This window comes from Cylas formicarius, unplaced genomic scaffold (genome assembly GCF_029955315.1).
Source record: "Cylas formicarius isolate icCylForm1 unplaced genomic scaffold, icCylForm1.1 PGA_scaffold_8__14_contigs__length_24414737, whole genome shotgun sequence".
NCBI lineage: Eukaryota > Metazoa > Arthropoda > Insecta > Coleoptera > Brentidae > Cylas > Cylas formicarius.
Genome location: NW_026844361.1, coordinates 16,314,271 through 16,418,488, shown reverse-complemented (window position 1 = coordinate 16,418,488; position 104,218 = coordinate 16,314,271). Strand labels below are relative to the sequence as shown.

General features: G+C 34.6%; 3 protein-coding genes across 4 annotated transcripts; 2 read left to right on the top strand and 1 right to left on the bottom strand.

Annotated features, from left to right (window-relative positions):
• The first annotated feature begins 18,148 nt into the window (after positions 1-18,148).
• Positions 18,149-49,020, top strand: LOC132706477 (uncharacterized). Its single transcript, XM_060677828.1, is given in 23 exon segments — positions 18,149-18,265; positions 19,269-19,697; positions 22,028-22,117; positions 26,126-26,351; positions 27,327-27,517; positions 27,570-28,232; positions 28,282-28,350; positions 28,402-28,491; positions 28,544-28,598; positions 32,164-32,354; positions 32,406-33,011; positions 33,061-33,152; positions 35,042-35,110; positions 35,189-35,331; positions 35,381-35,568; positions 42,235-42,654; positions 42,859-42,975; positions 45,284-45,473; positions 45,532-45,722; positions 46,873-47,295; positions 47,344-47,514; positions 47,567-47,725; positions 47,780-49,020. Coding segments are annotated over 23 exon segments (4,950 nt in total). The 3' UTR covers positions 47,840-49,020.
• LOC132706145 (uncharacterized) lies at positions 41,200-43,576 on the top strand. Its single transcript, XM_060677302.1, has 2 exons — positions 41,200-42,654; positions 42,707-43,576. The coding sequence occupies exons 1-2, from the start codon at positions 42,298-42,300 to the stop codon at positions 42,893-42,895; spliced, it is 546 nt and encodes a 181-aa protein (XP_060533285.1). The 5' UTR covers positions 41,200-42,297; the 3' UTR covers positions 42,896-43,576.
• Positions 49,021-60,969: 11,949 nt separating the features above from the next.
• LOC132706032 (uncharacterized) lies at positions 60,970-76,704 on the bottom strand. 2 transcript variants are annotated; one of them, XM_060677088.1, is made up of 3 exons: positions 76,242-76,704; positions 61,211-61,521; positions 60,970-61,156 (listed from the first exon to the last, which is right to left on the bottom strand). In XM_060677088.1, exons 1-3 carry the CDS (start codon positions 76,242-76,244, stop codon positions 60,973-60,975), a joined length of 498 nt encoding a protein of 165 aa, XP_060533071.1. In that variant the 5' UTR covers positions 76,245-76,704; the 3' UTR covers positions 60,970-60,972. The 2 variants fall into 2 exon arrangements, with proteins under 2 accessions (XP_060533071.1, XP_060533070.1); XM_060677087.1 differs by lacking the exon at positions 76,242-76,704 and adding an exon at positions 70,948-71,170.
• Between the last annotated feature and the right edge of the window lie 27,514 nt (positions 76,705-104,218).

Genomic DNA, 104,218 nt, shown 5'->3' with positions numbered 1-104,218 from the left:
TTTCGAATGAGGCAGGAGTCCCTTGAAGATGATTCAAGAATTGGTCGACCAGTGAAGGTCATAACGGAAGATATTGTTGCGATCGACTTTTAAAGGTCAAGGAAATCTCAGAAATTACTAAGCTTTCTGATACAAGTGTTCGTCGAATCCTGCATGATCATTTAGGTATGCACAAGGTTAGCGCAAGATGGGTTCCTAAAAACCTTTCCGCTATTCAAAAACAACGCCGTGTCGAGTGTGCGCGGTTTTTTTTGGAACCGAAGCCTGTGATAGAAACTATTGTGAAGGGAGATGAAACTATGGTTCACTATTATGATCCTCTATCGAAAAAAGAATCAATGGAGTGACCTCCAAGAAAATTCAGAGTCTGCTAGTCAACAAAAAAGTGAAGACCACGATCTTTTGGGATTGTGAAGATTTTAAAGAAACTAATACCACTGTCAATGGTAAATATTACTCAACATTATTACATAAATTGCGAGTCTGCATACGTGTAAAACGTCGAGGAAAACTGACCAGAGGCGTGCGTCTTTTGCACGATAATGCACCTGTCCATACTGTTGGTGCTGCACAAGCTGCCATTTTAGAGTGTGGGTTCCAACAGATAGATCATCCTCCCTATAGTCCAGATATGGCCCCCAGCGACTATTATTTGTTTGAATATTTGAAAAAGGACTTACGTGGACGGCGGTTTAACGACGAAGTTGAGTTAAAAGACGCTGTTTTAGCTCATTTTGCAGACAAACCAAAAGATTTTTTTTTAAGGGATTGAGTTGTTAATAAAGAGATGTAATAATTGTATTGAAGTTAAGGGGGATTATATTGGAAAATAATAAATAGGTGTTGCTGATCAGATCTCTCTTGATGTATTTGTTTTCTTCCTTGCCGACACGCACTGGAAAATGCCTTAATCTGATCTAATCAACAAACGGGACTCGAAATACCCCAAAAGGTCCAGGCAGCTATGGAGGAGAAAAGAAAACAAACAGCTGAGTACAATAACAGATTCAAACAGCCCTCAGTTCCGAAAATACACTCCTCTGTGCACTCATTAAGACAACATCCTCTGAGCAGAAGGACGCAAAAAACTGCATACATAAAGTCCCCTGTCAATGCGGAAAGGTGTTAAGGCATACAAGTGTAAAGCGAGAAGAGACAACAAAATCCGGAATAGCACAGCACGCACAAGAAAAGCAATACCGAATTCTCAGCAATAATAGTTCAGGAAGCAGTTTTTATCCAGGGAAACCAAGAGACCCACCACCACCACTAGTTGTTATACTGAAGACCACAATCAAAGACCTCACACAGTAGCAACCAGCAGTCACACTTCATCGGCCAGTAGTATTTTAGTAGTTAGTACTTAGTTTGGGACGAGATATAATTTAAAACAAAGGCAATGGAAGTTTAAACAGTCAATATTTTTTGATAACTTAATAATAATGATAATTCATCAATCAATTTTCTAGTCGTTTATTCGACGATTGGGAATGGTTCGTCTTGTAAACAAAGTGTTCTCATTTTTCATTCTTATCTGCAATGTAGTTGTCGCTATAACTCCGCCCATTTGAGTCAGTTAAAAATTAAAACACGAATGGTTAAATGCAAACTTTGAATCTTGGAATTGTTTGTAGTCTACCGAGATGGATATAGTGTTAACGAACGAGCAATATACGGTATTAAGACCTATTATTTCAACATGCAGATTCATCGGCTTTTGTCCGATATCTTCTACCAAATCTCGTAATCGCTACAAGCTGAATCGATCAAGGTTTTTCAGTATTTATAGTCAAGTCCTGTTCGTCACGGTAAGTAAGTATCCCACCAGTCCTCCACAGCAAGCTGGTATTGACGCTTCTATAATTTCAAGCCGTCTTCGCCGTCAAATTATTCCTCGATAAAATTAAAAGCGCTAGGTACACCTTTCAAACACTGTTTTTCGAATTCTTTGATATAAGTTATGCGACGGCAATGATTCTATTTCTGTTCCTCACCAATCGAAGCAGAATGGACGATTTTTTCAAACTGCTCGGTACCTGGACGCAAGTACGTAGATCCACCAAAAAATCGCATTCGGAATTACAGTAATCTTCTTGTAGATCGACCTCATGTTGCCCAACGTTGATTTTAGAAACTACGGAAAGCTGTCCATCAAAATTATTGTTTCAGTGGTCGTAGGACTTACAGCGATAATCGCATTAGATATGTGGGTCAACATCGGGACGGATTATATCACAGCTAATCAACTTGTCGGTCTCATATCGTTCCACTACCTAATATACATCATGTTCTACTTCCTAGAGGTGTTCATATTGCACATGGTAATGTTCACTCAGATGAGACTCGATTGCATCAATGAATGTTTGAGAAACGAAACTGAGCGCCGCCGCATCGAATCCGGTTCTCAGCCTTCATTTTGTTCGATAACAAATAATTGCATGTAGGTTTCAGCCAAGAGAATCCTAGTTTTGGCAAGATGCCATTTCCACATTGGACACTGCGCGACAATTATAAGTCAGAGCAACTCTTTTGCAATCGCGATGACGATGATGTCTTCTATGACCCGCCTTATCTTCACCTTCTTTGCAATGTTGAAGTTTATCCAAGGCAACCAGGACGTGTCGAATGTTGTCGTTCAGTTTTTATGGGTGATTGTTCACGCAGTGGGGGCACTGATGATCATCCAAACTTGCCAGAGATGCACTAACGGCGTAGGGGATTAGGTTATGTAACGAAAACGTAACCAAGTCCGTTGTTTTAGGCGAAATATTCGGAGAGTTTAGTTTGCTGCCTTTTGCGGATGGACCTTGACCAGGAAACTAGAAAATCGGTAGGCAATTCGACTGTCTACGACATGCAAAGACAGTAGAAATGCTAAGAGATTGACGAAGTTCCATTATCTTTATGTTTTGTTTACGTAACGTTTCGGGCAGACTAATTTTTAAAATAAATAAGAACTAGAAGTTCAGATTTTCACGAAATTATATATTTTGACATGACAATTGAACTTTTAGTTTTTATTTATTTCTAGAGTTAATAATAATAATAAACTGTCTTTATTGAAAATCAAAATATTGCAATATTAGTAATAATACAAAGATGGCAAAATACACATCCGCAGGTATTTCATTAAATATTTTAACTGCGACATAGCTAAAAGATCTCTGGAAAGTTACCGAATTGTGCCTAGGAACGCAATATCACAAACAATGACTTATGTGTCAATTATGAATATTATTTCTTCTGCAAAGTTTATCAAACAAGTACAACGGGTTCTTATTGGAGTTTAGAAAAAAAAAACAAAGGTGGCTAACTCAACTTTATAACGGTCCTCCAGCTTGAATCAGAGAGGCACCGGGAAATATGGTTATACTTTCTGAGATTATAATTAAAACGATTACAAGCATTCTGAAGTCGTTGGAGTATCTTCTTATCTCGAATAAGAACAGCTGGTCAATAGACGATACTGCAATAACATATCACAAAGTTTAAGTTTCATTTCGTTACTGAGAAAATGTTAATGAATATACAATGTCCTTAACTTATAGAAGGATCCTTGTAACACCGAGCCAACATGCTTAGAAAACCGCAAGTCACCGTCAAACCATAATCCTAAATTTTTACACTTATCTGAAGGAGAGATAATCTCATCATTTAGCGTAATCTTAGAAAAGGCATTTCTTACAATATCTTCCCTTTTATTAGTATTCCATAAGATGTTATGAGCCGCAGACACCTCCGGAATTATTTATAGATTTCAATTTATTTTAGTAGCAACATTTAAAGCTTCGCTAGTAACAAAAAAAAATTATTGAGGATCATCGGCGTATTGATGAGATTTACAAAATTTAAGAAAAGTAGAGAAGTCAGCTGTATAAACTGAGAACAGAATAGGTCCTAGAATACTCCCCTGGGAACACCCATCTTCAAAGCAATGGTATCTCTGACAAAGAATTTTTTTAAAAAATCAAGAATTTCAGTTTAATTAAGAGAAGGAAATAATTCAGGATGTCGTACGCTGGAGTATGAGAAAAGAGTTTAATTTAGAATCCGCTGTTCTCACTAAATCATCAGTAACATGAAATAAAGCAGAAGTAGTGCTGTGAAGAGGTCGAAAACCCGATTGAGTGTCGGGGAGGATTTTGTTATGGCATAGGAACTGATGAAGTTGTTTAGCTGTAATTTTTTCAACAACCTTTGAGATGGTTGGCAACAAACTGATTAAATACGGAGAACAAGAAAATTGAGTAATATTGTGTACGAAAAGCCTTGTGGAGGTTATACTCCGTCCAACTTAGGTCATACATACTTCCAAAAACTTAGGCTGAATTATTTCCATTCTATTAATATGACAATTGTACCCAGGAGACTACTGATGCATACTTCAACTCAGATCTGATGTATTAGTTATACAAGATTTTTATCATTTCTGTTTTTTAAAGTCTTTAGTGCAACTTACGATGAATGCATAGTTTTTTCAGGCTTCTGCCAGTACCTTATTAACATGAGGAACGAAGGATAATTTCGAATCGAATATTACCTCCAAGTCACAAAAAGTGTTGGGAGAGAATTTTATCAATATCATATATCATCACACTCATGGTGATAAAAGAGCCTACATTACTTGGTTGCATTTAGTTGCAAGTTATTATTTAAAGTATAATTGTTGATTTGCTCCAAACTACGCTGGAGAGTAAGATAAATAATCTGAACGCCGGATTAAAAAAAAATATGTCGTCCGAATATATTAAAATACTGACGTCAAGGTCAATGTCATTATCGGAAATGTTGAAAAAGAAGATATTCACAAATTCACAAGCGATTCGGAAAATCCAAAGGCAAGGAGCTTGTAGTAAGAAATCCATGTTTTCTTGTAGGGTTGGGAGGCTATTTGCTTCTTAACAACATGAAATATTTTGTCCTGTAGGAGAGATCCTAAAACTTTACGGAAATTGCAGATACGGAAAATAGCCCTATAGTCTGTGATTTGCGATCTACAGTCTTTTTTGGGTACGGGAATAATATTAGATATTTTCCATATACCGGGAACGGCTCGGTTTCTCAGACACAGATTAAAAAGTATTACAAGCAGAATGCTGGAATTAAATTAAATTTGCAGCCATTGTGAATTTAATTTTAATACCTTTCAGAGCTTTTTTCACCTCATATTCGGAGAACATCTTTATATTCATATTTTCAGAGTAGTTAAACTTGTTGAGAGAACTCCCGTTAGAACATGATTGTCTTTTGTTTTTAATAAACGACCAAAATTTTTTACGATCTTTCTATCAATTTTCAGTAGATAGCTTGTGACATACAGCTTTCTATATATATATATATATATATATATATATATATATATATATATATATATATATATATATATATATATATATATATATATATATATATATATATATATATATATATATATATATATATATATATATATATATATATATATATATATATATATATATATATATATATATATATATATATATATATATATATATATATATATATATATATATATATATATATATATATATATATATATATATATATATATATATATATATATATATATATATATATATATATATATATATATATATATATATATATATATATATATATATATATATATATATATATATATATATTATATTTGAAATAAATCAGAAAGGACACTTGTTATTAGTTGACTTTCCAAAACGAGGAACAAATATATTAATAATTTCATACAATTTATCATAAAACAAGGAGCAGGCGGATTCAACATCCGAATCATGGGAAAGAAATGAGGAAATTAAAGTGACAAACGAATTGCAGCAATTTCTATATCTAACACATTGATTTCTGTACCAGTGTCTAGGAAGTGAGATTATGCAGAGATATTGAAATCACCCAAAATAAATAAATACATCCATAATCTCTAAAGATACAATAACCGGAAATCAGCCACGATATGAGGAGATACACTCTTTCTCTTGATGATCTCTGGCGTAAAGGGAATCTCAGAAAAGATCACTCGAATAGCGAAACAATACAAAGTTCGAATATTCAAGTCTGGGACGACATTAAGGAGTGTACTTACGACTCAAAAGAAATAGTGTATCTACCACATACCTTGTGAATGTAGAGAGTCATATATCGGAAGAACAAAAAACTTTAAACGTTGTGTAAAGAAAAAATAAAGGCAATGGAAGTTTGACAATCTATTAGTATTTCTACTGAATTACTGTTTACCACCGTTTAGTTTTTTGTATGTTTCAGCTGGAACTCCTCCAAACTTACTTAAGGAGTTGCCCACTCGAGTTTAATGCCTCCGGGTACTTTCGAATCGACAGGAGCCTCATCGCAACTGTAATTTGAAAACATGTCGGCGTAATTTCCTAGTTCACAGTTTAATCATTTCAGCTTGTGGAGACTGTGTTGAGCTACTTGGTGATCCTGCTGCAGTTCTACAGTGAACTTTAATATGCGTTGTCCTTCCGTACTGAGTTTTCATCTGGGTAGTAAAATTAAAGCTTAAGTATTATTATTGTCGCCTTTGGAATCACTAATAAAATTATTGAGCACCGATCTTCCTTTATTGCTTATCAAAACGACCACACTAATAAGCAAGCTTATAAGATAAGGTTCATCGGCTTTAAAAAATGTATAGTTACAAAAAATGCAAAAGACAAAACAATCACCACTTGGTAAAACTACATATAACTAGTTATAACCACATGAAACATGCGTAGGGTTTGGTTATATTTGAATGATTTTTATAAAAAGAGATAATAATGATATTAATAATAATGAATAGCTTCATTGCTTTAATTATTAATAACGAAAAAAATACAAAATTATATCCCGAATTAAACTTTTCAACAAAGTGTTAAGAAAGTCACTCATCTGGCACAACCAGATGCAGTTACACCAAAATGCAATTTTTGAACTTCATCAGCAATGCATATTAAGGAGAGACATTGTTAGTCACATATATAATTTGGTTAGAGATAATGTTACGTTGCTTTTGCTATTATCAATTTGATTGAAATTTGCGAATATCATCATCATTTATTAGCGTTAAGTGTTGAATAAGTAACAGAATTGTAGATTCTATCTAAATCAGAATAATGCTATTCAAAAATTTTCTGGATCCCTCCTACGTCGATAGTAGATAAATAGACCTTGCCATGGACCTAGAATACCCCCTTGTCAACAGCCAAAGGCCTACAGGTGGATTGGTTAAGCATTAATTTTTGTAATAATGTAATAAAAAATTGAAATGAGCATTTCATGATTAATCATGTGAAGTTGCTCCTATTGGATTGTCCGTTATTTTCTTCAGACTCTTAGAGAGTGTATTTAGAACATTAATAGAACGTTAAATTTTATAACGGTAACGGTCCTATGGGATCGCCGTTGGTACAGAAGTGATCACCGTCGAAAAAAAATTTTTTTTTGTCTGTCTGTTCTCCGTTCTCGTCATTTGGTTTTTCTTGAATAACTTTCGAACCGTTGGAGCTCCAAAATTGAAATTTGCCTTCTTTTTGACCCCCCTCCACGAGGCACATAAGCTTATAAGAAATAACCCAGGTCCGAAGCCGGTATCCATCTTTTTTCACGATTTCACTGTTTTTTGGACCTCACGCGATAAGTGTCCGAAATTTGAAGCAATCGACTTCATATTTGGCACATATATACAGCTTTGTCCCGTGACAGGACCTAATGAAAATGGGGTTGGGGAGTCGGGAAGTATTCTAAAAAAATAAAAAATCGCGCGTGCAAGGGTCTACAGAAAACATCATTTTTCAAAAACTGTTTACTAGACAAAAAAAAATCTTGAACCAGAAGAAGCAGAAGATACGGACCAGTTAAGGTTTTCAAACGAAGGATCTCGTTTTTAAAAAACACTTTTTATTTTACAAACAGAACTACGAGGTTTTCTATAACCCGCTACAAGGAGAACTGGACGCAAAGCACAGAGTTGTTATATATATAAAGTTTTTATGCAAGCGTCGCGTCGCAGATACCGGATATACTGAAGCTAGCATTTCATCAGCATTTTCTATCACATAATTCCTCCCCCTCCCTCCGAAGTGGAAAACAACAGGGACGAAGGGTTGTTTTCGGAAGACTGGTCGTTCTTGGTTTTCTTGGAATCTTGCAGCAAATGGCTCTTGTAGATTTTCCATGCTATAACTATTAACAAGATTAAAATAAACATCATTCCTGTTGAAGTGGCGAGACTCCAAGTGACTGGATGAATTTCATAACCAATGTCGGGGATCGATGATTTCGCAGCTTCTCGTAGTTTTTTGATCGTATTGAGATCAATCGATTGTAGTTGGAGTGGCTGGTACTTCACATCGTGATGTTCCATATTTTCAATTTTAATGGGTGGCAGTGAGAATGGGTTTGCTTTAAAAATTTCTTCTTTATTCCAAAGCTCGGTATTTTGGGTACTTATACCACAATTATATGGAACATTGATTAGGCAGGCTTCTTCAATAAAAGCTATTTCTTTGTTTTGACAATTCATTTGTAATTTAAGTTTCTGTTCCGATGGTATTATCAAAACAAATCTACTAGTGATTGGTCGTATTATATGCGTTGAAACATTTACATTGACTACGTGGCAATTTTTGTTTTCGGCATATTTAATGAGGGTTGTCACACAATCACCGATGGGCTGGGTAAGTTGATTTTCGCAAACGTAGGTGTCTTCAATGATTGGGCAGATTGATTCTTGATATTGTTGCATGTCAGTGCCCAATATTAGGTAGGGTGAATTAGGTATAATTAAGGAGTGATTCACAGGTACTGGGAACAGGTGGAATATTTCAAAAATATCTTTAAGAAAAATCGGAATATGGACGGCAAAAATTATTTTATCTTTTGTAAATTTAACTTGTAAGTTTGCTAACTGATAATAATTATTTTGATTTTCAAAAATTAGAATTTGATTATCACCATAGAGAACAGTCAATTTAAAAATTATTTGTTCTAATTCGGCCGCCGATATTACTACAGGATGTAATGTGTTTAATTTCGCAAATGTAATGGCATTTTCTAAATTATCCAAAAAAGTTATAAAACTTTGGCAATTTAGAATAATTTGCATTAGTGTATTTTGAGCTTTAATGAAAGTAGTTATGTCAGTAATAGTTTTATTTGAATTATATTCAAAAATGTCTATATGTTTTTTAATAGCTTCTTGATTTTTCTGTAGAAGTGTTATAGTATCATTATAGTTGTCAATCAGCTGTTGAATCAACGAGGTTTGCTTTTTTAGTTGGATGTCAGATGAATGTTTACTACGCACAAGTTCTGTGATAATTTTATCGTATTTTTGTCCATCCTCTGAATCGAGAGTGCCAAAAAGCCATTTCGATAATTTACCTACAACATTTATTAAACCTCTTTTTGTACGGTTATTAGGTTTTATGTTACCAAGTTTAAATTTTACTTGAGTAATTAAATATCGAACATTATTAAGTAAATTATTTCCATTAATATAGTGTACATTCTGATAATTATGTTTATTTGTATAGTTTAATGATTTTGAGATTACAGCGTAAGCGTATTCTAAATTACGTAATTGATTAAAAAGTTGAGATGTTTCTACAAAATGCAAAAATGTATGTTGATGTTGAATTATTCGAGCATTTCCTAAGCGGAAGGGGAGAAGTGGTGTTTTAATTGGGATAACTTCAATATCATTATTCGCTATCACTAATAACAGCGTAGCTGCAAGAAGGAACAGCGTTGTCCGGTTCATTAACCTGCGAAGAAGAAAAAGCTTTAGGTTTTTGGATCTGAGATTTATGAATTATTTTTTTATTTTTTGTAATAATTTTATTCCCAATATCTTGATCTATAATAACAGGTTTTCTTCGGGGTTTGTCCTTACTACGTTTTGCTGTTTTGTCAGTAACGTAAACCTTTGTATTTTGTTTCATTTCAGGTGGATTTTCTCGTTTTTCGTTTTGTTTTTCATTTAAACGTATTTTTGTTTCTAACGATGTTTCGTAAATTTGTTGATAGATAGTTTTTAGTCTTTCACGTCTATCTGTGATATAATTATTTACAATGATTTCATCCGTTAAATCAAAGGGATCTAAACCGTTTACTTTTCCATTAATAACGTCAAAAGGTTTTTGTTTTGTTACGCTATGCATTGATGAATTATAACCTATAATGGCGTATTTTATTAAATTTTTAGGGGCTTCTTTAGGTTCTTTTAATTTTAGTACCCTATATAATTCAACAAGAGTAGAGTGAAATCTCTCTATTGGACTATTACTATTAGAATTGCCGGGAGTTGTAAAATGAATTGCAATTTTATGCAATTTACAGAAATCTAAAAGCAAAGACGTTTTAAATTCCGTACCATTATCACACGTTATTTGTTGAGGTAGGCCGTGATGACTTATAAAGGTCGCTAAACCGTCTAAGATAGCAATTGCTGTGCAAGCGGGTTCTAACGGATAAGCTTGGGCGTACCGTGAAAATACGTCTATAATTGTAAGAAATTTTACGTTACATATTTGAAAAGTATCCATATGGATGGATTCTAATGGTTCAGAAGGGGTCGGTGTCAACATAAACTTTAATTTTGGTGGATGTCGATCATATTTTGTTTGTTGGCACGTGTCACAATTATTAATATATTCAGTTAAATCAGTTTTCATATTTGGCCAATAATAGAGCCTTTTTAATGCTATTAGGCTTTCATTAATTCCTCGATGACAGGTTTTTTCATGATGATATGCAATTAGGTCTTTTTGTTTTGTCCTGTCAGTGACGTCAGTTAAAAGAGTTTTCGATATTACCAATTTGTAAGCACGGTTTTTAAATGTATTTGGTAACAAAACAGATAGTTCTCGATTTAAATCTATTTCGGTGTTTTGTACATAAAGGCAGTACATTTTTGTTGGATCCAAATAATCTAAAAAGAATTTAATTATTTCATTTTGATAGTTTTGACTTAAATAAACAGAAAATCTAGATTTATTTTGGAATGGGTAACTCCTAATCACGTGATAACGACCGTTTGTTTTTTGGTTAAATATTATTTGATTAGAGTAAGTATTTAAAATATTTTCGGTAATTGGTATATTTAATATTGGATCTTCAGCTGCTGAGTGTACTGTCTTACCAGTATTAGGAATATTTGGCGGTTTAATTTGAATGTCCGAGATGATATTAATTTTTGGAGTGTTTACATTTTCTAGAGGGTTAAACACGTCTTCAATTTGTTCCAATTGTTCAAGGCTTATATTTTGATCTTCTTCATGTATGTATTTATCGATATCTTCATTAATATCTCCAGGATTTCCGAAAAGTGACTCTTTATCTATCATATTTAGTTCGATGCGTGATAGGGCATCAGCGTTAGTGTTCAGTTTGCCCTTCCTATAATGAACTATGTAATTAAACTCTTCCAGTTTTAGTCGCCATCTTAGCAATCTGGAATTTGGTTCTTTCATATTAAACAGGTATTGTAGAGGTTTGTGATCGGTAACTATCACAAATTTTCGGCCAAATAAATATGGTCGGAAATATTTTGTTGACCACACGATTGCTAATAATTCTTTCTCTATGGTTGAGTAATTGCTTTCAGCCGGGTTCAATGTCCTAGAGGCAAAGGCTATGGGAAGATCACTACCAATTTTTCCTTGGCTGAGAACCGCTCCTATAGAAACATTAGAGGCGTCCGTTGTCAATATAAAAGGTTTTTCGAAATCTGGATATTGTAGTATTGGATCATTGCACAAGATATTTTTACAAAGATCGAATGCTTCTAGAAATTCTGGCGTGTGTTTGATGGTCGCTCCTTTCTTCAGGCAATTTGTGAATGGCTTGGTGAGTTTTGCAAATCCGTTAATAAATCTTCTATAGTATCCTAGAAGGCCTAGAAAAGATTTTATGTCTTTTGCTGTTTTCGGTACAGGAAATTTCTGGATTGCAATAATTTTCTTGGGATTCGGTTTAATTCCGTTTTTTGTTATTATGTGACCCAAAAATTCTACTTCGGTTCGTAGGAATTCCGTTTTATCTAGTTGAATTTTTAGTCTAGCTTGTCGCAGTTTTTGGAAAACAAGTTTAAGATGTTTGATGTGTTCTTCTAGGGATGACGAAAATACTATGATATCGTCCATGTATACTAGACAAACCTTTCCCTGTACATCACGCAAAACATTATCCATGACGCGCTGAAATGTCGCGGGGGCATTTTTCAATCCGAAAGGCATTCTAACAAACTCAAAATGACCATTCTCGACACTAAAAGCTGTTTTTTCAATTGATTCCGGATCCATTTCGATCTGATGAAAACCAGATGAAAGATCGATAGTTGAAAAATAATTACACCGTCCCAATTTATCGAGTATATCATTTATATTAGGCAATGGATAGCGGTCGTCTATCGTTTTCTCATTTACCTTACGAAAGTCACAGACAATCCTCCATTTCTGCTTGCCGCTGGCGTCAGGTTTCTTCGAGACTACCCAAATGGGGCTGCTCCAAGGGCTTTGGCTGTGTCTAATGATTCCGTCGTCTAACATTTTGTTAATTTGCCGTTGAACTTCCTCTTTATGGATAAAGGGGTATCTATATGATTTAGTGTATACAGGCAATTCATCCGTTGTTCTTATACAATGTTTGATTTTATTGGTGAACGTTAACTTTTTGTTTTCATGATGGAAAATATCGTTATATTCTTTACAGAGCCTTATTATAGCAGATTTTTCTTCTAAATTTAAATGTTCGCAACGAATTATTTTGGAAATGTCGCATTTACTAAATTGTTCTTTATGTTTTGGTAAGATGTGTTCTAAATTAAAAAGTTCAAAATTTTCTTTATGAAAGTCCGGAAAAGATAAAACTTTTAGAGGTTGTGGGAAATTTAACGTTATATTTTTCTCAGTGTAATTAAAAACTTCTGTTTGCGCAAAACCGTTTTTTGCAGTAGTAAGTGTTTCTGGAAAATAGAGACCTTCAATGACTTGCTCGGGAATAATAACATCATTGTTTTGTGTTACTGGAATTCTTACGTTAACAATTTCGTGTGCATTCACAGTAATACAATATACTTCGTTTTGTGGTTGTCTAAATAAAATTGGTATATTAGTTGTATTATTCCTTAATTGTTTATTAACAAGATCGATAGAAAAATTAAAACGTTTTAGGTCGTTTAATCCTATTATACCGTCAAAGAATTTATGAAAGTCAAAAAGGATAAAAGATAGGTTGGTATTAGCCTTTAATTCTGGGAAAGCCGTAATATCTGCTTTAAATAGAGTTTCCTTTTCACCAGTTCCTGTTTTAATAATAGTTGGGGAATGATATATTTTTTCATAATAAAATTTTTCTGCAATGGAAGGTCGAAGAATCGAGTGAAAACAACCAGTATCAATTAAAAGTTTAATTGCGGGTTCTTTAATCTGGATGTACGGTAAACTATTATTAATTTCGGTATACATTTCTAATGTCATTTCGTTGAGTCGCATTGGCTCGTTATTGTAAAATTTTGAGAGATTTGATTTTCAATTTCAGGGTGTTCGTCAAAATTTTGAGTGTCATTAAAGTATTCAGATTGATTTGAAAATTCAATTTCAGAGTATTCGTCTTGGTGAATATTTTCATTTTGAAATACCGCAGATGTTTCATCTGTTTGTACCGCGTTACTTTCGTCGATTTGGTATAATTCTTGCGAAATAAAATTTCTAGGGCCAGTAGGTTTGAAATGGTTAATTTGATTATTTTGACGTGGTATAGTATAGTTTGTTCTTGTTGACATAGGTTCGGGTTTATTGTTAGGTACCTGACCTGTCGGTTTAAATACGTTTTTAGGTGGGCCAAAAACTTGCCTATTTGTAGGAAAATTTCTTGGAACTTCGCGTGGTTGAGGCATATTAATTGGACCTCTGGGAAAACTATTAGTCTGGGGAGTAAACTGATTTTGATCATGCCTAATTCTAAAATTTTGATTATGGTGATTATTGTTTTGAAAATAATTTGTAGGGCGAATCGGTTGTACATAATTAAAATTTTGGTTACTAAAATAATTTGGATTTTGTGAAAATTGTTTAACGGGTTCGATAGAAGTATTAGGTAAAACTTTTGATTGAATTGGAGTTCTGAAGATATTTTGTGTATATTGAAAATTTTCCTCTTCAATAATTTGGGTCATAGCTAATTCTATACAGCTCGGATTTTTAAGTCTTATAATACTTTGTAATTGTCCTGGTAATCCTCTAATAAACGTCCTTAAACAAATTTGATCGTATTGACGTAAATGAATTACTTTGCTTGCATTATCCATAGTATCGGCAGGAAATGCATTAATTTTTTGAGCAAGGATACTTCTTAAAACTTGTAATCTTTTCCCAAAATCTAAAGGATGTTCATTTTTAAAGGGGGTGGCCATAAACAAATCCTGTTCTAAACATTCTAAATTTCGTCTATCGCCAAAACAATTTAACAAAGCTACTTTAATATTGTCCCACGTTACTAACTCCATTCTACAGCCTACTAGAATTTGTGCGCGATCAACAAGTTTCATTCTTATAGTTCTTAACAAATATTGTTTTAAAATTTCGTCGTTTCCTTGACCATATGTATCAAAAAGGAAATCTCCAGCTGATAGAAAACTATTTAAAGTGTTGGAATCACCATTATATGGCAGAATACTATCTATAAACATTTTTAACAAAGTGTAATTTACACCTGAATTCGACGATTGATTAGAATTCATTTTCAAATTGATTTGACTGTTCTCTACTTTCTGTTCCACTAAATTTAACGAAGTAAAAAAAACGCACTTAAATTGTCGACGTCTTTATCTTCGTTCATAAATTTAATTGATTTTGAAATTTCTTAAAATTGAACTTAAAACTAAGAATCCTTAAAATTATTTCCACCGTCCTAACCAGGGAAGATGAAAGGAGAACAATAGGAATTTTGGGCACTAACCTTGATTTCTCTTAGTCGTCAGCCTATTCTTCCTATTGGAATTTTCCTTGCGTAGCACTGCTTGCGGGGGTGATTTCTTGCCTTCCTTGCCCTCAGTCGAACTCAATCACGTTGGGTTTGTCAGACAGTCTATCACAGGTTCGTTTTGGAGTTTAAGGGTTGAAACCCACGTTTCGCAATCAAATCGTCCCGATGACGTGGCTTTGACCGAAAACTACCCCAAATCCGTCACGACTGCGCCAGTTAAGGTTTTCAAACGAAGGATCTCGTTTTTAAAAAACACTTTTTATTTTACAAACAGAACTACGAGGTTTTCTTTAACCCGCTACAAGGAGAACTGGACGCAAAGCACAGAGTTGTTATATATATAAAGTTTTTATGCAAGCGTCGCGTCGCAGATACCGGATATACTGAAACTAGCATTTCATCAGCATTTTCTATCACATAATTGACCTATAAACTTTTATTTTTAACAATTTTTCAAAAATGTACAGGTGCGCCGCAAATTCAAAAAAACTGAAAATTGGTCACAGTATTATTGAAAATTGGTTATAACTGAAAAACTATGATTCAGATCTCACTTTCTTTTATATTGCTATATAGCCCGCGTAGACAGCAAAAACTTTTGAATTTAATGTTTTCACCTATTATACAGGGTGTTCCAGATATTCCGTGCTAAATGAGAAATGTGTTAAGTGTCCTAAATTTACAGATATTAACTTCAAATTTAGCAGAGAACTAAAAGTCCGCGTCCACATTTAAACGGTAGAAATTGAGCGCAATCAAAATTTACCAAGTATTTTTTAAAAATGTTGACGGTAATTTCAGCTTCCAGAAAAATATGTTTTCCGTTGATCCGATTGGCAAAATTGTTTAACCGGCAGACGCAGAAGATCCAGTGCAATAACTGCGCAAATCAAAAATCCTAAAAAATATGGCTAATAGGTTCAAGCAGTGTTATAGGCCGCATCAAGAGCTACAATTTTTGTACCGCATACGCTGCTCGGGATACGTGAAAACATCCATATTGAAATCGCCATTTCGGGGCTGGCAAAACTCGATGACGTCATTGATTATTACGGCGCAGTGCATGGTTTCAGAAAAAACATTTTCTCGAAAACCATTTACTATTTTTTAAAAATTCTTGAACCAGGGCGCGTAGAAAATCCAGGGCAATAACCTCTGCTTCGAACATTGATTGTATCATATACAGGGTGTGTCGTTTATGGGCAAAAATTCTAAAATATCTTAAAAATTTCGGTTTTTGTGGGTAAATTATTGGCGACAAATGAACAATCGTAAAAGATGGGATAATTTTATTAGAACGGCATCGTAAACCTTGTCGTGAGAGAGTTTCAGGTTTCGTCAATTATACAGGGCGCGAGGTATTTGCAAAAATATCATTCGAAAACGCTATTATTTGTGCAAATTTTAATATGTACCGATGTTTGCTGTAACTTTGAAGTTCTAGATGTGAAGGACATTGTTAACAGGCTGCATAGAAAAACAATGCGTCCCTTGACCACACGAAACGGCGAAGTCCTTTCCTCTTATAATAAAAAGCTGCTTCGCGCTACGCGCTACGAACTTGCCCCGCCCAGTAACGATTTTTCGAAAGCAATCTTGTTTCCACATTGCAGGAAAATATCAGGACAAACCACATTCATTAATTCTGTGGGCCAACAAGGTTGCAATAGAGTATTATTAATAATGTTGGGCAAGGTATTATAAGGGGTTCTAAAAAAATTATTAATAGCATCTACATTATTAGGACAATTGGGAAGAGTTTTTCTTTTTATTACATATTTTAATATTTAAGTTTCATTAGATCAAAATTAAAACAAATTGTTAATAAGATTAATTAGTCTCCACCAACTGATCTGCGACCGAGTTAGTGATTTGGTGCCCTTCGAAGTAATTGTAAAAAAAGTAATAAATAATAATGTTTTATTTATTTTATTTTTATATATTATTTTAGGGTAGGATAAAGATATTAAGATGGGGTTTTCGCTAAATTGTTGAGTTCTTATTTTACTTTATAATGATATAATCAAAAGTGATACCGTCGCATCTACTCTTTTCTCAGAAAATATTAAGTCGGACCCAACTAATCGGTAAGCAATCACAATCGCCTCATAAAACAATTGACAGCATAAGAAAGATCCTTGACTTCAAGACAATCAAAATGCGTTAAGCCTTTTTAGAGACGGGGACCGCTATGCTTGCAGATATTAGAACAAATATGCAAATATTACTTTAACTATGGTTAATATTAACAGTTCTTGTAGAAACTGAGTTTCAAAATTCAAGAAACAATTGCAACTCTTTGTAGTCATTTCAAAAATTCATTTTCTTTTGGTCGATTTACTAATTTTTTTAATTTCTAAGACCATCTGTTGTCTTAATACCATACGCCGCCACCTTTATTGGGACACTCGGTATGTAAGGATAATATACAACTAGATAGACAGGGCTGAAATTCTGATCATATTACAATGTCATCATTATTTATTTGTAGATAAATCAAATTTATCTTCATTGGGTGAATTTCTACGTGCCCCCAGAAAATTAAAATCCTCTTAAGTGTAATCGACGAATTTACAATAGCTTGACAGGTCGTTTTCATATCATTTATTTAAATTGAAGCAATTCCTACATATTAGCAAACATAATTTAGACCATATGTTAACATCACGTTCAAAGATCGTATCAACAAATATGGCGACGCTTGCTCATTTGTCATTGACACGCTAACAAGTCCGAAATGTTCCGGGCTTCGATCTTCAAATCCATAGCACCCAACTTTGACGGACGAAAGGTAAAAATATGTTTTACATTGGTAGGTCTACAACTGATACGATTTTCAGAAGCGGCTCAGAAAAGTTCTCGTGTCGCGAGAATCTTTTTCGATGTGTGAGCCCGTGTGTAAGATGTTCCGACTCTTTGGACTCTGCCCCGTAGAGTTCGTACCCGACGACGAAGGCTACGAGATTAAATTTTCGTTACTCTTTCTGATCCATAGCTACGCACTCGCTGTGTTCTACGGTTGGTATTTAAGTTTCAAAAATGCAAGTTGTGAGATTAATCTGCATTAAGATTTGCTTTTCCAGCTGCGGCGGTTTGTCACAGAATAAAAATGATTTGGGACATTTCTTGCCGTACCTACGTGAGTATGGAAGACATAGATCTGCTGAATTGGATCGCGGTTCTGGTGGCGGCGCCTTACGGTGCGTTCCACACACCACGACGGGCCAGATTCGTGGCCAAATTGGTAAACCTATGGGCCAAAGTAAGTTGTAAAGTTAGGGTCCTGCATTAGTGTGTGGGGCATTCATAACGTCCTTATGTACTGGGTTATTGACATCCACCTGCAGGGTTAATTTTGAAAGATAGAAAAAAATATAAATACAAAACTTTGATGATTTTTACTCTATTATCTTATGCAAATGTCAAAAAAAACAAACGGCCGTCTCGAGCTGTCAAAATGAAAGCCACGTCATTTTTTTAAAATATAATGGCCTATATATCATAGATCTCCTTTTCCTGATTTCAAAAACATATAGTTTATTAACATTTCATTTAGTCGTTTATGAGATATTTCAGTTTAAATATCCTTCAAGAAACGCATTAACGAACATAAGAGAGCGTTTAAAAACAATAGTCTAGATTCTAATTATGCGACATACTTAAATACAGAAAAACACATTTTTAACGACAATTTTGATATTGTATATACGACAATAAATTGAGCAAAATGTTTTTTGCACTATTAACATAGACTTTTTCTCTGAAAGGTCCTTGTTGACTTTCTACTCGTCTATTTCAGTTATTATAATAATATGTTTTTTTCATAAAATTATCTATCTTACGAATGTATTGAAGCTCTCCATAATTTTAGAGATATTTACCAAAAACCATAAACACCCTGTATAAAATAGGATAAACAAGTTTATTGTTAGACCCCTGACATTACTGTTCACACTATTTAGCTGGAGCCAAGCGGATCTAAAAAGATTTTTTTCGATTTTTGTTTCCAGCGAGCCAAATGAAATTTTAATCTTTTTTTATTTATCCCTCCAAATAAAAAATATTTTGGCACATAAGAGAGGACACCGAAAAGAACACTAAATGTGTCAGAAATACAGGGTGTGTCAATTAAAGATATCTGCTTTTGTATTACTTTTTTTTTCTACTGTTGTAAAAAAGGATGCTATCAATGCTTATGAAACTGCTTAGATATTATTCAACATTCTACAACCCTGCGCTAGCGAACACAATGTCTTGTCTTGTAGATAGACAAAGTGAACCCGGTAACGAAATACAAAGAGCATCGGCGATACTCCGTGAAACTTCTCCTGGTAGCTTTTCTTGTTTTGTTGTTAATCTTCGCCATTGGTCTTTCGATTAACTTTAAAGCAATGTCATTAGAAATGATCTTTGGAACTTGGAACATTACTATACTCAACTGTGTTTTGCTGGGACATAGCCTGTTACAAGGGCATCTCGTGCTCTCTATAGGCGTCAGGTTAACTGCTTTAAACGACAGCTTGCTCGGTGAAGCGGAAAAATTAAGTATTGTTCCGGAGACTGATTCGATTGTCCACTACGAATATTTTCGTCGTCAATCCGCTGCTGGAAAAGTGCTGAAACTGCTGAAAGCATACAAATACGTTCAGGAACTGGCCACCATTTACAACGAAGGATTTTCGTCGGAGAGGCTCGTAAGTTGCACCTTAGTGCGTTTCCTTTCTCTTAAGATTTTCTTATGGACTTCATTTTTTAAGTTACTTTTATAGTAAAATAAATTAAAAATGTTAAACAATAGGTAGGTATACTATTTTGTAATATTGTATACCACTTGATTAATTTCTAGGTGACTATATCGAGTTTGCTAATTCATTTGGTACTGGTTCCTTTTATGATTCGCTTTGAAACGCGAGTTAAGCAACAGTCAATCGCCCTGAGTCTACTTGTCGTTTTCCTCCATATCTATAGGCTGCTATTAGCTATAGAACCGTGCTATATGTGCTACAGGGAGGTGGGTTATAATTTTTTTTATATAGTCTGTTGATAGATATAAGAAAGTAAATATACAATGCAACAAGATTATTACCTAAAGTTTGGGAATTGAAATTCAGGTAAAATTGTGGTCCGCAATAGAAAATAATTTTATACCTATCTGTGTTTAATATTGTTTGGTTTGGTATACTACTTAGTTTCAGTTGATTAGTAATCATTCGTATTTCGTGTGTAATACAGGGTGTGTTGAATCGTGTGCGAATTATGCAAAATATGTACGAGTCTAGTGCATCTCAAGAGATGCTCCAGCCCAAATATAGAAAACACTATTCTATTGAGACTAAGGAAGTTATAAACAAAGTTTATTTGACTGTCATTGAACGTGGTGCCAGCAAGCAAACATCTTTAGAAGAAACGGCCACATTGACGAAAATTCCAACATCAACTGTATGGAAAATTGTGAATAATCCCACTTCAGTGAGGAAAAAAAGAAGAGATGCTGACATTTTCTCGAGTGTAGATGAAAGTGATCAAGATATAATACAGCGTAAAATCTACCAGTTCTACGAGGAACAAAGCGTGCCTATATTAGGAGGCTTGAAAAAGACGATACCGGTGTTAAATGTGGCAGAACTACCTTATGCAAGTGTATTCAACACATGGGTTTTAGATTTAAAAAAATTGACAAAAGGCAAGTTTTAATGCAATCTTAATCTTAATCTTGAAATTAGGATTTACAGAGAACAACAAAGGCCAATTATGTCCTTGGATGAAACCTGGTTTGACACTTATGATACTTTGAAAAAGGGTTGGGTTGACTCAACTGATAAGTGTAAAACAAACGCGCCATCAAAAAGAGGTTAAAGAATAACTATTTTGCATGCTGGCTCTAAAGATGTTTGGATTCCAAATGGAGTTTCTTTGTCTGCGAATAATATTAAAGATTCTTCTCTGGTTTGGTTGGTTTAAAAACAAACTAGTTCCAAACATTCCTCCTAATAGCTTCATTGTAATGGACAATGCAAGTTATCATAGTAGACTAAAACCCCTTCCTCATGTGACACAAAAGCAGAAATCCAAAACTACATGTATAATAACGACATTTATTTTCACGAAGATTATACCAAAAAGCAATTAACTGAGGTTCTACAAAGCTTGAACCTGCAAAAGGAATACGTCTGTGATAATTATAAAAAAAAAATCTCGGGCATACAGTTTTAAGGCTTCCACCTGACCGCTGTATATTTCATCCCATTGAACATTTTTGGCACCAACTGAAATCTGCCATTCGTCGTAACAATGTTTTTCTCCGTATTAACTCCAATGTCCCTCCACAAAGTTAGGCAAATTCTGTTAAACATATAGTAATATTGAACAAATAATAATTAGAATAGTGAATAGTGATACTGATATATTATGTGAATAATTTTAAGTAATTTAAGTAGATAATAATAATAATTTGTAATTTTATTTTTTGATTTAAACATAAGTACATACATAAATAAATATTGTTTAGTATCTTTCCTAACAAAACCCCAAATAATTAAATTTTAAGCAAAGTACGGACCTGTTCGGCCATATTTCGTTCTTACAGCTTGCCCGAGTATTTCCTTAATTCGTATCAGTCAGTCACTTTCTTATATCTATGAACAGACTTTACCTACCCGATTTTAAAAGTCAGGTTTTCAGACCTTGCGAATAAGAACAATTATTTTCGGTATGCTGACGTCGGATATCGACCAAGTCACCAGAAAGCGGGTATACATGTTTGAGTGCTCATGCTACCTTAGTTCACAATTAAAAGTCACTCCTCCGTCAATGGCGGAAACACACAAGACATTGGTATAGAACTAGAATTAACTTTAACATGAATTTGGATTTTGAATTGACGCTGTAGAACTGTTAAAATCTATTTATTCTCCTTTGCGTACTTCGCCATCACTACCGAGGAACGAGAAAGGGGCGGAGCTTGGAGTGACCATTTTTTTTCTGGTTTTATTCGGTGCTAGGGAGTAATTGACAATCTTTTTAGCTGTTGGATTTCACGGATACATTGGCGACATACGAAATTACTTTCGATGCCCTCGGATTTTTTGTTATCGACAGGCACTTGTTCGTCTCGGTAAGCGTTTTCCTCTAATACGCTGTGTGACACAGAAATTGCAACACCCATGAAACGTTAATATATTTGATTAAAGTTTTGGGAGGTATGTGGGACCAATATAAATAACAGTCGACGCCACTTTTAAATAAATTTATGGATAGAAATTCAGCAGTGAGTTGCGGTCCAAGTAAATTTTGACGCTGTTATTATTTTTGATGAGATGGTCTACAACGTAGACCGTGTGCCAAATAAAACGATCCACTATACGATTTCGAAATCCATAGGAGGTACGAAAAAAAGTGCCGCAAAACAATTTTTTGGACTCTCCTAAAGGTTTCAAATATCGTTATTTTTTCATACAGGGTGTCCCAAAAGTATCCTCCCCGACGTCAACTTTGTTATTTTAAATGAAACACGGTTAAAATAATAAAAGACTCCTCAAAATCGAAAAATTTTCGGTTAGTTTCGGCGATATCTGGAAGAACCGAAAATTTTGTTAAATTTTTCTTTATTTAGTTAAAGAAAATGTTAAAAACAAATGAAACTTTCTCATTACAATCAGATATTAAGGTTTACGTATGCCGTTTAGGTTATGTGTGCCGATCATCAACTTCATTTTTTGAAGTACAGTCCCGATTTTTTTTTATATTTTCAAAGTGCTCGTCATTAATTATTTACAAAAAAATACCGGGCATAGGCATTATTATCCCTTGACGTATTTATTTAATATTTTTATTTATAATTATACTTTGTTAACAAATTATTACAGTTTTTGTTTTTATTTAATTATTAATGTTTTGTTATTGCAAATCGTCAAAATAAAAACAACTGAAAACTCGAGAAGAACACAGTTATTAAATTAATATTGAGAAGATTCAGTCTAGAATCATAAAAGGTGTTTAAATTGAAAGCAACCTGCTTCAATGCAGTTTGCGATAAGCCTTCGCAATTTTAGTATTTGACGTTGAATAAACCAAGCAGCAATAGCTCCGAACTAAAAAAGCACTAAACGATTTTTTAAACACTCCACGAGAAGTAATCCGGTGGATTTATATCAGGATTTATTTCAGTCCAGCATAAGCGTAGAATAGGTCTACGACTTCCTATACACTATTAGGTTTCATTTCATTTTTTAGAATGACGAGCTCGATAAAAATTTTAAATAAAAAATGCAAGTCTGACGATGATGGGCACACAAAACGGAAGCGTCATACTTAAAACTTGATAATGCTAATTTGCTAACTTCTATACCACTCACAAAGTGTTTTTGGGAGGGCATTTGAGTTATTTCTCCATGCAAATGTATGCAAATGGCAGTTGTTTTTGAAGATATAAACTGACTTAACATGAAGTGCAGACGCAAAATACAGTGAAAACTCCCTACAGCGAAACTCTGTATAGCGTAGAAAGAAGAAAATTTGTTGAACAATTAGGTCTCCATATAAATCTAAAAAAGGGCACATCAGGTAACAAAATAAGGAATGTAGGCCCCCTTGTAATTAATAGAGTCTGTTACATTCTCAGAATTCCTTACCATAATGAAAAAAAATTATCTCTAGATGATAAAGTTGCTTTAAGAAAAGTGACGTGGGACGTTGGTACGAAGTTACACCGTCGACTGTATCCACAAAAGTGCAGGGAAAAATAATTCAGGCTGAAGCGGCAGGCAGTTCTAGTAAAAAAACTAAGAAAGCCAAAATTTGAAGATTTGGATAGGGCAATGATGCAGTGGTTTCAACAGCCACGGTTTTTGAAAATGTACCACTCTCTGGACCTATCGTAAAACTAAAAGCAGAAAAGTTTGCTGCACAGTTTGGCATTATCGATTTCTCGGAAGGATGGTTTCGGGAAGTTCAAAGAGAGACTTATGGACAAATAAGTGATGACAGAAACGTCACTAACGTTTGGCTGGAGAAGACGTGGCCAAAACTAACAGAAAAGTACCCTGCTGACAACATTTTGAATGCTGACGAAACTGGACGAAAGATAAAACTCTTAAATTTTGAAGCGAAAAGTGTGTGGGTGGAAGACTTTATGGTGGAAGAAACTTTATTAGTAAGCTTGGAAAGAGGTGACAGCAGAAACAATTCAACACTCCTATCGTCATGTAAGACTTATTACCGAAACAGAATATCAACAGGACTTGGAAGAATTGATGAGCGACTAAGCGAGTGGATAAAGCAGTTTCAAACAACAATTACGTTTACAAGTGAGGAGTTGCAAGATTTTATGTTGATAGATCAGGATTTGCCTACAACAGCAGACTTGATAGAGGAAGCCATATTACAACAAGCGAGAAAGGGTGAGGAAGAGCACCAAGAGGAAGAAGAAGATGAAGAAGTTGATCTGAGATCATCACTAACCATTCAACAACCCCTATATTCGGTTAAGCTGCTAGAGAAATTTTTTATGTATCATGGGGAAGATGGCTCTCTCGAAGAAATGTTAAAAATTCAAGCCAAAGTACGACATGTTAAAATATGTATATTAAATAATTAAATAAGTCTTTATAACGAAAACTACAGCGGAAAAAAAGCAGTCTTTTCAAGTACGCTATATAGAGTTTCGACTGTAATTTCAGTTAAAAATCCATGATATCTCTATAGAGAGATGGAGGTTCGTGCTGATATTATACATAACACCTCCACTACACAGAACAGTAATTTTTGGAATAAGCTGTTCATATAATGTCTCTGCCTTGCATAATTGTATCCCTGACGGGCTAAAAAAATTTTTCCACATCAAGATTCAGTTTTTTTCAGTTTCAGCTGGTAACACTAACATTACTTGATATACGTATAATTGTTGCGTTATACGTGTTGCTTCTTAAGTAGAAGACCAACTCTTCTTTATTTTTAAACATAAAGATGAGATGTACAGTTCAAATATAGAAGATACCTTGGTTGCTGATTTAAGTAATTGCTACGCGTATGTGATCTAATGGATGCTATTTTTTGGTCCGAATAAATAACATTTATTATTATTATATATATTTGAATATTATTTAATTAAGGCCATCCAAAAATTGAAAAGAAAATTCCGATTTTCGGTTTTTAAGCACTCTGCCTGTTTTAGCATTTCGACCAATCCTGTTTCCAGCTCAGTATCTCACTTAAATCGCAATTACAGGTCTTCTTACAGGAGACGGTTAACCGATCTTTTCAATAAGTAAATGGCATTAAGCAAATTTTAGAAGAAATATAATAAAACCTGCTTATTTTCGGAAAATTAAAAAAAAGAAGCAATGAATCAGCATTACAAATGCTGTGAAGCATATACTGGGGTTGCATTTTCATGGCATATACGTCTATGACTAATGACTAATTTTTTCGTCCTTTTAGATCGGTAGAGTAGTCACTATGTATTTAGTGGCTTTATTCCAATTGAAATAATGTGCGTGATCTCTTTATCAAACCAAAACTCCGCATTTCTTGTTACTCAGCACGAAGAATGAAGAAATTTTTATTAGAATAGATAGGTCAGTAGTTTTGGTTAGTTCAAGTTATATCAATTGATACCCTAGTAGCTTTAAACACAGATTATTTTTTAAAATTGTTGCACGAAATTGTTGTTTTCAATAAAGAAATACGCACGTAAAGAAAATATCCGATATATCAATTTAATGCCCGCTTCAGAATATAATCGCTTGCAATAGCTTTAACGACATTTAAAAGCTCCGATCGAAAACAAATTCACGGCGGTGCAGCGACACGTCATTTTCGTCGAAAAATCGGACGAAAACAATCAACCCCACTTTCATTAGAGAATCGAGTGGACCGATAACATCGGTAAACATATTTTGATTGTGACCGATGACTCCTGCAACGAACGTTCAGTAAACAGCGTCGTTGCAGCCGCTCCTGCGAAAAGAATATTTCGTACTCAAAGCAACATGGTTTGGTATATTCCGAAACAGGTACCTACTTCCTTTCCACGTCTTACGCCGTCTCTAAAGGTTGGGGCACAAAAAAACGCTAGTATATTCGGCAACCCTATAAATACTGCTGCCTCAAAAGTTGAGAGAAGCGTTTGGTGCCTAGTGAAAGTTGTCCAATTTTGCGCAAAAATTCTGCGTTTCAGCTTTGTCGCGCAACGCTTTCGGAGGAGAACTATAGGGCACTTCAGCCTTTTGTCGTCACGTGCAGACTGTTTTGCCTATGTCCGATAAAGTTCGAGAAGGTGGGCAACCAGTACCAACCCAAATGGTCGCCGTGGTACTTGCTTTACAGTTATTTCCTCGTCATAATCCTGTGTAAGTACAATAGATAACACTGGTCCGCAAAAAAACAATTGTCCTTATTTCTTTTATGCATGATTTCATTATATTTTGTGCTCTAAATTGAATTGAATTAAATGTCCCTTTAATTCAAAAGCGATATTATTAAAGTAACATCGATTATAAAAAATTAAAAATATATTACGGTCTTACAAGTTTTACAAGTTATAAAAGTATCAGTAAATTTATCTCAATATGGCGATAAAATACAAGTTACTTTGTAGTTTTTTTCTTTTCGTCGTCTCCATCGGAGTTTCTCATCGAATCGACCAACAGAAGTCAGCAAGCATTGCTGCTGACCTAATGAAACATCTCACCATGCTCATCTGACCCGGCACCGAGATTTTCAGGAAAGAAATCTACATGGGAGACCAAAAAATGAATTTTAAGTGGCACATTTTTGTTTTGTTTTTCTTGTCTTGTGCGAAAACAGGAGACTCTTATACTCTTATCCAACAAATTCCACTGTTGTAATATTGATTGTGCTTTAGTTTTTGATAGCCCCAACCCTAACAAGATCATTTAACTCACATTGGTGAAGTAAATGAGGCTCTTTTGATGGCGTTCTATAACCTAAAATTTTCAAATTACTGTTTTATATTTATTGGCTTTGTTCATGAAAAAATACATGAACTGCACGTAAATACTTAACAAAACTATAGGGAATATGAACTTTATGCAAAACTTATCAAAATATTTGCAAGTTCTCAACTAACTGTTGTAAAATCACGGCGAATACTGTCCAAGTGTATATGTACTACCACAAAAATCACATTCGCTACTTTCCTTCTTTATCTTACAACTCGCTCAAACCTATTTTGTATGTATATGCACTGTTTATGATGTTAACGCATAAAATGAATAAAAAAAACCTAAACTTATGATATTTAGAAAAATCTAGACCAGTGTAACCAAAACCTTGTTCCTCGCATAATACCTGAATCCTTGCAGCCATCTTTACCTTGGTGGGGCTCTCCGAAGACGTAAAGGCCGGTTCAAGCGCCATCCGCATGAAAGACACGAAGACCATCTACATCACAGTCTGTGATTTCAGCACTGTAATAATCATAGACGTCTTGGGGATAATTTCCATCCCGTACAAGATGAGACACCTCTGTAAACTGCTGCAACTGTGGAACGACGTAATCGAAATGGCTCTTGTCGCATTCCCATAGTCGCTTTGGTATCTTCCAGATCGACGCAACTGTTCCCATAAACGACTACAAGAAGCACAGGAGACGATCCGTAATTTTACCGGCTGCAGTGTTAATCGGTACTACAGCGCTATTCGGCTACGACATATTCGTCTACACGGTCGTAGCCACCTGCACCAAATGCTTATTTCAGAATTTCGGGGTGTATTACTTCCTGTACTTCATTATCTTCTTCCAGGAGGTATTCATAGCGCACCTGCTCTATTTCATCTACATCCGAATCGAAGATCTCAACAGGTGCATCTTGATCGAGAAGAAAAACATAAACGTGGCCACGCGAAAGGTGTTCCTAGTGTCTTATATCGATCCAGAAGACGCCGTGAGGAAAGATATCGACTCAAACCAAACAGCCCGCATAATGGAACTGATTAAAATTTACCAAAAAATTCGCAAATCCGTGTCCGTTTGGAGTGGTGGTAAGTCAGAGGAACTAACCAAGATTTGTTGGTTGGTGACCCGTGAATGATTCCAGCTGCTTCTTTTAAGTTGCCTCATCCATTTGGTGGTGACGCCGTACTTTTTGGTGTTGGAGATAATTCAAAGAGACAACACCCTTTTTGTGGTTCTCTACGTTGTATGGATACTCGCCCACATTGCGAGACTGCTGATGATCGTCGAACCCTGTCACAAATGTCTTAAAGCGGTTTGGCAAATAGGGCGTTTTTGCTACCATCAATAAACTTTTGTTTCAGGTAAATGTAACCAAAGCCCTGATGTGCGATATGATGATGCTCGATGTGGGTAAAGAAGTGAACAAAGCGGTAAGTTGCAGCGCAAGATGAGCCTAAAGATTAACGAGCCCTCTTTCGTAGGTCAAGATTTTCATGGAGCATTTGTCCGTATGCGATATCAGCTTCGAAGCTTGCGGGTTCTTCTACATCAGTAGGAATATGCTGACTACGGTACGGTAGGATGGAAGCGGATTGACTCGATTGATGGATTTTTAATTTCCAGATTTCCGGAGCGGTGGCAACTTATTTGGTCATTTTATTTCAATTTAATTACGCATGTTAGGATGCGGTTTTATGTAATTGATTGAAATTAAGCTATTGAGATATTCAATCCGATCAACAATTTTGAAATTGTTACACTGTGTAGAATTATACGAATAAACCGTATTGAAACGTATTTTTATTGGACTCTAATTTACATGCATATTTAAAAATACTAATGCTTTAAGCATTGTTAACGTGTCGACATTTGATAAGGCCGGATTGCAATTTATAATAAAAAGAGGAGTGGTTGCGTTTGTATGTAGTTATTTATATCGGCTAAATAGAAATAATTCTGCCGGAGGAGCAGTTGGAAATTTTGCAAAGTACAATAGTAACCAGCCGCCTAATGAGAGTCTTTCCGGTATCTTTTCTTAAAATTGGTACCCGTTACTAGCTAAAATATTCTTTATCTTGATTTCCAATCTGCCACGATCATAATCACCGTGATGACGATGATATCAGCTTGCGGCCCTGACATCTTTGCCTTCTTTCAGCCGTGAAGGTTGACTAAAACCTAATTTCGTCGGTATTGTCATCTTGCATTTGGAATTTTTCATAAAGATCAGACTCGATTCGTTGTACAAGCGTTTAATCATCATCATCATCGAACAGTCTTCTGCGCCCACCTCTGGACATAGGCGTTCGTTGGTGACGTCCGTTCTTTTCTGCCTTGTTTCGGATGTAATTTGTTGGTGGTCTCCCTCTGTTTTATCTATCGGATCCAGCTATCCATTCGAATTACCGTTTTGCTAAGCTGCCTGCATGCGACCCACATGTCTTAGCCTAGTTCTTATTTTTATCTACCAATTCAGCGTCGGAGTTTTCAATAATTAGGTTGTTGCTAGAGACTAGGTTTGTCATAAATTTTATAAAAGCTCTAGAAGTTCTTGCAACATTACCCTAATATGGTCGAAGTTATCAGTCAGTAAAACAATTACTTCTGCAAATCGTAGGTTTGATAGATTTTTGCAGTGTAAGTCTAAGACACGTATTCTAGGATGGTGATAAACTGTTTTGGAGACATCTGGCATACTCCTCTTTCAATCTTTATATATCTTTATATATCTTTATATATTGCAAATTAGTTTAGTATATCCATAGTCAATAAGGCATGCTTTTAGGGACTGTAATACTGCGTACAGCTCCACACTGCCCAAGACTTTATGGAAGTCCACCCGAACCCACTTCAGAAACTAGCTTGTTCTACTGGCTGGAAAAATCACAACTTCTTTCAAGTCAAGATTAGTATTACGAAGGCGTAGTATTAGTTTTTATATTGAAGAGGCAAAGGTTGATTTTTTTTCATCTTTTTCACGACTAGCTTAATCTCATCTACTGATATTTCTTAAAGGGCTAACTGCACCTTTTTTACAGGTTTGCATCTCTGATTCTGGGTGTATATTTCTATTACTTTGGCTTTTATATAGCAGTCCGTAAAACTCTTCTACTTGTTGTTGTCTATGGTCTATCTTTCTTAATTTGTCTTCAGATGTTTATTTTTTGGACTTTTTGATGATTGATGGGTGTCGATCTTAGGCTTCAGTTATTTCTGATAATAAATAAATACTAAATAACACCACCACCATCATCAGGCGTTTGATGGAAGAGAGGAAATACCTCAGCAGTCAGATAAGCTTCATCTTCTTCGTGTTCGTTCCGAAGGTTAGAAATCATCAAACTTTCGAGACTGATGTTGTGAACAGCATGTCGTCTCCTTCCCACTGATCTTTTTCCACTTATTTTTCCTTGCATTATGTATCTTATGTATAGCAGTATCCTTATTTTATTAGTCATTACAACTGCCGCTCTCTTTTTTTTCCCATCGTACTTCTATCGTATTTCTTTAGCTTCCAAGATTCCATGCCATAGTTAACGTTCATAACATCTGGCAAACATCTCAATTTGGCAAGACTGTTCAACGACATCTTGTGGGGCGTTGGCGAGGATCGTCATATACGTGACGCTGAGAGTATAGCTTCAGACTTCATATATCCTGTTAATCTCAGAGGAATGAAGAACTTTTCACCAACATTCAGTTCGTTTGGCTTATTGCCTACATATTGACGCCGTTGCTGCTTATCGAACCATATGCTAATACGGCCAGGACAGCTGTGAGGCTGGCGAGTTGCGGGCTCTGGAGGGAGGGAACCTTCAATCGAGGTCCGTACGATATTTTAGAGGGCTATCGCGGGGATCGCGGGGTCATGCGCATGATCCCCGAGATGACCTTCTTTGACACTCTTCCCATCCAGCGAAGAGTGGAGAGAGGGCAGAGTCGGCGCATGGGATGAACTTTTCTGCTACACGGACGGGTCCAGAATGGGAGATCTGGCCGGAGCTGGAGCGTACTGCGAGACAACGGGATCGAGCTTGTCGGTCCCTATGGGTTTCAGGCGGAAATTTTCGCTTTATTGATGGCGGCCAGAGAGGTGCTTCGGCTCAACCATGGAAGCAGGAGGGTCTTCTTCTGCTCGGATAGTAGGGCTGCACTTATTTCGCTGAAGTCAGTGCGTACGCGCTCCTTGTTGATAAAGGAATGCAAAGGGGTACTGAGGAGAGTGGCTGAGGAGAGGAAGGTCACGTTGGTCTGGGTCCCGGGTCACACCGGTATCCGGGGCAATAAGGCAGCGGACGCCTTAGCCAGAGAGGGCTCCTCGAATAGGCATATAGGATCAGAGCCCCGCTTGGGGATTGCCCCGTGTGTGAGGCGGGGAGCTCTCGAAGCCTGGGCGAGAGACCGGGCCGCGGAGGGCTGGAGAGTTGCTTCGGGAATGAGGCAGGCGGGGCTTATGATGGATGGGCCCGCCCTCCCTTGGACCAGGGAGCTGCTTAGACTGACCAGAAGGGAGTGTAGAGCACTAACAGGGGCCTATACAGGACATTGCAGGCTTAGGAGGCATCTTTGCTTGCTAGGCATTGGAGACGGCCCTCTAGATCGGTCTGGGGGCACAACGGGCCCATCTGGTGGCCTAAGTGCTTGGATGCCGGCGAGGGCGCCCCCTTTAATACCAATACCAATACCAATGCTAATATTGTCACTTGGCCAGCTGAGCTTCTATACATTAACTTTATTTTACTGATCAACAGTTCGGTGTCCTCCAATGTAGCAGTAAACGATTGTTTGAAGGTCGCTGGAGTTGTTTCGACTTTTTTGGTTATGATTTTACATGTAGGAGCCCTTCGCCATTTGTTTACCTTTGCACTCATCGATCACATCAATTGGAAATTAATCAAATGGATAATTAGTGTCTGAAGCGATATCATCTGCCAATACGTGCTGCCAACGCATTAGTTTAAACTACCGATCGTTACTTGTCTGGCAACTTTTGTCGATGTTAGAGACCAACTTCGAAATGCTAGAGATAGCGCTTACAAAACAACAATACATGATGATAGCGCCCATTTTGTCCATCACTCGTCTGTTTGGAATATGCCCACTGGTACCCGTTATAACGGAACACCGCTACATTCTCAAATGGTCCCGTTTTTACGTTATTTACAGCCATATCTTGATAATCCTCATGCGTGTGTAACTTTTGCTACAGCCCATGTTTCATGACATCCACCCTCATTTTTTAGTGGTTATCCTCATCGTCGGCTGCGTAACAGACTGGACCGACGACGAACACGCCTTACGGTTTAAAAAGTCCAAAATACTGTACATCGTAATTGGTGATATCGGCACTGTGATATTCATTACCAAATACATTTTGATCTCCATCCGATCAAGGTGCACCCGTTTAATCAAACTGATCAGCCTGTGGATTCAGGTGACCATATGCGTTACATAACTAATTGAAAGTTTTATCGTATTATTTTAGATCGATACTTCTCTATCCTTCACGAGCCATAAATATTACAGTGGACTGTCCTTGCGGATTATTACTCTAGTAGTCCTTGCGGTACTATCAATGTTCGCGTTTGACATCGGAGTGACTCTAATGAACGGCAGTATCGATGCGGAAGTCTTTTTCTCTCGTTTGGGGGTGTACTATATTATATACTTGATGTTCTACCTCCTGGAGCTGTTTGTATGGCACGCTGTGTCGTTTACGCACATTAGATTGATTTCTCTCAACAAGTGCCTTTTAAATCTGAAACGATATCTCGTCACCAATTCCCAAAATAAATTCCTTCGTCTCAAAAGACAGCAGCGGAATGACTCGCGATTGGCCAGAAGACTACTGACCCTGATTAAAACGTACGGACAGATTAGAGAGTGCGCTGTAATTTTAAATTCCTCTTTCGGAGTGTTCTTATTGCTCCTATCATTTTTGGTACATTTGGTGGGAACCCTTTACGTGTTGATCCGGGCATTACACCTCCAAGAACATTGGCTTCCGATATTCCTACAATTAGTATGGGCGATGGTTCACGCAACCGCCTGTATGGTGATTATAGAACCATGCCACCGATGTTTGAGCACAGTATGATTAAAGATGTTTTCACGCTCAGTTACTGAAATCATTATTTTAGGCCAGGAAGACCAAGGAATTGGTGTGCTCGCTTTTGCAGCTGGAAATTGACGGGAAAACCAGAAAATTGGTGAATCGGTTCCGACCTTTTGAGTAAGCGAGTTGAATTTTTTTTGTTTTCAGGTCGAAGCGTTCAAGACCTACGTGACGTTTTGCACTATCAAATTTGAAGGATGTGGATACTTTACCATTAATAGGGGTCTTATGGCATCGGTAATTTTACCATGAAAATATTCTGAAGAATGCTCAATACTCTATTAAAAATTTTAGCTTATCGGGGCCACTTCAACCTACTTGGGGATTCTTCTGCAATTGAATAATGATCCTTAGGTTATTCGGTCACCTCAGGTTCTCAATAGTTCCGCTGCAGGGATGCCAGTAAATAAAATATTAGGCAATACATCAATGTTTAGATGCTTAATACAAATATAGTTCGGGTTGTTATACCCTTCTCTTATGTTATTTCTTTTTCCAGTTACCAAAAGCATTTTAATTGTTTTTTTAAATTTTATGTAATAAATAAAATTTTCATTTTGAGGTCGTTTGCTATATTTAATTTTTCTTCGAATGAAATGAAATGAAATCAAATCAAATTGACAATTTATTTGTGAAATTTGTCAAGGTTCTACTCCCTTCTATAAACATCCAATTATGCACCGATCAAAAGTGCTGACAGTACCCTTTTAATACATTAGCTTCTTTAGCCACGGTCGCACGAAAATTTGGACATTTCCGGTACTTTAGTCACGGGTTTGGAAGGGATCACATGTTCTATTTTGTCAACTTTGACGTTCAATCGGCACTCTATGCATATCTAACGAATATACGTCACGGCGGCCATCATAATAAACGTAATACAACAGTGGAAACCACAGAATATAAAAAAAATAATTTGCTTAGCTGTACATAGCTGGCGCCACTTGAGCTGGATTAATGTAAATAATAATTCTAACATTCAGTAACTCCTTCACTAAGCAATTGCTTCTCTCGTGAAAAAACAAACTCGTGACCAAAGAGTCGTTTGTCCTACGTTATATCAACAGTTATACAATTCGTACCAAGCATAGAACCAAACTATTTTATTATTTAGTAGTATTCTTCCAATGACAAAGACTTTTAGTAGTTTATATTGCATTTGAGATAACGCTATTAATATTATCATATCATCAACTTTTCAAGTCAATCATCAAACGTATTTTTTAAAATCTATATCAAAAGTTTGTAGATTGTAGATGAAAAGTTTTTAGAAGATAAAAGAGTCTGAAGTGTATTTTGAAAATCAAATATAAGGAGGAAGCAATTATTATAAAACGATTTTTTTCCCTAAAAATGCAACAGGGGTAACACAAGCTAATTCCCCAAAAGAAAGAAATAGAAGTTCTGAACTTTGAAGTTGAAGTAGGCTTTGGACAGTGCCACCGTAATAAACAAGATGCCCGATTCTGACGTTGTTTGCTAAATTTTGGTTTAAGCTTTCAACCTTTCAAATTTCAAAGAATCAACGGGAAAGGGGAACTCGGCAACATGCTTCTGGGAACCATTTCAATTTTCTGGTATTGTGTGGCATGTATATGGCATCTAACGTTAGTTCTGGCTAGTTTCGTTAGTGTTTTTACCCATTATTTCATAGTGTTTTCGGCTGTATCTTCTCCGTGTCCTAATATCCCGAAAATGTCTTTTAAGATATTGGTCGTAATATAAATTGCTTGCCATCTTTACATTTTATCTGGCAATCACTTATTGGAAAGACTTAATCAAACCTCGACGTACTAACAACCAAATTCACAATTTGACAACTGTAAGAATGCATTTGTATTACGAAAATTGAGCTTCAAGCAAGATATTACTTTTCGACAATCTGCTATTGAAAAGGGATTTTGATTTTGCCTCTAAAAGAATCCACCGTGAACATGATTAATCAACAATCGACATAGTTTACTTAGACTGCACTTAAACCAAACGTATGTTTCAAAAACTGATAGTATTGACAAACAGTCACTAGCTTCAAACGATCCTTACAAGGACGTGTCAGCTTTCAAAAGTCTAAAAAAGTTTTAAAGCGGCCGATATGAGAAAGGTAAGAGATCTTGCTAGTACCCCGTTATCAAATCGTAGCAATTTCCAGAAAGGATTCGGAGACGTTTTCTTATCCAGAGAATCTGCCAAATTTTGGACTTGTGTCCGATCACGTTTATCAACTTGGGCAAGATGTACAGACTCGAAGTATCGCCCCTTTCGTTGATTCTGAGTTACACCCTAGCGATTATTTACGGTAAACTTTTAAGCAAGCAAGCGATATTGTATCGAGATGTCAATTCTAGCTGTACTTTCTTATGTCCACATCTTCGTGATACGAGAATCGATTGCATCCTCTGACGGTATATACGCCAAACTTAAATATATCGACCTGGGGAAACATGTGGTGGTCTTGTTGTTGATTTTGTACAGCATGGTGCACACGCCAAGCAGGGCAGGGTTCCTCAAGAAATTCTCCCAGATTTGCCTCAAGGTAAAAAGTCGTGCTTCATTTAAACCTACAGGGCTTAAAAAAAAAAGAAATACAGAAGTTGTTTCTAATAAAGTGACCTTTATTTTTTTTGTTTTGCAAATTGTCACTTTTTAATATACAGGGCGGCAAAACAAAGTTACATTTTAAAGTAGATCACCCTACATTTTATTGCATTTTTGGATAGTCCATTCAAACACAAATTCAACGATATATATAAGTATGTCTCTGTGATGCACCGTTTCGAACTTATTCGCGATCATCTTCAGAATTCGGCTTATGTTTAAACCATTATTGTTGGGTTCTTATTAACTTTAAAAAAAAAATTTCCATCTACTATTGTAACGAAAATAATGTTCTTCATTAGGCAATCACCAAAGTTTCGCAAAATGATACTTTTCTCAGTTTTCTTAAAGGGACACCCTGTTTATTATTGTATTTTCGAATATCCACTTTAATGGCAATTTCAATTATATAAGAAAGTACGCGTCTCTGACTTACCGTTTCGGCTCAATTGGCAATTATTTTCCAATAATACATAAATTCTTTTAAATTCATAATTTAAGAATTTTGTAAATAAGGTCCTTAAATGAAAAAAAAAACTTTTTGGTTGAGTCTATTCTGTATAATGTATACGAAAGAGAAAAAAGTTGACCTATTAGAATGTTACATCGCCAATAATAAAAGTCCGGCTCTTGCTCTCAGACAATATAGAGCCAAATTTCTCCATAGGCGATTGCCAGAAAAAAAATATTCGCCAAATACTCCAACAGCTTCGAAGAAATGGCAGTGTTTTAGTGAAAAAAACTAGGAGCCGAACTGTTTCGCATGGAAATATGCAGCTAGATATCTGCATCTGCATTTTGAAAATACTCCAGAGAAGCGCCTTGCCGCCTCAGATGTAGAAGTAGGACGAACCACACTTCAAACATGTTTAAAAATTAACAGTTATTAGCCATTTAAATTCGCAGCAGTACAAAAACTACAACAACAAGATTTTAACTTAAGACTCGAAATTTGCAATACAATGATGGATAGGCATTTTTTAGATAACATATTTCGAAATATAATTTGGACCGATGAATCAATATTTACAACGTCTGCGGTGTTATTTAATGCAAAAAATACGCATTATTGGAATTCAGAAAATAAGAAATGTGTTTTTGAAATAAACAAGCTGGGGCGGAGATCCGTAAAAGTATGGTGCGCAATCTGGAAATCTAGAATTTAAGGACCCATATTTTACTAGCAAAATTTAACATTCGTACCGTATTTAAACTTATTAAGGAACGAAATTCGGTCACTTATACATAATAATATTCCCCAAAGAAAGCATCCAAACTTAATTTACCATCGAAGTGCTGCAATCATTGTTTTTTAAACGAAAATTTCAGAGAGTGGATTGGACAAAAGGGAACCATCTCCTGGCAAGCGATGAGTCCAGATTTGGCCCCGATGGACTTTTTTTTGTGGGGCACATGGAAAGATATGGTTTACAAAGATAAAGCGTCAACACTATCTGAATGAAACAAACTACGTCTCAAATGCAACATACTATTTAGAAATAGCATATACTACTTGTATACTTCAAAACGGCGGACATATTAAAAAACCAATTTAATTAATTTAGTGTTAATTTTTTGTAATCATTTCACGTAGACATTTAAACGTAGAAATAAGTAATTTGCGAAATTTGGCAACATCTGTTTATAATTGCTATCAGTGTGGCTATTGGTTATGTCCGTCCCGTTATAACCTATTTTAATAACTGCGTACCATATTTAGTTAGTTCAGTGATTTTTAGGAAGTATTAATTGGTGAAAGCTACGTGAACAGTCTTCAGTAGTTGAAAGGTATTCAATATTGTGTTTGTGAGTCACGGGAGTCAACTTTTTCCTGTTTTGAGTCGCGCTTCCTGCACGTGCACTGCTCCGAGCTGGGCCACAGTGTGAGTTTACTGTTTACCGTTTATTTTTGAAACAACTATCAAAATGCAGATTGCACGAAATAATAATCCATGCAACAGGTGCGACAGTGTGGCTGGATCTGGTTTAGTCTGTGTGAAATGTGTCGCACAAATCTTGCGTCAAAAAACCGGAACATGTTAGAAATCTCGGTGGTGACAAAATTGACTGTTGCTCCGATATTAAAACAAACGAAAATATCCGTACAAATATAAAGGAGGATAAAGACATCTGAATCTTAAGATTGCACACTTGAAGGAGCTGCTAAAGCAGAAAGATTTAATCATCCAATATCAGGCAACTGCTATCACCGCTTTGCAGGATCAGATTCAATCAGATCACAGTCAACAAAACCAGGCCGTCTAAACCTACCTTTTCAGAAGCAGTTGGCGTAAACAACAGCCTACCTGCGAACGACAATCAGTCAGTACGGCAGAAAAATAAATGTTTTCATGTCACGAAACTACGTCCGGATACAACGACAGAAGATATCCAAGCCTACCTTACTCTAATAGTTAACAACGCTCGTGTGGACAAAATAAATTCAAAATATCTGGAATACTATGGATCATTCAAGGCGACTGTATTTGATTCTGACGCCGCAAAAATTTGGATCCATCCATCTGACCGACCGGGATTCTGATTAATCGTTTTTTCTCCAGTCCCGCGGGGGTACACCCCAACAAGTAGCTGGGACTCTTCCGTGTGGTCCTGGGGCCCTCCGAATATTTGCCCAGAACATGTAGGGCCGGCGAGACAAGATCGATATGTTGTTCCTGTTTCTTATGGATAATCATTTCGATGTGGTATGTATGTCTGAGCATCATGTAAATAGTGAAGACGCTCTAAAAAGTGTAAATCTTGAAAATTTCATCCTGCAGAGTTATTACTGTAGGAAAAGCACCACCAAAGGTGGCTGTATAATATATGTAAAAAATAATATTAAGTGTGAAGCATTAGATCTTGATAAATATTGTGTAGATTTGCACGCCGAATTCTGCGGTATTGTGTTCCTTACGATCGATAGAGTGGTTATAAGTGTTTATCGTTCTGATTCAGTGTGTTTTTAATACCTTTTATAACATACACCCTTTCGGCCAACCACGAATTTTAGATAAACATATGTTTTATTATCTGTCTATCTATATCTACGTGTTCTATTAAATTTTAGATTCCATATAATTTATATGTCATATAATTTATGTATTGTACTGTTATAGTGTATGTCTATTTGCTTTCACGCATGGAATTTTCCTATTTTTCTATCTTAAAACTCTGTTTATACACACTTGTCAGCGTAAATGTTTCTTTTTTTTTGTACTACTGACGCGCCATTTGTTCTAAAGACTTTTTATGTAAAAAATGGCTAAATAAATCTATCTATCTATATATTCAAAAATTCAATAATACATAGGGTGTCCTATTTAAGAAAATAGAGAAAAGCATCATTTTGCGAAACGTGGCAACAGCGCGTATTTTAAGAATATGTTTTAAACTTGACCATTGCCTAAAGAAAAGCATTATTTTTGTAAAAATAATTGATTGAAAAAAGTTTTAAAAGTTAATAAGAAACCCAACAATGATGGTTTAAACATAACCTGAATCGTGAAGATGATCGCCTATGCAAATAAAAAATAAAGGTCATTTTATAAGAAAAAACTTTTATATTCATTTTTTTTTTGTAACGCCCGTACGTTTCGAGATAAGGTATAGGCCCCTCTTAAACGGACCACCCTGTACACAGAAAACAATAAATTAATTGATTTTATTTGTTCAGCTAAGAAATATCTGGAAGAGTCCAGTAGATTTTGCAAAATATTAGTTCTCAGAAAAGTTGTCCCACACTAAAACGAATAATAGTTTTATATCATTTGTTTTATCAAAAACCAAAAGACACCATAGACAAAATTTTTATTTTAAATTTGAAATGTATATGTAATGACTGTGAATCTATTTAAACTGCTCGACCTTAAACCTACAAAGGTATTTTTTTATTTCTCCAAATATTATTCCTTTGGCCTTGACCTTGACCTTAATTTGAAAAATTCCTTAGCTTCGTATTTAAACTTATTATCATTATTTATTTAGAATATTTATTAAATTTGTTTTAGCTAGTTGAGTATTAGTATCCTAGTTAGTACTCCCTAGGTGGTTTTTACTTTAATAATAAAGGAAATTGATATAAGATAGGATTTTATTACAAAATCGATAACGCAAATGTATCTGAATAAGCGTCACAAAAGACATCAACCTCATCGAACTTTGTTTAAATTATTGGATAGAAATCTCGAGTTTGGTTCATTTAAGAAATCTTGTTTTATCAAAATTCACCAAAGAATGAATGAAATTTGTAATAATACTGATTTAATCGTTATTATAACTTTAAATTTTATTGTAAAGTGTTTCATAAATAGTTATATTTGAAATTTGAGCTATTACACATCAGTTACTAGAATTAAATAACCATGTAAGTAGTAATATTTAACATAACATCAATATAAACTCCTTGGCAAAATTAATGTATCATCATATATTTTTTTTCATTGCAGATTGGTTCCTTGACAATCTCATAGTTTTCGCTGATGAAAAAATGTTCTTTTTCGTTTTACACCGGGTAAAATAAAAAAGTGTTTTTCCGATAAACATATAGCAGTTTACAATAAAAGGTAACTCCATCTTTCGCAAACATTTTCTTCTTTGATTTACTTTAATATCTTTGCTGTTGAAGAAGAAAGTACATTTTTGTAGACTTCATAATTATTTGTTACATGTTGTCAAGTAGGCCCTGGAATTTTTTTGGCATTTTAAGCAATTTGTCACAAGATGTTGTGTTTTAATTTTGCAAAGGTCAAATAAAATCCGCCGTACTGATAAAAAACTATTTGGAAACCGCTTATTAAAGAAGAAGCATCAAGAGCTTTAATTTTAATTTTCAATGTGTCATGTTGCTAATGTGCTAGGAAGACATCGTTCGACTATAAGTCGTATGGTTGAACTCTTCGACATCATACAATATCGTATCGAACAATCAGAAGATGTTTAAATGAGGCTGAATGAGAACATTGTTGAGTGTCGATGATTGGAAGACGGTTTTATTTTCTGATGAAACGAGAATTAGTCTCAATTCTTCTGATGGACGTAAAGTTAGTTAGTTAGAGAAGGGTAGGAGAGAAATTTGCAAGTAGCCATATCTCACAAAAAATTTCGTTTGGTGGCTCTGTGATGTTTTGGACAGGAATATGTTTCAACGGACGCACCGAGTTGTTCCTTATACGTATCAAATCAAGCAACGCCGATTATTATCTAACATTGTAATTTGTTCACGGTCACGGTTTAGATTATTAGGTTGCTTATAGGTTTCTATAGACTCTCGAATTTTTCGTTGGTAGATGAATTGATTACATGCAAGAATTTAAGTTTTGTCGAATAACATTTTATATCCGATTTCGTGATTGTGTTCAGAAACTGCTGATGAGTTTGTCTTATTTTTAAGGTTCTTTCATTTCCTGACATTTGAAATGACATTTTGTCTTCGACGGATGGAAGATATTGAGAGATTTTTGCACAAGTGGTAAATATGGTTTTGAGGTTATATTTCTTTAGAACTTTTGATATGTGGTCAGTGATGTTTTGAATGTAAGGAAGGACAACAGTGGCCAGTGTGGGATTGCTTTCGCCCTGATTGCTATTGGATGGTTGTGGTGAAGCATATATTGTGATGGAACGCTTAATATCTTTATTGTGGAAATTATTGGAGAGAAGAGCAGAGGTAATGTGTTTTAATTCTGGGTTCAGTGACTCTGGCTGAGATAGTTTTACGGCTCTGTCAACAAGAGAGTTGGGCTGGATGGTGATGTGACAATGCATTAAGATATAGGTTTGTGTGCATAAGTTTTCTGTAAACACAATGACATAATGTTAGGTCTGATTTTCTAGTGATAAAAATATCTAAGAATGGGAGGTTATTATTAGTTTTTAATTCACTGGTAAAACCTATGTTGGGGTGTATAGACATTTAAACTTGCCACTGTTGTCCTTCCTTACATTCAAAACATCACTGACAACATACCAAAAGTCCTAAAGAAATACAGCGTCGAAACCAGATTTACCACTTGTCCCAAAATCTCTCAACATCTTCGTTCCGTCATATCCAAAATTCCGTTTGTGATGAGTTTACAGCATTCTATGCATACATGTGATAAAAAATACATTAGAGAGACGGGACGAAAAATATCAACTAGGCTCCAAGAACATGAAAGAGCCTTAAGACTAAGACAAATAAACCCACCGGTAGTTGCCGAACACACTCACGAAAGCGATCATAAAATTCTATTCGACAAAATTAAAATTCTGGCATGGAATTCTTCTACTAACGAGAAATCCGCGAGTCTATAGAAATCTATGAGCAACCTAACAATCTTAACAGCGACTCAATGTTTTACCTGTCACCAATATGGGAATCAGTCATCCAAGACGGTGCTTAAGCCGCTCATTTGGCTCCGCCCCATTCAAACAATATATTAGCGGATACAGTTAAGCTCTGAAGAAGTCAACGGGATAGTTGGCGAAACGTCAGCAAGTTTGTTTCACCTAAAACCGACGCAGGAGGAATCCAGAAGTTAAGTAATTAATATATAACTACAAAAATAATAAAATATACCTTAATATAAACTGTGTATTAATAAGTCTTTACTTCTGATTGTAGATCGATCAAGCAGTTCCCCTAACCAATTACCGACAGCACCGCAGATATTGCCTCAAAATTATTATGGCAGGATTTTTGACCACTTTACCCATCATTTTCTTCAACATGGCGGTAATAAGCACAATAGACCCTCGCTCCGTGTTTAAGTCTATCGCCTTCGACGTATTAAATTTAATCTTTTTGTGCCACGGCTATTTGCTGATGCATCTGGTGTTTCTTATACGAATCAGGCTGATGGCGCTTAACGCAAGTCTGCTGGTCGAAACGGAAAGGTTGAAATCTATTTCGGAAATGGTTTGGGTTGTGCCGAATAGAAGCGATAAATCTGCAGTCGATAATATTCTGAAGCTGCTGGGGTCTTACCGGCTGATTCAGAAGCTGGCTCTCACTTACAATAACAGATATTCAGTGGATATGCTGGTAAGTGTTCCAAAACAGAATATCGATCAGCTCGGGACACTGATATTTTTAGCTAATCGTGATGACCAGTGTGGTGTACTTAGTGTTGATTCCTACCAGGTTTCCGGAGCCAAACAAAATTTTAACAATCAGCCGCAGTATCTTAGAATTTCTGGTTCATATGGGTAGACTGTTGATGATAGCTGAGTCGTGTTATCGTTGTAGCAGAGAAGTAATGCTGGTTGGTTGCTTAAAAAGGTGAAACACATTTATTCTTCTAAGCACAGAAGACTAAAACTATCGCACTGGACTTTGGATGTCGACGGCTCTACTAGAGAAGCGGTAAATTGTTGGGGACATTATTGGATGTCGGTGATATATTAGGTTAATTTTCAGTTTTTGGACTTTAGTAAGAAGATACCCACATACGAAATAATATTTTCAGTTTGCGGACTATTTGTACTGAACCGTAAGCGAATCTATAAGCGACTCTGATGCGATGCAGAACTGAAACCGCAGATGATTGATTCAGGTGTTTATGGAATTGGTTTTAAAATGGCAGCGCTAATTGCTACGCAACTCATTTGTTTGCTCAACAACAACGTTTGCATTTCACCTCGTTTTAGTAGTAAAACGAAATCTTCAAAAAGTGTATTCTCCTAGCTTAGTTCACTGTGGTTTATTAAAGCTAATTAAAATAAATACATGTCTCTGACATTCTATGGTAACACGAATAATCCTTTTATATTCATATGTGATCGTACTTTCACTGCCAACCGAATGTGGCAAAATGGGGATCTGCAAAGAAAATTTGTAAAGATGCAAGAAGAATTGTGGAAACTGACACACAAGAATTGTCAAATTGCAACAGGTGAAAAAGGACTACAGAGGAGTTGTTAATATTAACGTCAACTAACCAAAGCTATTTTTATCGTTTTTTGTTTTATTTTTCATTTCTAAAGTAGTCAATGACTATTCAGTTGGATAGGCCCGAAAAATGAAGGGGATCACTCTACACAAATGTACTGGTAATTAGGTTTTTAAAAAGGAAAACGTCTAGAATATAAAATTATAGGTGAAAGCACGTAGATACACGAGTATCCAAAATGATTGGTCTATCGAAACAAGAAAAAAATTAATTACTGAAAGCCGACGAATTATGGAAACTGTTGAAAACCCAGGACGGCAATAAGACCATCAATTATTATCATTATCATTATTTTCTTTATCTTCCATAGAAGAATAAAACGAATAACGTTGACCATCATTGAAACTGCACTGCCGTCAATAACTAATAGTCAATGAAGGACGATACTAGATACTGAAGAACTGAGATTACCTTGAAGAGACTATACGGATCAGCGTACGTATAATTTCGATTGGCGTTTTTTGCTATTCTAAATTAAACAAGCGCCAACATATGTGAAGATTACATTTAAAATGAAAGAAAATATAAAAAGTGTGAAGATGTGATTGGCGATGAACAGTTTGCTTCACTCGAGAAGCTTTCTTTAAAATCAAACTTTTCGATCAGCCCAAATGCAAGATATCTTCAGAAAGGCTCTAGGTGTCGATGGCAAGGTAATAAAAACAAATAGGTAATAGCAGAAAGTCGAATTGATAGCTCTATAAAAAACAATTCAATGAGAAGAGTCTGGCAGAGAGGTGTAGTCTTACCTATTTAATTTAACATCTAAGTTGAGACGATATTTCAGCTTGTCTTGGAAAATGAGACCCTGCTGTTTTTATATATCACTGTTCTTTTTTCTTGAAGTACCCTAGGCCATCGCCCCATACCATACAGTACTACATGTCAGATGTATAGTGTATGTGTGGCTTCTTGGTGTTCATACTAAGGCTCATGTTCTTATTGTAATCGCCGATAATCCTGCGCGTCGTCAGCGTAACGTATGTTGTTGACCCCCACATCATTCACCTTAAGGCCCATTGCTTCCTAAGAGATGTCGTGGGAATGCAAATTGAAGAGAAGTGAGAAGAGAACACACCCTCGCGTGACCTTCTACGTCGAGTCTATTTAGGATTTGAATGAGGTTATGCTGTCGAACTCTTTTTCGTAATTGACGAACCGCAGAATTGAATACAAACTGTGTTGATCCAATGTCGCTTTCGCATTTTACTGAGATTCTGTAGAAGATAATATTAAAGAACATCATCAGGCTGATTATTATGTTGTGGTCCTCACCTGAATTGGTCTTCTTTGGCAAATGAACAAGAAACTGATATTAGCCATTTAGCAGGGAACCCACCTGCATTATTCGATTAAATATCTTCTGAAGAACCGTGACTACACAGGTTAATACAGGTTAATACTACTCCGATTGATTATATCCGATATGCGGTTAAGAGTCCGGACTAAATATAAACATTACCAAAAAAAAACTAACCCTTTAACTGCATTCTCAAATTCTCGACGGTGGCTAAATACATTAATGAGCCTCCATGACATTTCCAAATTGTGCTGCGTAGAATTAATAAGAATAAACTCTACTGAAATATGTTTTCATGGGACTCTAATTTAAATACATATTTATCAACGCTAATGCGTTAGGAATTGTGAACATGTCAACTATTATATGTGATAAGCCTAGAGTGCCATTTATATTAAAACGCGGTGTAGTTAAGTACGTAGGCAGTTACCTCTGTCGAATCGATGGAAATGAATCTCACGGAAGAGCAGTTCGAAATTCTACAACCTATAATAATAACCAGCCGAGTAATGGGAATTTTTCCGGTATCTTTCCTTAAATTTGGTACCCGTTATGAGTTAAAGTACTCTAGAGCCCTGCTATGTTACAGCTACTTTTTGATAATGGCATTAAGTGAGTGCAACTTGATTCTAATTGTCATTATTTCTTTCACCATTTAATGTTTCGTCAGCCGCATTCTTGGTAAGGGGAATGCTAGTTGACTTGACGATCGGAGAGCCCAACATACGTCTAAAGAAGCCCAAAGTGGTCTACTTGGCCTTCTGCGATATAAACTCTGTCGTTTGCGTCGCCTTGTATTCGATGATATCGAACCCCTGCAGGGTGAGAAATTTTTGGAAGCTGCTTAAAATTTGGGCCCGAGTAAGTTGTTCTTTTCCCTGTTCTTATTTGTTTTAGAAAAAATTGTTAAATACAAAAATTATATACAAAGTGATTCATAAATATGGTGGTAACCAAACATATTTTTGTTAAATTTAATATTACTGCATTAGTAGATACTGCCTTTTATAATCATGGTTATTATGGTCAATACGTCATTTTTCGTATATATATTTGACGCCATTTCCGACAGTTGCAATTTTATTATCTCAAAAATTTTATAAAATGGTGCTGTCGTTTATCCAATACTTGTCTTGAAGTTAGTTCGAATCGTTTATACAGGGTGAGTCAAAATGAAAAATATTAATTTTCGCGAAAAAATTAACTGGAGCACCCTGTATAATATATTTACATTAATTATAATATAGATAATATATAATATATAATATAATAATAATAATAATAATAATAATATAATTATAGTATTTGTTTTATCGGAATTTAATTTAAGTTTATATGCAGAGAACCACTGCTCAATCAGGGATAGTGTAGTGACAGCCTTTTTATTTAAATTAGTCAGATATTTCTATATGTCATCCGCATAGGGTATACTGCAAGCAGCATTTGTTGCAAATATCACGTCATTTATGTATATTATAAACCAAAGTGGACCAAGGATGGAACCATGAGGCGCTCCACTAGTAATGTTTAACAAAGTAGACTCCCGATCACTCCAGTCCACATATGGCTTTCTTCCGGTCAAATAAGATTTTAAAAGGGCAAGGATATTTTCACGAATTATGTCGTATTCAAGTTGAGAAAGAAGTATATTAGTATCCACGAGGTCGAATGCCTCGCTGAGGTCGCACATCGTTATTGAAGTCGACAAGCCCTCCTCAAACCCTCAAATGTGTATAATTCACGGATGGTGGACCCACCCGACCGAAAACCAAATTGGGAATCTGTTAATAATTTCCTTCCCGCAAAGTAAGCGATAAGTTTATCTTTTATAATCGACTCAAAAATATCTAAGATATCTAAGTATCCCCTTTTTTATGTAGTGGTTAACACTCAGTATATTTCAAAATAGTTTTAAATCGTTTCTTTTTGTCTCATCTATGACTTTCGTATTTAACTTTTTTCTCTGAAACAAATAATATACTTTGACTCATATTCGGACACCCTGTATTAGATAGACAGTCAACTACCCATCGTCGACTCTAAAGCGTACCGAAGAAAGTCCGTCACTGCTATAGTCACCGTGGTGTTGGTCTCCATGGCTCTGTTTTTGTTCGACGCGCTCATGTCGATATCAGCTAGCGACACCGACATCTTCGTCTTCTTCAGCCGCTACGGCTGTTTCTATATACTCTACTACAACCTGGTTTTCGTCGGGATCTTTGTCTGGCATTTGGCACTGTTCATAAATATCAGATTGGATTCGTTGCACAAGCAACTGATTGACGAGAGGAGATACCTCAGCAGTAAGCTAACGTTTGTAACCTCTCGCAAACATCTTAACTCGGCAAGAAGAATGATAGTGTGGCTCAGTATGTATCGCAAAATTAAGGATTCCGTTGACGTGTTCAACGACAGTCCATCATTTGGGGTGTTAGTAAGTATCGCCTATATAAGTGACACAATATGGATAGCTACGTTTCAGTCTTTGACACTGAGTTGCCTGATTCACCTCACCGTCACTCCCTATTTCCTGTTAATCGAGTTGGCTCAGAGGGGTGACTGGTTGTTTATCAGTGTTCAGCTCGTTTGGCTTGCTGCCCACACGTCGACGCTGTTGTTGCTCATCGAACCATGCCACAGATGTCTCAACGTGGTATTGTGGTCGCTTGAGCCGCTTGGCATTATAAACGCGGACTTTATTTTAGACCCAACTGATCAACAGTTCGGTCTCCTCCCTTCTGATGTTGGACATCGACGAGGAAACAAGAAAAGCCGTCGAGAAGTTTATGACGTACATGGCCCACTGCAGCATTAATTTTAAAGCGAGCGGATTGTTTACGATCAACCGAAATCTTATCACATCCGTAATGTCAAGCTAGTAGTGTAAGAGTAACCTAGCAGTAAACCATCATTTGCAGGTCGCAGGAGTCGTTTCGACTTATTTGGTTATCATTTTGCAGTTCAACAACGTTTCCTAAGATTCCTTCGCAATTCATACCGTACATCGAAATTAGTGACCAGGTGCACACGTTTGATCAAACTGATCAGTTTGTAGACTTAGGTATCGTATTTATCGTATTATTATGGATCGATACTACTCCATCCTTCAAGAGCAGCAAATATTTCACTGTTCTTGATGATTGTTACTCTGGTACCCCTAACTGTACTGCCAATGTCCGCGATTGATATCGGATTGACTCTATGGGACAACAGTATCGATCCGAAAGCCTTTTTCTCGCATTTGGACGTGTACTATATTTTCTGCGCACTATTTCTAATTGAATGTCAATAATTAAGGAGTCCACTTTAAAAAGAAAAACGGCTTAACTTCTCAGATATAGGGTAGTAAAGTTTTGAATAATAAAATATATTCTTCTAATATCTGTAATACCACTTTAGATATTTTAATCAAATTTGGCACACATGTACTATCCATCAATCCACAATGTTTTAAAAATACACCAGTGGCGGGAGTACAGAATTTCACCTGTCTATTTTTCTTAAAATGAAAATTATTGTTATAATTTACAATCATTTCTAAAGAAATTTAATTTATTGATTTATGGTCAGAAGAATATTGGCGTTTTTAAAAGCGGTGTATTCTTGTTGCTCCTTTTATTTTTGACCCATTTGGTGGAAACTCTTTGCATGCCACAGATTCCTGAATTTGGTATGGTTAAAAATGTTTTTAATCACTGTACTTCATAGGTCCGTATAGTTGTTCGAGATTTTGTAACCTTCTAATTTTGCACCCGATTTTTAGGTTTTTTTTTTCTTGCTCCTGTCGAAAATTCAGGCTAATTGCCCTTATAATTAAATCAAAGTAAATGCGTTGTTTATTAGCAACAAAATTTTATGTAAAAAGAATTTAACTAATTGTTACCGTGCGATATTGCGAAATTTTGTGTGTTCCTTGTCATGTCACACTTTACTGAGTAAATGTATTCGTAAATGTTTTGTAAAATTGTACCCAAAAATTAATGTTCGTAGGAAAAACTTCTTTGATAAACATTCACTCCGCCCAACATAAACTCGTGACTAAAGTGTCGTTTATCAAACGTTATACCCATAGGTATATAATGGGTACTGAGCACAGAACCAACTTATTTTATTATTTATTTGCCAAGTTCTTTATTGTGTTAAATTGTTTATTTTTTAATTTCCGGTAATATGATAAATAATTTTAATAGTGTACTTTATCTTGCATTTGGAATAATTTGTGTGAAGTTTAAATTCGTTTTATTCGACCCTAACGCTCTCAGAATTTTCAGAAAAAAAAACTTTTAGAAGTTGGATACTGGAGATATGCGTAAATAACGTAAGTATTGGACAAATACAATGTGGCAAGGACTCGCATCTCTATTATAGCTACAGCAAAGACTAAATGGGAAGAGTTTTAAAGGAATCTTGATGCATTTGATAACCTTCAGATTTGCGATGGGTCAATTCGCCAGTACATCGAAAACGGTTAAATTGGCAGCTGTCAAAATGTGACATTATTCAGATATTTTTTAAGACGTCTCAATGTCTCATGTATCAATCATCTTTGGTTTCCCAACTTAACTTTTATTTTTCTTATTGCTGCTAATTAGAGTTAGGTCTTAATTATTTTATCAGTAGGCTATGATTTATTTGTCCCCCTTTTTCACCAAAAGAAGGTTCTGATTTTGACAATAAATAATTCAAAGTTGTTTCTTAATAAGTAGTACGCTTTCTCTCATTAAAATCATAAACGTAACAAACAAATTGTTGAAATCTGTTGAAAAATTTGATATATCAGCGTTGTACTTGCAGTTACCCAGAAGCTCTGACATTACCTCAACAAGGCATTTGGTAGGGCAGAGTGGGGGGAAACGCGATCGAGGGGTAATGCCGAATTCAATGGTTCTAATATGTTAGAAACAGAGAGCCATATTTTACCTGTCGCCACGCCGGAGATCACATGACGAAAATAAGCACAAGTACAATTTAGATTTAGAAGATCTTAAAATGGCTATTGACAAAAACAACTGTATTTGACCACCTTAAGAAAGAAGTGATAAAACAGCCAAGATCTGGAAGAAAACCTTTATTTTCAGACGATTTATATTTCAGACGATGTCTATTATATCATCAAATGCAGTAAACTCTATTATGGCCTAATAATAAAAAAAATTCGCCTAATCACTTATCAATATGCTGAGAAGAACAAACGTCCTCACAATTTCTACTAGCCGGAAAAGACTGGTACTACAATTTCATGAAAAGCCAGACCTCCCAGCATATCTCTGAGGACTCCTGAGGCGACATCACCGAATCCTATCACTGCATTTAATGAAACTGACGTTAACATTTTTTATGATCATTTGAAGGCCATTCAAAACAAAATTCATATTCGACCTGATAAAACCTTTAACGTCGATGAGACAGGCATAACAACTGTCCGAAGAAATCAGAAAATAGTGGCGGTATAAGGTCAGAAACAAGTTGGTAAGGCAGCGAGTGCTGTGCATTTTTTATATTTAAAAGGAAGCGTATGAATCCACAGTTACTAAAAGGTAGTAACCCTCATATGGTTGGAGCTGTGTTAGACTCTGGGTGGATAAATGAGAACCTATTTGTAGATTGGCAGTACCACTTTATACTATATACAAAGCCTTCAATGGAAGGCCCCGTTTTGCTCATTTTAGATAACCATGAGAGTCATATAAGTCTTGATGCGTTCTCGCTCTGCAGAGATCATGGAATCATAATGCCACCATACACCTCACAGACTCCAACCCTTGGACTTGACATATTTTGACCTTATCAAGACGGAACACAATCAAGATTGTGAGAATAACTTGACAGAGCGATTTGGACTACCGATTACACAATACGACATAGTCGAATTATTGACAAACGTTTTTAATCGTTCCAATAACCTCGAAAAAGCTACATATACCGCAAAATAAACAATAAATCCAACACATAACATTAAGCAATAACAATAGGAAGGAAAGGAAAACAGAAAAAGAGCTAAAGCAGAAGAAATTAAGAAAAAACTGGAAAAATTAAAAAAAAAGAACCCAAACGAAAAAACGGAAATGTGAGAAGATTTTAAAAGAGTATTAAAGAATTTCAACAACATTGAAGATTTTAGTGACTCTAGTTAAAATACGAAAGAAAAAAGAGAGAATGAAAAAGACGAAAAGGAAAATGAAAACTATTTTTCTATTTTTTGAAGTGATAAATGTATAGATCCCCCCATTGAAGACCGGATTATGTGCTACAAATGCAAAAAATGGGCTCACGATAATTGTACTGACGGACAGTCAACATGGCTTTAAATGTGATCAGTTTCGATAATAATGATTTTGTTTTTCTTTCATTATATTGCAATTTATTAAAAAAATATAAATGTTGATTAGTGAATTCGTTGGACAGATAAGAAAACTTAATAATTTAAAAGAAACTCTGTGATTAAATCCCACTGTTTATTTAAGTTTTCCCTCAGGCGTTATTATTTCCCCCACCTTCCTCTATGTCACGATGGCAGCCTCATAAAACCCAATTCAGATAAATTGTAATTAATTTTGGAGCCCTCGAACAACCTAGAAACGGATTCACTGAAAATGAAAATGCGAACGAATTTCATTAAATATATTCGCCTCCTAGATCCCCTGACCTTTCGCCCTGGGATTTCTTCCTCTGGAGTCAAAAAGTTTTGGACACATTTTGAAACATTAACAGTCATCAATTGTCAAAAATGTTTCAACGTTATTTTGCAATTCTGTAAATTAATAATAATAATAATTGCACAAAACATCTGACTTGTTAAGAAGGATTTCTTTAAGTTCATGTTCTATTGAAAATTCAGTGCGTTTATGCGATTCCTTATGTGTTACTTATTAATGTCAATGTCAAATAAATCATTATGTAACTAAGACCTAACTTTATAAAGTGTAATGAAATCTTTTGTGTTCGCTGAATCGTAAATTGTACACTCTTTCCAGAAATCAAAAATTAAATATGGCGCTCATAAGAAAATGAAAGTTAAGGCGGGTTGGGAGATAACGAAATACGATTGAGACATTTTGACAACTGTCAATTTCACTCTTTTGAATTTAATAGAGGTTTTTCACCAATATTTCCCAAAACAATTGACCGATCGTATATCTGAAGCCGATTATCAACTGCGCCAAGTTCCCTGTACCTGTAGCTATAATAGGCTGTATAAAAAAAAAGAATCTAGTACACATTGTATTCTTGAGTGATCATTGATCTTAATCCAACTACAATAAAAGAGTTTGAAGTGAATGTTAAAAATCAAATTTAAGCAGGAAACAAAAGTGAGACAAGAACAATAAATTAAATGCAAAGATAAATATAAAGCGAACTATGATATCCCAAAAAAAAATGTTATGTCCATGCACGGTCAAATTGCAAAAGAGAAAATCTAGATTTTACTATTTTATTTATTAATGGTAAATACACACGTTCAAGCGCATTTCTATGATTAATTAACCATCAACGTAGTTTGCTCAGAATGCACTCAAACCAAACAGTCATTAGCGTCAAACGATCGTTACAAAGATGTTTTATCTTTCAAAGGTGTTTTGATGCGGCCGACATGAGAACCTCTGACGTGTTAAGAAAAAGAGAGGTAATACGCATTTTATTAGAGGTCATTATCACCTTGAAGCGATTTACAGATCCAATTCGGAGGGGTTTTCTTATCTCGAGAAGCTTTTCTAGTGCTCGAGCCCATATGTAGAATCTGTTCAATTGTAGGCCTCTTTCCTTTTAAATTTATCAACTTAGGCAAAAGGTACAGACTGGAGATTTCACCGCTTTTGTTGATCCTGAGTTACGCCCTAGCGGTTACTTACGGTAAACGTTTAAGATAGCACACGACATCGTATGGACATTTGAATTCTAGCTGTGCTGTCGAGTGAGCATGTTCTCATGATACGACAATCAATCGCATTTTCTGAAGATATATACACGACATGTATCGATCTGGTGAAGAATATTATGATTTTGATGTTAGCTTTGTACAGCATGGTGCACACGCCAGGCAGGGCAAGGTTTGTGAAGAAATTTTCGGAGATGTGCTGCAAGGTATAAATTCAACAAATTCAAAAAATAGTTGCAGTATTTAGGATTTAGGAAATTATTTTAAATTTTGTCTTTGGCGGATCGAAGTTGTTGAGAGATTTTTGAATAAGTGGTCATTCTGGTTTTGACGTTATATTTCTTTAGGACTGTGTATATTTGGTCAGTGATATTTTGAATGTAAAGAAGGACAACAGTGGCAAGTGTAGGATTGCTTTCGGCAATTGTAGGATTGCTATTGGAAGGTTGTAGTGAAGTGTATTGTGTGATGGAATGCTTAATATGTGGTATCTCAAACGGAATTTTGTGTTTGCGGGATCGAAGATGAAAAATAATGATTATTTGTCAACTCTCTTTCCCTGTTGCTCTCTGCTCTTCTCTCTAATAATTTCTACAATAAAGATACTAAGCGTTCCATCACAAAATACACTTCACCACAATCCTCCAAAGACAACGAGAACGAAAACAACCCCGCACGTGCCACTGTTCTCCTTCCTTCTATTGAAAACATCAATGATCAGATATCAAAAATTCCATATGAGGTGCCAGGGGTTTACAGAGTTACCAAACTCATCGGCAATTGCCGAACACAATCACAAAACCGCCCATAAAATTGTATTCGATCAAACTAAAATTTTTGGATGTGTTCAGTTCTTCTACCAACGAAAAATCCGAAAATCAGTTGAAATCTATAAGCAACCAAACAATCTTAACCCATATTGTCCCAGTGGTGCGTTAATGCACCACCTATTCTATGATTTTTTTTGTCACAGCCAGGAAATAGTTTTGCACAGAAAACATACATTGGAAATACTATATTGATTATACTTTATTTTTTGAAAATATTTACTGGTGCCACTGGTTTTATCTGCGAAACGAAACTAACCAAAACTTTGTTATTGTAAATCTAGACAAGTCAGCGCATGTAGAATAAACATTAAACAATTAGCGTGTTCTTTAGTATTAGTTTGTGCCTTGTGCAGTGAAAAAGGAGGAGATCTTGATGGATGAGGACAATAACAATGAAAGTCGTAAGTATTATTTGGATTTACGTATTTTTTTTTGTAGCATTTCATTCCTTGTAAATTTATACTGAAAATATTTACGGAACATATGGACGCGGTCTATGTTCCACCCGACGTGGATACCTCGACTGACGAAGAAGATATGAACAATAACATAAATGTGGAACCAACTGATATAGTTGGAACTTTCGAGTTACATACACATCAACTACTGAACCTGAATAGGACTCATCGGATGATGAAACCCTGGAATTCAAAAGAAGGCGTATGCTTTCTGCAAACCACAGGCTTGCTTCTACTGTCAAATAGAAGAAAGTTCAGATTGAGTACACTCACACACCTATATCCGATGAATTTAGATCATGTGGGGAACTAAAAAATAGGTTTTCTGGAAAAAATCCGTTTGAAATATTTTTTATGTTTTTTGATAACGAAGTGATTGATTTGATTTTTAAATTTTCGGTAAAATATGCTCAGGACAATAACCACCATCAATTCTCGTCAAAAAATGAAATTTTCAATTTTGTAGGCATTTTATCGATGTCGGGCTATCATTCATTGCCACATATTTAGCATTATTGGTCTACTGATGAAGACAAAGGAATTGATCTTATAAAAAATGTATGAGTCGCAATAGATTCCAATTGATAAAGCAAAACTTGCACTTATCTGGCAATAATCTGTTGGATTAAAATGATAAATTTTCAAAAGTTAGACCCTTCTTTGACGTAATAAATAAAAAGAATCTTCAGTTTCACATATTTTCGTTCAACTTATCCATAGATGAACAAATCGTTCGGCTTCAAGCTTTGGCGCCTTTGTTCATCTGAAGGGTACCTATTTTATATGGTGGTCTTGGCGGTAACGTTGTCATGAGTTTGCTTTATGTTGTAGATAAGCCAGTAAATCATCAAATTTTTTTTGACAATTTTTTTTATCATTCAAACTATTTAAAAAATAATGGTTTTTTTGCCACCGGTACCATCCGGGAAAATAGAACAAATAAATGTCCAATAAAATTGTAAATCATTTGGAATAAAAGACCGCGGAACCTATTTTTCAGCATTTCTATTGTTCGTTGGCACGACAATTCAGTTGTAACTGTGGCAAGCAATGTTTCTAGTGCAGATCTTGTCCAAAATGTGAAACGCTATAAAAAAAAAGAATGGAAAAATGTAAATATACCCCAACCTTATATAATTGCCAAATACAATAAGATATATGGATGGGGTAGGTTTATATGAAAACGGAATTGCTAATTACAGGTGCCAGGTATTTGGAAAAAAATGGTGGTGGCCTTTATTTTGTAACTCAGTGGATAGTTTAGTAGTGAATGCATGGAAATTTTATAATATTGTCAACGAACAAAAAATTTCCCAGGTTAATTTTAAATCTTACATTGCTTTGCGACTTTTAAAAACTGATAAAACAATTACTCAAAGAAATCTTGCACCAGCCATAGATGAAGTGCGTTATTATAATCAAGGTCGCCTCATGATTGTTCATGCTAATAAAGCCCGAAGAAGATGTAGAATCTGCCACAGCCACACAATTTACGTTTGTAATAAGTGTAATGTGCATTTACATAGTTCATGCTTTGTAAAATATCACCAAAAATGAAACCGGGTGTTACCATAAAATGTTATGCGTTTTTTAGTATCAAATCAGGTTCTATTTGGAAAACAATCTACTTTTAGTTGTTTTCTGTCGAATTCGAACTTTCTTTGTATATTTATGTATAAATTATATGTTACATCTTATGTGCCCCAAAACATTATTTAATGTTTTTTCCCAGTGGTTCGTTTACGCAGCAGTATTTTTTTGTATATTTCGAATTTTTATTTTTTACACATGAAATGTATTCTTAAGTGCAACAATATAAATAATTTCAGAGCAATTTTTTTTTTATGCTTGGATAATGTGGGTTAACCTTAATCAAATGGTTGTGAATCTTACATTTGATCTGTTAAAAAATGTATTCAAAATAGTCATTTTTCATTCCCTCGAACAGTTTGCTAATTCCTTTGGAGCCCATTTAATTATACGTAAAGATGTACCAATTTGAAAAATTTGGTTACTTGGTATTGAGAATACTAATTCAATAGCTAGATTCAGGATTCGCTAGCCTTTCATAGCTATCGATCTTTATCTAGATTCGTCCCTTGATTAAACTCACTAGTCACCTTTGAAGATGCAGTTTAGTATTGAAGAAAAGTGAGACATGATCATGTTTTATTACAAAATCAATATCGGAAATGTATTTGAACAAGAGTCGCCAAAGACGCCAACCTCAACTTCAGCCTCAACTTTGTTCAAATTATTGGATAGAAATCCCGAGTTTCACAAACTTATTGAACAAAATTGACAAAAGAATAAATTAAATTTACAATAATATTATTACAATTTTAGGTATGTAACTACAAAAACATTAATATACACTTTAATATCAATATAAAAAACTGTGTATTCCTAAGATTTTACTTCTGGTTGTAGATCGATCAAGCAGTTCCCCTAACCAATTACCGACAGCACCGCAGATATTGCCTCAAAATTATTATGGCAGGATTTTTGACCACGTTTCCCATCATTTTCTTCAACATGGCGGTAATAAGCACAATTGACCCTCGCTCCGTGTTTAAGTCTATCGCCTTCGACGTATTAAATTTAATCTTTTTGTGCCACGGCTATTTGCTGATGCATCTGGTGTTTCTTATACGAATCAGGCTGATGGCGCTTAACGCGAGTCTGCTGGTCGAAACGGAAAGGTTGAAATCTATTTCGGAAATGGTTTGGGTTGTGCCGAATAGAAGCGATAAATCTGCCGTTGATAACATTTTGAATCTGTTGAGTTATTACCGGCTGATTCAGAAATTGGCTCTCACTTACAATAATAGATTTTCGGTGGATATGCTGGTAAGTGTTGCAAAACAGGATCCCGATCAGCTCGTGACGGTGATATTTTTAGCTAATCGTGGTGACCAGTGTTGTATCTCTACTGCTGATTCCTACAAGACCACTAGAGCAAGATACACTTTTGATATTCAGCCGCAGTATCTTTGAGTTTCTCGTCCATGTTGGTAGGTTGCTGATAGTAGTTGAGTCATGTTATCGTTGTAGCAGAGAAGTAATATCGGTTTGTTGATTAAACAAGTGAAACATAGTTGTCATTCTAGGCTCAGAGGACTAAAACTATCATACTAGACTTGCTAACTTTGGATGTCGACGATTCTACTAGAGAGGCGGTAAAGACTTGGGGATATCATTAGATGTCGATAGTATATTTGGCTAGTTTTCAGTTTTTGGACTTTAGCAAACAAATACCCACGTACGAAATAACATTTTCAGCTTGCGGACTGTTTGAAGTGAACCGAAAATTGTTTCTATCGGTAAGTGAGTTTTATCTCATACTTTGATGCTATACGTTTTGGTTTTTCAGATTGCCAAAGCCTTCACCATGTATTTAGTGGCACTCTTTCAGTTCAACAACTGAGATCGGTTTGTGCGCTTATTGCTTCTCAATTCATTGGAATGCTTACTATCTTCTATTTGCGGCTAGACTGTTTTAGTCTTGAAATCGAATCTGGAAGGTGTGTTTTTCCTCAACCTAGGCCACTATGGCGTGTTAAAGCTTTCCCTTAAAGCCAATTGTAGAATAAATATGAAGTGAAGCTAATGTTTATGTTATCGAATGCAAAAATAAGAAGTTCTGTAAATTGCAATTGCAAATTGTAATTTGAAGTGTGTTGAATACACAGAACCTACAGCAAGGAAATTGTTAATTGCAAACTTGGGAAATGGGAATCAGAGGACCAATTCTGCCTCTCATCAGCTATTTCTTAAGTATAAGGCAATTTCGCTTCAAATTATGCCGAATTGGAGACATGGTGCTTTGTAGTTGCAGGTGATTCTTTGATCTTTTGTATTCATGATCTAATGTTTACCAGTTGGAACAAATAAATACCGACTTGTCTAGATTTTGTAGTTGGTTGCTTTTAATTAAACTAAATATTAATGTGGAGAAAACCAGCTCTATGGCCTTTAGGCAAAAAAAAAAAACAAAACTGTAGGTCCTGTTGCACTGAAACTATATAAAGAACTCATTACTAAAAATTCTCAAGTAAAATATTAAGGTTTGGCTGCAGATGATTGGATGACTTTGAATGTCAGCTAGAAAAAATCGCTTAACTCTTTTACTCGAAAAATAACGTATATAATTTATGCATCATCATTTTGTCCCCTCTAAAAATTTTACTGTTTGTACTTACCTTAGCGCTTAACAACCATAAGTCTAGTGTAACAGAACAATTTAATAGATTATTCCAATATGTAATAAATAGGGTTGGTAGAGCAATTAAAGCAATGTACCTACTGATATAATGACAACAGCATGACGAAAAGTAAACAATGAGCAAATTAAACAATTTGCTACATTTTGTGATTGTTTTGAAGTGGCTTTTTTAATTATAATAATGCATGATAATTATTTTAGCGATAAAATTAGCACATTTAATAACCTTATGTTAGATTTGTTTAGCTTATGAAACAAAGACACACTGTGTTGAACAAATTTAAGAGAACAGAAAATACTGAAGATTGAATGTTTTATATATATTTAAGAAACTTTACACTGTCCAAGACAAGAAGATATGATATGGTTTGTGGGGAATAATTTAAAAAAAAAATTGTGGACAATAAGGAGTTCTAACATTGTAAATTGTAAAAAAAAAACAGACTCTATCCAAAAGACTTTCTGATTCTAATAACTTAAATAATACTATTTATGATAATAATCTTTACAATAATAATTTGCAATTTTCTATTAAGCTTTCAACAACAACAACGAATAAAGTGCTTAAAGGCATTAAAACAAATGCAAATGGTCTGGATGACGTATCACCTAACCTACTTTAGTCCATATATTGATAAATATATTACGCATATAATCAACTGCTTTATCGAAATAAGCTACTTTCCGGATGAGTGGAAGATATCAATAGGGAAACCATTCAAACAATTTCAACAATTTCAAAATATATGTAATAACATTATAAACTAACCAAATGTATGGATTTTTTATTGCTAACAATATTAAAAAGGAGTCTGGGACACAATTATCAACTTCTTGTTATAATCTCAACATTCTAAAGTCAGTAACTTTATATAAAATTCAAGCGTTTGTCTGCGATACACAAAGTTATGATTGTTTTGATGATGACGATCTTTTGGAATACTCCAAAAACCATATATATATATATATATATATATATATATATATATATATATATATATATATATATATATATATATATATATATATATATATATATATATATATATATATATATATATATATATATATATATATATATATATATATATATATATATATATATGATGACACTATATTCCGGGATATCATCCGTTCGCTCGTTGAACTCCGACTGGAATCCTGCAAATCCTGCATCCGACTGGAATCCTGCAGACGTTTCGCCAAAATCTCACTTGGCATCTTCAATGCTCGCGCTCCGAAAACACTTCGAACACTATATATATATATATATATATATATATATATATATATATATATATATATATATATATATATATATATATATATATATATATATATATATATATATATATATATATATATATATATATATATATATATATATATATATATATATATATATAATATTATACAGCAATAGACAAATTTTACGAGTCCCTTGTGTTATCTAATTTTAATTATTGTAATTTTGTATATGGTTTTTGTTTAGATATTGAAAGTGAGTGTAGAACTGGCTTAAGAAAATATGATATGATATATCATGCCTCCGCATACTTTGCGTACTTGAATTATACAGCGGGTTGTTTTTATTATAGGGCATATAAAATGACTTTCCTATTGAAATAGCTATAATACGACCATAAATTGGACTCTACCGTGTTCTGCGGATCTTATTGTCGAAAGCCTTTGGTATGAAAACTAAACAATACATTTCAGCTGTGGACCAACGTTGCTAGTAGGTATACTTAGACCAGAAATATAGTGCTTTTACAACCGCCGCGTGATTAGCTTTGCCTAGCGTTTATTGCTTCAAAATCGCAGCCCCTTATAGAACACCCTGCCGAGCAGACCCTTACCAGTAACCATTCCAGGACCGTCCTAGGAATATTATCTACCTACACTTAGAAGCGGGATATAAGTATGTTTTTCGACAAACAATTCTTGAAATATGAATATAAAAAATTATTACAAAGTAACAACTTATTACGTTATGTAATAAAATAGACATTTCTACATAGTATTATCATTAATATAAAAAATATTCAATATAATAATTATAAAGTATCAGTCACTTAAAAAATCGTCACTATCGCTACTCTCGTCACCTAGTTCAATGATCAACTCCCCCACTAGTAGTTCTCGATAAATATTTTCTTCTTTTATTACTTGTTTTCACAGATAAACCAGGTTTGTACTGATATTTTAGCTTCCTCTTGCTGAATTACATTTATGGTACTATCACTAAATTTTATTGCAGAGTTGTTTATTCTTATATACGCTTTCAACTCAGACCAAATCATCTCATTTGGGTTAAATATATAAAAAGAACTATGCAGAAGACACAAAAATACAAGAAGAAGAATGTTGTTAATCGACAGGCACTTACCTGTAAGATAAACAGAGTGCAAGTACTTGAACAAATCAAAATTCATTACTAAATGAATTTTCCAAAAAGAGAACCTCCTCCATATAAAATTGAAGAGGATTATTGAAAAAACGCGAAATTTCCTTAAACTTTTCATTTTCTTTTCTCTATTGTATCGAATAATGTGACACAATTACAAAGGCTATCTAGCTCAGCCGCTTCTTACCACGTTGCGACTATTTTTGTGGGTTACCGAAAAATAAATGGTCTTTGCAGAAATTTGGAATAGTAATTAATTGTGTCCTAGAATAGTGAGTAAAATACAGGAAACTCCATTTTGGTATCAATTTTTTATTATCTAACAACGTACAATTCAGTGAAAAGATCCAAAATTGAAACAATGCAGTCGGAAAATTTCTTTTCGCAGTTTTTCCCATCTCGTCCGTACTTTTCTGCCAGCAGCAACCTCTCCGTGAAGTCGAGACCATCGTCCTCGAGGGTCTTGTTCCCGATATCGGCTTTTAAGCCCACCGAAGGCCTGAAAACCTCCGTTAGAGGGCGTTACAAAAAAAAACATCCTTTTTTTACTAACGTGAAAACGAACGACGCTATTTTCTCGAGCAACGTTTCGTCCGTTTCGTACATGGGAATCTCGGCTACTTCGCAGACCGTCCTCAGAGTGCATTCCTCGCCACGCAGCCCGAAACTCTCGAGGAACGAGGCGAGGTACTCGTAAAATTTCACCCTGGTGAGGTCGAACTTGTTCTCGTGGGCCCTCACGGCTATGGTTTGTGGGTAGAAGTTGCTCACGTTGAAGGGCATATTGTATTGCGATTGGAAGCAAAAGCTGAAGTTGATGGAACGGCGCGGCAGTACCAGCGGTACCGTTAGACCGTAGGTGAACTAAAAGGCAAAAAATGCGCTTCAGTAACATATAACTCGGGTCTACAAAATTAAACCTTTTATTTTGAAAACTGATTTTATATAAGTTTGATATGAAGAAGTGGCAGTAAAACGTTTTTGCTACCAGGCGTAAGGCTTGTTCTGCAGGGTAATTCTATTTGAGTCCAATGTCTATCTTTTGCCCGACTATCCCACTCACAAATAAAGCATTTTATATATCCCCCCTGTTGTCCTGTTGCCCTGCACAGCACTTTAAGGTCACCACAAAGCAGCCATGTTCTTGAAAGTTTATTCTAAGACTAAGTCAAGAAAATTGTTGCAATATTGACATAACTCTGGTCGCTGGACGCTAATAACTTGGATGTATTCTTTGGAAGGTGCAACACAGTATCTAAAATCTGGTGTGAAATCTGAGTCGTCTGGGTCGGAATTAGATTCCTCTGGTCGAATAGCAGAGTCAAGATTGGGATACACAATTTGTTTCCTATTTTTTCTGTAGAGCCCTTGAACATTACACGAAGAAAGATAACAATGATCACTTTGATTTATAGGCTCTTGCCATACCATAGGAACACCAAAGCCAAAATAAGCGTCGTATACATTTTTCCCAAAAGAAATTATTTGCTTTACTACGACATAACTACCACAGATATAACAAAAGTTATTTGAATTGTTCACGTAAAGTCTTCTTTCCATATTCATCCAGTGTTGCCAAATCACATTTAACATAGAACAAACATATTCATATCATAGGTATGTGCTTCTTCAACAATACAAGCGTTTCCTCAATCACTTAATATTTATTGAATTTTTCTTTTCTATAAATGGACTGTATCTCACATTGCGGCGACGTCGCGACCCATGCCGTGCACGTCTACCCCGCAACGCTACAACATTGTTACTAGACTAGCAGAAACGTAGACCTTGCCGGTTTGGCGTACAACGCCCTGTTGTCACATTGACTGAAAAGTCCGGCATGTTTAAGATACACAAAATTAAAAAGAAATTTACATAATTTTGGACTCAACAGTATGTATATTAATAAAATAACAGTTTTTAGATATTGGACGCTATAAAAAAAAATGACGTGGTAGAGCAAAAACAGGTGTGTTTTTTTTTTGATAAAGGGTCCTCGAATATATATAAAGAAGCAAACAGTTTTCAAATGATACTGCTAACAAATTTTAAGGAGCACTATCCCGAAAGGGGCTACCCTTCCGCGATCTGATGGTGAAAGAGGATTGACAGCAGACAAACAGATATCAAACCTCCGAAAAGCAACTGATCAAACACACAATAGACCTGATCTGGTTTTAGTGGATTCTTCTTCTTCTAATTTTTCTTAGAGTGCCTGTCGATTACTGGGTCTTGGCGATCACATGCGAATATTCCACTGTCTCCGCTGCGGTATGCACCCATTTCCATATCGTCCGTACTCCTGTCCCATATGTTTCTCAGCAAGGACATCTGTTTCCGCCCTATTTTTTACCTTTACTATCAGTTGCAGGAGCCGATATGTTTGGTTCAGCATTATATGTCCAAAGTAACTGACTTTTCTCCTTTTTATTCATGTTAGTGGTTCTCTTTCTTTCCCCAACCTCTGAGGGACTTTAAGTGGATAGGAAGGATAAAAAGGACGACGTTCATTGAACCTGCCATAGCCAACAATAACAACCTGATCACAAAGCACGCTCAACAGATCGCCAAGTACGACGAGAAGCACGACAATCCAGCACTGTCGTGGGAGTGCCATTAGATCTATAGGTGCGATCACAGAAAACTTGCTAATGCAAAAAAATACCTCCACACCCAGGAACCTGATACCACGGAAAGGAGCTTAGCCCACGTTGAGACTGACCTGATTTTCTTCGTTATGATAAAAGAAAAAAGGAAATTAGTTTAATCCAAACAACCTGGTAATCAATGTGAAGAATTGATCAAGCGAATATAATTATGTAAGCAACATTGAAATCCCCTATGACCCACGCAGAATCATTAAATATCGACTCTCTCAAACTACAACTCCAGAGGTCAGAGAGACAAGACACCACATTGTTCCATACAAACCACTCATGCAAAGGTACATCAAATCCTTTAAAAATGAGAAAAAGAGAAAAGACAATAATAATAACCATAATAATATTAAGACATACATATACAATAGATACATACATATACAGGTTTCGTCATTGCTCTACATAACCCTGAAATGTTATGAGTTTCTTTTTCTGGCTAAAATCTTCTGTAAGAGAATTATAAATATTAACAAAGCCATAAGGAAACTATCTTTCGAATAATAAGCATCCTGGGCTTAGTAAATTGCCAGCCTGAAAATTCTACATTTTGTGTAAAATAAAATTTATGCATGCTTTCACAACTTACTCTTAGAATATTTTTGGTTATAGGAGCAACACTAACGTTTCGAATTTCTCGCAAACCAAGGACATTTCAACCGAAATGATCAAAAAACCTAACAAGTTAAGCCAAGAAATAACTTGCTAAAATTGTATTAAAATATTAACAGTGGTATTCAGAATGGAATCCAGACCTAATGTCTCTAATATAATATCTTTCATGAGATTTGGTTTTGGCTTAAAATAATTCAAAATCAAAGCTGCATATTAGAAGCAATTTGTAGTATATTAGATTAGAAAATATTTGTGATAGCTACTCTTTATTGTTATTAAATCGATTATAATTCGTATATAATTGTATCTTTTCGAATTCTACTGCACAGTGTGTCCGAAATTCATTATCATTGCGGGTTGCAGTCAATGTGCTACTTTTTTGTGAAACGAAAGATGCGATCAACGGAATTTTCTCATCCCATTGCGTTTCTGAGCTACAGAGTGATTTTGAAAACTTAGCGATTTGCGGCACTTCTCGTATTTCCGTTAATATTTAAGTTATGGGAAAAAAAATACTTCTGTAGAATTTTTTTTACGTAGAATCCAATGGAGTTGTTTCAGATTTTTTTATTTTTTTAATTATGATCAAAAGTTGTCTATGTTTAAATGGGACTCAATATATAATTTTACGTAATTGATGTGGGCTGAATTTCTAATTTTTTAACAATATGTAGTCAATGGTTGCACTTCCGGTTTGACCGGAAACAACAGTAACTTTCGAATTTTAAACGGCAAACCCTATATTTTTTTGCATTTTTGGATTAGGGAGATGATTCTACTTAAGATAGGACGGTTTTTTTTTATTTTTATTTAATTTTTGAAAGTTGGGGTCACCTGATCATGAGAAAAATTGCAAATACATAAAAATAAGCTTACAGGAAGGAAAAACCGGATAAGTAAATACATTTTTATAAAAAAATATATTGCTTAGGTGGCTGGTGGCGGGAGCCTGCCTACAAGCTCATGCAGTGGAAAGAAAAAACGGAGTAGTATATTAAAAATAAATAAATTTAAGGCAGAGTTTATTCGGAGATTCAACGATTAGAATTTTTTGTTCAAAGTGTTTTATTATGGTAAAAAGTTCATACGCTTTTGGAATACGTCAAAAACTAAAGTAAGTGTATCCGTACAAACATTTGTTATAGAAATGTATTTACTTATCTGTGAGCTTATTTTTTGAAGGATTTAAAAGGTTTTTGTTCCAACTAAGGAACTATTTAAAAAAACTAGGTTATCCTTGATAAATAATAGTTTCTCATGATCAGTTGCCCCATTTTTGAAAAAATAAATAAAGTTAAAATAAAAAAGAAAAACCGTCCTATCCTACGTAGAATCATCTCCGGAATCCAAAAATGCAATAAATATAGGGTGTGCCATTTAAAATTCGAAGGTTACTGTTGTTTCCGCTCAAACCGGAAGTGCAACCATTGACTACATATTGTCAAAAAATTGGACATTCAGCCTATATTAATCCTTCCAAATTTCAAATCGCTATCTCAAGCCGTTTAAAAGTTATAGAGTGTTCCCATTTTCTTGTGTCACCCGCTATATATAACACTTTATCGTTTGTTTTAATTAAGTACTGTATTCAATATTATAATATTTTAATATGAATTCTTACGGTAGGCCATGAAATACAACTAAATTATTATTATTATTTTTATTATTTAATATTTTGTTTAATAGTTATATTTAACCACTATATTTAAGAATTAGTTAGTTTTAATTCATTATTATTGATTACTATCTAGTACCTAATTATTATTTTAACTTAAAAACCTTATTCTCGAAATATCTTTATCCGTGTTATCAATTTTCATCTCGTAAAATTTGTTTAACTATGCATTGAGTAAAAAATTGTATTTTATAGAAAAAAAATAGCATAAACGTAAATGTAAATATATAAGAAACTTCTGTTGCAGGTAGCCCCAAAAGAAGTTATCAATTGCTAAAAAGTCGGGAGACCTGGGTGACCATCTTATTGCAATATTCTAGTCTTCGGTGTCTAACTTAAATTTATAAGGTTTAAACTTGTGATTTTTTAGAAATTCTTGAACCGTAGATTTTGAAGCCCCAGCGCTGTCGTCATTTTTTCTTAAAGAATTTGTAGGATATTAATACTAATACTTAATACTGATTAATTAATTAATACTAATATTTCCGCTGGTAATATGGGGATTACCATGTCCGGGAATAGCACGATTTCAATGAAAAACTTTCAAGTGGAGATAAAAAAATATCTGTAAGGCGATTCATATCCGCGGCTAAATTCGGCTAAAATTCCGAACGCGATTAATCATAGCAGGCATTTAGGTCTGATGTAGGAAGAACGACTCGCATCCCAAAATATTTATTTTTGTTTGCCGCAGGAGCGTATTTAGATGGCGATTAACGAGGTTTTATCGACAACTTTATTGCCGGAACGACGTGGCTGATTTTATTACACGTTCGTCACCAACTAACTAACTTTATCAAGGCGATTGAAGGAATTTATGACTAAAATGAGAATGCGAAATTTCTGTAAATTGTGTTTAATCATGAAATACAAAATTTCTTCGAAAATTCTCGAATTAAAAGGGAATTTTAGTATAATACGACCAAAAATATAGTGCATTTATTGGTTTGACGCTTTAAGTATTTCACAGTACTTTAACCAAAGACCTTCGCAGGACCGTGTTAAAAAAATAAAGAAGAAATTAAAGAATTTCTGAACGAAAATGATTTCCATTTTGAAGAGAGCTACACGAAAAAACAACTTCTGGAATTATTAAAAATAAATCATTTTAATAAAGACTACAAAATCGATTCGATAGCACAACAAAGCGGACATGAAATCTTGAGATTACTCCCCTATATTTAACCCGATTGAGACGATTTGGTCTGAGTTGAAAACGCATATTACCAAGAAATAACACGGCACCAAATTTTAGTGATCGTTTACGTAATTCGGCAAGAGGTAGCTAAAATATCAGTACAAAGCTGGTCTAACTGTGAAAAACGACTAAAAAAGAGGAAAATATTTCTTGAAAACGATTAGTGGCGGAGTTGATCATTGAACTATATGACGACAGTAGCGACTGATACTTTATTATTTATTATATTTAACATTTTGTTTATTAATAATGATACTATGTAGAAATGTAATGAAATAGAACGTAATAAAGTGTTACTTTTAATATACATGTTACAAGAATTGCTCGGCGAAAAAGATTGAAAACACACTTATATCCCGCTTGTTAGTGTAGGTAAATAAATTCCTAGGACGGTTCTGGAATGGTTATGGGCACGGGTCTGCTCGGCAGGATGTTCTATAAGGGGCTGCAGTTTTGGAGTAATAAACATGAGGCAAAGTTAATCACAAGGTCGGTTGTAAAAGCACTATATTTTTGGTTCAAGCATAACAGTATTAGTGAATCTGAAAAACTGGGCAGTTTGGTATGGGATACATTGACGTATCAATCTTCATAGGAACGGGGCAGCTCGCGAGGGTTTAATTATTTAATTCACTCTATCTTGTGTAATATTCAATATACCATATTCGTCGGTACCGCATAATTTCAATTAAAATTACTAGAGTGCGCAATTGGAATGATATGGTATAATTTTGTTATCGTAATCGGAAAGTAGAATGAATTTGCTAAGAAAAATGTCAAAACCTGAGTTTGATATCTCCATGTAAAGTATACTTTTTCTTCTTCCTACTTTCAAAAAGCAGATGCTATATTTGGTTGCGAGCCACCTCGGACGTTTCCTGTAGTTTAACTAAGCGTTTAAGAGCGATCGGATATTTTCGCTCTATTTTAGTTAAGGCATTTTTAACATTTGTCAATTCAGCGAATATATATACAGGATGTTTTCTTATTATGCCAATAATAAAGGGGGCGAATTTTGGTGCCCTTTTAAAAAGAAAACTTAATATGAAAATGTGTCCTAAACGTCTTAATTTTGGTAAAATTTTCAAAAATAAAATATGTTTTTTCCATATCTGGCACACATGAACTATGGAACGAGAAGTATTATTTAGTGTATGTCATGTTTTTTAAATACACCAGTGGTGGTTGTACAGAATTTCACCTCTATATTTTGGCAGACATTGATGTACGTCATCTACATAGTCATAACAATCTCGTTAATATGACGGTTCCTTTTACTTTTACAGTTTTAATGAAATAAAATAACATCCTAACAACAAGATAAGTAATATCTGCCTTTAATACTTTTACTAATTTTAATAAAAATTGAAGTCAAGCTCTGAAGAAGCTAACAAGATGATTGGCGAAAAAGAGTTTGCGTACTTCGTACCATTCGTAGTGTCAAATAAGCATTTTTTTGCAATATTTTGAAAGAAAAATTTTGAAAATCCATAAAAAAAAAATCTCACAGGCTGTAAATAGATTTTTATAGGAGACTTTGCTTTTCTGTACTGCGGTACCACTACAAATTCTGACAGTATATTCTTACCTTTGCATTTAATAACATTTAACATTTTACAAATGGAGAAAGAGTTGCTTCTGATATACAAGTAAGGCAGAAAATAAACTACATCGTTTTTTTCATTCACTGAAATCATAAGTTATTGCGACAATTTGGAGATTTTAGCACTTTTCATTAGTTAAATCATCCTTAAATAACAAACAAATTAATACAAAAAAACATCCAACATTTGATTAAATAACTATTTGCGATAATATTTGATATTTTTCACTCAACGACACTGTTTCCAGGATATCATCGTCCCATTGTTTATTAAATTCTACAAATTCGCTTGGCATTTTTAAGGTTTTATTTTGTTTTATTTATTACAAAGGTGCCCTAACATGAAGAACTAACTTCACAATTTACAAGGACACACTAACAATTATACCATTATTTAATTAACAAAGTAAAACTTATAAGTGGGTACCTACCTATATCTACGATAAGCAGAAGATAAAAAATAAAATAAAATAATAATAACAATCAAACTTACCAAACTTAACCAAAACTAACACTGTATATTAAGTGCGTGAATTACAAAAAACAAATGTGAAAAAATAAGGAAAACAAATCAAAAATTAAAATAAATTTATAGAAAAACCCTAATTGCTTGATTTCGAAACGAATTAAGTGATAACGCAAAGATGTCAATGTGCGAAAAATAATTATTGTAATGTCTATGTAAAAGAGATATTGGGGAATTGTTACCTAAGTTTGTATTAAATCTAGGCACGCAAAATAATGAAGGAGTTCTTGTTATAACGACTCTGGCATTGAAGGATAGTTTTTCCAACAGTAAAGGACAGTCAATCCTACTATTAATAATATTATGCAAAAATATAGCACTGGAGATAATTCTTCTAACAGATAACTTCAGTATATGGTAGAAATTAAGACTAGCTTCATACGAATGAGTCAGTAAGTTACGGTTAAATCTAAAATTTAAATGGAAAACAAACTTTTTTTGTATTCTCTCGATTCTGTCTATATATTTATTATACTGAGGACTCCATATCACACCGCCATAGTCAAGGTGAGATCGAACGTAGGAATTGTATAGAATAATAAGCGATTTGTGATCCTGAAATTCCTTGCTAACTCTTAATATAAAACCTAAATTTTTATAAGCTTTTTTTACTATATTCTCAATGTGGATATCAAAACTTAATTTTACATCTATAGTTATTCCAAGATCCCTAATCTGCTCTACTTTTTTTATTTTTACACCATTGAATGTGTAGTCAAAGTTTATATCATTTATCCGCCTGCTGAACTTAAGACAGTAACATTTATCAATATTTAAAAATAGACGATTTTTCACTCAGTATTCATAAAAACGATCAAGATCTTCTTGAAACTTATGACAGTCGTTAAGGCTTTTCACGGGCGCGTATGATTTCTGATCATCTGCGTATGATGCTGATTTAGCAAAAAGAAAACATTTACTGACATCTGCGATAAACAGTGAAAATAACAATGGTCCCAAATGGGACCCTTGAGGAATTCCAGATGTGATGCGGGTCGTTTGGGATTTTGCAGAATTCAATTCTACAAACTGAGTCCGAGGACTGATGTAGGATTGAAGAATTTTATAAAGACATATAAAGGTTATAAGATATAAGGCATAATTGTAAATGTAAATCCATAGAAAATAAGGAATCATCACCCCAATTGCTAACTAAATGTTTTAAACAATGGAAGAAAACATTATTAAACATGAAAACAAAAAAGAAACAAAATATTGAAAAAAACATTTCAAGAGTATTACGTTTATAATAAAAAGTTTTAAGTGGATTTTTGAACAGGTTTTTAATTTCAACAGAACACAGTAATTTTCTACATAGTTGGTTACTGTTATTTTATGATGGCAAAACAGTTGATGTGCTTTTGGGATACGGGAAATGCAAAATTTAAATTGATTGTTTTCAATGAGAATCAAAATCAAATGGGTGTTAGTGTCCGAAAACAACATTCCGATAATAATAAAAAATAATATTTTTGATACCTAAAAATTTCCCTTTACGATTTTGTGGAAATTGGGTAGTGTTGCTTGTTGTGATAAGAGACTCAGTTTAGGAATAATTAAATTAAAAATGCCAAGTGCAGTGGCGTCCTGGAAGGTACCCTATCGAATATTTTTGATAAGGAATGTGCGTCCCTGACTTTTTTTCCAATTATGCAATTAGAATATAACTCTTCAATTTTTTTCGTACTTTGCTTCGAGAAAAAAAAAACTGTAAGTCCCCAAGCGGCTAGAAACAAAAGTACAGTACACATAAAACAAAAAAAACTATTTTTTTATGTAGAATAGTCCCTTAAATTGTTTACTTTTCTATCAAACTGTGAACTTTAAGTGAAACGTATCTTAGCTTTTTAATAGCGAGCTTGCAATTTCTGATCCAAGATTATAATTATAAAACCATCAAACACTCAAATCAAACTACGTATTTCGAAACGGAAGTCTGGTATAATCTAGAGCGACCATTAAATTTGCTTATAAAGGTTACCGAACATGGAACTACCTACTACATCACCCACTCACCTGAAATACGGTACCTCTCGGGAACAGCAAGTAGTACCTTTTGGAGATGCCGTGGCCGTGGCAATATCCAAAAGCGAGGAGCCAAAACACAAAAACATTTCTCGCGTTGTTCATTTTCCGCAACTCGAGCACCTGATTGGACCCGTAAACTCCGAAATGATTTATTCATATGGTACCGATACAGTTAGTGTGTTTAATATTGTCGTAAGACTTTGCTTGTTTATGTCGTTAGGGTATTTAACGAAAGTGCAGTCGACTGATCGAAAAATTAAAATCATGGTAAGGACTCGTGATTCCAGAATTCACGTGACTGGTGAAGTAGTTATATTCGGTGCGAATTTAAGCTTTTGTTATCGGCAATGAAGCTTGCCATTATAGTCGCTCGTGTGACAACTGATCTCCTATACAGGATGATTCGCGCTTTTCTTGCCCTTATCCTTGTATTTTGTAAAACGGTGAAATCGTATTCTTGAAAATGTGACGGTAAAGTTATCCGCGTTCCACTCAAGAGAACGCTAGATGTCGGTAAGGTTCTAACCTCAAAATGTGATATTTGCACGGTAACGGTTTTCTTAAGGTTTTTTGTTAAACTATTTACAGTTATCAAAAAATAAGAGCAAAGATTCTTGGAAATTAATTAACACCGAGACGTGTAGCACAGGTAAATATAATTTAACGAAAAATTGATGCCCTGACAAACTCAACATGTTTTTTACTACAATAGCGCATTAAATATTAAAAACTTTGGACGAAACTCCTGCTAGGCTATCTGAGTTGATGTATAACTTGATTAAACATAAACGTTCATTAAAGTTTTTGCTGGTTTTTTTAGTCGAGCAGGTCATAATGTCTTTGAATAATTCTTTTATCGTTTGAACAGTAGGATTATTAAAGAATGTAATAGTTTTACCACTAACTGACATAATAAATAGGTGTTTCCTCACTGGAATATATCCGTGTCAATTATCCCAAAATTATGTATTCTCAATTATCTCATTATTTTGAGTCACTCACCACCACCCAAGCTCTATTAAAGCAGTTTAAAGTTAAAGCTATGAATATATCGTGTGTACATGTGCCTAGGACCAGTTTATAGACCTCCAACATTTAACTTACTTGAATGTCTTGACTCTCTGGAAAACGTCCGCACTTATTCCTCAATTTTATTTTGTGACGTCTGGCGGAGATTTCAACGTTGATCTGTTAAAAACTAATACTTCCGCTTATTTTAGATTTTCAACTACTCTCAATAGTTTTAATGTTGCTTTTACTTCTTTTGGAGCTATTGGTGGTGTTGATCCGGGGTTTGTGTCTACAAATTATATTAATAAACAATTTGCTCTTAATTAATTCCGTTTACCCTGAGGAAGTTAATAAAACTTTGATTAGTATTAAAGCTAACGCTAATGGCTCAGACAATAACAAGTACCTGCTGACCGGGGTTTTTCCGGATTCTTGGAAGCAAGCTGGAGGAGTACTCGCAATACCTGAAGAATTCAGTTTTAGTGTCAATATCGAAGTGCTAGGAGGGAGGAGGTATATAAAACGCGGGTAAACAAAACTACTTCTGATTTAAAGGGTATATGTAAAACAAAATATCATAGTTTTTTCATATTTACTATTGAGTTTTCATGAGCTAGCGTCGTCCATGCCGTTTATCAAAAAGAAAAATGGAGAATTTGTTTCTCTAGATTCGATACTCTTGATAAAAAGAAACATTAATTTGTAATTATTTCATCACACTTCTATAAAAACAACAGAAATTTTGAGATGAAACCCTACGTTTTATGAGAACAGCATAATCATTTGTACTTGTGATTTTAATAAGTAAATTTTTTATTTCATTTTATTGCAAAGCAATTTTAAAGACACTTTCATTATTCAGATATTTTTTCCTGCAATATAGCATAAATTATCTTCGTATAGAAAATTTAATTTTTCTACACATAACTAGATACAAACGTGAATTATATACATCCAATAAATAATTGCTAGAAATTATCAGATGCAAAATTGGTAATGCTAATTCTGCATATTTTTCCGAAAAAGCGATCTTAGAAATGATTGTTTTTGACATGATTTTAATACAAAAACTTCCAGAAGTGGTAGAAAGGAATCTGTATAATATATAATCAACATTATAATATCTGATTCTTTGATTTTATTGACAGATGAAAAGATTGATGGCATAGAGATCCTCAAACCTTTAACGTAGGATCAAATCGATTTGATTACGCAAATTGTAATAAATTAATTTAATTTAATTCATTTAATTAATAAATTATATCAGAAAAATATGTTTGTAGACTTTTCTGTTTTGAATAAATGTAAATAATATTATCCTGGGTTTGAATTGAAACAGTAGAACATAAAAATGTAACAATATCAATAAATTGGTGTGCTGCATTTGTTGTAATATAAGAATTAACGTACATGAACCAGCTGAAGAAAAAATATTCTTAACAGCAATAAAAAATATATCAACGTACGCGTTCACCCTCTGCGTAGCAAAGCAAAGAGTACTAATTCCTTGATATAAAGAACTAAAAGATCGTCAATCAAGAGTACGATTCTTCTGCGTCACAATCACATGGAATTGACGCAAATTTATCAAACTGTTGAAATAGATTTATGTTCGATCGATGTTTACCAAAATTACAAGTACTTGAGTCAAAGATATGCGGGTTTTGACAATTGACGCATGCTCTTGTTATAAAAGCAGAGAATTTTTAACCAAGATATACCTCTTTCGTTTCGCGTTAATATGCACTGTAGTTACTCCGCATATTGCTGTTCCAACACGATTATCGTTCTTAACAGTAACCCCAAAGGGATGGGGCGAAGGACGAATAACACCAAACCAAAATGTAAGGTTATATTGTAACTTCTTCGTCCATTATTCGGGTTTAAAACTTTGAAACAAATTCTTTTACATTGAGACTGCGTATGCTGCAAGAGTGTACACGCTCCTAGGCATTCAAGAATACGATTGTTGACAGCTTCCCCAGGTACGATGTCGGGAACACTCCCTTCCCCGACATTCAAGAAGAAGTTGGCCAACTATTTATGTGTAGTTGAAGCTGATTAAGAAAGAAGTCGTGTAACTTGATAATACCTACAAAAAGTTATGTGGAAAAACCATCTAAACAATAACAGAACATATTTAAAAGAGTTCACACCCTTGTTGGATTATAAAAGAAATCCCGAAAATGTAAGTAAATACATTTTTTTCGCAATTCATTTGTTTAATAACGTTTTAGGTTTTTTACTTAATTGTTGATTTCAAACAATCCTACTAATCGAAAGTTCAACATTTATTCCAGCAATATCAAAAAAGAAAATTAAGAAACATCAATTATAAATTGTTTTGTTATAAACAAATAGAATATTTCATCGGAAAATGATGAGATTCAAATGCCGATAACTGGAGATGTAGAAATAATATTTAGAAATAAAAAGAGTTGATACGATCAATGAAAGCGGAGATATTTTTTTTTTAATCGCTGTAGTATTATTTGGCGTTTTTCTTCCGGAGTATAACCCATTTGAAATATCTTAAGTGATTTTAACTTACGCTGCAGATCTTTAGTTTTGGGTAGTGGTGAAAAGCAAAAAATTTTTAAAACAATTGCAAACATAGATAATATGGTTGCTATCAAGGCAGACTCGACCATTTTTAAAAAATCTGGTTATTGTCCAGAAATTAAATAATTATTTGTAAACTGAAATATCTCAAAAACGGGTAACTGAAATATTAATAAACTATATGTTTTTGAAATCAGGAAAAAAGATCTACGCTAGTAATATATAGGGCATTCCATTAAAAAAATATATGTCGTTGTCATTTTGACAGCTTGCGATAGTCGTTTGTTATTTCTAATATTTGCATAAGATAATAGAGCACAAATCTTCAAACTTTTGTATTTACACTTTTTTTTGAATCTTTGGAAATTAGCCCTGTAGGTGCGTGTCAAAATATAACGAATAACCCAGTAAAGTCTGTTAATAGAAATAAGAAAATGACCAATTGCTTTTGAATGGGATTATCCAAGGGTGGTCATTAACATACAATGCAACAAGATTATTACCTAAAGTTTAGAAAATAATAGAATAGAAAATAATAGAATAGTAATAGAAAATAATTTTATACCCACCTGTGTTTAATATTCGTTGGTTTGGTATACTACTTAGTTTAAGTTTATTAGTAATCATTCTTATTTCGTGTGTAATACAGCGTGTGTTGAATCGTGTGCGAATTATGCAAAATATGTGCGAGTTTAGTGTGTATATCCCGCCCAAATGAGAAAACACTATTCTATTGAGACTAGGGAAGTTATAAACAATGTTTATTTGACTCTCATTGGACGTGGTGCCAGCAAGCAAGCATCTCTAGAGGAAACGGCCACATTGACGAAAATTCCAACATCAACTGTATGGAAAATTGTAAATAATCCCATTTCAGCGAGGAAAAAAAGAAGCGATGCTGACATTATCTCGAGTGTAGATGAAAGTGATAAAGATATAATACGGCGTAAAATTTACCAGTTATACGAAGAACAAAGCGTGCCTACATTAGGTATCTTAATTAGGAGGCTTGAAAAAGATGAAACCGGTGTTAAATGTGGCAGAACTAACTTATGGTATTCAACACATGGGTTTTAGATTTAAAAACATTGACAAAAGGCAAGTTTTAATGGAATCTTTTAGAATCCGGAAATGGCGACTGGAATACCTAGAAAAAATTAGGATTTACAGAGAACAACAAAGGCCAATTATTTACTTGGATGAAACTTGGTTCGACACTTATAATACCCTTGAAAAGGGTTGGGTTGACTCAACTGATAAGAGTAAAACAAACAACAAATACATAAATAAATAAATAAATATTGTTTAGTATCTTTCCAAACAAAACAAGAAATAATTAAATTCTAAGCAAAGTACGGACCTGTTCGGCCATATTTCATTCTTACAGCCTGCCCGGGTCTTTCCTTAATTCGTATCAGTTAGTCACTTTCTTATATCTATGAACGGACATTACCACAAAAGTGAAGACGTTTAGGAAATACGTTCGTGTACAGCTTCTTTCTTAAAATGCGCTCAAAAATCGACACAGCGTTAAAAGAACACGTGTATCCCACAGGGGAACAAGGTCCACGTTTATTTAAACCGATGATGAAATGATAATCAACGATCGTCGCTGATAACAAAAACACCTGTAGTACTTACAATATTTATTATTATACGATCCGTTCAGCGACAATTTTTAATAATACACTCGCCGGCTAGCCGCTTACCATAAAACGGTAACGCTATCACGTCACAAACCAAGACCATATACCAGCTCGCACCTCACAACGTACATCCCACCACGCGGTCAGCAGATTCGCATTTCTAACTATGGGTCACCACGTACGTCGCACCTCATCTTGCCTACTGTTACGACTTATCGTTCAGTTCGATTTTGTTAAAAAATTCCACCATCATCCCGTCAGCTCCCACTCCGTATGCCGCCGGTACGTCACAAAAGTACTGCTGCTTCGGTTCCTTTTTATTTCTGGGTATCAGCGACCTGCCTCTCGGTTTGAAACCTTTTCTGAGCGGCGACGGTGTTTCTTCCGTCGTCGGCGATTCGTCATTCGGCACCAAAGTTTCTTTTGGCTCTGGAGGTTTCGCCGGAGGATCTTCTTCATTTCCTGCGTCGTCGCATGTGGTCTGAGGGTGCACTTGGTCCTGCTTGGAGTCTCCCATGCCCGCTGCAAGTCGACACTGACTGGAGAACGCCCGTGCTGTCGCTCTTATCGGAAGTCGCATGTTGACATTTTTTGCGATAAGACAACTTAAAGTAAGATTAATGAGGCAGACAGATTAGGAGGCACGATATAGCGCACGTTTTTACGCAACAGTGACGTCATTAAATTGGAATGGAATAGAATAAATGTGTAATAAAAAGTAAAAGTGGACAAAAGAGGGATAGATTCTCCAAAATAAGCAGAATCACAGTTTAAGTTTTTACCACGCGTTTTTGCCAATGTTGGGGTTTGATTTGTTTGTTTTCCTGTAGAGTGTGCATTTTTGGTTCTTTGTAGGTAACGTTCTTCCTTTAAACGCTTTCGCTGATACAGTTGAAATAATAGTTGCCTCACATCCAGGATTCGCTTTTCAATTGCTTCAGTAAGTAAAAGATTTTCTGTACCTCGTCTGTTTATTGTATTATGCAACAAGTGCGTTAATAGTATATTATGCAACAAGTGCGGTAAACGGCATTTGACTCACGAGTTTATTTGACACGAGCGGAGTGTAGCGGAGCGAGTTTTTACTAAACGAGTGAGTTAAAATACATTCACTGATATGACCGTCAGAATTGACAAACGTCAAAATTCAAAGCGTGGGAAATATCTCCGAAAACATCCGATTGCACCCAAATCCGTGCGGTAAAATCTCGGAAGTGTCCGAAGTGGCTCGGATTCATGGGAAACGAAACTGACGTGGTAAAGTGACGCTTCTCGCACCCTAGATCGGTGGGTATTTTACAGACGGGAATAGAAAAACGGCATTTGACTCGCGAGTTAAATTGACACGAGCGGATCGCAGCGGAGCTAGTGTTTAATAAACAAATGACTTAAAAATTTTACCGAACGTGTTGCATACTATAGTATTTCTGCGACCGTTAGTTTTTGAGTATATTTTCGCAAAACAACACGAATATATTCACTGACATGACCGTCAAAATTGACAAACTTCAAAATTCAACGCCAAACCCGTGCGGTAAAATGCCGGAAATGTCCGAAGTGGCTCGGATCCATGAGAAACGAAACTGACGTGGTAAAGTGACGCTTCCCGCACGCTAGAGCCGTGTGTAATTAGGCGTTTTACAGACGGGAGTCGAAAAAATCCATTTGTGGCTAACATTTAAGTCTTCCAGATGTGAAGAGCTGACCAGAGAAAAATTCAAAGTTTTCTAAGAATGTGTGTTAATAAAGCTAATATTTAAATTTGCGCACATCAAAACTGAATGTCCCCTATTTTAGACATTTAAGAGAAATTAAATGTTGTTTGCAAATGATAAACAAAAGTCAATGAAACAATTATGATTTCATTGTACTCAAATAATTAAAGAAAACGTTAAAATATACAGCGTACAAAAATAATAGCCCGATGAGTATTTTCACCAAACATTAAACTTTACTACTTTTTACAAATCTTCTGGATCCCTCCTGCGTCGGTTTTCGCTGAGTCGAACTTGCTGACGTCTCGCCAATCATTCTGTTGGCTTCTTCAAAGCTTGACTGACACTGGCTCGCATTTTACTATGTACCTGCTTATATATTGTTATATAAAAACCGTCTCGGATGGCTGATTCCCATATTGGCTACAAATAAAAACCTGAGTCGCGGTTAAGATTGTTAGGTTCTTTATTGATTTCTATAGACTTTGGGATTTTTCGTTGGTAGAAGAATTAATTACATACAGGATTTTTGTTTTATCGAATAAAATTTTATGTCCGGTTTCGTGGTTGTATTCGGCAACAGCTGATGAGTTTATTTGTCTTAGTCGTGAGGCTCTTTCGTCAGCAAGTTCGACTCGGCAAAAACCGACGCAAGAGGAATCCAGAAGACGTGTAAAAAGTATTACAGTAGCCTGTGGAAGTTTCTTTAAAAACTAAACTTAAACTTTATTTTTCATACATATAAATAAACAGGTGTAACATTTTAGTAATGCGTTGTTTGCAGTTTCTTAGGCTTCTTATGAGATTATCAACGTCCTCTTGGGGAAATAAACCCAATATTGCGCTAAACAATTTAGCAACTCATTTCTTCCGGCGATTGAATAGGATATGGTCAATATGGCTTTCTTCTACAAACGTACTTACAGTCCTAGCAGTCTTTGGTCGAGCATTGCGGTGCATTATAATGTGCTGCATGTGGAACTATAAGTTCCAAAATGCTTTCACTGATTTTCCGTTAAAAATCCTTCAACAGAAACGAGCTCAGTATGATTTCCTAAACTGATTCCTGCCAGACCATCACGGTACCCCCTTGATACTTGTCGGCTTTTTGGATGGTTACTAAGCGACCTACGTTTCCAGATGGTCTCTAAACTCTCGTTCGTTTCACGTAATGAATATTTTGAAGTCCCATTCTTATCTGGTTGGCCATGCCCCAATATCCCCCGCATCCTTGCCGTAAGTAAGCTGTTGACAGCTTCTGCTGTGGTTCTTACTATCATACTTACCATCTTGCATACAAGCAGCTCGCAATTTAGTAATGCCGTCAAGATTTTTAAATAGCGCTTTCACTGAAAAGGAATACACTCTGACTTGTGTCCAGAAAATTTGATTTCCGACCCCAGAAATTGGGAAGGAAACGGCGTTCTGCACGAAACATTACATTTTCATCATACCTGTTGCGCCATTAGCTTGGTAATAATTTAAGTGATATTTTTCCTACTGCCTAATCACTGATCACTTCATCTTCCGAAAGCCCAAAATCCTATTTTTGAATTATTGAATTGTTGTTATCACGACCCCACATTTCACTCGCCATATTTCTATTATCGTTATTATTGTTGACACTATAGATTAACAGCACATACCAACAGTTTTAATTCGCATTATGGATCATTTATCTTTTTTCATTACCTACCGGTGATGTATGCCCATTTATATTGTTAATTCTAGTTAGTTCCTAAATGCGAGAGAGTAATAAAATGTAAATTTGCAATGACAGGGCTCATTAAACAGGGACCCTTTTCTATACTATTGACAGTTGGAGCTAACTTTTCCAGGAATACAATCAGAAATTCCCACAATAACCATATCAAAACATCAAAGCAACATGGTTTTATGGAAGGGCCGTCTAGACTTGCGATCTCAGACTGGTGTTGTCTATACCGATTTTTCGAAGGCGTTTGGCAGATTTGATCATGGGATACTTTTTTCGAAGTGAAATGATTACGGATTATCATTATCTCTAAACAATTTGTGTTCATCTTTTTGGTGGACGCAAGTCTGTAGAATATCCGGTGTTCCTCAGGCCAGCAATTTAGGCCCCCTTCTATTTAATATTTTTATTGATGACATTGTAGAGAGCGTTGATGTTAATTGCTTGTTATACGCTGACGATCTAAGGTTGTTGTTGCAAAATTGATAGTATTCAGGACTGCCAAAACCTGTCATTGAATGTAAAGCGTATTGAATACTGGTGTGTCCATAATAACTTGTCGTTAAATCCCATCAAATGTAATGTTATGACGTATTCACTTTAAAGTAATATTATCAGATATGGTTATCAAATCAATGACATCGTACTTTAGCGCCCAGCTACTTTTGTTGATCTAGGTGTCACTTTTGACCCTAAACTTTCTTTCATGCCACGTATTGACTCCGCTGTGTCTGTTGCGAATAAAATGTACGGATTTATAGCACGAAACTCACGATTCTTAACTGATTTAGAAACTTGTACTACGCATTTGTTAGATCTAAATTAGAATACGGTGATATTATATGGAGTACGTTTTACCAAGTCCATTCAAGGATTCTGGAATCTGTACGAACATTCTCGAAACTCTTGTCTTTCAAGCATGATAATAAGTATCCCACAATTGATATAAGCAATACTTCGCTTCGTAAAAGGACACATTAAGTTCTCGCCGCGATTGTCACTCGGTGGTGTTCTTGTACAAAATTATTCATGATCAGGTTGTTGATGCGGGCCCCTTTTCAAAACTAAACTTTGATGTTTCCAGGGTTACCTCAAGAGTAGATCAAACCTTTTACCTTTCTACGCCGCATACGAATATTTTAAAATTTTCTCCTATCCACAGAATGTGCGACGTGTGCAACTCGGCAAGTGTTCAGTTTGATATATTTTCTTCTTCTGTAAGTGACGTTAAAACATATTTTTTAAGGAATGGCATACGTTGTATTTGCATTTTTTTTATTTATCACTTATGTCCCTGCTCTGTAGTTGGGTTTATCCTATTGAATAGTGTACCTAAATAAATAAATAAATAAATAAATTTAAACATCAAAAACAGATTTCGGTAAATCTTTTGGGCTGGAATTGTTGGAAATTACCAACCAGCCAGAAAGGCTAAATGGCCATAATTATCACCGGTTTTTAGAAGAGGATTGGCGAATATTGCTAAAATATTATTCACCTTTGGGTTGCAGTAACAGAATATTTAATAACCGATAGGTAAGTCAACCAGATTTAAATAATTTGGACTTTTTCTTATGGTGGCATCTTAAGGGTCTGGTGTATAACACCCCAGTTAACACCGTAGAAGAGCTGAAGGGTCGTGTGAAGTTTAATAAGAAACATTTCAAAGAGTGAAAAGAGCTGAAATGTGCATCCTTCAAGGTGGAGGACACGATCAACAACTTATCTATATTCTCTGTTCTACTTTTTTTCAAAAAGGTTGTTATTAACAGACAATTTTGTTAAAAATTATTAATAGTAAGTACAGTTTCTAATTAAAAATAAATGTAAATAATAAATAAATAAATAATAACTATATAGTTATGACAATGCTGAGAAGAGGTTTTTATTTTTTAAAGCGGATTTAACAATATCAATAAATTAAATTTCCAGTCTCTGATGTTCTGCTATTGGTGTTCCATCTACTGTTACGTTCGTGCGTTGGTTTGAATTACGATCTATTGCCCTAAGAGAGATCAGTGGGTTTCAAATTGAGCACTAAAATTTCATCGTTAAGGTGGCAAACGGCTTACACTAAAATAATCTGTCTTTACTATTTCTTTATTTAGAAACTTTGATCAAATAACATAATTAGATAACACTACCAAAATGCAACAACTAGTGCACTAAGGAATCATCTTCTTCCGCTTCTGCTTTCTTCCAATACGCTCGCATCCGTTCGAATCTATCGAAATATTACGCCATGGCTCCATTATTTGGAAGCTTTGACCGAATAAAGCCCGGTTCTTGTCCCTTCCGAATCACTCACGTCGGTTCGAATCTGTTGAAGTATTCCGCCATGGCACCATCGGCCCCGATGCCGTAAGTGGGCGGGACGTCTATGAAGTACTGTAGCTGCGACGAAAGCAGTGAACCCATTATTTGGTGAGCGTTGAACACAGCGCAAGAGAGTAACGCAAACTGCAGGAACCGTTTAAAAAATTGCCCCCCTTTCAGTGTAGGAAAATTTTTATTACGGGAAATATGTTTGCCAGAATGTGTTCCGAGGAAATTTACGCCAAGCGCGATAAAAAAGCCGCGTGAAATCCCGACATTCAAATTCACTTATCTAATTTCCCATTTAAGTCGATTTATTAACACGAGTCGTTTGTGTTGTTTGTGTGACGTAATTTTAATTGCCGGTATGTACCTTTAGAATCGGAACGGGAAAGGTCAGGTTTTCCGACCGTGTCAGGAATAATTTGCTTTCGAGGAAATATGCGTGAGCGACGAGTTTTTATATCACGCCTGTGACACACTGTTTTATCATTGATTAGATAGCATTGATGGTACACTGCTCGGCAAATTTAAGTCAACCGTAGTCCAAAGCAATTTGATACAGTCACGATCTAAGAGCGATCTAACCTCGATTCACTGACACACTGAAACACGAATTTGTTTAATTCCCTAATATACAGTGCGTAATTAACATATATAGGAGAATTACAAAAAACTAGTAAAAAATAATTTACATGATAAGTTCTGATTTTTTTTCGTCAACGGTTTTTTACCGATTTGTTGCTTAAAAATTAAAAATCGATCATTTTGGTTTCACCCGAATTTAGAAATACATGCATATTTATAATTAAGTAATAAATATTTTAATAGTTACTTTCAGTTTTTAGAGAAACAAATTTTCTTATCCAATTAAATTTCAAAACCATTTGAAACTGAGAATTACAAGGAAAATACTTATTAATTATTGATATTTATAAAATTACTATCTTACAATTACAATCTCCTCTACGCTCTTACTTCTTCATAATTTTTTCAATTCGAATAACTTTACATGATAAGTTCGGTATTTTTTTTTTCGTAAATGGGTTTTTAGAGATTTTTTGCTTAAAAATTAAAAATAAATCATTTTGGTTTCACTTGTTTTCATGTAACAGTCCAAAATTTATTTTTTATAAATTAACTACATATTGAGAAAGAAAATAATTTAATTCATATTTTTATTAAATACATATTTTTAAAAATGAACATAAACTTTTACCCGAATTTAGAATTACTTACGTATTTATAATTAAGAAATAAATATTTTAATAGTTATTTTCAGTTTTTAAAGAAAAAAATTTTCTAACTTCCTCATATTTTTTTCTATTCGAATTACTTTACCTATAAAAATATATTTCAAAACTTTACAAAAAGATTATGTATTACCAAACGTATGGGTACATTCAGTGAAATAAATATGCATTAAAAATAAGCATGCACCTGGAAAATGCACCCTGTATTACCGGGAATAGAAACAAATTAAATAAAAATAAAAATAAAAAACAAGAGTTTGTCAAAAACTACCCACAAACTTTATAAAAAATTACGTAGTTTCTTTTATATGGCACACCATAAAAACTAAAACTAGCTTAAACTAAGCAAAACTATACCTTAAAAATCAAAATATAAAATTTACACTAATGCAAACATTAAAATCTGATTTTTTTATGATGTATATGTTTTAAATTTTTATTCTTCAATATTTTAGGAAAGTAAACACCTTTTTGATCTTGTTGCCTTAATTGGAATGTATTTTTTAAAAAATATCCTTTCATTAATTCCAACGTGGTTTTAATTTTTTTCGAAAAGACAAGTTTGAAAGAAAATACAAATTAAACACCACTTTGAAGCCTTTAAAAATGTCCAAGTATCGTTCCATATTAACGTCAGTTTCTACTAATAGCCTCTAAAAAGTAAAAAAAAAAACAAAAATGAAAAATTCATTTGAAACAACCAGTTGGTAGAGCATTAAGTCAGTAATCCGTTTTTCTTTTCTTCGATGTCGTAGATCCGAAATTTGAAATTTTTCTTTCATCAGTTGTCACCTAAAATGAATGAATAATCCAACAAGAAGTTAATATCTGGGCTGATGATGAGTTTTAAATTTTTGGAAAATATCAATGATGTCAAAATGGCTAAATGGATTTTATCCAAATTGGAGCCGTTGAAAATGCGGATTAATCTATATTGCTTGCATCACTGCTAGAGGGCGTATTGTCCTATTACTACAAATAAAATTTGTTTCGCAAATAATATCTACTAATTTTCGTTCTTTCAGCAAAAATATTATTTAAACGTTCATGTGCATTCCATGTGATCGAATATTAAAAAAAAAAATAGATTACAATAACGAGAAACAATAACACAGATAAAACACTAAAAAGTCTTTCAGGATACGCCATCGCATAGATCCTAACGGAAACAGTTGAATTTTCAATGTTTTTGAAAAAACTGCCTCCGTTTGATAAGTTTTGTGTCTAAACTTATCAAACGGAGGCAGTTTTTCCATAAGGCCATCAAAAAATAAGTAAAAACCACCATTATAATTTTTGCTATCGTCTTGGTAACCTAAGATGATCCCTTTTCAACTACTTACTGACAATATTCGCTCAGCCATTCCGAAGTTATCAACATTTATTTACAATAATGTTCGCAAATTTAAATAGAGATTTATAACCCAGTTTTACGCGGTCACCTCCCAAATAGCCAATTCCCGGACCTGATCCCAGAAAAAAAAGTAACTACAAAAATACCGGTATCAATAATAAATAAATTTTATTTTATTCTTATTATTTATTTTTATTACTTACTTATTTACTTACCAAGTAGAAAAATGCCGGCACAATGACCTTAAGTCAACTACCACATAATGGGATAATCTTTAACAATAAGTTTATTATTTAAAAATTTACGACTATCTACTGGCACATAGATCTTGACTGATTAATTTCCACATAGTAAAACATAATCTCACAATGTTTTATAACTTTGAAATCTTCTGCTCAAAAACCGTTGATTTTTGGGAAACTAGCAAACTATACAGCTATTAGATAATATAGTGAAATATAGAGAAAGTAACTAACGTGCACTGCGCACATTCAGTTACATCTAGGCATATTTTGAGAAACTACCCACCCAAACTTATTACCAATCTGTCAGCGGCCATGTTGGATGTTTAATGCAGCAAGTTCATTCGTTAAAAACGAAATTTCAAATCTTGCGCATGCGCATGTTGAATGGACCTTCCTAACTTTTTTGTCATGGTTGCTTCGTGGACATAGGCGGTTAGTATCACACAGAGGACTTCACATTCTTATAGCTTTAAACTTTGCCAAAAATAATCGACTAAGACGAGCATAATAGTTTTGGTTGGTTTACAGGATCATCAAAATTTGTTTTCTAATAATGCATGTTTATAACGTATCAAGCCTGTTGGATGAATGCAAAAAATCTCTTATAATTCGAAACAGACAAGGAACGTAGATTAGATGGAAGAAGGAATCTTCACAATTCCAATTTCAGGCAATAATTGGATATTTTTAATACCCGCCCAATCAGGGACCGGTTATTCCGAGAAACAGCGATCAACTTTGCTGTTTTCTGGGAATTGCGCCAAATGCTTTGCGTTTTTAATCCCATGGCGCCTGCTGTGATAAAGTTGCGGATAACAAAATCGGTACGAGTTGAAGGTCGTCGATAAGCGTGTTCCGACAGGTTAATAATCGCAGCGCATATTTGATAAGACTACGATAATATCTCAATAACATACGCGCCATTTTTCCGTTAACATATATTGTTTCACCTGAAGCTTCGCGTTTGCGAAATAAACCTTTGAAAAATCAAGCAAAAATAAGTTGCTATAGGCATTCTATAATTTTTTTGCTCTATTCATAATTTTAAAACATTTTCAGTTTCAAGCAGTTGCTAACATCATACATACCATTTGGTTTTATAGAATAATGTGGAATTCAGTTATGAACTCAATTACAACTCACTAGTAAGTTAGAGTTACTGAACTTTACCGACAACAAACAAAATTTACATTCGCATCCTTACTTAAATTTTTATATGATTTTCATGATAGTGACAACTTCAATTTTCAAACCATTCCCTTAAGTTTTTAGCCAAGAGGTTCTTCTTCTTCTTTGACTCCTCTGCCCTTGATATTTCCTTCCATAATGTTCTGCAGCATCGCATATTTCGGTCATCTGATCAAGTGGCCAAAGTATTTCAATGTTCTTCTTTTTAGAGAGTTAATTATTTGCTCCTGTTTCTGGGTTCTCTGTAGCAGTTTCAGATTGGAAACCCTGAGATTTTCAACATTTATTATTACAAAATTTATATCTATGCTGCAAAGAAACTTTTTGATCTTTGCAAATGCAATTCTGGCTATCTCGATGCGACTTTTGATTTTATTAGACTGCTCCATTGTAGCGTGTAACTAACTATTTGTATTTTCTTACTCTTTCTATCCTTGTGTTGTCTATAGTAAAAATTTACTTTATATGTAATAATCATGTATTTAGTTTTATTAAGTTTCATCCATATCTCTCATATGTATCATTTAGCCTATGCATCAGAGTTTGCAGATCCTCAATCTGTCCGTTTAAGGTAAAGATGACCACTTACATATAATATAGAAAGCATACAGCTGGACAGCTCTTTTGCAGCTTTATGTTGTCTCTATCATACTTTGATGGACAATCATACGACTTTCGCCAATAAATAAAATTCTTTCTTGCCGGCATTCCAAATAAAATACTTCCAAGTAATATAATTAAACTAAATCTTTCTAAAATTTTATTTGATTTATAAAAATATATTTAATTATCTGGATTTTTCCTTCCTGTGAACTTTTAACGGATTTTAAAAATTTTGGTGTCAAAATGTTGCAAAAAAAAGTACCGGTTTTAAAAAGTTTTTGTTCCAACCAGGGTGCTATTTGAAAAAACTGGGTTGACCTAAAAAATTCATTACATTAAATGCTTTTTGCCTTAGACAAGCGAAGAAAGATGTCATTTACAATTTTTTCCATAATCAGGAGAGTCGGTAAATAGTATTTATGATAGTTACAACCTCCTGGACACAATTTTCAAAAATTAAATATCTATATTTTCAAGTTTGATTGATATGATTCGTATGAATGCTTCATAAAGTGCGTGAAATTATTTTTGATCCACTATTTTGATTTCATGAAATATTCAGGAACCGTTTTCTTCTCCGCGGTGCTCTTTTTTTATTATTTTTAATTTTTGGCACTTTACCCAACTTCCTAATGTAATAAAATGTTATAAATTTGGCAACAAAGCGACAACAATGTCAATGTTGTCAATTATATATTCGTTTATAACTTTTCTTTTAGTCAATTATTGTAAAAAAAAGTATTTTCTTGGGACTTCCATTAGATCGAATATCAAATCACACTGTTAACTTTATACTTTGTTTACGACCATTGGTTTTATGGTGGGTTAAGTGTGTCATGACCATCAGGGTGGTATGGACAAATAATCAAGAGTAAGCGTTAAAATGCAGTACTTTTGAAAAATTTAAATATACCACGTTGTTTATTTTTTCTTTTCGATTTATTCCGATATTTTTACTATTAAATTAATAGCCACCTAATAATTACACTAATAACCCCCTTTTGAAGAAAGCTGTGGAGGTTATTGAGACCAAAAGAAATGTGCATGTTATTTATGTTATTTCTAACATAAAATTTATTCAGTAAATAACAAAACCTCTTGTTCAACAACTTGTGGCTGTTTATTCATGATATTTTTACTACTAAATTAATATCCATCAAAAAATGACAATAATAACGAGGACCTTTAGCAATTTTAGCATGATATTCGAAGTGCTATTTAGATTATGGAGATCAAAAGTGATGTGCTTATTATTTCTAACATAAAATTAATTCAGCAACTAATAAAACCTCTAGTGAGTGAGTACTAATATTTGAGGCCTTTCTGCAATGTACGAAATCACTAGATAGTGCCACTACTTACTAGATCAGTATTTTTCGTTGTAATTCTTTTAAAAAAGATAGATTAAACCCAAATACGTTTTTTTCTAATCAGTTGGCTATCAAAATCATAAAACATATTATAGGATTGGGATAAAATTACCGTCGTGTGCTTCTGAATTTTTAAATAAGCTTTCTGGCAAAAATAAAACATCTGTTATATTTTGGCAGGCAGTTGACGAGATTTTAATATGATAAATTGGAAAAAAGGAAGGACTCATTCCAATCCCATTGATTAAACCGAACTCGCTTCGTCCTTAGCTCCATTGGAATCCCCCCAAACAATAGATCCGTAATTAAATCGAATTAAATCCGGCAAAAAGTCACCCGGAATAATCAAATAAAATCAAACGCTCCGTGAAATCGAAATTAGTAAGGTTTCGCAATTACCGATTCGGTTTGCGTCACGCCAAATACATCCACATACGATATTCATAACTTAACCGGTACCGGGTATACTTCCAACCAAAATCCGTACGCGATCGGCTGACTAGTGAAAATCACTGCCTTACGCAACGTAGTAAAGCACATTCATGCGCGCACATCCTAAAACAACGCTATATAAACCCGTAAACGCGCAGTGGTGACGCATATCAAAACCCAAAACGATTCGAATCAGCTACGAAACGAGACGAGACGAAAACGACGTCGCCATGTCACATTAGAGGACTACTGAAGATAGTTAACATCATGTGCGCATCAATCAGCGACGTGAAACCGAAAAATTTGCCGAAGAACGCAGAGTATAACCTAAAAGTGCGCTATATAAGGACAGAATAGTAAACGGTTGTGAATAGTGATTTCAAATTGTTCGACTTGGTGAATGGAAGATAAATTCGTGACGGGGGAGGGTCTGTGCTACGTGGTAGACGTTCCCGAGTTGATAATGATCGGTGCTGACGGCGCGAAAATCGTGTATTTCAACAAATTCGCCCTGTAGATCCCCACAGACTGATTGCGACGCACCGCGTGAGGATCGAAGTCTGAACCAGCAGTATTAATGACACTTGTACGCCTCGCTAATTAATATACTCGAATATTTGACTGTATATTTATTTATTTATTTATTTATGTATTTATTTGTTTGTGTTTTTAATAATAACCCAATATTAGTTATTAAAAATATGCCTTTCAAAGACATTTGTGTTCTTATTTGACGATGTACTTATACTCATTTCTTCGTTTACTGATGCTAAATACAGGGTGTCCCACAATAAACGTCACACAACCTTTTTATTTTTAAAGATAAAAACATTATTTTAAAAAAAAGGTATGAATGATTTATTAACAATTAACATAACATTGATTAACCCATACGTTTTTTCTCTTAAAAGATTCCCCTACGATTGTTACGAAATTTCCCAATATTTATGAGACAACAAAATCAATTATTCGTCCATTCTCTGGTTCCAGGACATATAAAATAGCTCTGAAGAACTTAATTTCGAGATTTTCTATGTAAATTGCAATAGGGAAATTTGATTAGGCATGAATACTTGTTTCAAAAACATAGAGCGGCAATTTCCATGTTATTCAGTTCCTCTATTTTTTTATTGACCATTAATTTTTTTGAATCATTTAATCAAAAAGTGGTGGTTTCAGAGGGATAAATCTTTCATTTTATTGTATTATTTTCTAAAGAGCCTTGCTAATCATTCAAAACGTTTTTTTAATAAAATTGTGTCTTAAAAAATAAAAAATGTCAGTGCAGCACCATGCAGGTTAAAAGGAACCATGGGTGAATCAAAAGTTTCAAAAATTAAATACCCACAAATGAACACGTTTTTGAAAAAAATAAATAAAAACTCGCAGTGATATGAAATACGTATATGTATATCAAATTTGGCAATACAAGTAAACTAAAAAATCAATGGTTTTTACTTATACATTTCTCATTTTTTCCTTTGTCGATACAAAATACAGAGCGTCCCACAATAAACGTCGTTTTTAATTTTCAAAGACAAAACATTTGTAAGAAAATGATTTCAATCACAGGCGAGACTGTTTCTGAAATTCCTTAACATCCAATCATTTTTTTTTAAGCGATACCCAAAATCGAGAGTGCGTTGATGCTCTAATTCCAGAACATATTAAAACAATCTTTTTAGCTCTTTTGCAAGACGCTATGAAGCTGATGTACAAGCCGTTGAAGTTTAGTTAATTAAAATAAAAATTGTTACGTAGGTATTCTATCTAAACTGAAATTTCAACATAAATTTATAATTACCATACATACTAGTCTTTTAGTTTTTCTTTGTTAATAATACAGTCTTTCTATTTACCTTTAATTTAGCATTTCAAAAATAAAGTGTCGGGCGTGGTTTTAGAAGGATGATTCTTTGTGATGTTTTTTTTTATTTTGGAACTAATCATTCAAAAACATTTTTTAAATGAATTTTTGTGTTTAAAAATAGACAAGTGCATTATGGTACACCCACAGATATATTTTTGTAAATGTTGAATGTTTGAAGAGGGTAAGCAAAAGGTGTTTTCAAAAACTTTCGATTAAGCATATTGAAATCTTTTGAAAACGTAAATATCTACAAATGATAACCATTTTTTTTATCCTAAAAAACGGCAGTGATATGAAATACGTTTATGTATATACAATTTGGAAATATAAATAAACAAAAAAATCAATACTTTTACATTTGAAAACCGACATTGGTATACATGTATATATGTTTTCTCTTGATCAACTCAAGCCAGAAACAAAACCATAAAAAACTATGCATTTGTTTCCCTCAAAATCTGATTAAAAAAAAATATTTTTTTTTCAAAAAATGTCAATAACCTACTTCAAAATTGATTAATGGGCGGAAAACAAAAATGTTAGATATAGCTGAACTAATGAAACTGATAAGCCTTACATAATTAAATTAAATTACACGTTTGAATTGTTACGTCTGACACGCGACGAGTTTTTGCAATTATCAGTTAATTCATTTCACGGAAACTCCACGCGACACAAAAATTCCCTAAATATTTTAGATCCGTCATCACCGCCCACATAGTCCGCAAGCGTGCTTTGTTTGCATTTTGCAAATGACAACTTCCCTTATAACAGGACACGGAAAACCTAACCTGCTGTTAAACCAGAAGTGAAAAAACCGGCTCTAAGCGAGCACGCAATGACTAGCACAATAAACGAGTAACAGTTTGTGGGAGATAGATTTGTTTGAGAAATTAGCACATTTCCTCCCAAAGAATGCAATGTGTCATGTCGGTAGATATCCTTATTCTAGTGCGGTGCCTGATGTACCAATGATTTATTATTGAAACGGACTTCGTCGTGTGACGGGTAAGGTCACCTTAAGTTTTAAGTGTCTCTATTCTGGGTACTACGTAGCAATAAGTTATAATAATTAAAAATTGGTATAAAATAAGACTAATTTTAGAAAAAAATTGTTTTTTAAATTCACAACGAAATATCATTCTTCCCACTTTGGGAGAGATATATTTTTGTATTTCACTATTTTATTTAATAAGGGAATATAAATTTTGAATCTAAAAAATTGCCTAACTTGTCTCATGTGCTATAAAACAACCACTTACTAGCCAAATATATTTCGCAACATTCCGGACTAAAAAATGGCTAACTCAATTTGTTGGACATTTAGGAACCAAAATCGCTTCTCTTCTTCTCTCGTAATGTATTAGTTTATGAACTTTTCAAAAATGAAATTTCGTTGCATTAAATAACCATCTAAAACCCTTTTTATTTTTATTAAATTAGTTGTTAGTCTGAATATATTATTTTTGCGTGGTGTTAAAGTATACAGGACGTCTTTAATTCAATGTCAATAATTAAAGGTGAGATATTTGAGTCCATTTTAAAAAGAAAACTTCACATGAACATATGTTCTAAACGTCTTAACTTTTGAGATACAGGGTGCTACAGTACAAAGGTACATATATTTTTTAATATCTTTAATACCATTCTAGATATTTTAATGAAATTTGGCACACATATATTATGTATCAAGAGGTAATATTTAATGTACCATCTTTTTTTTTTAATTCACCAGTGGGAACGTACAGAATTTCACTTTCCTATTTGGGAAGACATTGATGGTACGCCACTGATTTCTCTTAAAATAAAAAATATTCTTACAACTCCAATTATTTCTTTAAAAAATAATATTTCATTCCTGTGCAAGGTCATAACAATATCGTTAACTTGACAGCATGCAGAGAAATTAGTTTTTATTTTAAAATGAAAACCGCCTAAAAACCATTGACAAAAAATAACACTCCAGAGAAAATCTCTGGATTCGTTGCAAACTCGTGTAAAATTTCTGTTCTTACAGTTCTTGCAGTCCGATGGGCCCCTTTTAACTGATTTTTTGCCATCAAAATACTTGTTTCAGTCAACCTTCTATGTACATTTGAAAATGCTCGCCTATTTGGTACGACTCTATTAGAAAAGCGCTGAATTTAATAAGTGAAGTCATACAGCTGTCAAATAACCGTCTTGATAACATAATACGACTTACAGACATAGCCTACTAAAATGATAAGAAATAATTATAAAGATTTCAAAAATATACCTCAAAGCTTACGTAGTTCGTATTCGTCCTTAGATTTTTTAAAGTATTTTAATAAAAGAGTTAGACAATTACCTAGGAAAAAAATAACAATGATAATAATTCTCTGCATGTTGTCATATTAACGATATTGTTATGACCACGCAGAGAAGAGGTTTTTATTTTTTTTAATGAAAACAGTACATCGGGTTAAAAAAAAATAAAGAAATTAGATTTCTTCAGAAATGATTGGAGATTGTATCAATATTTTAAGAGAAAAAAAATTGTGCTATGCCTCTTGGTACATAACATATATCTGCCAAATTTCATGAAAATATCTAAAGTATTATTACAGATATAATTATTACCAACATACAGTAACTGAAAAAGCGATCGGTTATTTCGGTTCTTTAGCTGCTAACAGGAGAGATACATTGGCATACGGACTACATGGCAGATTCTATTTTTAAACCGAAAATAGAAAAGATTACGTACGACACGTCATTCATTAATTACGATTGTACTTTCCCGTCCGAGTTATTAAACAGGAATTTCTTACAGGTACTTTCCCAATAAAAAAAAACGCCATAACCGTATCGACTTATCACCTTCGCTGCCTGTCTGCGCGCCAAATAGTTAAGCCGGGCAATCGTCTGATAACCTTATTAAAACATACTTCATAATATTGTGCAACTATTTATAAACATGGCATGCTCGTATTGTGTGTGGTTGATAAAAATAAAATCCGTTATCTGGCTAAATTAGTATGACTACGCCCTTCATGCCGGAACTGGGCTCCCTCTGTAACTCAAATCAATAATTAAAATGGTTAGTGGAAACATTGCTCACCCTCACTTATATCAATTAAAACGAGTGAATTCGTGGGATAAATGTCAATTAATTAATTGAAATGATCACACCCTTTTTTTAAACATATTTCGGATCATCTACATCAATTATTATTAATATTAATTAACATTAACATTATTTATTATTATTATAAATTATCAATACATGATATGCCAAATATCATTAATTCAGATGATCACTCCTTTTATTTTCAAACAGCACTCACGTTATCTAAAATGATTTAGATTATTTGTTAGTTATTAAACATTAAACGACATCTAGGAACCATTAGATAATATCATAAATATCATCGATTGAAATAGCCACACACTTTGATTTCAAACAGCTCTCTCACAACCCATAACACTTTAGATTTGTGTTATTTGTTAGATAATCTATATACAGATTCGTCATTTTAGTGTGCACCGTATGACTTTGATTTCAAACAGCTCTCTCACAACCCATAACAATTTAGATTTGTGTTATTTGTTAGATAATCTATATACAGATTCGTCATTTTAGTGTGCACCGTATGACTTTTTTTTTATTAACTGCACAACTAAAATGCTAGTATTGCCATAAGTTAGTGCATGTTCCATATTAGGTGCACTTAAAATATTTTTACATTCCAAACAGCATACGCAGCAACAAAGAGAGCGTTAAATTATGGTTTGGACGAAATACCTATCCACGGTGGCCTTAGCCTTTCAGCAGATACCACCCCATTACATTTTTTTACGGAGATATGTAACACAACGATTTTATTGGGATCTACCATTAAATACTCTTGAACAGCTTGAAAATTCAATTATAGTTCATTGGTACATCAAACGTAAAAATGATCATACAGAAACGCTTTGATAATTTATTGTTAATTTTTTATTTATTCTCTTCTGTCTTCAAAATGTGTTTTTATGCATAATTTGTTAAAATTTGTTATTTGTTAAGATTACTCCATAATATTAATTTTATTATTGATTTAAGTTACTTTTTTTATTATCTTCGAAAATTTTACTATTTAAATGACGATTTCTTAATATCCCTATAATTATATGGCTACTTACAAAGAATTTTTACAAAATTTTTAAGCTGTTACTAACAAACATAAAATTTCTCTTTCGCTAAAAAATTACAAATCTTAGTTAATTTTATAAATGGAACTGGAACAAAAATTTTCTAAATTTATTTGATCTTGGATAATTTGTTGGCTCTGTTGAAATAACTTTCAAGTCCAAATTACTTTCCTTAATAACAGTGTGCTCAATTTTTTGAAATGAGTACTTTACTTTTTGCATTTTTTGTATTTTTTGTTATACCCTCTATACTATTTGACTAACATGCAAAAATTTTTCGTAGTATTAGTATTTTGCTGTATTAGTAATTGTCGTGGTCACACCATAGAGATGAAATCCCTAAAGGTTTATCGTGTCTGATATTTTTAATAAGAACACTGTGATCTTGCATAAATTTCGACACCCGTAAACGTGTTATGTTGCACTGTTTCATTAAAAAATTTCTTATGCATTTCCATTGTGGGGGCACAGTACTGCAGCACAGATCATTTTTAAACCCCCCTTTTTTTGAGATACACTATCCCGCTGCATAGAATGTCAAAGTTTGTTTCTAATTCTTTGAAGTACAATAAACTAGTGCCATCTGTCAAAATCTTCTCTAACAAAAAATCAGAGGAACAATGAAAGAATGTCTGCTTGCTCAGTGCTTCTTTTCAGGTATACCTTGAGAGTAATTTTGTTTTGTTTTATTTTAATAATTCTGTAATTGTTTATTATTTTGCCATTCTAAATTAAAATGAATTGTTATTTTTTGTGACTTTACGTGACGTTATTGAAAATGATGATCACGCCTTCCTTTCTTGCACCCAGCTTTGAACCCTTGAACTAGTGAGACAGGGATCAAAACAAACGCGCAAAATATGATAAAAAGGTTTAATTGTATAACATTCATAAAAACATTAAAACATATTTTCAAACATGTTCACAATAACTCTGCCGTTCAGAAGCGTATCGGCGTCTTCATCCCGTCGCAAACCATAACCTCAAAGCGACTTTTTTTTCAAATTTTTTCCAATTTGCTGAAACAGTCGACGAACATGCCGTCTGCACCGATACCGTACGTCTCGGGGACGTCTATGAAGCACTGGGTACTAACAATTCCGTTTATCGATCCAAATTCTGTTGAGATATATTTCGAAGGCCCCTCCGAAAGCCCCAGTCGTGTGTTTGTCCTGCCGCACATGTTTGCACCTTAAAATATCTTCCGAAATCCTCTTGTAGAAAGTATTTTCTCGAGTGAAGGTCGTACTGCCCAAACTTGCTCCGAATTTTCCACAGTTGGTAGGGCAAATTGACGTACCAAACGGATATGTTTTTTGCCCGCCAACCATTCTCCAGATTGGGTGGATCATTCGGGTTGTTGGCCTTCAACGTCATGGTGGCGCTGCTTTCGGTCCGGTACTTACTTTCAGATCTGGATGTGCGAATATTTGGAGATTTTCACTAATTTCTAAGGCGCTTGCGGAAAAACTCACCGGACCCCGCGTATAATTTAGAACGATTGACTTGCTGCAGCGGATAGCGTAACAATCTAAAACCATCGACTAGATTGTTAATTTTTATACCACCCTTATCAAAAAGATAAGCATTTTGAGTGACACATTAGTTAAATAATATCCCAGTTAAAACAGAATATTAATCATGCCGATATAATGCAATTACTGAGAGAATCTAGATCCCATAGCAGTCATGAAAAATTGAGCCGAGAATTGGAATTGGAAGATTTGTGCTCAGATGCTTGTGACATTCGTTTTGTTAGAACATTTTTGATACAATTTAAATACAGATTTGAAGAGGTCAAGGATAGGAAAATCATCTATTGCAAATAGCATTCGAGGTTCGACAGCAACCCCCAAAAGCGAATGTGAACTTACATTGGGGCATCCTTTTTTGTCCTGAATTCTTAGCTTCTATCATTACTCATTATACGATATACAGGGTGCGGCAAAAAATTTGGCAGGATTTCAAATAGTGGTTGTCCGGTTTGTAAAATCGGCAACACTGTGTACGCACTCGCGTTAGGCAGACAAAAGTATGCAATTTTCAGTTATCGACATGGCTTTGAGCGGAGTGCTCCGTGCTTTCGTTGTCGAGGCGTTTATTAGAAATGGGGAATCTGTAATAGCGACGCAGCGCGCCTTTCGTTATCAGTTTGATGTTAGTCGGCATGGCACAGTTCCGGATGGAAGAACAATTCGTCGGTGGGTTTTACACTTCAGGGAAACAGGTTCCTCGTTTAACCGAAAATCTACTGGCCGACCAAGGACAGTAAGAACACCGGAAAATGTGAATGCAGTAAGAGTCTCCGTACAACAGTCTCCAAGGCGTTCAGCTCGTAAGCATGCAGCTGCTTTGGGAATTCCCGATAGAAGTGTTCGAAGAATTTTACACAACTCACTCCAAATGCATCCGTTCAAAATGATAGTAGTGCAGGAATTAAGCGCAAGAGATTTTGAAACCTGTACAAATTTATGCTGGGATATTCTTCAAAACATTCCCAGAGGCGCTGTATTCATGTCTAGCGATGAAGCTCACTTTCACATCTCGGGTACCGTAAATAAGCAAAATTTCCGTTATTGGTCAGCAAATAGTCAACAGGAACTTCATGAGCGGCCTCTTCACAGTCCAAAAGTCACCGTCTGGTGTGCAATCTCGGAGTTCGGCGTGTGGGGTCCTTACTTTTTCGAAGAAGATGGAATAACGGTAACAGTCAACGGAGATCGATATTTTGATATGCTTAACAATTTCCTGCGTCCAAAAGTGAACGAATTGAACAACGATCAAAGAGAACATCATTGGTTCCAGCAGGATGGTGCTACACCGCACATAACGCGTCGTTCACTAAATCTTCAAGAAATGTTCCTAAACATAGTGGTGTCCTTACGGGGTGATTTTGGCTGGCCGCCACGTTCGCCTGATTTGTCGCCTTGCGACTTTTTTCTTTGGGGTTACCTGAAAGCGAGAGTTTTCACACATCGTCCGCGGACTTTGGAAGAATTAAAGGCAGCCGTAAGACAAGAAATTGCTGCAATTCCCCAAGAAATGACCCATCGGGTAATGATGCGCTTCCGCGAGAACCTACAAGAGTGCATCGACAATAATGGCCGTCATTTAAAAGACATCATTTTTAAAAAATAACGTTCCTAAATGGCATAAAATGTTCATTTCAAAAAAAATGTTTGCTTTATGTAGTTTGGTTATCATTTTGCCGCACCCTGTATTAGCGCACTTCAAGGTTCGATGCTATTGTAGACTGTAGGGCCTCCTCGCTAACATTTTTCCTCTAGAAAGGTGCTGGTGAGCGGTTATTGTAATCGACAGAGGGTTCTCTTCTTGTCAAAATTTGATTTGTGGTATAATTCATGAAATTATATTGTATTTTTTTGACAAATAATTATATTATATTATTATTATTATATTATTATTATTTGTCTAGAAAACAGGTTATTTTATTTTATATGAATGGTACCCTCTAACGGGATATGATGGTGGCTTGACTGAATTTAGTACTTCACAAAGAGATGCACCCCACTAAGAGTTTTTCATGTAGGCTTTAATAAAAAAACTCGCTACAAGAGAAATATCTCCGGCGCTCTTTTACTTTGGACCATTTCTATTTCATTATTATTATTATTATTATTATTATTATTATTATTATTTTGCCTGAAAGAGATACCAGAAAGAACAGCAATTTACAAGTAGAATCTTAGGATTCTAGAAATCTAGGATTAGGAAAGCCCTCACTGCAGCTCGTTTAAGTTTCTCATAACAAAATTAAGAATTTGATACGAAAGAGACGTTTATTAATGTGGTCTTGGATGAAATATGGACTCCTAAAATTGTAGTTCGTTCTTTCTTTTGCCAAAAACTATGAATATAGACAGTGGACAGTGCTTAGGAGCTCTAATATCAAGTACAAAATGCTTTGCGGTATAAAGAATTACTGAAGACTGAAGGATACAGATAATTTTAGTCATAGTTTCCAATATTTTGGACAGTGTCAGGAAGTCGATTATACTTCTTAGAACTGCGACACATAGGGCTAAACAAGATGTCAAAAAGCTATCCAGCGAATTATGACAGGAGGTTTGTACGTAAGGAACTTTGGCGTTAAAGACTGAAATTAAAACACTACATCAGGAGAGTCGCAAAAACAACGTCGAAGTATCCCTTAAAAAAAAAGACTGTTAATCTATAATAAAGGGCTCTATTGTTGGGCTCTATTGGTCGGGAACTGGCAGTTATCCGAGAAACATATATGGTAATATCTATATCCAAGAAAAGTGAGTTTCTGAGTGCTGCTAAGTTAAACAGAAATTGTGGCTTAAACACTATTGATATCGGATTTGAACAGGAGAATCAGATACACAAAAAACTACGAGATTTTTGTAGATATCTTTTGGAGATGTTTTAAGTATTGATGGATTAAAGAAATGAAGATCTTTATAAAAAAGGAAGGCACTGTGGAGCTATTCATATCTCTAGTGAATACAGAATTTTCAGTCTACTTACAAAACACTAGACGCCTTAGAAAGAAAAAAGTAGATTTTTTTCGATCTATGTGTTTCAGTAACAGAGTCTCTATCCATCGCTAGAAATAAGTATCCATTTGAGTTGCAAAAAAAAGATTATTTGTAATTCTTACGAAAAATTAAATTTTTCTAAAGCCAATCATGTAATAATTAACAGTGAAATTCGTCTTATTCCTTGGAATGCTTTATAAACATTCAGTGATGTTGATCGTAACGTCTGTTTTTATGAAAAATTGTCCGAAATTGTAGATAAACATATACCAAAAGTTAATATAAAAAACGGATATATCCCAAATAGTTTTTTTTTTTAATTTAAGAAAGACGGTTAAATTAATATTGGTATCTGTGACACCCCTTCTCGAAAGAAACGAATCCCATCACAAGAATGTTGATCATATATCGAAGAAAAATATAAGAAATCTTCATGCTCTGTTAATCCCCAAAAGGGACTTGGATCAGATGGTTTTCCTTCGATATTTTTAAAATCTTAACCCATATTATCCCAAGCCTAAAAAAAAATTAAAAAATACTTTTTTGCTCTAAAATTATTTATTTTGTTGCACTTAAGAATACTTACATGTGTCCAAAAAAAAAAAAATAAAAGCTCGAAACATACAAAAAAGTACTGGTGTGTAAACGAAGCACTGGGAAAAAACATTAAATAATGTTTGGGGCACATAAGATGTAACATATAATTTAAACATAAATATACAAAAGAAAGTTCAAATTTGACAGAAAACAACTAAAAGTAGATTGTTTTCCAAATAAAACCTGATTTCACACACAAAAAAAACGCACAATAATTTATGGTGATGGTGATAAAACCCGGTTTCATTTTTGGTGATATTTTACAAAGCATGAAGTATGTAAATGCACATTGCACTTATTACAAACGTAAATTGTGTGGCTGTGGCAGATTCTACATCTCCTTCGGGCTTTATTAGCAGCTTTATAACAATGATGAAGTGACCTTGATTATCATGACGCACTTCATCTATGGCAGGTGCAAGATTTCTTTGATTAAATGTTTTATCAGTTTTTAAAGTTTTTAAAAGTCGCAACGCAATGTAAGATTTAACATCAAATCAATCACTTCGTCATCAAAAAACATAAATAATATTTCAAGCGGAGTTTTTCCAGTAAGGCTATTTTTTAGTTCCTCACATGATCTAAATTCATCGGATATAGGTGTGTGAGTGTACTCAATCTTTGTAGAAAGCATACGTCTTCTTTTGGTTCAGGTTAAATAGTTGATGGATTACAGGACTGTTGAAGGACAGCTGTATCATTCGATGTATCTAACTCGAAAGTACGTACCAACTATATCAGTTGGTTCTTGTAGATTTACGTTATTGTTCATATCTTCTTCGTCAGTCAAGGTATCCACGTCGGGTGAAATATAGACCGCGGTCACATGTTCTGTACCTCAATATTTTAAGAACTGTAACGTTCACTGAACAAGGTACAAACTATTACTAAAGAACACGTTTTGTTTTGTCTCACAGATAAAACCAGTGGTGTATTCACGCACCAGTAAATACTTTCAAAAAATAAAGCATAATCAGTATAGTATTTCCAATGTATGTTTTCTGCGATGTAATCTGCATACTATAGACCTAATAAAAATGGCAATACAAATCCAAAATATTTTTTTTTACTATTTTGGATTTACTTGAAAATGTGATACAAATTTACTTACCGCTTTTGCTAACTTTTGAATTCATATATAAGATCTTTCCTTTACACATAAATTAGCGATTTCTGCGGTTTTATGTCCTTCAGTAGTGATAATAATAAAATTTTTAAATGGATGGACAAAAATATTTCCTGGATGTGACAAAAAAATCATGGAATAGGTGGTGCATTAACGCACCACTGGGACAAAATGACTTAACTGATTAATATCCTGAAATGAAATAAGTATGATTACTAATAAACTTAAACTTAGTAATATACCAAACCAAAGAATATTAAACACAGGTAGGTATTAAATTATTTTCTATTACGGACCACAAATTTACCTGAATTTAGATTCCGAAACTTTAGGTAATATTTATAAATAGCATTGTTTGTTAATGACCACCCTTGGATAAACCCATTCAAAAGCAATTGGTCACTTTCTTATATCTATGAACAGACCATACCTCAAGGGCCGCATTTGGGTGCCTTATTGTTTGCTACTTTCCTATATGATATTGATGACTACGTATTGTTGCAGAGAGATTTGTCAAATTTTGAAGAACATTGTTCTGTGGACAGATTGTTTGTTAACTCTGGTAAATGTCACCGTTTACAAAAAAATACCACAATTGCAAATTAAAAGTGATCTCTACCTAGGTAACTATAAACTGAACTTTTCGGACTCTGTAAAGGACCTGGGTATTACTTTCGAGTCCGCGCTTCTTTTTGAGATGCACGTCGAAAACACTGTTCAAAAGGCTCTAAAGAGTCTGGGATTTATTTTAAGACCCGTGTTGGAATATGCTACGCCAGTCTGGAATCCAATGTATTTTAAATATATCCAACGGCTGGAGAGTGAACAACGAAAGGAAGGAAAGACTTGTTAATAAATAAATAACTAGATTATTTTTACTTTCGTTTTTCGGGTTTCATTTAAAATTCTAAGTTTTCGATGGGTCAAGCACAATCTCCAGAATCCTAAATATTTTATTCTCCAAAATTTCCATGCCAATTTTGATTTAGTACCCCACAGATGCTACAGACAGTTACAAATTGTGCCTCTAGCCTCTATTTCTGTAACGTTCACACAACCCAATTAAACGTCCTTTTATTTTTATTTTATTTGTGATACATACTCGATACGTTTACGAATTTCCTTCATTGGTAACATTACGTTTTAGCCATGTGTCTGTCACAATAATAGTGTTCGAATGCAACCCAACTATAGTAGAGTATGTGAAGGATTTCTTTCCCAAAGTGCGAGAATTGAATTGTAAAACAAACAAAAAATTGATATCTTATTAAGAGGCATTAACATTTTCAAAAAATCTCCCCGTGCCGGTGTATTCTAGAACTTCCTGTCCACTAGGCCACCCGGCACAAGGCTACAAAGTTATTTTGTTTGATTCCGATTTTAAAATTAGAGTACTCTTCTCCTTTGGACTATAGTCATTTTGTAGATGCCACCACACTTTCAACACGATCTTGCATATTACATTACTGTACAAGTCAGAAAAATGTACAGGGTGTTTCAAAATAAATGCAAAAACTTACATGGGTAATTTGTAATTGGTTGTTTGTTAAATAAACGTATATATTACAACTATAACCACACACTTTTCGCAAATTCTTACTGTATTTTATGCCCTATTTGGGATTGCTTAGTTAGTTCGAATGAATAACACTAATAACACTAATATGATAAAAAAATTATTTTCTATATTTTCAATAATAAGTGTTTTAACACAATAATGGTAAATTCCACTAATCCAGAAATGGCAGATACGCATTCCATGTGCGGGCGTGCAAACGCAACATTTTATTTTTTCATTTGGAAACTGTAAGTTTTATGAAAAAATTGCAGGAGACTAGAAAGTTTCCACTAAACCCGACCATGTCATTGTGCTAAAAATGGCAGTTACCTACAAGACGGTGTCTTCGGAAAAAGGTTGGTAGTTAACGCTGTAAATAAAATACTAGTAACACAGAAATTCTAACCAAATAAAACCAAACATTTTAATTGACGCTTTATTCAGTTTTAAACCCTAACAAATTTAAGTTGTCCACCCAGTTTACTAATATGTGCATGTTACCAATATACTTTATTTCCCGAAAAAGTAAAAAAATACCAATACTGATTTATATTTTCGTTCTAAATAATACGTAAGTATGTATTCAAATGATATAATCTTATTAACAATTTACGTTTTTACACTGAAATACTTTCTTCATATAATCATTATTTATATATGTAATTTATTTATATAACAACTCGATGAGTTATTATTTATATATAAAATAAAATCAGAACATCTCATATGCAGTAGGTGTAAATGCTTTAGTCATGAATTTCACAATGGGACATCACGTTACCAATTGCAGACGCCTGCGAAACCGAAGCCACTCAAACGCTTGGAGCGAGGGCCAATGACGGCAGAATTCATGTTTCTTTTGTGCAAATTGCCTGAGCCACGCACAAATGAGAACACAAAATAAAAACACGCCATTGCTGGGAGACGACGATATTCACTGGTTGCCTAGGCAACTGCATCGGTCGAACACTAGCAATCGCCAGAAAGCCTAGAAATCACGCGCACACTACCACAAGCTTATCTGGCATTAGTCGAAGCTGCATCACTACCCGTCCCCCTCTAAATAAAATTTGCCTCACATTACCGGTCAATTTTACTACATTTGGGGACTCCAGTAGCACCTCAGGGACGTTTTTTGGCGATCTCCGTCGCGTCCATCTTATTAAAGCTTTCGATTAAACCACCATCAGCTCCTATTCCCCAAGTCTCGGGTACGTCAATGAAGAACTCGTTCTTGGGCGTGGTGCGAACAATGTCTCCTCTACCTGCTTGCAACTCGACATAATATTTCTGCTGCTGCTGGAACGAGGTCCCGGAAATCCCTACGTCACCCTGGAATATGGACTCTTCCGTATGGACCAATGCTCTATTCAAATCGTCGCGAAAATATCGTTCATTGACCACGATCTCGTTATGCCTGAAAGTCACCGATGGTATATACGGTGTAGGCCTACTGACATTTTCGACGAGGTCTTCATTTGTTTCCGTCAGACAGTCAGGGTTTCGCGTGCCGTCGGTATATTCTTCTTCGTTTTGGTCCACATCATTCACTTCACCCGAAACGTTATTACCCGCGTCATTGATACGAGATTCATTTGAACCGCTTTGTGTGCCTTTATCCGGTTTCCTGCGTATTTTTTTCCAGACGAAACTCCAACTCAACCCCATGTCGATACTTTCGCGTCTGCTTTAATCGTAACGACGTTTTCAACCGGATCAAATAAGCCTTGAAGATAAGATTAGGTTCGAGTGCGACAGTGGCGCCCCGCGAAGAATTCGCGTGAAAACGTGACACTTTTACAGCGGAAAACCCCAAAAAAACCGGGAAAGGTCGACGTAATACGCAATATGTAATGTTTCTTAATACGAAATTACTGACATGATCGTCACAATTGACAAATCAAAATTCAAGCCTAACGGAAAAATCTGCGAAAACATCCGACTGCTACCAAATCCGTGCGGTAAAATCACAGAAATGTCCGAATGGGCTCGGTTCCGTGGGACAGGAAAGTCACGTGGTA

Bases quoted from the DNA above. Each gene is read 5' to 3' on its own strand.
- LOC132706145 (XM_060677302.1), top strand. From the start codon at position 42,298: ATGGCAGGATTTTTGACCACTTTACCCATCATTTTCTTCAACATGGCG. The intron at 42,655-42,706 runs GTAAGTGTTCCA...TGATATTTTTAG, and splicing joins GATATTCAGTGGATATGCTG to CTAATCGTGATGACCAGTGT.
- LOC132706032 (XM_060677087.1), bottom strand. From the start codon at position 71,061: ATGAACAACGCGAGAAATGTTTTTGTGTTTTGGCTCCTCGCTTTTGGA. The intron at 61,522-70,947 runs GTGAGTGGGTGA...TTTGCCTTTTAG, and splicing joins CGAGAGGTACCGTATTTCAG to TTCACCTACGGTCTAACGGT. The intron at 61,157-61,210 runs GTTAGTAAAAAA...GGAGGTTTTCAG, and splicing joins ATAGCGTCGTTCGTTTTCAC to GCCTTCGGTGGGCTTAAAAG.